Raw genomic sequence first — 140676 nt, 5'->3', positions numbered from 1 at the left:
TGGTTGTGTGTTTGGCCTGGCTTGTATTCATTCATTCATCTTCCTGTAGAACTGAGACCTATGGCAGGTTTTTGGCCTCAGTTCTGAGGGATGGTGCTGTGATGGTGGGCACACCAGCAACTTGAAAGATGCCCAGAGGAGGCTCTTTGAATCAGTAGGATTGAACCTAGGCAGCCTTTTTGGAAGAAGTAAGGATGTCTGTTCTTTCATCTCCAACCTCCAGCCAAGGATGGTCGATCCATCCCAGTTTTTCCCTTTCACGATCTTATCTGAACCACTCCAATCTTTACCTTTCTATGCCTGGTACCACATGGCACTTGGAGTACTCAGTACTTAATACACAGTGATTCAGTTGTTGGGGAAACTTGAAAGAGGCAGGCAGGTACATGAGGCTATATGAGCTAGCCTTACCTGCCTGGAGCACAGAGCTGCCTAGCCACGAGAGAGGGACATTATCACATTCCTTTTCTGGAGACAGGTTCTTGCCTAGAAGCCCAGAGTAGTTGCCACACATGTCCTCTGGTGTTGGATCTGAATGCTGGGACTGGAAGCCCGCACCCACCACACCCATCCTAGCTTTTATTCAGCGCTTGCTGTGTGCACACTGTATAAACCTTTCACCTTCATAATCTCATCTGATCCACACAGTCTCATGGGGAGACAGGGAGACGCCAAGAGGGGTGTCTCACCGTTGCAGCAGGTGTTTCGGGGGTAAAGGACAGGCTGCAAGTCACCCTGGTGCCTACATCTAGACTTTGAATTTCAACTTGGCAAACCCAACACACACACACACACATACACACACACACACACACATACACACACACACACACACACACACACACACACACACACACACAGAATGAAATTGTAGAAAGGGCTGGTGAGATTGACTCCAGGTAAGTACCTGTCACCAACCTGACAACCTGAGTTCAGTGCCTGGGACTGACATGCCAAGAGCAGAGAGTCAGTCCCTCAGAATTGTCCTCTGACCTCTGTACAACATGGCAACCAGGACCAGGTGTGGTGTGCACTCACACAGAGACACACGCAGAGACACAGACTCACATACAATAATATACTTTTAAGTGGAAAGTTGCCAGCACAGGTGGGACAGGAGTGTTCATTACCCTAGCTGCTAGTGAGGCTGAAAATGTAGGATTGTTAAGACTTTAAAGCCAACTGGGACAACCAAGGTCAAAATAAAAACTTTCATCCCAGCACTCAGGAGGCAGGGACAAGTGGATATCTGTGAGGGCTTCACAGTGAGCTCCCTGTTTTAAAACAAAACAAAACAACAAAACAAAAACAAGAACCCACAAAAATAAAATCAAACCAATAAAGTTGGTTCTCTAGTTTTGGACTTAGTTCAGTGGTAGAGCTCCTGCCTAGAATCCCCAGTGAGGGACTGGGGTCATGGTCAAGAGTAGAGCCCTTGGGGGTTGGGGACTTAGCTCAGTGGTAGAGCGCTTGCCTAGCAAGCGCAAGGCCCTGGGTTCAGTCCCCAGCTCCGGAAAAAAAAGAAAAAAAAAAAAAAAGAGTGGAGCCCCTGTCTAGAATCTCCCAGTGAGGAGGTTGGGGTGTAGTCAGGGTGGAGCTCCTGCCTAGAATCCCTAGAATCCCGTGGTCCTTCCTCGCTCCTGTGTTTCCATCCAGTTATTGGAGTTGGTTGAAACGACCCTTTGGGAGGTCAGAGAGGATTGGGTTTCTATAGTTCCTCTCGCTGCCTTTCCAGATACCCTAAGATCCAGAAAATTCTCTGGGCATCCCAGTCCACTATGATGGGTCCCCTATGAAAGATCCCAGTGTCATGGCCTCAGCCTCTCACTCCAAATGACTGTCATGCCCTGTTAGCTTCTGTAAAGGGCCAGCACTCCACAGACTGGGCGGGAGACTTTACAACCTCAGTCACTGGGACATTTCCACTTGTAGTGTGGCTGTTTCACAAAATAAGAATGAAGTTCCTCCCAGTGTGAATTCATTTGACTTCCTCTTTCCTTTTCTGTTTGGGGCTTACTATATAGCCTAGCCTAACCTCAAGCTCTAGATCCCCCTTCCCCTGCTCCGCCCCACCTCTACCTCGCCAGGGCTATTTCAGGGCTATTTCACATCGGACCTTATTTTTAATTTTTTATACATTTATTTTCTTCTTCTCCTTCTCCTTCTCCTTCTCCTCCTTCTCCTTCTCCTTCTCCTCCTTCTCCCTTCTCCTTCTTCTCCTTCTCCTTCTCCTTCTCCTCCTTCTCCTTCTTCTTCTTCTTCTCCTTCCTTCCTCCCCCCCCCACTCTCTCTCTCTTTCTGTTGTGTGTGCACATGTGCTTGCTTTGGAGTTCAGAGAGCAGATCTAGCTGGTGAGAGTTTCTGGCTCTGTGAGCAGGGAGGACTTTTCCAGTGGTCATTTCCATCGTGCCAAGGCAGAGTGCCCCTGGGAAAATGTAAATGAGCCCTGATAAGGCTAAAAGCCAATAAAACTTTATTGGCAGAATCTGGGAGTGGTGGTGGCTCAAGCCTGTCAACCTCAGGAAGGAGAGGCAAAGATTGCCAAGAGTTTGAGGCCAGCATGGTTTATGGGGTAAGTTCTAGGCTAACTTAGTTTACAGTGTGAGAGTCTGTCAAAAGAACAGATTGGAAGTTGAAGGCAAAGAAAAAAAGATAAGGGATCATGGTGCACACCTATCATCCCAGCACTCCAGAAACTGAGGCAGGAGGAGTGTCCCCACGGTGGCCCTCAGCTATGCGATGAGTTGGAGGCCAGCCTAGGCTACAGGAGACCCTGTCAAAAAAGGAAAAAGAGTTTACTTTTAGTAAATGCGGGCTCTCCCCTCTCCTGTTGCTTCACGCAGACAGTTTGCCAGCTCCAGAGTAGTTGGACTGAGGGAACTGTGGCCCAGTTTTGGTTAGTCAGTGCGCCACAGCAATTATTTTTACCTAAGAAATCACCTCAACAGACAGGATTTATAAACCAAGTCATCTGGAGGCACACTGCCTGGGACACAGATGGACAAAAGCTGCAACAGTGTTAATGACATGCATGCAACTGTATATTCCAGAGCTACACTGTGCACGCAGGTGGGTCTCGCCGCCACTGGGCCAGCAAAGGTCACTAAGGAACTGAAGGCCATCCTTTGCTAGGGAGAGTTTGTGGTCAACCTGGGCTACAGGGGACCAGTGAGAGACCCCCACCTTAAAAAACACCCAAGTGATGTGTTTATAAAAAGATAGAGGGGGGGATATGTTCTATGGAGGTCTGTGGTGAGGTATGGGGGGAGGGGGTGCCTCTGTGGACCATCCCTTCCTTCAGAGGGATCAGCCACATGACGTAGAATATAGAATAGATTTTATTCAGGGCATGGGAAGGGGAGCCAAGAGAAGTAGTAGAGGCAGAGGAAGGCAGAGAGAAAGAGAGAGAATAGAAAAGTAGAGGAGTAGTGCCAGCCATGAGCATGTGGAGGGACAGAGGGGAAGGAAATGGGGAGAGAGTGGGAGCAGGAAGGGAAGAGCAGAGAGAACAAGAGAGAAAGGTGAGCAGCCCCTTTTATAGTGTCAGGCACACATGGCTGTTGCCAGGTAACCACGGGAGCAGAGCCTAAGACAAAACACAACACCAAGAACCCACTAAACAAATTTATTTAAGTCACTGAGGAACGGCACCAGAGGTTGTCCGTTTGTCTTAGGGTATCTACTGGTGTGAAGGGACACCATGACCACCGGAACTCTCTTTTCCTTTTTCTTCTTAATTCTTCTTTCATACAACTTGTTCCACCTGCAGTTTCCACTCTCTCCACTCCTCTCAGCTCTACCCTACTTCCTTTCTCCCCCAGGGCCACTCCTCCTCCATTTCCCTTCAGAGAAGACACCAATAGAATACAACATAACAAGTTACAGCAAGATTAGGCATATACCCTCACGTCAAAGCTGTGTGAGGCAGCCAGTAGGAGAAGGGTCCCAGGAGCAGCTGAAACAGTCAGAGACACCCCCACTCCCACTAATAGGAGTCCCACAAAATTACCAAGCTACACAGCCATAATACCTACACAGAGGACCTAGCACAGACTCATGCTGGCTCCATAATCGCAGCTTCAGTATCTGTGAGGCCCGCCCTAATAAGCACTGCTTAGTTGGTTCAGTGGGCTGTATTCTCCTGGCATCCTCAACTCCTCTGGCTCCTACGATTCTTCCTCTTCCTCTTCTGCAGGGCTCCTCTGGTTCTGCCTAGTGTTTGGCTGGCATGGCAACTCTTAATAAGAGAAACATTTAAGTGGGGCTGGCTTGTGGTTCAAAGGTTCAGTCCATTATGTTCATGGCAGGAAGCATGGCCACATGCATGCAGACATGGGGCTAGAAAGGAGCTGAGAGTTCTAGATCTGGATTCACAGGCAACAAGAAGAGAGACACTGGGTTTGGCTTGAGCATTTGAGACCTCAAAACCCACCTTCAAAAGGGCCACATCTCCTAACAGTGCCACTGCGTATGGGCCTATGGGAGCCATTTTCATTCAAACCACCACACTACTGATACACACACACAACTGCACAGACACACTGACACACAATAAAACAAACAGCTGTTTTTTTTTAGTACATGACCAGAGGGTACCCATCAAAAGTTTCATATAATACAGTGATTTCACAAGCCATGGCTCCTTAGCACAGATAACTCCTAGCTTGATATCCTTCTGCCTCAGCCTCCCAAATGTTAAAAATTGCAGGTGGAACCCCTGCACTGGTCTTCTTGTCTATTCTTCACTATAATTAATCAATTATATATGTATAGTACTTGTTATATTTAATTATATATATTTATATATAATTATATATATTTAGACAACACATATAGACAGTATATATTTAGACAAGCACTGGCTGTTCTGAAACATACGAAGCTTCAAACTCACCACCAATATCTACCTGCTTCTACATCCAGAGTGCTGGGGTTAAAGGAAAGCATGCATCACCACGCCCACTAAACAAATTTATTTTGATTCATTTTGACCAGGAGTGGTAACCACGCCTTTAATCCCAATCCTCTGGAGTCAGAAGCTGATGGCTGTCTGTGAATTTGAGGCTAACCTGGTTAACACAGTGAGTTTCAGGACAGCTAGGGCTATGTAAAGAGACTGTCTCAAAGTAACCAACAATTTTTTTAAATATTTTAAATTATGTATAAGCAGGAGTGTGTGTGTGTGTGTGTGTGTGTGTGTGTGTGTGTGTGTGTGTGTGTGTGTTAGGCAAGGTTTACCTTTTAATTAATTAATTAATTTGGGTTTATTGGAGACAGGATCTCATTATGTAGCCCTGGCTGTCCTGGAGCTCACTCTGTAGACCAAACTGGCCTTGAACCCAGAGATTTGCCTGCCTCTGCCTCCCGGGGGTGCTTGGATTAAAGGTGTGCACCACAACCATTGGCCCCACCTGGCTTTTTAGAGTGAGTTATTAGAATTTTAATCCAGTCCTCATTCTCACGAGACAAGTGCTTTACTGACTGAACCATCTCAGCAACCTCTCTGTGTCTGTCACTTGGTGTCCTCTGCCCTGCCAGGCTTCTGGGATGGATGAAGATGTCCAAGTCAATGGGACAATAGTCTCTTAGTTTCTTCTTCATGCACCAAGGGAGGAAGAAGCAGCTGGCATGTTCTGGGCTTTGAGACACAGATGGGGGACCAAAGCAGACAGAAAACTGTTTTTGGGTCTGGTGTTTGGAAAGGGGACACTGATATTGCTGATGTCATGGGTGCAAGAAGCCAGGCAAGGACCTTCAATGGGAGAGTTGAGCTTCCTCATCCTCTGTCCTTGAGCGAATGAGGGACTTCATGAACTTTTGTTTAGAGGTAGGTCTTAAAACACTGGCCTCAAACTGACTGTGAAGCCAGGAATGACCTTGACCCTCTGATCCTGGTTTCTACACTTTCCAGTGCTGTGATTGGCCAGTGTGCTAACATGACCAGGTTAAAGCCACTGAATCTGGCTGGGTATGATGGTGCCTCCCCCTTTTAAAAAGATTTATTTTATATATGATTACACTGTAGCGGTCTTCAGAAACACCAGGAGAGCATCAGATTCCATTATAAATGGTTATGAGCCACCATGTGGTTGAACTCAGGACCTCAGGAAGAGCAGTCAGTGCTTTTAACTACTGAGCCATCTCTCCAGTCCTGGTGGTGCACACCCTTAATCCCAGCACCCAGGAGGCGGATGCAGGTGGATCTTTGTGAGTTCAATGGCAGCCTGGTCTACATAGCAAGTTCTAGAACAGCTAGGGCTGCACAGTAAGAACCCATCTCAACAAAACAAAACAAAAAGACAGGACAGGACAAATCTCTATAGCTCATAGCCTGTCCTAGGCAGCGAGGGGGCATGGCAGGAAAGGGGCTTGAAGCTAAGCCTCTGACTTGACTTTGATCCTTGGGACCGACATGGTGGTGAGAACTGATTCCTGCAGGTTAGTCCTTGCCACTGATGATTAACAAATGAAAGGAAAATGCAGAGCTGTCCCCACAGCAAACACAGCAAACCATGAGGGTTATCAACACTGGCATATATCAATACTTTTTTTTTTTTTTTTTGTTCTTTTTTTTTTTTTTCTGAGCTGGGGACCGAACCCAGGGCCTTGTGCTTCCTAGGTAAGCGCTCTACCACTGAGCTAAATCCCCAGCCCAATACTTTTTAATACAATGTATTTATTTTTTATTTTTTTCGCAGCTGGGGACCGAACCCAGGGCCTTGCGCTTGCTAGGCAAGCACTTTACCACTGAGCCAAATCCCCAACCCTTTAATACAATGTATTTAACTGTGAGCCTCATACCATTCCTTAGAAGCAGCTACTCTTTCCCACCTTCTGTGTGTTTCCCAGTTTTGCTACATAGCCTTGGCTGACCTGGGACTGATAATCCTCTACCCTCAGGTTCTGAGTCCTGAGATGCCAGACTCATACCATATTCTAACAAGATACAAATTCTAACAAATCAGAGAGATTTGGTTCCTTGCCCAGGGTCACACAGCAGAAACATACAGGGGCCTGACTCCAAGCTCTTCTTGCTTAACCACTAAGCCAGGAGGCTGCCAGTGCTTAACGATAATTCCTACAGGTAAGTCTGGTCCTGCAGCAGGCACTGCCTCCAGGCACTCCTCAACTGTGGGCAGGCTGTAAATGATCATGTATCAGGTGGTAGGTGACAGGCAGTGAAGACCAAAATGGAGGCAGTGAGTACAAAAGGAGTAGAGGGGGCCCTGGAGACAGTCCCTGACTCAGTAGGCCCAATTAGGTTGTCCTCACGGCCCATACCTGTCTCCTCCAGATGTCTAATGAGAGGGAAGTGGCGTTCGTTATGGCGAATGTTTATTGGCTTACAGTACTGGCTAGGGGTGCAGGGAATGTACTCTTGCCCACGCCCCCAGGAGGGAGGTACTCTTGACCACGCCCCCAGACCCTCGCAGGTGATTCTGGGCGAGGCTCCACCCCTGGCTATTCACTTGGGGATTCTAGGCAGGGCCTCTACTTTTCAGACACATCCTAGGGTCTTTTTAACAACTTCTATTTTTTGAAGTCTTCCTAAATTTTATTGTCACTGAAATAGAACACAGATTGAACATAAACCCCTCCAAAACAATTATTTAAAAAACAAAAATACACATAAGACCTGATATAAATCCTGGCTTGGTGGACCACTCCCCCCCCCCCCCCCCCCCCCCCCCCCGGAGCTGGGGACCAAACCCAGGGCCTTGCGCTTCCTAGGCAAGCGCTCTACCACTGAGCTAAATCCCCAACCCCTGATATAAATCCTAACCTTCTCCCCAGCCTCTGTAGGGGTGAGTTATTGTCCTTAATGTCGCTAAATTGCCTCAATTCCAGGTTTGAATGTAGCCAATATAGGACAGCTCACTGAGTGTCAAATATATTTCACAGCCATGCATATAAGATTCTCCAAGGTTAAGTGAAAGGGGCATGGACTGAGGGAGACTCTAGGCTACGGATACTGCATGGGGAGACAAGATGCCTTTTTGGGGACTGAACCCTGGGGAAAAGGCAAACAGGAACAATAAAACCAAATATTAAGTATATTTTAAGTGGATTGCATGACCTATAGTAACAGGTAAATCACTAATACTGAAATATTCTTATGTAATGTTTTTGGCAAAAATATCATTTTTAATGTAGTATATTCTTTTCAGATGTGGGGTGAGGATAGTAAAAAGAATAATGAAGCGAAGATGACCCTGCCCTAAGGCTAATATCTCTAATCGTACATTATCAAAGAGAGTAGAGACCAACATTGTTAGGTTCTACTGGAATATATAACTGGTAAAAGTTAAAAGAGCACACACGTGACACAACGGAGGAAGCAGCTGCTCCTACGTGGGAAGAAGGGTGTGGGGCTTTGAAGGAGAAGGCCAGAATACCCAGCAGCTTTCATGTGCTTCTCCAAGGGACAGCACGAGTGATGAGTCCTGGGTCAGAGATTTGTCAGAAGCAGGGCCCACTCACCGCTCTGCACTGGGTAAGACGAGGCAGGACTGCTGGGTGATAAGGGCTATCTTACTCATCATGCTGTGTGGCTGTAAAGGAGGACAGTGGTCCAGTTAGCTCCGGGGAAGTAGTTTAGAAGTCCTGGCAGGGAAAATACTAAAGCCAGGTATAAATGTTTCTTCCTCTGTGGCAACAAGTTTAGAGGCTACCGGCTAGGTTTGAGGGTACTCATCCTCTCTGTCCTAGCTGGAAGGGATCTGGAGATCAGCGAGGGTAGGGACAGATTTAAAGAAGGAACCAAGAACTTGGACTAACATGGTCAGGGGTAGCAGGGTATTGGTATGAAATCCAAACAACTTTTGTTGTTGTTGTTTTTTAAAAAAGATTTACTTATTTATTATATATGAGTGCACTGTAGCTGTCCTCAGACACACCAGAAGAGGGCCTCAGCTCTCATTATAGATGGTTGTGAGCCACCATGTGGTTGCTGGGATTTGAACTCAGGACCTCTGGAAGAGCAGTCCGTGCTCTTAACCACTAAGCTACATCACCAGCCCTGTTTTTGTTTGTTTGTTTGTTTATCCTCTCTCTCTCTCTCTCTCTCTCTCTCTCTCTCTCTCTCTCTCTCTCTCTCTCTCTCTCTCTCTCTCTCTCTCTCTCTCTCTCTGACAAAGTCTATGTACCTGTGTTGCTTTGTCAGTTTGGCACAAGCTAGGGTTATCTGCAAAGACAGAACTTCAACTGAGAAATTTCTCCCTCAGATTAGTTAGTCTGTAGGCAAGCTGTGGGGCATTGTCTTGATTGATGTTTTATATAGGAAGACCCAGCCCACTGTGAATGGTGCCACTCTGGGCTGGTGGTCCTGAGTTCTATAAGAGAGCAGGCTGAGCAAGCCATGGGATGAGAGCCAGTAAGCAGCACCCTCCATGGCCTCTGCATCAGCTCCTGCCTCCAGGTTCCTGTCTAGAGGTCCTGCCCTGAGTTCCCTCACGATGGACTGTGAGGATGAAATACAGCCTCTCCAAGCTGCTTTTCTCATGGTATTTATCACAGCAGAGAAAGCAGATTAGCCTGAGCCTGGCCTATAATCCTGGCTGCCTCACAAGCATCTGTTTGCTTCTGCCTCTCAGATGCTGGCACTAAAGTCATGCTCTATCACACCTGGCCTTGGTTTTTTAATTATTATTGAAAACAAAATTTAAATGTAAATATATCTTGATCACATTCTTCCTCTCCTCCCAATTTTTCTGGATCCTTTCCCTCTCTTACCCACCTGACTTTATAAATATTGTGGGCTCTGGGGATCCAACTCAGGTCATCAGGCTTGGCAACAAGAGCCTTTTCTCAGGCAACACACACCCTGATAGAGGTATATCACATATCACAGGTCAGCAACAGACACTGGGGAGTATATATCTGTGAATGTGTATGTCCATGGACATGTAATTCACATGCCACATACGTGCAGATCAGAGGACAATCCCAGGTTAGTCCTTGCCATCCATCTCCTCAGAGGCCTCTCTGTTGTTTGCAGCTGAGCTAAGCCCTATTGCTGGACTGTCTTAGGCTGCCAGCTTCTGATGAGGACACAGAGACTTACATTCATTTATGAGTGCTTAGGCCTGTTAGCTTAGGCTTGTTCCCCACAAGCTTATACTTGATTTTACATTTTATTCAAATTTATCCTGTTGATTCTGGTTTACATTTTGCCACGTGGTCTGTTACCTCTCCTTCAGTCCTGACACCAGTTTCTTCCCCTTCCTCTGGCTGGTGAATCCTCCACACCCGATTCTTTCCCAGAGTTCCCATCTGTGCCCAAATGCCTGTCCTTTCCTCTCCTGCCCTGCTACAGGCCATCAGCTTTTTATTGAACCAATTAGAAGGCAACACTGAAGAATGTTTACAAAATAGGATGCAGGTGTTGAGCAATTAGAATAACAATACCAACATTTAGACAGCTATTTGTAGGTACAAAAACCAACAATTGAGTAATACAAAGTCAACCTTTACACAGTGCACAAGAAGATCATTGCAACATCTCTCTGTTTTGTCCAATGAAAGACTCTCTAACATCAATAAACTATATACAATAAGAACAATTATGAGAACTACCAGGTAAGAATTACATTCACGGGGTTGGGGATTTAGCTCAGTGGTAGAGCGCTTGCCTAGCAAGTGGAAGACCCTGGGTTCGGTACCCAGCTCCGAAAAAAAGAAAAAAGAAAAAGAAAAAAAAAAAAAGAATTACATTCACAAGGTTCAGTCCTATGTGGTTGGCAGCCTTGGAAAAAGAACTCTACTATATATCTATCCTATCTTGGTGAGCCCAAAGTTCTGTACCTGAATCACTTTCTATCATAACTTGCATTTATTACACCATAACTGTCTTTTAGACCCTTAAATCAGTTTCTTAAACCCTAGACAAGTCCAGCTTAATATGAGACTATAACTATCTAGTCTTTGACCCCATCAAAGACGAATCGGAGGCAAGGGTAAATATTTCCTGAGTAAACAGGAAGTGCAGAGCCAGCAGCTTTCAAAACTACAGAGATGACAGACAGCTGGCTGCCTGGACGGTCACCCAAGACTCTTCTGCAATGTTGGAGCATCCATCTTCAGCCTACTGGCTCGATACCCGACACACTTATCTGTGACTATGACGGACTGGCCTACTTTGTCTTGGCAAAGTTGACCTCCCACTGTCCTGCCTGTCCACGGTTTAGATGGCATGTTGTCAGTAGGGAAGGGCAGTTTGTTTTGCACAGTGTCTAGCTTTGCCACAGTACACCTGCTTCAGTGTCATGAAAAGCCTTATATTATTAAACCATCTAAATTCTGTAGCTCTCTGAACTGTCTGAAGACCATCTATTTATCTAAAATACACCTAAATAGGCAAACATTGCTTGTTTCCAGCTATCTACAATCTGTTTAATTTTGAAAACATCTATGGGGAGCCAAATAAAGCTTATTTTTGTAATAAACTAAAGTAGAACCTAACATGACCACAAGTTTGACTGACTGACTACTTGCATTTCTTAATTATCCTTAACACTTTGTAATTGTAGCTTTCAAGGACTAGAACTTTTTTTTTTTTTTTTTTTTTTTTTTTCTGAGCTGAGGACCGAACCCAGGGCCTTGAGCTTGCTAGGCAAGCGCTCTACCACTGAGCTAAATCCCCAACCCCAGAACTTTACATTTTAAAAAGAGCTGCATAGGGGTTGGGGATTTAGCTCAGTGGTAGAGCCCTTGCCTAGGAAGTGCAAGGCCCTGGGTTCGGTCCCCAGCTCCGGAAAAAAAAAGAAGAAGAAGAACAACAACAACAAAAAAAAAAAAAAAAAAAAGAGCTGTATAGGTACAATGTCTTAAACATGACTTGAAACATATACAATATGATGTAAAAAAAACCCCTTAAATTTGCATCAATATACACAAATCCATTCCAATGAAAAACATTTGAGATTTATAGTTTCTTTTTAATGTAAAGTGTGGATTCAATAATCTACCCTTTTATCCTATCTTTTTTTTTTTTTAAAGATTTATTTATTATAGATGAGTACACTGTAGCTGTTTTCAGACGTGACAGAAGAGGGCATCAGATCTCATTACAGATGGCTGTGAGCCACCATGTGGTTGCTGGGGATTGAACTCAGGACCTCTGGAAGAGCAGTCAGTGCTCTTAACCGCTGAGCCATCTCTCCAGCCCTTATCCTATCATTCTTATATCCCCCTTTTTCTTTCCCCCTCTCTTCCTTTAACACTATATAGGACAGAAGGGATAGAGGAAAGAAAAAGAAAGAGATCCCTGAATCCAACCTCCTTTATTTGGTTTCCTTCCTGACCAAGACCATTAACAACTTGTGACCAACCCCCTTAAGTGACACCATCCATCACCCACTGAATGACCAGAACCACCCATCCCACCTGGTAGGCATGAGATGTCTTCTTAAAATGGCTGCCTGCTATCTGGAGGGAACAGCGATTTTTGGGGTCCTATGAAAACTGGAATATTGGCCAAGCCTGGGAGAGCTAGCTGTCTGTATTCTTTGCCAACCAGTCTCTGTGATGGAAAAGTGCAGAAGCAGTCTGTGAGGCTGGATTTACTGGGATACTTGACTTATCCTCACCAGTGTCTGGTCCTTTATTCTGAAAACACACAAACTTCTAAAGGTAATATACATGTCCTTCTTGACACACGCATAGAATGTGTGGTGTGCACAAATCGTTAAAAGTGATTCTCCGGGCTGGGGATTTAGCTCAGTGGTAGAGCGCTTACTTAGGAAGCGCAAGGCCCTGGGTTTGGTCCCCAGCTCCGAAAAAAAGAACCAAAAAAAAAAAAAAAAAAGTGATTCTCCACTCTTTGAGCAAGAAAGGAGTCCAACTTTATAAGTCCATTTGGACTGCATAACAAAATTGTAATACAATTGTTCATCTAGGTCATCTTCATCTCCAAGGACAGCACGTAACAGTAAGTCCCGAGGACTCTGTAGCCCACAGGATTTACTGGCTATGCAGACATGTCTTAGCCAGTCTTAGCCAGTCTCTGAGCTGTTCCCATGCAGAGCCATGTCACCTGTTTTGTTGTTCATCATTCCTTCATGTCTACAAACAAGATGATCAGGAGGTCTCTTGGGTCAGATCTAATCTTCATTGATTTTGAAGGAATCCACACCTTTTCATTTCCTATTGAAACAAAGATATCACATCAGTGCAACACATTTCCTGACCTCCATTCTGACGTCACAGTACACTTTTAATATACGGGCTGTTTTAATCTAGCAGTTCTTTCTAAAATCCAATGTTTTTCAGCAGCTGTGCTACCTGTCTCATTGACATTTAAAAAATTCAAAGTCAATAAAACATGATTTAATCTCTCTCTGGGAGACCTTACATCCTCCTTCTGTTTAATGGGCATTTCCTTTAATGTCCTGTTAGATCTCTCTACAATTACTTGTCCTTAGGGTGTAAGGTCTATCAGTAACATGTTTTATGTTATATTTTAAAAATGTTTGCATTTTACTGCACACGTATGCCAGAGCATTATCAGTTTTAACCTTTAAAGGTGTTCCCGATATACCCACCACTTCTAGTAAAATGTGTTATTATGGAATCAGCCCTCAGAACACAAGGCAGAATCCTGAATAGGTATCAACCATATGATGTATATACATAGTTGTACTCTAAACTCTGCAAAACGAGACATCCATTTCCCAAATTCCATTTCTATGGTTACCTTTGGGGTTACTTCCAGCAGGTAACGGAGCTTGATTATCCAAAGAACAAGTAGGACAATTTTTTTTTTATAATTTCCTAGGCTTGTTGCCAAGTTATAGGGAAAAATGTCTTTAAACTTCTACTATTTACATGATGACTTTTATGTAATGTGAAGCTTCTTTTTTTTTTTTTTTTTCTTTTTTTCGGAGCTGGAAACTGAACCCAGGGCCTTGCGCTTGCTAGGCAAGCGCTCTACCACTGAGCTAAATCCCCAACCCCTGTCATGTGAAACTTCTAATACATTTCCTGTTAATAATTTGATCTATGTCCTCATATCCTAATGCCTGGCAATGGTCCGACAAACCCGTATGAGATGGAATACAAGTTATCTGTATTGGATGCTCTCTATTTTGAATTACTTGTTGTACTTGTATAAATAACAAAGTTAATTCTGAACCATCTGGAATAAGTCATTCTCTCTCCATATTGAGAATCAGTAAATATATTAAGAGGTTCTGGACAATCTAACAGAACCAGAATAGCATATAGTTCTGACTTCTTAACTGACACCTGTAGACTCTGCATTCTTTTAATTATATTTTCTTTTTCTTTTTTTTTTTTTTTTTTGGAGCTGGGGACCGAACCCAGGGCCTTGCGCTTGTTAATTATATTTTCTTACTTATAACCTGGCATTCTTGACTTACTGGCAATGTGTAAAAGGTAGGAATTTTAGACATTGGTCTTCCTCTCATTATATGAGGAAGAATTTAATTAGTTCTTTTGCTAAACTGAAGCCAATTGCTTTTGGGATAACATTTATTTCTCCCAAAAAAGATCACTGCAAGCTCTTTGCAGGTCCTCGTTGCTTACACATAATGAGGTAATTCCAGCAAGAGTATAAACACTACAGTCTGGGCTGCATCTATTCAGAAACCTTTACTACATACGTTTTTAATTTTTTTACTCTGTTTATGTGTTAAAAAGTATCCATTCTAAGATGTTACCTTCTCTCTGCATTAGAGTCCCCATGGGAGAATGAGTAGAAGGCAAGATAACTAAAATGCCATGCAGCTTTGGAACCAAACAGTCCACATATGCATCCTGTACAATCTTTTTTTTTTTTTTTGGTTCTTTTTTTCGGAGCTGGGGACCGAACCCAGGGCCTTGCGCTTCCTAGGCAAGCGCTCTACCACTGAGCTAAATCCCCAGCCCCCTTTTTTTTTTTTTTTTTTTTACCAGAGTCAGTTCTTTTTCAGCTTCAGCTGGTACTTTTCTTGGACTATTTAAACCTTGTAAAGTTTGAAATGAATTTCTTAGCTTTTTATAGTCAATGCAATTATGGGCTGGAGCCAATTATTATCTCCCATTTTTTTGAAAATTATTAAGAGTTCATAATTGGTCTCTTTTGATCCTTACCTTTTATGGTTGGCTTTTCTGCAGAACTATCTTATATCCTAGATAATTAACAGAATCTCCTCTTTGTATTTTTTTCTGGAGTAATCTGTAATCTTTAACAAGGCAAAATTCTCTTTATTTCATCAAACATTTTCTCTAAGATATCTGCATCTGAATCAGCCAGCAAAATATCATCTATATAATGATAAGTTATAGATTGAGGAAACTGTTTACAAGTTATTTCTAATGGTTGTTGCACATAATATTGACACAAGGTGGGACTGTTTAACATTCCTTGTGGTAAGACTTAGTTGACATGATATGGTTAAACGTGGGCACAGTGAAAGCAAATCTTTATCTTGTTTCAAGGACTACTGAAAAAAAGCAATCTTTTAAATCACTCACTATAAAAGGCCACGCCTTAGGTAATAGAAGTTAAAGGAATTCCAGGTTGTGAAGAGCCCTTAGGCTGAAAGACTTTATTGATTACTCTCAGATCTATAAGCATCCTACATTTTCCAGATTTCTTTTTAATGTCAAGTACAGGATAATTCCAAGGCTGGTGGACTCTTCTAAAGGTTCAGCCTTCAGTTGCTCTTGAATCAGCTGTTCTGATGCCTGTAACTATTCTTTATTTAAGGCCATTACTCTAAGGGGTTGGGGATTTAGCTCAGTGGTAGAGTGCTTGCCTAGCAAGCACAAGGCCCTGGGTTCGGTCCCCAGCTCTGGAAAAAAAAGAAAAAAAAAAAAGGCCATTACTCTACCTAAGTAGGTTTGTCAGTTAACTGTTTTGGTAATAGGATTACTCTATCAGCAGTGACTTCCCCGTCTAAATTTGGAGAGCCAGCCTCTGCTGTGTCCTTCCTGTCGACAGCCTGGACAATCCGTAACTGTCTTTGGTAACAGTTTTAGATTTCTTTATTAGGAACATCTCTTTTATAGCCTGTATCTAAAGCTGGAGAAATGCGGATCTGTGCTCCCCACTGTTGCAATAGATCTCCAAAAATTCATGGATATATCTGCCACACATGGCCTTAGTTTTCCTACCCAACCTTCTGATCCTATGCATGTAATCTATTTTATACTTTGTTTTATCTGAAACAATGTCCCAATTCCTAGGAGCTGTGTAGATAGTAGCCAAGCCGGATTCCAGGAATCTTGTGAAATTATTGTTACATCTGTTCCTGAATCCATTAAGCCTTTAATCTCAATTCCATCTTTGGTCTCATCATCTGTAACAGTTTTCCAAAATCTCTGTTATTTTGGTATCTTTAGAACCTCTTGTTCTATCCAGAAGAGCTACTCCATCTCTGCTAAATGGTTTAAGTTCTGAGAAGCTCTGTCTGTTCCACAAAGCTTTAATTTCTCTAGCTGCTTTCAGAAGTTTTCCTTTGGTTGACAGGAATCAAATGGCTTGTGTAGTTTCTCATCAGATCTTGAGCGTGTGCCCATTAGGCCGTTTCCTAACACGGAGGAATTGATTCAAATACCTTTGGATGACCTGCATTCATAAGCCTGTGCCTGTTCCTTTCACATCTACAGATCACAGGAGCCTTTTTCCATGAATTATGATTGAAGAAGAATTTATGCATAGGAACTGTTTGTCTACAGCCCTTTAGGGAATGACCTGGTCTTTCACAGCCACAGCAGGGCATTTTTGAGTTTTTATGCCTTTCGTAGTTGTCCAGCCACAGCTGAATTGTGAGCATGGTTTTGACCCATTCACAAATCAGTGTGGACCTGGCCTAATAGCACGTTTGCACTTAGCATCAGCATTCTTAAAAGCTAAACATTCAGTTGAAAATTCTCTGGCATTTGGGTCTGTTACTGTTCTATTCTATTTATATAGAATATATAAAATTATATACTAGTTAATCTTGGAAAAAAGTCAGTGAGTCACGTGAACCCTGGGTTATCTTTGTAAATGACTCAGCTTGTCCCTGTTGACCAAACTTGTCCCAAGCATTTAACCATTGTATGACATTGTTCTAAGATGGTATCGTGTGACTTGTACTCTTGATTCAGAATATAAACCTTCACCTAGTAAGTGATCCCTGACATCACCAGTGCCTCTAGTCCTATTTCATTGCTCCATAACTGAAGCCTCATCTTCCCACCATGTTACCCACTGTAGTTGAGGGCCATGTTCTAAGATGGCTGCCAGCAAATCTCTTCTATCTTTTGGACCCATGTGGTTTTGGGTGGTCCAGTTATTAACTACCTGTATTACATATGGTGAATGTAAGCCATGAGTCATTACTGTTTCTTTAAATCTCTTTAAGTCTAATGCTTCTATGGGCCACCACTTAAATTCTTGATAACCTTGTAGATGTCTCTCATCTGCCTCTAATCCCATTATCATGGCTGGAAAATCATTTTAAGTTTTTTTAATGGATTTGAATTGCCAGTGGCACTGTAGTTTTGGGGACTGCCATCACCAGGCCAGGATGGAGACATCCCAGTAGCAGCTCCTTGTAAAAACTGGTTGTTCCCATTTCCCCTAACCTGAGCCCTGGACGACTGCTGGATAGATTTCATTTGTGCCTGACTGCCTTTCAGTTGGCCTTGGCTTGCATATTCAATTATATCTGACTTTCCTACTTCTTTCTCCTCCTGCTCTGGTGAATTCTGTGAAACTGGATGTTCCTTGATGCTATGATTCTTAGACAATTGGAAACTGAGGCACAGGGGCAGAGCACAGCACAGCCCTGATGGCCCAGGTGCATGCTGTGTGCTCTCATCTTGGAAACAACGTAATGACTGCACAACGGTAGTTCCACATTCATGTTTGACTTGCAAAGAAACTTTAAAGAAATTATTAGAAAATGAATTCGAGCCAACATTGGGACCTCTAGAAATGAAAATGTTATTGAAGTTAGGAAATAAATTTTACATAATATTTCAGACTGGTTACTGGATAAGGAAGTATAGAATATATAAAATAATATACTAGTAAACTAAGTCAAAATACTGGGACTCTTACGAGAGTCATTGTGTGCAAGGAACAGAAAGCTAGTGGAATTACTGAGCTAAGGGTTAACTTGACTCTTCCTGGCCGCTGCCTGGCAGCTTTGCCCACGTCATTTATCATTAGAGCTTCACAGGAAAATGCAAGTAGCTGACCTCGGAGCTCCGAGCTCTGAAGTATAATAAGTCAAAAGTGAAAGTTTAAATAATGATAAGTTTGCAATTATTATTTTCGCCACAAGCCTGGGAAACTTGAAGCTTAGGGAAACAAGTGCAATTCTTAATTCTTTGTGGGATGTGGTTATTCTTTTGAATTTGATTTGGCAATGATTATACAATGTCTTTTTTTCTACCTGCTCTTTGGAGTATCAATAAAAGGCTGGGGCAAGGAAAAGGAGAGAATGTGAGGTACGCATGAGGTGTGTGTGAAGAGAGAGCGTGGAGTGAGTGAAAGGAGAGTGTGTGGAGAGTGTGTGTGTGAAGTGAAAGGAGAGTGCATGCTGTGTGTGTGAGATTTGTGTGAAGAGTGTGTGTGTGAGTGAAAGGGGAACGCACAGAGGTGTGTAGGAGTGTAAGAATTCGAGAAAAGAAAAGCACACAGGAAAAGCAGAGCACATAGGAGTGTGCAACCTCAAGCTGTGAGCAAGCGACGGAGAGAGGGAGAGGGAGGGGGGAGAGAGGGGGAGAGGGGGGAGAGAGGGAGGGAGGGAGGGAAAGAGAGAAAGGGAGGGGAGAGAGGGGGAGGGGGAGAGAGGGAGGAGGGGGGAGAGAGGGAGGGAGAGAGAGGGAGAGGGAGAGGGGGGAGGGGGTAGAGAGAGGGGAGAGGGAGGGAGGAAGGGAGAGAGGGAGGGACGGAGAGAGAGAGAGGGAGGGAGAGAGAGGGAGGGAGAGGGAGGGAGGGAGAGGGAGGGGGAGGGAGGGAGGGAGAGGGAGAGAGGGGGAGAGAGAGAGAGAATGTGAAAAGTACTCTGTTTATTTATTACGCGCCTTCCAGATATCCCTGCTTCCAGTTGAGAACTCCCATCCTGTGTCAAGGCTGGACCAGAACAGATTTTAGATTGGGCTTACCTGAAAATTATGATTCAAAGGATTGTCTAATTTTTTTATATTGTTTGTAATTAGCATGGATTTTTCAGATCTTTCGTTATATAACTATGTTTTAAAATCTGATCTTTCTTAAAGAGGATATCTAAAATTGTAATCACACTGAAACTATATTTATTTCTATGCTGATAACCGAAACAAAATCATATGGCATCCAAGTGCTCTCTGTCATTGTTTTCCGTTCTTAACACAGAAAACATTTTCTTTTTTAATCTCTCTCCTTCCTTTGGAGGCTTCATTTCATTGTTTTCAAACTAATTCTTTCTTTCTTTTTTTATACACAGCTTTTTTTCTCTTTTACTGTTTTCAAACTTAATACCTTACCAGTTCATCAGTTCGGGGCTTCTTAGTCACACTGCAGCTCTGGGAAAATGTTCTTTCTGCCTTTCTGCCCTCCTCTGGGTCTGCAGGCTCCTTCTGCTGCTCAGCTAGTACATGGTGGTGATGGCTGTCTCTGCCGCTCGGGTCCCTCATTACTCCGCCAGCCCATGTGCTAAGCTTCTCTGCCCACCAAGCCACTGCAGGGCTGCAGGCTTTCCCCATTGGCATCTGTTGGCAGCCACATCAACCTACCCCAGCTCCAAGAAGGTAGTGCCATCAGCTGTACCAGGCACCAGGATGCCGCAGACTTGAGCTGGACTGTGGTCTCCAGGAGTGTTTCCCACGGGTGAAGGAAGCCTGCAGTAGAGGGGACTAGCTGAGCCTCAGCGAGGCATGCGCACGCGCACTGATGGCCAGTTAGGCCCACCATAGTTCCAACAGCTGGGTGCTGCCTGCAAAGTGCACTGAAGCTCCAGTTCTAGCCCCACCCAGCAGCAGCTGGCCTTGTTTCTCAGCAGGGACTCTTAGGGAAGCCAAGTCTCTGTACTCCCTCTCCTCTCACTATTTCCTGTTCCCTGTACTCACTGGCTTGCTAGGTTGCTAAGAAACCTGCCTTTTCAGGCTTCTGTGCCCGACTGCCCGACTTGGCCTAAAGTCTAATTTGCCTAAGTTTGGATTTCTAGCACCACCTTGGGCGCCAAATATCGCTGGACCGTCTTGACCCACCGGCTTCCAATAATGACATAAATTTATATTTATTTATGAATGCTTAGGCCTGTTAGCTTAGTCTTTGTTCTTCACTAGCTCATATAATTTAATTAAACCATTTATGCTAATCTACATACTGCCTCATGGCCATCATCTCTCCCTCAGTCCTACAACCTGCTCCTTCCTCCGTGTCTGTTGAATCTTCCACACCTGATTCTTAACCAGAATTCTTATGTCTCTGCCTGAAAGCCCAGCCTTTCCTTTCCTGCTCTGCTATAGACCATCAGCTCTTTATTGAACCAATCAGAAGGCGATGGAGAAGAATGTTTACAAGATATAATGCAGGTACTGCACACTTAGAATAATAATACCAAAGTCCGAACAATACTCAGCTGTCTGCAGGTACAGAAATCAACATTTGAATCATATAAATATAACTTTTACACAGGGCACAAGAACACAGAGCACACTAGGCTGGCACGTCCCACCTCTTCCTCTCCTCTCCACAAGAGACCAGATTCCAGCTGCACACTGCTGCATCTAGATTTACACGAGTTCTGGGGTATTGAACTCAGGTACTCATGCATGGCATTTTACTCGCTAAGCTGTCTCTGGAGCCCCTAGTGCAGCTCTTCAGTTTGTTTCTCCTGTCTCGGAATCATGGTCTTTCCACAGGCTTGGAGGATGTTTTTAATCTGATAGAAACTGTAGCCACTGAGGCTTCAGATCAAGATGTAGAACTCTCAGCTCCAGCAAGTCCTGGGCATTTGGGTGAGCAATGCTAAGGAGGTGACTGTGTCTAGTTCACAGGTCAGATATGGAAATCTGGGGAAATCAGTGTCACTCCAGAGCCTCATGGTGGTGAACAAAGTGGCAGGGATTAAAGCCCATGCCACGTCAGTCCCCAAGCATGAGGATCAGAAGAAGCCCTGAGTAATCATGTGTGGTTGATGTGACCACAATGCCTCACATCCAAGGAAGTGGCAAAGCCTCTGGTGTGAGGGTCAGGGAGTTGGCAAAATTGGTCTAGTATGGATGATGACAGTGTATGCAAAAATTAGCAAGCATGGTGTCTTAGTTAGGGCTTCCATTGCTGTGAATAGACACCATGACCAAGGCAACTCTTTTGAACTATAACATTTAATTGGGGCTGGCTTACAGGTTCAGAGGTTCAGTCCATTATCATCAAGGCAGGAAGCACGGCAGTGTCCAGACAGGCATGGTACAGGAGGAGCTCACAGTTCTACATCTTGATCTGAAGGCAGCCAGAAAAATAATGTCTTCCAGGCAGTTGGAAGAGGGTCTCAAAACCCACCCTAAAGTGACACACTTCCTCCAACAAGATCATACCTAATAGTGCCACTCCCTAGAGGTCAAGCATATTCAAATCACAACACATAGCTTCCTCCTCTGAGGACTCCACAGCCTGAGACTTCTTGCTTACAGAGACCTCCATGGAGATCAGCTAAACTACCTTTCTCCTCCATTTCAATGACTAAGATAAATCCTCTGAATATATTGGTGGCACTCATTGGTACATCTCCAGCAGAGAGCATGGACCACCTGATCCCAGCTTTTCTGTGTCTGTGTGTCTGTCTTTTCTTCATTCCCTCATGGCCTCAGGGAAGTTTCCAGGACTAAGCTGTGAAAGATTGGTTCTCATACTCATAAATCGTGACTCAATAAAACAGCCAGGAGATAAGTATGCTCTTCAAGCATTTGGGCCTGAGTTCAAATCCCCAGCAGTTGCATAAAAAGCATTGCTGAGCATGCATAAAACGTTAGTATTGGGAGAGTGGAGATGGTGGATTCTGACGGTTTACAGGCCAGTAGCCTAGCAGGAATGGAGAGGGCCAGGGAGAGACTCTGGATCACCAGGAGGAGATGGAGAGTAATGGGGGAAGGCATGGAGCACACACCCCTGAGGTGTCTGGAAGTGGCTCATTTAAATTTTTCTAGATGTATTTAATTTACGTGTTAAGTGGTTTTGTGCTCATTGTGCATGCAGTTCCTGCAAAGGCCAGAAGAGGGCGTCTGATCCCCTGGGTCTGGAGTTGAAGAAGGTTGTGAGTGGCCATGTGGATGTTGGCCAAACCTCTGCTGGCAGTGCTCTTAACTGATGAGCCATCTCTCGAGTCCTAGGAGGATCTAGAATTGAAGGTTCTTTGTGACTAAAAACAACGGGATTGGGGATTTAGCTCAGTGGTAGAGCGTTTGCCTAGCAAGCGCAAGGCCCTGGGTTCGGTCCCCAGCTCTGAAAAAAAAAAAAGAAAAGAAAAAAAAAAAACAACACCATCAAATTGCTTGGTTCACCAAGGGACGGTAGCATCCTTGTCATCCTGGCACTTGTGAGATGGACACAGAAGGATCATGAGTTTAAGGTCATTCTGGGTTGTCTCAACACTAAGGAAAATATAGCAAAAACTCGGCTTGATTCCTTCCCTATTTATTCATTTACATGTTTACACCCACTCACACGCACCACAGCATGAACTACAAAGGACTGCTTTCATGAGTCAGTTTTCTTCTACCATGAGGTTCCAGGAATTGAACTTGGGTTGACAGCCGTTGTCCCTTCAACTGCTGAGCCCTCTTGCAGCCCGTTTCCACTTTGTGCTGTTACTCCTACTCGTGTGGTGCACATCTGTGACATCTGCACTCAGGAAGCTGAGTGGGAAGGCTTGCCTTGCTCAAGACCAACCTGAGCTGCAGCGTCAGACCATGCCTAACAAAGAGAGGAAGTAGAGAGAGGAAAGGGGAAGGAAAGGAAGTGGGAACCTTTACAAACATAACCTACGGTTATGCGTGTATCTCGTTGGCTAAAGCCTAGTCAGATGGTTGTGTGCGGCTACAAGGAAGCCTGACAAGTATTTTTGCCACAACAGAAGAAAGCGTGACTCAGGTGCTGTTCATCTCTAGGGGTTACCTAGACTGAGAAGTCACATCACGGCTTAGCTGAGGGTGAAGAAGGAGGGATGGGGAGTCACAAACTTATGTAGTTACCTGTCATGTGGCCCTGACAAAATACTTTGCCAAAGCAATTTAAGAAAGAGTTTATTTGGCTCACAGAGGCACTGTGGTGGGGAACGTGTGGTGGGAGGAGCACAGAGGATAACCTGTGGGGGCTCAGTTTTCCTTTCTCCATGTGGGTTCTGAGGATCTAACCCAGGTCTTCAGACTTAGCAGCATCTTCAACCTGTGAGCTCTCTTGCGGGTCTTCGGGTCCCTTTTACACAATGGTGCAATTTTAGTTTAGAACCCGTGGATCCCCCCCATAGCCGTTACATATTCTTTAGATAATCTGCCGAAGTCAGATGAATGTTGTGTGCATAGCATTGCCACATTTCCCTTGTCTCTCTGTTGGAGACGGGGTCTTACACCATAGCACAGGACGGCTTGGGTCTCCTGGCAGTCCTGCTCCAGCCCCCAGAACACTACAGGAGATTGGAAATACGTGACTGGGGATTCTGCGTATTGCCATACTGAATGCTTCCTGGTGTGTGTGTGTGTGTGTGTGTGTGTGTGTGTGTGTGTGTGTGTGTGTTTAATTTGGTTTTGGTTTCTCTTTGTTTTTCTTTTCTTTCTTTTTTTTTTTTCCGGAGCTGGGGACCGAACCCAGGGCCTTGCGCTTGCTAGGCAAGCGCTCTACCACTGAGCTAAATCCCCAACCCCCTTGGTTTTGGTTTCTCAAGACAGGGCTTTTCTGTGTAGACCAGGCTGGCCTGGAACTCATGGAGATGCGCTTCTGCCTCTGGACTTGAGGTGTGCACCACCACATCCAGCGTATTTTGGTTCTTGAAAATGAGTCTCTGTAGCCTAGACTGGCCTCAAACTCAGGGATCCATCTGTCTTTGCCTCCTGAGTGCTGGGATTAAAGGCACACCTCACTATGCCTGTCCTGAATATTGTTTTTAAGGATTTATTTATTTGTTTTAAGTATATGAATACACTGTCATATCTTCACACACACCAGAAGAGGGCATCAGATCCCATTACAGATGGTTGTGAGCCACCATGTGGTTGCTGGGAATTGAACTCAGGACCTCTGGAAGAGCAGTCGGGGCTCTTAACCGCTGAGCCATCTCTCCAGCCCTGTCCTGAATATTTTTAGTCCACAATTACAGAGCCCACAAATTTGAGTTTTCCTCTAAGAAGAAAATGAAGGAGAACATGTGGAAAAGATTTAGTAGGTCATCCGTACTTCTGTCACTGAGCAAATGAAAGAACCAGTAGAGTACTGGGGGGAATGTTGGGTCTATGGAAGATGTGGGGATGGCCCCTAGATGGCCAGGGTCAGTGGGAGAGAAGGACAGGCCTGGAAATGGAGCCCCTGACAAGAATCCCCCAGTGAGGGGCTGGGGTGTGGTCGGGAATGGATCCCCCAAATGGGTGTCTGGGGTTCTGGTTAGGGGTGGAGCATTTTCCTAGCAGCCTATCCAAGATCCAGGACTTCTTTAGTGGTAATAACTATTTTTGTGTATGTGTGTGCCTCACTATGTAGCCCTGGCTGCCTGGGATTCTCAGTGTAGACTAGGCTGCAATTCATGGAGATGAACCTACTTTTGCCCACTGAGAGCTAGGGTTAAAGGCCAGTAATACTAATGAGTAACATTTTAAAAATAAAGGGAGAGCTAGGTGTGGTGGTACACACATTTAATTTCAGCACTTAGGAGGCTGAAGCAAGTGGATCTCTGGGACTTTGAGGCCAGCCTGGTCTACACAGCGAGTTCCACGACAGCCAGACTCTTATAGTGAGACCCTATCTCAAAACAAACACTGAAATCAGGAAAGATGAGCTGGGGAACCAACAGTTAAATAATGGACAGATCTTGGTTCATCCCTGGACAGCAATGTGATGGACCACAGAGGAATGAGCCCTAGGTGGACAGGAGCTCCTACCAGTTCTTGTATTACCAGCCCCGTTCTTGCTTCTCCTGCAGTTCAGCAATGTGTTCTTCCTCATCTTTGGACCCCTCATGATGTTCCTTATGCACCCGTATGCCCAGAAGCGTTCCTGGGGTATCTATGGAGTGTCAGTCCTCTTCATGGTCATAGGTAGGTGAAGTGTGTGAAGCTGAGGAAGTGTTCTGGAAATGGTCCTTCCTCCTGACAGCCTCTACCTGCCTCTGCCTTCCCACAGGTCTGTTCTCCATGTATTTCCACATGACACTCAGCTTCGTGGGGCAGCTGCTGGATGAGATCTCCATCCTGTGGTTGCTGGCCAGTGGATACAGCGTGTGGTTGCCCCGTTGCTACTTCCCCAAGTTCATCAAGGGGAGCAGGTAGAGCAGGAACACTGCATGGCCAGGGTGGGCTCACACCTTCTGTGGACTCTGTGAGCAGCCACACTATGTGGTCAGGGTGGACTCACGTGCTCTGTGAACCCTGTGTCATCTCCCTTTCCCCTGATCATCAACTTGGGACCATTTGTGAGAGCTTTGAGTTCCTTCCCAACCCTATGCTACCCAAGAATCTTCCAAAGATCCTTCATAACTTACTTGGGTTTCCACATACCAGTCACCTGTGGGGAGGGGGATTAAAGGAACACATACCAAGGGTCCTCTGTACCCAAAGAACCCTCATAATCTTTACCCAGATACCTGTTCTCCATCTTCTGAATTCCCCATGCTTTTACAAACCCCTCCCCTTGCCTGACCCTACCAGGCCTCTTGAGTTCCCTGACCCCTTTTCATCCCTGTACCCCTCCTCAGGCTCTTTAATCCCACCCGGATACACCTGAGTTCTCTTAAATCCTGTCTTTCCTGAGCAGACAGACCCGAGGAAACCCAGAGGCTCCTCCTCAGCCCAGATGTACTCTCCAGGGTTCTTGGTTTGTCGAATTTATTTTGACTGCCCAAGGTGATCTCTCTGAGTCCTTCAGCACCTCTGGGCCACTCTCCCACCCTGTTTCACCCCCAGGTTCTACTTCAGCTGCCTGGTAATTATGACCACCATTATCAGCACCTTCTTGACGTTCGTGAAGCCCACAGTCAATGCCTATGCCCTCAACAGTATCGCCATACACATCCTCTACATTGTACGCAAAGAGTACAAGAAGTGAGTGCTAGGTGATGGAGGTGTGGTCAGGGTGGAGCCCCGCCTAGAATCCACCAGTGAGGGGTTGGGGCGTGGTCAGAATGGAGCCCTGCCTAGAATCCACCAGTGAGGGGCTGGGGCGTGGTCAGGGTGGAGCCCCACCTAGAATCCTCAACTGGGCTGGATGTTCAAGTGTAAAGCCCCTGCTTAATATGTTCTAGGCTGTGGGTTCTATTCCCAGCATCACAGAAAGCAATTGTTTTTTTTTTTTTTTTTTTTTTTGGTTCTTTTTTTCGGAGCTGGGGACCGAACCCAGGGCCTTGAGCTTCCTAGGTAAGCGCTCTACCACTGAGCTAAATCCCCAGCCCCCAGAAAGCAATTGTTAATGTTTTCTAGGAAGTGAGTGGTGGTTGCAGTTCCCTAAGAGTTTCCTTCCGTTTCCCTTTTCAGCAGTTTTGTGTGCTTTCTAACTCCAGTCTCTTGGAGGGGACACCCATTCCCCATATTGACCTGTGAACAGGAAGGGCAAGGCTTCTGAGAAGTCTGTCAACCTGCAAACATTGTCTTAAAACATATACTGTAATGGTGCTGGTGGTACATGCCTTTAATCCCAGTTCTTGGGAGACAGAGGCAGGCAGATCTCTATGCATTCGAGGCCAGCCTGGTCTACAGAGCGAGTTCCAGGACTGCTAGGGCTACACAGAGAAACCCTGTCTTGAAAAACCAAACACACATTTTTTTTTTTTTTTTGGTTCTGTTTTTTCGGAGCTGGGGACTGAACCCAGGGCCTTGCGCTTCCTAGGCAAGCGCTCTACCACTGAGCTAAATCCCCAACCCCCCAAGCACACATTTATTTTATGTTAATTTATTTTTATTTATGTGCATCACAGCATCTGTGTACCACAATGTGGGTCCTGCCCATCCAACTGGGGTTGTCAGGTTAGCTGCAAGCACCTTTATCTACTGAGCCATCTTGCAGCTCAGAGCATGTCATTTTCATTTATTTTTTAGTATCTTCAGGTCAAGCTGACTAAAATCCACAGGCTAAGCGTATAGTAGGTTGAGCCATGTATCATAGGTTGAGCCAACTGAAACCCACAGGTCAAGCTATACAAACTAGAAAGCACAGCTCACAAACCGTAAACTATCAGTCAATCCAACCAGAAGCCAAAGGTCAAGCCAATGAAACCATAAGAAACTGTAAACCGGAAACCATTAACAAAACCAACCAGAAACTATAAAGACAACTGGAAATCACAGGTCCAGCAAACCAGAAACCATGAGTCAGAGTGGCTGGGAAGTAGAGGCCAAGCCAATCAGAAGCATTGGTCACATCAAACGGAGACTGTAGAGCAGCACAAGTGGAGATCACCAGTGAAGCCAACTGGAAGCCATTGTGCAAAGTGACATAGACATCATTAGTCAGTTGGAAGCCACTAGTGAAAGAGAATCCAGTGACTGGCCTCATCATGAGGTGAGCAGACAGGGCCGGTGTCTGTTGACACAGGACAGCTTTCTCATTCACCTCTGGAACATTCTCCGGGGGACCTGGATTTGATTCTGCTGACCAGGAACCTACATCATGGTCTTGAGTCATTTCAAAAAATGCACTGACCTATTGCACTCCCGAGTGCACGAGCCCATGTGCACTTGAGCGTGCTCGCACACACACACCAATATACACACCCCCACATAGTCTATCCCTTACTCCCCCTTTTTGAGTATTAACTATTAGCACAGACTAAGCACCAGTTTTAGCTTTCTGCTACTGTATCATAGCTGAGACACCATGAAGAGTTAAGACTTGTCCCATACGACCTCACAGGACATAGACCGATACAGTCCTAGGTGTTTGTGAGGCTGAACAAGAGGATTAATTAGTTCAGTCTGGGAGTTTAAAGTAAGCTTGAAACATACAGGCAGATACAGTGTGTGTGTGTGTGTGTGTGTGTGTGTGTGTGTGAGAGAGAGAGAGAGAGAGAGAGAGAGAGAGACAGAGAGACAGAGAGAGACAGAGACAGAGAGAGACAGAGACAGAGAGACAGAGAGAGACAGAGAGGTAGAGACAGACAGATGGACAGACACAGACAGACAGACAGAAACAGAGAGGATGAAAAAGACAGAGACAGCAAGAATTATTCTAGTTTTTTCTTCCTATTTTTTTTCAATTTTCAAACAGGACTTCACTGTGTAGCTCAGGTTGGCCTACAACATCCCAGTGCCCCCTCGTCCCTCAGCCTCCCAGGTTCTGAGACGATGACTGTGTCCCTGCACACCTGGCTTGGGCTAATTGCTGCTGTCTGTGTGTTGTTTCGGCTCCTGGTTTTAGAGGTTTGCAGACTGCTTGCCTGACTCTATTGACTTGGGTTGGAGTTCCCATAATCCTCTTCAAGAACACATTTTAAGTGAACAGAAAAATCTCTTGTAGGCCCCAACTCTGAAAGGGTCCATTACCTCCCTACAGAGTGGAGGTAAAGACAGATCTTTTAACACAAGAGCCACTGGGAGACACCCAGAGACAACTTTCAGCAAACAGCAGCTCCCTTGAAAACACCACTCATTCCTCTCCCAACCTATAAGACACATCTCCTGGATAGAAGAGTTTCCCATCAGCCACTTAGTTCACTGCCTTCTGTGTTAGTGCAGATGCATCCATCAAACATCTACATCTATTATCCACCCATCCACCTGTCCATCTGTCTGTCCGTCTGTTCATCTGCCCACCCCCACCCATGCATCCCTCTCATACCCCTATGTCCCCCAACCCAGGCCCTCCCTTTGTCCCCAGGACTAGCAACAGGGATCTTCGGCATCTGATTGCTGTTTCTGTGATCTTGTGGGCCGCCGCCCTGACCAGCTGGGTCAGCGACCGTGTGCTCTGCAGTTTCTGGCAGCGGATTCAGTTCTTCTACCTGCATAGCATTTGGTAAAGCACCTCTCTTGGATCCCAAGACCCCAAGTCAGAGTTCAGATGTCAGCGTTGAGGAGTGTCTGGGGTGCAAGAACAGAAGGGGGACAAGATCCAGACACTGGGATGTAGAGGTGATGGGGAGAGGTTACAACTGGCTGCCTGGACCTAAAGATACCACTTAGCATCCATGAGAATCTCAGAAGACTGGGTAGGGCTGGGTGACCTCCTGATTTTTTACCCCGCCCTCTCTTAACCACAGGCATGTCCTCATAAGCATCACTTTCCCTTATGGTATTGTGACCATGGCCCTGGTGGACGCCAAGTATGAGATGCCAGATAAAACCCTCAAAGTCCACTACTGGCCCCGGGACAGCTGGCTCATTGGGCTGCCCTATGTGGAGATCCAGGAGAATGACAAGAACTGCTGAGCTCTGCGAAAGTCTCTGCTCACCGTCCGACCAGCCACCCAGTCTCCTATGTTCTGAGGACACAGAGCAGGGCACACTTGGGAGCCCCACACCCACGCTTCTCGCCCTGTTCGGTTGGCCCAGGATAGACTTACTTGTGGCTCAGGGTACTTGTGGTGACTGAGGGGCAGGGGCTGCCTGGTGCGTGGAATGTCTGGCCTACTTCTGCTTATGAGACCACGGCTCCTCCACGGCCGCTGATGTGGTGGGTGTACGGGTGTGGCTGATACGGCACCTGCTTGAAGCGTAATGCTTGTTTTCGGGAAGCTTGCACATCTGGGACTGTTTATGAGTGTCATAGCTTCAACTGGGTCCTGTCTGTATTCTGGGAAAGTGGTTAGTATCCAGATAGCGTTCTAGGCCCCACCATATAGAGATAGGCATGTGTATGGACACCTCTTTGAACCACCACATGCACTCAGGGCATGGTGTTGAGCGTGAGAGCCACGAGTGAGGAAAATAGAGGGCTAACCTGAGCGACAACATGGGACAGGGTGTGTCAGAGGGGAGCATGGTGGCCATTCTAATCACTTCGAGGGAAGGCTAGTGGGAAAAGGGTTTGCATGATGGCTAAGGACACAGAGTTAGATGTGCCAAAGCTTGACTTTCTGCTCCACAGTATGCAACTTGCAAAGTCCTGAGAGGTGTGATGTTTCAAATGCTGTTTGTAAATAAAATTTCATTCCCTCCTGGGATTTCTGTTGATTAAAACTAAACCATGTGTGTTGGGTATTTGGGATTGCCTTGAAAATATTCATCCACCCACCTATCAACCATTCACCTATTCACCATTTTAACAATCCATATATCAACCCACCCATCCACTCATCCTCCAGCCCGAACATCCATCCATCCAGCCATCCATTCATCCACCCACCCATTCATCCATCCATCTGTCCATCCACCTTCTTTCCCTCTCTTTCCATCTACCTCCCTCCCTACATCCATTTATCTACCTCTCCCTTAATCCACCTACACAAATTAAAGTTGCAAGTATGGGTTGCTCTGACTCTGATGGCTCTGATGGCTCTGATGGCTCTGATGGCTCTGATGGCTTGCAGCCCAGTATGGTGACCTGAGATTCGATCCCTAAAATTTGCATGAAAAGGGAATAGAAGGAGAGAACCAACTCCTACAAGTTGCCTTCTGACCTTCACACAGATGGAGTAGCCTCCATCACACAGATGGAGTAGCCTCCATCACACAGATGGAGTAGCCTCCATCACACAGATGGAGTAGCCTCCATCACACAGATGGAGTAGCCTCCATCACACAGATGGAGTAGCCTCCATCACACAGATGGAGTAGCCTCCATCACACAGATGGAGTAGCCTCCATCACACAGATGGAGTAGCCTCCATCACACAGATGGAGTAGCCTCCATCACACAGATGGAGTAGCCTCCATCACACAGATGGAGTAGCCTCCATCACACAGATGGAGTAGCCTCCATCACACAGATGGAGTAGCCTCCATCACACAGATGGAGTAGCCTCCATCACACAGATGGAGTAGCCTCCATCACACAGATGGAGTAGCCTCCATCACACAGATGGAGTAGCCTCCATCACACAGATGGAGTAGCCTCCATCACACAGATGGAGTAGCACACACAGTGTGCAGGTGCGCAGACAAAAGTTTTAAGATGTAAAAAACAAATACAAATAAGGGGCTGGAGAGGTGGCTCAGCGGTTAAGAGCACTGACTGCTTCTCCAGAGGTCCTGAGTTCAAATCCCAGCAACAACATGGTGGCTCACAACCATCTGTAATGAGATCTGATGCCCTCTTCTGGTGTGTCTGAAGACCGTGTACTCATATATAATAAATAAATAAATCTTTAAAAATATACAAATAAGGAACTATTAAGAGCAATGGCTGCTCTCAGAGCCGACCCAGGTTTGAGTCCCAGAACCCATGTGGCCATTCATAGCCATCTGTAACTCCAGTCCCAGGGGATCCAACCTCCTCTCCTGGCCTCTGGTGGTACCACAAAGACATAGTTCTCAGACACACCTTCAGGCAAATGTTCACATAAATAAAACAAATGAGCTATCCTGCTTTTTTTCAGTTCACTCTTCCCTATACGACGCCACCCTCTTTGTCAGACAGCAGACATACAGAGCTCTCAACCCACACTCTGGCAGAGGTGAGGGATGCTAACTGCACAGGCACTCAGAGACACTGATACATGGTCAAAGAAGACAGTGTTGGAAGGGCTGACTACAGGGTCCCGCTAGAGGCTTCCCGTGCAGGTGGCAAGATGGGTGTGCCCTTCTTGGAAACAGCGAGCCCTCTAGTTCCTTGGCTGCAGGGGACAACAAGAGAAGAGAGACAGGCTAGCCATCGCTGCCTGGAGTGGGATCTGAAGCAACAGGGAAGGAGGACGTGAGGCAGTGGGTGCCTCTATCCCAAGTTTAAAGACAGGGCATTGTGTTTAGCCCGGGCTGTCCCAGACCTCTCAACCTTCTGGCCTCAGCCTCCTGGGTACTGAGGTGATAGCTTGCTTAACCATGCCTGACCACTCACATGTGGGTGGCGTTCTGCATCTGGGGGTGATTGCGACATGAGTCACAAATTCGAGTCTGGGCATATCACCTACCCCTGCCACGCAGCACTTGAAACGCACAAGAATACGTTCCTGTCACAGATAAGGCTCAGAGGAGGCTCAGAGTGATTTACCGAGAACACAGAGCCTGGGCTCTATCTTTCCTGAGAGCTCTTTGGACTCCCTTGAGGGCAGTGGAGCCTGGGCCTCCTTCTAGGTCCTTCTATTTTCAAACCTAAATACTCTTCAGATGCGTCCCCTGGGTGGATTCCAGTCTTGAGAGATGGAGGTGGTCCTGTAAACCTATGATATTTTTGTTTTTGAGACAACATCTCTCTGTATAGCCCTGGCTGCCCTGGAACTCTCTCTGTAAATTAGGCTGGCCTCAAACTCACAGAGATCCACCTGCCTTAGCTTCCCGAGTGCTAGGATTAAAGGAGTGTGCCACCACTGCCAGGCTTAACCTGTAATATTATCAGCAGACTTGGGCTTGAGGGAAAGATGTCCTTGTTTGATCCCCCTAAAGTTAAGAATCTCACTCAAAGAGCTTCTGAGGCAGGGAGATAAGAGGAATGTCCGTATCGATGGTTCCATGTGTCTTTTCCCTACGTAGAATGTTCCTCTGCTATGAAATCAAAGATTATCCTAGCACTCAGGAGAGTGAGTTAGGATAGTCAGGAGTTCAAGGTCACCCTCAAGTTCATAGCCAGCCTGGGCTACATGAGCCTGTCTCAAAAAAAAAAAAAAAAAAAAAAGAAAGAAAAATAGAAAAATAGAAATCTCACCATGAAGCCATACATGCTTGCACAGGTGTGACCTGGGAGGCTGAGGCAATAGCCTAGACTGGCCCAGAACTCACTGTGTAGACCAGGCTGGCCTCGGAATTACAGGAATTGTCTTAACCTCTAGGATGCTAGACGAATAGTCATGATTCACTGTACATGCATTTAATTTTTTTTTTTTTTTTTTTTTTTTTTTTGCAAAGCCAAGTATGGCTCCCATGCAAAGGAATGTCCCCAGGCTTCGCATCAGGGTTAATCTGGGCCAGGTCTCTCATAGTGGGCCACTGGGCTCTACTCTGGCCTGCTCACATTTTCTCAGCATCCAAGGGCCCTGTGAACATTTGTGATAGTCAGAAAACTGAGAGACACAAGAACACACTGGATGCCAGAAAGAAGGGGCTCAAAAACTCTCCTGAAGGACCATCTACAAAAATTAAAGGTAATAAATGGGGAGTCATACTTCCGGGTGCAACCCAAGCAACCAGTAGAGGGCAGTAGCGGCAGGCACGAGGCGGGGGTCAGCAGACCCTGCAGGTTAGTGTCCCAGGGTGGACTCCGAACAGAGCAGAGCCTTCGCATACGACTTCACTATTGGGAAATCGTGGGTCATGTGACCAGAAGATGTCAGAGAGATCTGACAGGATCAGTTACAGCTGCGCCAAACCCTCAAACTGCCGTTTGCTCTTCTGTCTCTTCATCCCTCCCTATCTCTCCCTCCGCTCCCCTTTTCTTTCTTTCCTTCTTTCTATTTGAAACAGGGTTTCAGACTGACCCTAAACTCTCCATGTAGCTGAGGACGACCTCGGACTCCTGATCTAGATGGCTCGAATCTTAGTTTTAATATAGGAGGTCTGTTTTCCTGGGCCTGGAATGGTGAGGGGCTCCTTTTATCCAAGCATGCAGGTTACTCACACACATACAACACACCACAGAACAACAGGCCAGGCAGTGGTGACGAACCCCTTTGCACTCAGCACTCAGGAGGCAGAGGCAAGTAGAGCTCTGTGGGCTTCAGTAAGCCTGGCTACACAGAGAAACCCTATCTCATGAAAAAGAGTGATTTATTTCTTTATCTCTTTTTGGGTTGTTTTTGATTTTTCAAGAACAGATTTCATTGTGTAGCCCTGGCTGTCTTGAAGCTTGCTCTGCAGAACAGGCTCCTTCTGCCTCCTGAGTGCTAGGGTTAAAGGTGTGGGCCAACATGCCTCCTTTATTTATCAGGGTGTGCATGTGTGTGTGTGTGTGTGTGTGTGTGTGTGTGTGTGTGTGTGTGTGTGTATACCCCACATGCATGTGAGTGTCTGTGGAAGCCAGGGAATGTTTTAGATCCTGTGGAGGTTTTGACTAAGAATGGTCCCAACAGGTTCATTAGCTTGAATTCTTGGTCCCCAGTTGGTGGACTATTTGGGAAGGATTAGGAGGTATGGTCTTGTTGAAAGAGATGTGTTGTGATGAGAATTTTGTTTTCTTTAAAAACATAGAAATATGAGTGCATTAATTTTAACAGTAAAAAACTGTTAAAATGTTACTCTTATTTTAGCACACCTGAATTAAGTGTGGGATGATGAAACAAATACAACAGAATAGATACAGCAGCTCAAGGAGTCAGGCTTTGAAGCCATGCTGTAGAGAGGAGAAGACTGGGAGGAAGTCTGATTTAACAGAAGCGTTGGACACTGATTACTGCATATGCAAATCCAGTATTCTCCAAAGGATTTGGCAAAGTTATTTTCCTTTCCAGTGTTTTAAAGTAGACAGATTTGCTTACAATACAGCTGATTTTAAAAGCACTGAAAATTTAGTACAAACTGTGGAATTTAACTCAGCAGAGAGATAAAGGTGCAACAGCAAGGCTGGAATCCTCATCCTGCGAAAAGAAAGAGGAGGGACTGCAAAGTGGGGTTTGTGGGAAACCTTAGCTTCTACTCACTACTTAATTCACAAAGTAAGAGGCCTTTACAGATAGCCCACACCCTTTAATTTTCTACTATGCAATAGGATTATAAGGCCGCAAAATTCCTTTGGGGAAAACCCTTTGATGATTTTTAATATTGCCTAGTCATTCTTTTGAAGTGTAAAGTGTCAACTGGATTACAATTACAGAGCATTTTTAAATATACCATTGCTGCTATATTAAAATTATTTATACTATTTATATCTAATATTGGAAGAAATTTACTATTAATGTGACAATAGGCATCAGTCTGGCATGCTGGCTAATCAATCCCATAGGTATAACTATAGGTCATGATGAGTCTCTTCTGTCTCACTAAACCAGGTACACCGCATTTACAGAACAAATAAACACACGGTGCAGACACCCAGGGTCATGCTAGATCTTCAATTAGCTGTCACAGCTCAGACATCATCCTCACTGTGTGAACAGAAGTCAGATCCAAATTTTCATCAAAGGGTGACAGTGGAAGTCGTCGGACGGCTTCCAATATAGATTCCCAAGCCAATGGCCAGCAGATGAGACAGTAACAGAGACGGAAGGAAAACCTTCAGAAAGTTTCCTGAGAAAATGCCCTCTTTCCTCATAACGCTTGTGTTTCTCATGCTGAGAGCAGCTGCGCACTTTGGGCGTTTAAAAAGGGGGTTATTTTCTTTCTTTCTTTTTTTTTTTTTTTTTTTTTGGTTCTTTTTTTCGGAGCTGGGGACCGAACCCAGGGCCTTGTGCTTCCTAGGTAAGCGCTCTACCACTGAGCTAAATCCCCAACCCCTAAAAGGGGGTTATTTTCTGTCTGACTTGACCAATCCCATATCCAACCTGAGTTTTTCTTCAAGATACTTTCAACTTCTCTTCTTCTCCCAATATAATCTTCCTCAGACAGAGTGCTGGATTTTTTTTGTTTGTTTGTTTTTTGTCTTTTGTTTTCCAAAACTGTGGGTGTCTGTTTCAGTTCTGTTGGTATCTTATGGTGTCTGAGAGCAAGGTGGGCTGTCACAGGGAGAACTCTTGGAACTACTTTGTCCAGATTCATGCTGCACATCCAACAGGATTTTTTTTTCCCTGTCACCATTATAAATAGATATAGAGTCTGGAATGCTGTTCCCACCCATTGCTGAAGCACAGTTCTACCCAGGAGCCCTGCAGGCTCTCCTCTCTCCTCTGCAGCATGGTGGCTTGGCAAAGGAGCCCAAGTCCAGCTGCGACAGGCCTGGGAGGTGGTCACTGAGGCTACTTTAGATTGTCCACAGGAGCTGACATGGTTTGCCTCGTGCTCTAGCAAGGGCGTGATTTTGCCAGCCTCAGATTTTTTTGGGGGGGGGACTGTGTGACGTTTAGAATTCTGGGGGCTTTTCAGAGAATATATATGTAAATGCTAGAGCCCTGATGGGAGACTGGTTGGCCAGTCGGTGGTTGGCTGTAGTTTGTTAAGTAGTAAAAGAAACAAAACAACAAGAAGAAATTAGATATCCTGACAATAAAGATCAACTTGCCCCAAGGAACTTGACTCCTCTTATCAACAGGAAGTCATCTGTATATATGTCACCTCTTTCCCCCCCCCTCTATCCTCTTTTTTCTCCTAACTAGTGTTAGGGGGTTGAAAGGGTGGAAGAAGAGGGGAGGTGAAGGATGTGGACCGTACCACAAGAGGAAGTGCCATGGTATGGTAGAACATGTTCAGACCTCAGACATCTCAAAACTTGGAACCTGCAAGAGTAGAACCAGCTTCCTGCCTGTTTCTGTGCCTGCCTCAAAGCATGTAACCGCATGGTCCCCAGTTAGGTAGTCACAGGCAATCAGCCATGCAACCCAGCGCCTGGACTGTCTCCCCATACTAAGAAGGCATCTCAGTACCTGGGTTTTCAGACAATGACATTTTCCCTCCCCGATGTTCCCATACTCTTCCCCCAAACTACATAACCCTTGGTTCACTCTGGTTCAAATGTATGTGTTCAAACCCACCCAATAAAGAAATTCAAACAAGATAAGATTGTTTCTGAGAGCTGCTTCATTAAAGATCTTTGGAGAAGGCCACAACTGATGCCTCTCCCACTTCTCGGGGGAGGGGAAGGTCCCAACAGAAAGGGATCCTGAAGTGGAAACTTAAGATTTCTTTGGAAAGTCAGTTATGTTGGACGGTGTTTGGCTGGGGCAGACAAGTGAAGGAATGTTTCGCTGAAGCAGACAGAGGTGAAAGGAGACTTAGCCAAAGCAAAGGCATGAAAGGACACATGGTGCTAAGAAGGAATATACTTATAGCCCAGCAGACGGTAGATGATGCTGGGTGGTATTGGGACGCCTTGCTGTTCCTTAAAGGTTATCGTTTGTCATGACAAACGATAGGAAGGAATGCACTGAGAAACTTCTGGTGGTGTTCTGGTGGCTTCTTGCTGCTTCCCCTCAGACTCAGGCCCATTGGCAGAGTGATGTCAGCTGATATAGACTCACGTGGAGTTTTGCTAAGACAGACAGCCTCATGTGGTTGGTGTTTTGCTGAGGCAAGACCCAGGGAGGATATGTGATGTTTGGAGGGATATGAATAGGACCCAATGGACAGCAATGGCAAGCTTACATAGCTGACTGTACAATGCTTCCTTGGTCTCATCTCTTCATCTTTGCTGATCTTCACTTCTATGGAGAGAGGCACAGCAAAGAACTTCTCCTGGCGTCCCTGCTGGTTCTGGTCACTCCTGCTGACCTGTGATGATTTGGCAGAGGTCTGGCTGTCTCTGCTAGGCCATGCCACTGCTGCTGATTCGTGTTTGCTATCCTGACTCAGCTGAACTTGACTGCTGGTGTATAGCCTAACCATACAGATCGGATTTGTTCTAAAAAACTATTTCTAGGGGTTGGGGATTTAGCTCAGCGGTAGAGCGCTTGCCTAGCAAGCGCAAGGCCCTGGGTTCGGTCCCCAACTCCGAAAAAAAAAGAAAAGAAAAAGAAAAAGAAAAAAACCCCTATTTCTAAACAGGACAAGTCCACCTACTGCATATCCTAATAAGTTTTCTTTTTCATTATCTCTGGCTAGAAAGGAAGTTAAAGAATTTAAGAACCCTTTTAAAAGTAGGATTTAAATACTTAAGCCTACAGGTGATGTCCAACACGACCTTGGCATAATGGGTAACTCTGCTTCTAGTGTGGTAGAGGAAACAGCAGACTATGGGGGTTGGGGGGTTAGCAATGCTGCTTAAGGAGGTGGGCAAAATGGCAGCTACTGCCATTTTGGGTAGTCCTGCCTTGCTCCCAGAAGGGTTTTTGTTTGTTGGTTTGGTTTGATTTCATAGTTTTCATGTATACTGTTTTGAAAAAGTTTAAGGGGAAACCTGACAATTCTCTTCTCTTAGAGGAGATTGCAGAGTTGGCTATGCACTTAGAGTGTGTGCAGACAGAGGTAGAAGTGCTTGGAACACAAAAGGGCCAGAGGGATGAGAACACCATGCTTAGGCCCTGCTCCACACATTCTCACTGCCAGGTACCCAGAGCACCTTCTTGAAAATAGGGTCAGGGAAGAGCAGGACAGAAACAAGCGGAAGGTGTTCAGTTGAGAGCACCACCAGAGGATTCGCTTCGGCCTACGCAGGCCTTTCCAGTCTTCGTGTCGCCTATGCTTGCCAAGGACAGTGTTCCTGACATAGTGAAGTGACCCAATGTTTGATAGAAATGCTAGCTCTAAAGCATTTTAAAGAGGCCATAGTACTGAATGGCTTGCACTTACCTTTTGTTAAAGAAATTCTAAATAACTCAGCTACATAGCATAGGATCATCCCACAAGATTGGAAGGGATTGGTGTCAGCTGTTCTAGAAGCTGGACAGCCATTACAATGGTTGTCATGGTAGAGGCAGGAAGTTACAAAAACAGAACAGTGAAACATATCAAGGTAGATAAGTGTTACTAAAGACGGGCTGCTTGGTGAAGGGGCTATGCTGACTTACAAGAACATATCCAATCTGATGGTGTAATTGAACAATATCGTGTTGCAGTTTTAAGAGCTTGGGATATGATTGAGGAGCCTCTTTTACTAAGATAATACAGGGTTCTGGAAAAGCCTTCACAGAATTTTTACAGAGATGGGGGTCAGCTATAAATAGAGCCATTATCAGACCCTGAAACCAGACAGCCATTAATAGAAATCTTGGTCTTTGAGAATGCAAACACTGAATGTAAGAGAGTGGTCAGATCATTAAAAGCACAAGGAATACCAGCAGACAGTGGATAAGGGGGACAACTGGTATTGGTTCTCAGGAGCATAGCTAGAAATATCAGGATCAAAGTGCTCGATGTTTTTATCGTGGTCAATTTGGTCATTTCCTAAGCAGTTGTAAGGCTAAAAGATTCAGTACTCAAAATAAAAGGTACATTGACTCTAGAGAATATGGTAACCATAGAAGAGAACAAGGAAATTCTGGTTGCTATGAGCCCCAAAGGCTTCCAGGGTATTGTAGCCACCGTGGAAAGGAAAACACTGGTCTAAGGACTGCTGGTCTAAGAGAGACATACAAAGTAACCTCTTGCCATCAGGAAATGAACTGAGGGACCTGTCAGCTCGAGGCTCCACAGCAAACAATCCCAGCCCTTTTCCTTTGGTCAGTCAGGAGTACCAAATAGGCAAGGAAATCAAAATTAGGTGGTTCTGATCTTATGAGAAGGAAGCACAGCTTTGGAGCTGGCCATAGACACCCCTCTTACGTTATCCCCAAAGGAGAATGTTATAAGTTACCCACTGGTGGTTTGGATCCTTTACTCTCAGGGACAGTGGAAATAATTTTGGGAAGAAGTGGATTAATTTCTCAAGGATTTATTCTATATCCAGATGTAGTAGATGGGGATAGCAAGGAGGAAATAAAATTCATGTGAAATTTAAAAAAATGTGAAAAGAGAGAAGCAAATAGAATCAGGGGGCCAGAATTGCTCAATTGTTGATGATTCCCTGCATCAAGGGCAGTGCTGCTCCTGTTGAACAAACAGGGGATTTTTAAAAAAGATTTGTTTGTTTTATGTAAATTCGTACCCTACCTGCATGTTCACCTGCATGCCAGAAGAGGGCATCCGATATAGATTTCACTATAGAAGGTTTTGAGCTGCCATGTGGTTGCTGGGGGTTGAACTCAGGACCTCTGGGAGAGCAGACAGTTCTCTCAACCACTGAGCCATCTCTCCAGCCCCAAACAGGGGATTTGGGGAGTACTGGGAAATGTGTATTCTGGCAGTGTTCAATGATCAGAGACCTGAATTAATGGTACAAATGAATGGTGTTGAAATAGAAGGTTTGGTGAAGGTTTGAAGGAGCTGATGTTAGTATACACTTTCCCAAAAGGCTTGGAATCCGGATTCGCCACTTCAGAAGGTTTACACATATAGGAATTGGTAAATTATCACAAATAAGACAAAGTGTCAGATGGACCTGTGTGGGTCCAGAAGGACAAACAGGGAAGTTGAGACATACCCATAAACTTACAGGGAACAGGGAAGGGATCTTTTTTTTTTTTTTTTTTTTTTTTTTTTTTTTTTTTTTTTTTTTACAACAACGAGGTACTCAAATTAATATTCCTGCAATTCCAGGGAAAGCGAATGAGGAAATTGGGGTGATGTGGTAGATGCTCCTGGGGAAGTCATTAATACAGGTGATAGAAAACAGTCACAAGCTGTGCCCCTGGTCAAAATCCAGTCACAGGGACTGACTTTCCACGTTTATAAAAGGGGCCACTGCTGACACATCAACAGCCTTGCCCCTAAAGTGATTATCAAACCAACCTGGTTGGCAAGAGCAGTGGCCCATAACAAAAGAAAATTTGCTGGAACCTGAACAAGTATTACAAGAGCAGCTGGAGTCTCAACATATAGAAAAGTCTACCAGCCCATGGGATTCCCCTGTGCTTGCTGTAAAAATAAATCAGGTAAATGGAGGGTGGTAATGATTTAAGGGCAGTTAATAAGGTGAATCAACCAATGGGCTCTTTACGGCCTGGACTCCTTTGCTGTCTTTGGAACTGAGATCATGGCCTGTAAGCATAACTGGTTTGAAAGATTGCCTTTTCACAATACCCTTGCATGAGCAGGACAGGGAAAGGCCTGCTCTCTCCTACATACTTTGAATGATAGTCATCCACTAAAGAGATATCAGTGAAAGGTACTTCCATAAGGAATATTAAAAATAGTCCAACTTGGGGCTGGGGATTTGGCTCAGTGGTAGAGCGCTTGCCTAGGAAGCGCAAGGCCCTGGGTTCAGTCCCCAGCTCCGAAAAAAAAAAAAAAGAAAAAAAAAATAGTCCAACTTTATGTCGGTATTTTGTGCAACAGCTATTAGAAACAATACATAAGTAATTCGCTCAATCTATCATGTATCATTATATAGATGACATTTTGTTGGCTGATTCTGACAAAGATGTTGAGAGAATATGTTTAAGGTAACACAAAGAATTCTGCCATGCTGGTGGTTGCAGATTGCTTCAGAAAATAAATACGAAGAGGAGACTCATTTAGTTATTTGGGGTATTGTCTTGGTTAGGGTCTTACTGCTGTGAACAGACACCATGACCAAAGCAACACTTATAAAGGACAACATTTAATTGGGGCTGGCTTAGAAGTTCAGAGGTTCAGTCCATTATCATCAAGGTGGGAGCATGGCAGCATCCAGGCAGGCATGGTGCAGGAGGAGCTGGAGTTCTACATCTTCATCTGAAGGCTGATAGCAGAAGATTGGCTTCCAAGCAGCTAGGATGAGGGTCTTAAAGCCCACACCCACAGTGACACACCTACTCCAACAGGGCCACACCAACTTCAACAGGGTAACACCTCTAATAGCTCCCTAGACAGAGCATATACAAACCATCACAGTTACAAAATTAGTCAACAAAAATTTTGACCACAAAAGGCACACATCCATGGGGACCAATTGCAAACTCTTAACAATTTTCAAAAATCAATGGGAGAAATTAACTGGCTGAGGTCTACGATTAGACTAAGTGGGTATGAGTTAAGTAATTTGTTTCAAACATTACAAGGATATTCAAATTTAAACAGGCCAAGGTGTCTAACAGCTGAAGCTGAAAAAGAGTTAACTCTTGTAGAACAGATTGCAAGAGGCATATGTGAATAAAATTGATCCTAAACTTGACTGTATTCTGGTCATTTTATCTTCAACTCATTCTCCTACTGGGCTCCTTATGAAATGGGAAGATAGTATTATAGAATGAATTTTCTTAACTAATAAACAAAGTAAAAAATTGAATATACATACATATATATATGATTTCTGAATTAATTATGAAAGTAAAATACGATACATCAGTTATCAAGAACAGATCCAGCTGAAATTGTGGTCTGTCTTCCAAATGCTGAGATTATGTCTTTATAGGTGTGAAAATAAGGATTGGCAAAACACTTGGAGTAATCTTGGGTGAAATTAATAACAAATATCTAAAAAGCAAATGAACACAGTTTATAAAAAGAACTAATTTGATTCTTCCATGCATAATAAAGAGAACACCAATTTCAGAGGCACCAAAATTTTATGCTGCTGCAAAGAAGATGGGGATGGAAGGTTACAAATCAGGTAAAATAAGCAAGGTGGTCAAAAGCCCATATACATTGGTTGAAAAATCAGAATTGTATGCAGTACTTAAGGTATTGTTCGATTAATTTGAATCTCTTAACATAATTACTGATTTTTATACGTAGAAAGAGTTGTCTTGTTAATCGAGACTGATGAATTTGTACCTGATAACTCAGAATTAACTTTGTTATTTACACAATTATACCAGGACATCAGAAGCACAAATTATCCATTACATATTACTGATACTAGGTCCATGTTTAGGTTTGCCAGCTTGATTAGCTCAAGGAAACGAGAAAATCAACCAATTACTAATAGGAAATGTGTTAGAAGCCTCAAAACTTCATGAGAAACATCATGTTATAATGGGAAAGGTTTAAAGAAAAAATTTCCATCACTTGGCAACGAGACAAAGAAACAATGAAAAAAATGTCCTGTGTGTTCTCTATACAACCAAACTCTATCACCTGCTGGTAGTGACCCTCAGTACCAAAACGAATGACATCTAACAGATGGTAGCTTTCCATTTTGCAGATTTTGGAAAACAAAAGTATATACGTCATATCATTATCACAAACTCAGGGTTTCAATGGGATTTAAGTTCTGAAGAGGCTGATTGTGTAATTATACATTTACTGAAAACAATGGCAATTATGGGACACCTGCACAAATTAAAAGTGACAATGCTCCTGAACACGTATCTAATGAGATGAGGCAACTCTTTGCATGTTATAACAGAAAACATGTCACTGGTGTGCCACACAGTCCCACAGAACGAGCCAATCATGCCTTAAAAGAGGTGTGTATTAAGCAAAAGGGGAGAGTAAAACCCCCCAGGCACAGACTAAACAATGTGTTGTTAGGCTATACACCAGCAGCCAAGTTCAGCTGAGTCAGGATAGCAAACACGAATCAGCAGCAGTGGCATGGCCTAGCAGAGACAGCCAGACCTCTGCCGAATCATCACAGGTCAGCAGGAGTGACCAGAACCAGCAGGGACGCCAGGAGAAGTTCTTTGCTGTGCCTCTCTCCATAGAAGTGAAGATCAGCAAAGATGAAGAGATGAGACCAAGGAAGCATTGTACAGTCAGCTATGTAAGCTTGCCATCGCTGTCCATTGGGTCCTATTCATATCCCTCCAAACATCACATATCCTCCCTGGGTCTTGCCTCAGCAAAACACCAACCACATGAGGCTGTCTGTCTTAGCAAAACTCCACGTGAGTCTATATCAGCTGACATCACTCTGCCAATGGGCCTGAGTCTGAGGGGAAGCAGCAAGAAGCCACCAGAACACCACCAGAAGTTTCTCAGTGCATTCCTTCCTATCGTTTGTCATGACAAACGATAACCTTTAAGGAACAGCAAGGCGTCCCAATACCACCCAGCATCATCTACCGTCTGCTGGGCTATAAGTATATTCCTTCTTAGCACCATGTGTCCTTTCATGCCTTTGCTTTGGCTAAGTCTCCTTTCACCTCTGTCTGCTTCAGCGAAACATTCCTTCACTTGTCTGCCCCAGCCAAACACCGTCCAACATAACTGACTTTCCAAAGAAACCTTAAGTTTCCACTTCAGGATCCTGTCCCTTCCAGACTCTGGTTCATCCTTCAGACTAATGTGCAGTGGAGTCTGGACACCCCGAGAGAGAGAAAACAGAAGACAGGGAACCACAACATTCATTCTGGACCCCATTTCCCCTTCTTTGCCTGGTGTGCAGCAGCCTCTTTTTCCAGAGGAACAACCCAGACTTTGGACCCAACCCATTCTGGACTTCACTCTCTCCTCTCTGAGGTATGGTGCACCAGTGGCATCCAGACACACTGAGAGGAGAGGCAGAACCTGGAATCACAGAGGACTCGGTTGCATTTTGTTGCTGGGGACTGAACTTTGATGGTTCAGAGGATTCCTGAAATGTGCATTTTGCTCTCTGTCTCCCGCCTGTGGGTCTTGGATCCAGACGTGATCTCCAGGCTCTTCCTTGATGCCTTTGCTGTGCTATGATGAACTCCAGCCCTCTGAAACTGTAAGTCGGATTAAGTATGTCCTTCTATAAGTTCCCTTGGTCATGGTGTTTCATTGTAGCAGTAGAGAAGTAGCCAACACTTTCCCTGGAAGCTGGAGTGACATGTGGCTGTGAGCTGCATGACACCCAGCTGGGAACCAAACCAGCGTCCTCTGTAAGAATAGGGCATGTTGTTCATGACTGACCCACCTTCCCAGGTCCTTCTTTCCTATTTTGATTGGTATTGGTAGACTACATTATATACCGGAACCCCGGTGCCCCTGTCCATTCCCATAATACATCTGATTTTCACCATATGCACACTCAATTACTCATAGGCATAAAACGGGTAATGGGGGCTTCCCCCTTACAAAGCTTCTAGAGGACACAGTTTTGCCCTCACTTTATCCCAAACCAGTTCAGGGCAGATTGGCTCTACTAGTCTTCTTCCCCGGACACATTTGGGATGCACTTGAATAGAATGTATCTCACTTTGATTGCCAGCATATGTGGGAAGGCCTCTGCCCTTCTCTTGTTTGGGCATTAAATGTGCAGCCTGATGCAGAGGTAGATCATGGACCCCGAGATCTCTATTGCTTGCCCAGGCATGGTTTTGCAAAGTATATTCGGGAAGGAATTTGGCCAGCACGTGAACTATTGCGAGAAGAGGGTGGGCATAATGCAAGCCCCGTTGAGTGCTCGGGTGCTAAACTGTCCCCTGTGTGTGCCAGTCATTCAGGCGAGGGGCTTTGTCACCCAGCAGTTACTGTCATGTACCGAGTTACCAAGGGGCTAGAGAGGTAACTCACCCATTAGGAGTGTTGGCTGCTCTTACAGAGGACCCATGTTGGGTTTCCTGGGGACTTCATTTCCTGGGGACCCAACACTCTTTACTGACTTCCATGTGCACCAGGACGAACTGATTTGCAGGCACTAACTCACACACATAAAATAAAACGTAAGTAATTGTTCAGTGGTGTGGTGGCTCTCATCTCAGTGCTGCTGAAGCTGAGGCAGGAGGATAGTTATGAATTCCAAGTCAGGTTAGGGGACAGAGTGAGACACTGAGTTAAAAGCCCAAAATAACTCAGGTGTGGAGGCATACATCTTTAATCCCAGCACTTGAGAGCTGAGGATTTCTGTGAGTTTAAGGCCAGCCTGGTCTACAGAGTAAGTTCCAGATCAGCCATGGCTGTGTAGTGAGACCCTGTCTCCAACAAAATAAAACAGAAAAGTTGACAAACTTCAAATAACTAGATAGATAAATAAATAAAGAAGTCTCTCATTACAGATTTAAAAATGGTGATTTTCCCCCATTACTTTCTCTGTTTTTATTGCTTGGGTTGGGTTTTCTCTGTCTGAAGAGCTCGTTCACTGAAACCAATTTTGCACCATGAAGTGGTATAAATAAGGTCTTAAGACAGGCATCACCTTCAGAAGTTTTCTTCTGCTTATTGAGATCTGGTCTCACTCTGTAGCCCAGGCTGGATCTGAGACTGCCCTGCCTCAGCCTCAGAACACTGATTGAAATGTGTTCCTGGCTCCGCTCCCGTTCCACACCAACTCCATCCCTCTCAGCGTCAAGCCCTTACCACCTCACTTCCCATCTTTGAATCTGACTGCTCTGGGGACCTCTTGGGAATGGGATCCTGCAGTTGTATCCTGCGTCTGGCTCATGCCACTGAGCAGACGTCAGATGTCCTTTATTTGTCGGCAGACATCCTAGTCTGTTCTTTTACAGTACACTTTTAAACAATCAATTTAAATAAATTGATTTTTAAATTTAATCTTGAAATTTTCCTTTTTTTTTTTTTTTTTTTTTTTTTTTAGTGTGTGGGAGTGCCTGTTATACCACACAAGGAATTCATTCTCTCCACTTTCATGTGGGTTCTGGAGGAAAAGACCCAAGTCCTTGTATCATCTTTACAAGACATTATGCAGAAACCATCCTCCCCACTCCCTTCAGAACCAGACTATTGGTACTTCTCCTCAGCTACATCCATTTACCTGATCCAGTCTCTCTGAAAGTGGCTAGTTATGCCACTGGCAGCATAGCAGTCTAACTCCATGAACAAGGGAGGGCAGGTAGCCTCGTTGCTGTCTTAAGCTCACAGTCTTACTGCCTCCACCTCCAAGTGTTGGGGGTTGGTCTGGTGCTGCTTGTATTTGGATGCTAAATTCTGTATCTGAAGATCTAGTTCCTCCAGGAGGATCCTCACATACAACACCAGTGATGCTGTGTATACCTAGCTCCCCAAGTAAAAAAAACCTTTTGGTCCATGAAAGGTTAAAGCCTGTGAGGGCAATAGATAGAAATAGGCGGGTTTTCAATGACCTGGCTGGAGGTCGCAGGTAGAGACTGGAGAAGAAAGGACAGGAAAACTGGAGGAGCCTGCCATGAGAGGTGACGGACAATGAGTATGTGGCCAGGGAAAACAACAAGTAACAAGAAACACATGGCAGGGATGTAAGTTAGAATAGCTTCAAACTAGCTTGAAACTAGAATAGTTGCACAATCTAGACTTATGGTTTGTAAATAAAATACTTGGATTGTGTGTCTTTTATACAGGCCAGAAAGAATTTATATTTCCTTTTATATCCAAGCTCTAGGATGATAGACATGTGTCACTGAACTTGGCTTATAGAGTATCGAGGATAGAACCTAGGGCTTCATCGTTCTAGGAGACTGCTCTACCAATTAGCTCCAGACTCGGCCTTCAGGTTAAAAGTGAAAACAGTGGGCTGGAGAGATGGCTTAGTGGTTAAGAGCACTGACTGCTTTCCAGAGGTCCTGAGTTCAAATCCCAGCAACCACATGGCTCCCAACCATCTGTAATGGGATCTGATGCTCTCTTCTGGTATGTCCAAAGACAGTGACAGTGTACTCACATACATGGAATAAATAAATCTTTAAAAAAAAAAGTGAAAACAGCTCTGTGGGTGTAGTTCAATGGTGGGAGTCCTGGGTTCAATTCCCAGTATGGCAGGATACACAGTCTATAGTTAAGTACTGACCACTGCTCCTTTCCCTGTGTTGAATGAATGAGACTGCTGATTATTTGGAATGGCCCCGTTTCAGATGTGCACTGTTAACAACCACAGCAAGAAGAACCACCCAGACAAGTTTTTTTTAAAAAAGCTTACATTTTAAATGGTGCGTGTCTGTGTGCGAGCGCAGGCACCTGTGTGCAGTGCTTGAGAAGGCCATAAGAGGGCACTGAAGTTACATGCTGGATTTTACAGTTGCACAAACAGCCTTGGCAGGGAGAGGTGGACTGAACCCACTAGCTTTACACGATCCAGACTGGTAAGCTAATCGCCGGTCTGTCGCACAGCAGCACCGACCATCGCCGGCGCTCCCTCCCTCCGCAGGGTTCGAACCTCAACTCTTTAGGACCTTTATAGGGACCTTCCCTCTAGAGCCGCTCCGGGGCCCAGGATGCAGGCGCCACGCCACGACTCGGCCCACCCCCCTCCACGTGCGGCTCACACCTCGCGCCGCACCGGGGCACTCGCCTCGCCCCTCCTTCACTCCCTCCGCCCGCCCCCTGCGGCGCCTGCTTCCTATTGGCTGATGGCTTCGTCGTTCCGACTGTAGCCCGGCGGGCCCCTACCAGCCCGGAAGTCCCGCCCTGCGCGCGGTGCTCTGGCCTTCTGACAGGCTTATAGGCTTGTCTATCGGCGAGGCCGGGCCCGAGTCGGTGGCTGGGGGCCCGCGGTCGCTGAGCGGTCCGGGCTGGCGGCGGTTTCCGGTTCAGCGCGGCTGGCGGGCGGGAGGCCCGGAGCGGCGGCGGCGGCCCCTGACAGACAATGAGAGCGGCGGGGCGTTGCTGAGCGGCGGGGGCAAGAGCGACGCGGCCCGGGGGCGGGGCGGGCGCCAGTCATGGACAATCAGGTAAGAAGCCTCCGCCCGGGACTGGCCTCCCGCTGCCCTGCGCGGCGCTGGGGCCGGCCCTACGCGCACACGGCCCCGCGGGCGCCCGGTGTGCGCGCGCCCATTCGGATGGGCCCTTCTCCAGCCACCGCGACCCCGGGGCGTCCTTCTCCCCCCCATCGCCATCTCAGGATGCCCCTCCCCCACTGCGACCCCACGCACCCCTCCCCCATCGCGACCCCAACCCCCTGGGGGTCTATCTCAGCACCCCAATGCCACCCACTCTACCCTGGGAATTCTTTGCCAGCGTAGTGTATCCACACCGCTGGGGCATCTTGGGGGACACAGCCTGGGCCAGAGCCCCATGAGAATCCCAGAGTACCCCTTGGGCATTATTCAGGAACCCAGGGCTTCAACACCTTAGGAATTCCATCTCGTTCCAGAGGTCCCTGGAGGCACCCAGTTTACACACAGACTCCTGAGGTGCTTATCAGGAACCCAGGGCTTTAGCACCCTGGGCATCACAGCCTAGAACCTTTTGGGATTTCCCTTAGAGCCTTGGTGCTAACTAACATAGCACCCTGGGGATCCCCAGTCTGGTCCACAACTCTTCAGGAAGACTTCTGGAACCCTATAGCCACTTACAACAACACCATGGGGAATCTATCCTGAATCCTGGGGCGGGGGGGGGGGGTTATCTTTTAGAATCCCAGAATGGGACCCATTGGAATTACAAAGCCACCCCAGCTGGGAACTTCAACGTGTTCACATCCCCTGTGGATCCAAATCTAACCAGACTCCCTTCAGAACTCCTGTACATCCCACAGCTCCTGGCATCCTTGTCTGGCCCAGAATCCTTGGAAACATGTTTCAGAGCTTCAGTGGGACTTTCAGCCCCTGTGGTCCCTAGCATGGCTCTGAATCTGTGGAGACTATACAGATTCCCCACAGACAGCTCCAGGAACTCTAGGTTGGTCCCCCACATATCCTCTTAGATGCCACACCAACCCAAATATGGCCTGAACCTGCCTCTTTCTTTGGAAAATTCTTTCTTCCTGGGCCCATGTCCCCAAGTCTCCTCAAACTCCAAGAACCCCCAACTAGGTGCTAGTATAGTTTCAGGTCTGTTTTGAATGCTCTGCCTAGGCCACACCCTCTCTCCATCTAAGACATCCACTTCAGGTCACTTTCCCCAGCCTCCTGCATAGCCTGCCATCTCTCCTCTACCTCCTCCCCTCATGAGCATCTGGTTCCCTCACTCTGTCCTGGGACTCTGGGCCTTTTGCTTCTGGGAACTTTTTTTTTTTCTTTTTCTTTTTTTTCAGAGCTGGGGACCGAACCCAGGGCCTTGTGCTTGCTAGCCAAGCGCTCTACCACTGAGCTAAAACCCCAACCCCTGCTTCTGGGAACTTAATTCTGATGTGGGACCTTTGAGCCTGGGCTGGAGTCTTCAGTCCCTTTGATTCAACCTGCTGCCCACTCTTCATCTGTGCCCAGGGCCCAAGGGTGGCACTACCTTTCAGATATGGACCAAGGGCATTCTCAACCTGGTACCCTAAAAGCCTTTCCAAGTTTTAAGACCCTTTGTCCTTCGTTTTGTCCTTTGGCATTGGCCAGCTTTGCCCCTGAGACAATGATTTCCGACTCTCCATCTGTAATCCTTATCCCGTCCTCTCTCACCCTGGTAGGCCTACTCTGATCTCAGCTGCTCTTCTGCAGCCATGGTCCCTAGAACAAACATCCCTTCCCCTCTGCTCCTGTTCCCTCTCCCCCTCACATTCTTCCTCACTTAGCTGCAGGTGGATTCCCCGGGCTCCCTGTTGGCAGCCCCCTGCCCTGTTGGTTCTTATAAGCCTGAGGGTCTTCTGGCCCTTGTACCCATGACACCCAGCTCTGTACCATGTGAGTTCCTCCCTATTTTCTTCAGATTACCCTCACCCATGGTCACATCCTCCCCCTTCCCTTTCAAAGCCCAAGCTTCTAGGAGCACCAGTCCTGGGAACGTGTGGGCTGTGGGGGTACAACAGCTGATGGCTTCCTCTGCTGTTGATAAGGGCAAGTTGGGGTATCCCTAGCTGCTGGAGCCATGGAGGTGGCTTTGTCTGGCTTGGCCATGTGGCTGTGTAGTTTCAGGTACATGTGCAGGGACCTTCCTGTCTGTCCCACTATCTGTGACCTAGGATCATTGGGGCAGGTAGCTGGTGGCATTGCTTTAAGTGTCCCTGGTGTGCCTAGGTTTTCTGTAGTGAACAGGATGGTTTGCAAGCCTGCTTGCTACTTGGGCTCTTCATTGATTGAACCACACAAAAAGTCCCTTTCCCTTCAGCACCCTCTGTACTCCAAAGCTCTGGAGTCCCTGTCCTCAGTAGAGTCCCCAGGGATTGGAGGTCATTCCCTCTGGTATGCTGGGTGGCTGTCACTTTGTGGCTGTGATGCTGAGAAAAGGCAGCAATCTCAGGAACAGTGAGGAACAGGATTTGTTCAGGTGTGAGACCCTGAAGAGCTGCCGGTGCTCAGCTTTGACTGGCTGCTTTTAGGTGTCAGCCAAGTAGTATGAAAAGTTGAGTCCTTAGATCACAGGAGCAAGCACCTGTTAAATGCTGGGCAGCCATCATGACTGAGTACGCAGGCATACCAGAGGGTAACAGATAGGACCCTGGCACTAGAAGTGTACCAATGGTGCTGGGCTGGGGTGTTGGTGTGCGTGTGCCATCTGCCTTTCCTTCCCTGCCAACTCAGAAGAAGCCCAGCAGCTGCCCTCTTTGCAAGTCTGAGACCCCTGTGAGGAGTGGAGAACTTAGAGATGTTTGTCCTCAAGGGACTGTGGGTGTGCAGGGTAGAGTCCAAGCCTCTCTCCACCATGGGGTTGCCATGAACCCATATGTGCCTTACTAGGAAGCAGTATGCTCAAGTTTGGGTACTACCCTGTGTGCCTTCTCTGTCCCTGTCCTGGTCTCATGTTTCCCTCTGACTCTGAGGCTGGTGCAGAGGCCAGCACAGAAGCAGTAGTTTTTGCTCTGGGCTTCCTGTTTAACCTATGAGCAGGAAGGCCAGAGAAGTGTCTCAGGTGTCCCCTTCTCGCCTCAGTTTAGTGCTGTCTGTTGTATTGGACTTCCATGTTGAGCAAGGGCACACCCAGGATTGCTGCTCACTTTGGGGAGGGATGGAATGGAATTGGCTTTTTAGGGTATAATGCTAGAAAGATGAGAAGGGTCTGAGAGCCCAGTGGAGCTCCCCAGTAAACCGTTAGGGAGGATGTTGTAACTCCCAAAGAACCTGGGAACCCCCTTCCCAGAGTCCCTCCTTGCCTAGCCTCAAAAGGGGTGCAGTGTGGTCACAGGTGGCCCTGTTTGGGACTGTTCCACTCTGGGAATGGATATTTTTGGCTCAGGTGTGGGGCCAGTGTGGATTCCTTCCCTGATGTCCTGAGTGTCACCTCCCTACAGGAGTCCTGGCAGGGAGACTATGGGCAAAGCACTGGAGTTGGAGCCGCGTCCCTGGTCCTCTGTAGCTAGGTTTTGTCACTGCTTTGCTGGCCTGCCTGACAGGTAGGGACCTGCAGCCTGGATTGGGGCTGCTCTCAGTCCAAGTACTCCTCCTAAGGAACTAGGAGACACATAGTGGCTCTCCTTGTGCTGTAGACACCTTCAAGTCTTCTTTCAGTACCTGTCATATCCATGAGGATGGCACACCTGTCCCTTCCTAGGCCTTTCTCATCCTTTGTTTTGACTGTTGTGCCCTGTCAGAAGGAAGAAGATAGCTGGGCCCAGAAAGGAGGTAACAGTGCTTGGAGGCTGGGCCCAGGGCTACCAACTTAGATACATTTTTTATTTTTTGTTCTCCAGACTTGTCTTGCCTTTTGGGCAGGTGCTTTCAGTTGTAGTGGAGTGTCTTAGGGTACCATGTTTCTCTTATACTCTAGGCTGCCTGCTTCCCAGGAGTGCTGACTAGTTCTCAAGAGCTCAATTGACTTGGTCTTATGTCACCAGTGCTCTGTTGGGTCCGTGTCTGGGTCCTGGCACCTTCACCTTCAGTGTGTGTGAAACTTGCTGTGGGGGTGGACCTGATGTTTTTTCTTACTGAAGGTGAGAGTCAGATGCATGCCAAGGTATCACCAGCAGGAGCCAGATCACAGGTGTAATTATACCATGGGGTGTTGTGCAGATTCCCAGAGGAAAGGGCATTTGTTACAGAGAATTCCCACAAGAAAATTAGATGAAAGCCTATGGGAAAACTAACAGCTAATGACTGCCTCCCGGGCCCAAGCTTTGCCTGGGCATTTGAGGGTTGGCCAGAAGGAGTGGATGATAGATGGGTGGGAGGGATGAGTTGATCGATGTGTGGATTGGTGGGTGGATAGGCTGGATGGATGGGTAAATGGATATGTGAGGGCAGCATGGTGAGTGGATGGACGGATGAGTTGGTAGATGTGTGGATAGATGGATTGATGGTCATGTTAGTGTATGGTGGATGAATAGACAGATGGGTAGATGGATGGGTGACAGGGAGGATGGATGAATTGATGGATATAAATGTATGGTGGGTGGCTAAGGGTGTGTGGGTGGATTTGAAGTTACTCAGAGCTATGGGATGAGGTGTTCTGCCCTTTGTCTCTCCACAGTAAGAGAGAATGGGCTCTCTCAGGAAAGGCCTGTGAGATGCCCCTTGGGCTGTTTGTCTGGCTTGCTGGATTGGGATTCTGGGTCTGTGTGCCCTCTGCCAATTGGCCTGGCAGCATGAAGCCTCCTTTTGAGCCTAACTGGCCCCAGGTGGCACTCTAAGGCTTTGGGCTGCTGTGCCCCTTGGCTTCTGATCTCCAGCAGCAGGATGGGTGACACTTCTGGGGCAGGCCCTGGCTACTCACCTCTGCCTGGGAGCTTTCCTTGGGGTCCAGGTGGCAAGGTCACTTGTAGCTCCCAATTTTGAGGTTGTGCAGAGGCATCCTTGCAACAAGTGGTCATGGTGCTAGAAGAGCCTTGTGGTGCTGGCAGCATGAAGTGAGCTGTGCTGCTTATGATAGTGTCTCCACCCAAGTTCCCCTTGCTATCAGCACTGCTCATGGAGAACCCGCTGGGGGTATTGCTCAAGTGTGGCACTTGTTCTGATGGGCACAAGGGATCCAGGTAGAGATCAAGGAGGGGCCTGCAGATGATAGCACCAGGGTAGCTAGGGCTTAGTTGCACCTTGAGCTTTAGGCCCCTTTCTCATGTTAATGACACAGACCCTGTGCGGTTCCACCACTACCACACTACCATTTCTAGAAGATTCTGCCGTGCCCACGCGCCCCCCCCACCCCCCAGGGTGTGAGTCTCTCCTTGAGGTTCAGCAAGGAAGGACGAAGGTGATTAGGTCTGGGGGACCTGGACATGACTGGTCCAGCCCTTAGCTGGAGTGTTGTGGCCCTAGTTGGCACCAGCCCTTTGGCCATTAATATCGCTAGCTAGTGCTTTGGCACAGGCTGCCAGCGCCTCGAAACCTGTTTACTTTGGCTTGTGCCTCGAAGTTCTGGCGCCTATGTCGTAGCCCCAATGGAGCTGTAGTCATTCGTTCTTTCACAATAGCCACTGTGCTGCCTGTGTTGTGACCTGTATGAGAACCTCAAGTCAGGCAGGCAGCCCAGGGCTCAGCTGGTGAGTTGTAGGATGTAGAGATCAGTCCTGTAGCTGATAGGAACTCCAAAGAAGTGGCTCGGGAATAGGGTCGTCAGTATTTAGGAATCTTGGAAGCCTCGGCCAACAGTGGCCCTCTGGCCATGTTCTCCAGGGTGCTAGCAGTATTGCTCTAGAGTCATATTGAAGATTCTCTACCCATACCCCATCAGGTATCCCAGGGTCTGGCCATGTAGCCCAGGCTGGTCTTTAGCACATCCTCTTTGCCTCTGCACTGCAGATCACTGGCAGGCACCATACCCAGCAGGGTGTTAAGTGTAGATTGATAGTTTCCCCCATGATGCTCACAGTGCTGGGGTTCTGGGCCTCTGTTCTGCCCTTCTGACTGTCCATGCAAAGTTACAGTCCTGCCCCTTGACCCAGAGACTATATCATTTCTACACTCAGGTCCAGCTAGTTTCTCCTGTCACGCCTCCCTTCCCTTTCTCCAGCTTCTCCCTCACCTGCCACCATTTGTGGCCAAGCATGTTTTTGAGATGTCCTTGCCATTACCCACTTACAGTCCACTATTACCTCCCACCCCCGTGTCCCATCTAGTTGCCTGTCTTGCCAGCCCTCTGATGCTTAAACTGTGCTTGTACTGGCAGAGATCTGCCTACACAGACACTAAAGGGGTTATATGGTCAAGTGTGGGAGAGGGTTGGAGATGTAGTACAACTTCTGGGGTCTAGGCACCTGGACATTGGTTCCACTGGGGAGGGATAGCAGAGGCCAGCGTGCAGGAGTTTCTGGAAGAAGGGCCGATTGTCTTTTTTTATCTGGGTAGGGCGCTTAGCAAGCCACTGTGGTCTCTGCTGCTGTCAGAACCCTGTTTTATATTGTTGGGCCTCTCCATCAAGTGTATTCTGGTTGGGTCAGACAGGACACCCCAGCATTCATGAAGCAGAGGGGTGGAGAGTTCAAGGGCAGCCTGGGTTGCATGGTAGGACCTTGTCTTTAAAAGGGTTGGAGATGGGGTATACTACGGCTGAGTATGGTGGCACACACTTTAAGTCTGCTTTACAGAGCAACTGGCCAGGGTTACTTAAAAATAAATGTCTATGGCCCTGATGGTGTAGTTTAGTGCTTGCCTGGCATACATGAAGGCCCTCAGTTCAATCCATAGTATCACAGAGAGAGACAGAGACACACAGAGACAGAGTGTGTGTGTGTGTGTGTGTGTGTGTGTGTGTGTGTGTGTGTGTGTGTGTGTGTGTGTGTTCTTTTTTGGACTGAAGGAGATGGCTCCAAGCGCTGCCTTGCAAACTTGAAGACCTAAGTTGGGTCCCTAGAAGTCATGTGAAAAAGCTGGGTGTGGTGCTTGCTTGTGATCCAAACCTTGGGGAGCTGCAGACAAGCCTAACAAGTTCCAGGCTTGTGGGAGACTCTGTCTCAAAGAAAATAGGCCTGGGCAGTGGCTAGGTTGTTATGAGCACTGCTGCTGCTGCAGAGGGCTAGAGTTGGGTTCCCAGCATCAAGCAGGTGACTCACAAACACCAGTTCTAGGGAATCCATTCCCTCTTCTGACATCCCCTCCCCTAGCTCCACACACAGCAGATACACAGACAAATATGTAAATAGAGTGAAAATAAGCCTTAAAATAGAACAGTGAGTAGTATTCCTGAGGGTGACCTTTAGAGCTGTCCTCCATCTCTACATATATACACACATGCATGCATACACACATACCACATTAAAAACATATAAAAAGGCCAGGGAGATGGCTTGGTGACTAAAGTGCTCACTGTGCAATATGAAGGTGCACTTGAGTTCCCCAGCACCCATACAGACCAGCACTGGGGAGGCAGAGGTCCTGTGGTCCTCTCTGCTTTCTGTTGCTGGGGTAAACACATGATCAAAGACAGGTTGACTTGGCTTACACATCCCAATCGCAGCCTATCACATAGCCAGGTCTTGCTCCTCATGGTTTCCTTGGTGCTGTGTTTGCCTCCCAAGAAAGACCACCTGCCAAAATGTGGCGTAGTCCATGGTGGGCTGAGCCCTGGCACATCAGTCATTCATTAAGAAACCACAGCACAGGACAGTGTGACAGAGCACTTTCTCAGTTACGTTCCATGTTCAGATGACTCTGGTTGTGTCAAGTTGACATACCAGCGCCTGGGCAAACTGGTGACCTGGACGAGCTAGACCAGCACCAATGAGAGGTCCTTTTTTAATATGTACAGTTGGAGAGTGGGAGGATCTTTGGGCTTGCGTACATGTATATGACATTCTAGAGAAGCTTTTACAGACTGCAGGGATTCTAGTTGGCTCCCTTTTCTGAGGTGGGCCCACCGTTGTGCTGGAAGTCCCTTGGAGCGTAGCAGCTTTGTGTTTAGTTTGGGGCTGGCCTGAGTCGCCTGAGCTTTCAGGGTATAGTGTTAAGACACTTGGAGGAAGGAGGGAGGATGAGAGTGCTCCATCAGGGAGCTGCTGTGGCTGCCTAGGGCTGTCTGGTTGTGCTCTTTGAGGTCTCAGGCTCTATGTTCATGTTAATAGTAGGGGCCGTGGGAGTTTCCATGAAGAACACAGACTGAGAGGTGGTCAGGGAAGATGCCCTGTGAGGGGACCATCTAGTCTTCAGTGAGATGTCCAGGGTGTCCAGGGGACAGCATGGAGTTGAAGGGGCCAAAGATATTGCTGCTGATGTAAGGAGCCAGGACCTGAGCCCTCTTTGCACGTGTTGGGGACTGTGGTACGTGTGTATCTGCTTCCTGGAAGCATGCAGAGATACCTACAGCCAGCCTGACTGTCCCAGACTGGGGCATTGGACAGCAGTGAGTGTCTCTGCCTCCATGCTGACCAGGTCCCTACCTCTCTCTTTCCCCTCAGTGCACCGTCCAGGTGAAGTTAGAGCTGGGGCATCGTGCCCAGCTGCGGAAGAAACCCACCACTGAGGGCTTCACCCATGACTGGATGGTTTTTGTGCGTGGCCCTGAACAGTGTGACATCCAGCACTTTGTGGAGAAGGTCATCTTCCGACTGCATGACAGCTTCCCCAAGCCCAAGCGTGGTGAGTGTCCTTTTCCTGCCCTTCCCCATCAGTGGACCCTGTGAGCTTGGAGGTAGCAGGACCCCTTGTGATATGACTAGTGACTGTGTCCCGCCTACTCATGGGAACTGGCTGGGGACAAGTGGGTGCTGGAGCAGCCAGGAAGCATCCTGGGTCAGAAGCAATTAGGGTGATGGCTTAAGAACTGTCTGAGAAGTCTGACTGGGTGTACAAACAACTCTTAAGGGCTGGTCCCCGGCCAGCACAAAACAAACTCAGCAGTATTTTTAGAGTTGCTTTTTTGTCTTGCTTTGTCTTGTCTTTCTTTATTCTTTCTCACAGTGCTTCGTCTGGGCTTTCTCTCCCCTTGGGGATCGTTTGCTTATATGTTAGGGTGTGTGTGTGTGTGTGTGTGTGTGTGTGTGTGTGTGTGTGTGTGTGTGCGCGCGCGTGTGCTTATTATGCTTTCTCTTTAGCTTTTCCCACCCTGTTTGGTTTGTCTGTTCTGGTCTGGTTTTGTTTGTCTTGGATTACTATTATAGATGCTTGTTTGTAACCTGATGAGAGAAAAAGAAAGGATGTGGGCTTCAGTGGTAGGAAAGGGCCTGAGAATAGTTGGGAGAGAAAAAGAAGCCAGAATTTACTGTATGCAAAATCTATCTTCAGTAGAAAAGAATGCATACTATTTAGGGTAGAAAGATTATGGGGGCTCTTATCACTACTGTACTTGCATATGTATCTCTCTTCTGGGTACCATGTTATCAAGGCTACAACATGTGGTTCTCATCGCTGTCCCTCACTTCCCCATCTGCCTGAGGAGCAGCTTCCCTGGGGACAGTGTCTGGTAAGGCTTCTGATCAGAGGTGACTTCCTGTGGCAGGGGCTCCTGGCAGGCTGTGTAGATCATCTCTGCTAAAGTGTGTGCTTGTGTGGAGGCTGGTCAGGCTACCTCAGCTGTCACTTCTCATTCTGGGTCAGAGCTGGGCATGCCCTGGAGTCCACAGCAATTTTCTTTGTGTTCTGTGCTAGTGATAAAACACAGGGTTTTACACGTTAGTTGAATACTTAAAGCTGGGTCACACACCCAGTTCCGAGGATGATGTATTCTGGGCAGGTGCTCTAATCCTGAGCTCTGCTCCCAGTCCCTCCCTGGGAGATTCCACTTAGGGGCTTTACCTCATCACTCCCCCTACCCCACACTGGGGAATTCTAGCCAGGGCCTTCACCTTCTCATACCTCAAGGCCCTCACTGCAAGATCAACTACAATAAATGCTATTTTTCTTAAGGATTGGGCAGAATGGTTTTCTGTAGTGAAGCTCTTCAACTGGAGTTCCTTTTTTTTTTTTTTTAGGAGCTGGGAACTGAACCCAGGGCCTTGTGCTTGCTAGGCAAGCACTCTACCACTGAGCTAAATCCCCAACCCCTTGAACTGGAGTTTCAACTGAAGAGCTGTTGCTGTTCAACTTCTGCACTGCTAGATAGGAATATTGACACTGGGCCTGCAATGGATGACAGGCTATATGCTAGGGTCCTCCTAAGAATATCAACCAGCCATGACAGGTCAAGTCATATTAGGACTGGGTACCTCCTCTCCTATTGAGGCTAGATGAAGCAACCCAGTAGGAGGAAAGGGTCCCAAAGGCAGGCAACAGAGTTAGACAGCCCCTGCTCCCCCTGTTAGGAGTCCCACAGGAAGACCAAGATACTCAACGTATGTGCAGAGGGCCTGGGTCAGTCCCGTGCAGGCTTCCCTGGTGGTGCCTCAGTCTCTTGAGTCCCTATGGACTCAGGTTAGTTGATTCTATAGGTGTCCTTGACCCTTCTGGCCCCTGCAATCCTTCCTTCTCATCTGCAAGATTCCTCAAGCTCCACCTAATGTTTGACTGTGGGTCTCTGCATTTGTTTCTGTCAGTTACTGAGTGAAGCTTTTCTGATGACAGTTGGGCTAGATGCCAATATATGAGTATAGCAAAATATCATTAGGAGTCAGTTCATTGACTTTTTTTTCCCATTTATGTTTGATTCTATCCTAGTTCTCTGGGCTACCCAGCCTCTGGTTCCTAGCCATTCAGGCAGTGTCAGTGATGGGCTCCTTTTCGTGACGTGGGTCTTCAGTTCGACTGGTCATTAGTTGGCCACTCCTACAATTTCTGTGTCACCTTTTCACATTTAGTGTTTTGTTCAAAAAGTTCTCTCCTGTGTCAATGCATTCAAGGCTATTTCCCACTTCTCTTCTATCAGGTTCAGTGTGTTGGTGTGTCTGGTTTATGTTGAGGTCTTTGATCCAGTTGGACGTGACTTCGTAAAGAGCAGTAGATAAGGATCTATTTGTTTGATTTTTCTTTTCTTTTCCCCCCAGAGCAGAGTGTTGAACCCAGGGCCTTATGCTTGCCTAGGCAAGAGCTCTACCATTGAGCTAAATCTCCAGCCGATAAGAATCTCTTTGTATTCTATATGAGATGCCCAGTTAGATCAGCACCTTGAACATGCTTTCTTTCTTCCGTTGTATAATTTTGCCTTCTTCGTCAAAAATCAAGTGTCCATATGTGTGTGGATTTACTTCTGGGTCTTCAATTCAATTCCATTGATAACCTGTCTGTTTTTATGCCCCTACCATATGTTTTTATTACTATTGCTTTGTAGTACAGCTTGAGGTCAGGGGTGCTGGTAACTCCAGAAGTTCTTTTATTGTACAGGATTATTTTAGATACCATGTTTGTTTATTTGCATGTTGTTATTTTTCTATATGAAGTTGAGTATTCTTTTAAGTTCTGTGAAGAATTGTGTTGAGATTTTAATGGGAATTGTGTTGAATCTGTAGATTGCTTTTGGTATGATGGCCATTTTACTATGTTAATTCTATGATCCATGAACATGGGAGATCTTTCCATCTTCTCATATTTTCTCTGATTTTATTTTTCAGCGATTACAAAGTTGTCATACAGGACTTTCACTTACTTGGTTTTAGTTATACCAAGGTATTTTATTTCTCAGCCCATTTATCATTTATATACAGGAAGGCTACTGATTTTCTTTGAGTTAATTTGTATGCAGCCGCTTTGCTGAAGGTGTTTATGAGCTGTAGGAGTTTCCCTGGTAGTATTTTTGGAGTCGTTTATGTATAGTCTCATATCGTCTGTGAATAGCGAGGACTTCCCACTGCCCTCCAGAAAAACTTGTGTGTGGCATGTGAATAATCCCTGTGTAAGGGCTCTGTGTTAGTTAGCGTTTTTACTGTAGTGAAGAAACCATGACCAAGGCAACTCTTACAAGGACAACATTTAATTGGGGCTGGCTTCCAGGTTCAGAGGTTCAGTCAGTTATCATCAAGATGGAGCACGGCAGCGTCCAGGCAGGCCTGGTGCAGGAGGAGCTGAAGGCTAACAGGAGAAGTCTGGCTCTCATGTAGTTAGGAGGAGGGTCTCAAAGCCTACTACTCCCGCAGTGAGCAGTGACGCACTTCTGACAAGGCCACACCTCCTAATAGTGCTGCTCCCTGGGCCAAGCATATTCAAACCACCATAATCTCCTTATCTGATTGTTCTGGCTAGGACTTGAAGTACTATATTGGATAGACACGGAGAGAGTGGCAGCCTTGTCTGTCCCTGGTCTCAGTGGGATCATTGCTTTAAGTCTCTCTTCATGGACTAAGCACTTCTAAGGCGGCAGTGGTTTATTTTTCTTCTGTTTTATTTTTTCTCTTCTCTCGTGCTTTTCATCCAAATCCCTCCTTTTTAAGTATTCATCTCCTGTATTTCTACTTGCCTTCCTTCTTCCTTCTCTTAAACCACATAGCCATTGATCTGTCTACCCATTTACTCACCTATCACCCATATATCCATGTATTCATTACCAGCCCGCCTATCTCCTACCATCCAGTTGTTCATCCCCCTCCCACCTGTCTGTCCTCCCACCCACCCACCCACCTACCCACCCATCCTTCTACTCCCTCCATCCTCTGTCAGTACTTTGGTTCCCTATCTTAGACATGGCAGCTATGGCTGCTGTACAGGGCAGGTGCACATGGAGGCTTCAGGTGTCAGACAGGTGCCTGTCTCCTGACAACCTTCCCAGGTGAGCAGCCAGTCCAGAGGTGCAGGACATCAGTCTGCCTGTGCTTTAAAGTGAGGCGGCTGTCTGAGTGGTGCATTCGTACAGTCTCTGCAGGACCATGCGTCGATGGCCAGCCTGGACTACATAGTAAGATCCTGGCTGCCGGGGCTGGGGATTTAGCTCAGTGGTAGAGCGCTTACCTAGGAAGCGCAAGGCCCTGGGTTCGGTCCCCAGCTCCGAAAAAAAGAACCAAAAAAAAAAAGATCCTGGGTGCTATATAGTGATCTTTAGGCCAGCCTGAAAACTATGGTCCTGCCTTAGTACTGAGTGCTGGGCTCACATCAACTTGCTTTATCTGTGACTGCAGAGACCTGAAGTCCTCCCCAAGTGTTTGCTAAGTGCAAGTGGCTTCTTCTTCCTTCCCTGTCAGCTTTGGCCCAGCATTTGACTCCTACTGAGGTGGCTGAGAAGCTATGACAGGACTCATCTCTCCTGGAGCCTCCACGGCCCTCCTTTTGGGGCTGCCCTCCATCCAGCCAAGGTTCTGGGCTAATGTGCCCCCCCCTCTTTGGAGTTAGAGGGTGATTGTGGATCTGACACAGGGTGGGGTCACCTGGTCTTTCTCTGGGCCCCACCTCTGAGTTACTTTAAGAGAGACTTAAGTCATTACAAGGTCAGATTACAGGGTCTTTTCTTCATTTGTGATTAATTTAGCTTCCTGAGTGCTGGGATCACGGGTGTCCCTCCCTCCCCTCCCCCACAGTGACACTTTCTGTGGCATGAACATCTTTCCCTTGGTAGATTTGTCTGTTCTCCCTTCCATCCCATTGAGTGTGTGGTATACTGCACCTGCCCCAGACCTGACTCATAAGATGGTCGGTCCTCTGTGCCTTCCCCTCTCCTCTCCTTCCCCTGCTCCCTGAATGCTTGCCACAGTTGGTTGTCTCTTCAGCTGCTTCCACTGAATTCACTTTTCCTTAACACTGTATTTATTCTCTAAGTATTTTTTTTTTTCTTTTCTTTTTTTTGGAGCTGGGGACCGAACCCAGGGCCTTGCACTTGCTAGGCAAGCGCTCTACCACTGAGCTAAATCCCCAACCCCTCTAAGTATTTTTTTTTTAATCACTTTTACATTTTGTATTCTATGTATATGTGTGTTTCTGTGTGGGCGTGTGCCAGGGAGTGCAGGTGCCCGAGGAGGCCTGAAGAGGACATTGGATCCCCTGGAACTAGAATTGAAAGTACTTGTGAGGGGTGCTGGGACCTGAACTGGGGTCTTCTGCAAGAGCTGAGTCATCTTTCCAGCTCCTGAAACAATTTGACTACATTAACGCACTTATTTTGTATATGTGTTGAAAGAGGGTACACCATGGCATCTGTGTGGGAACTGGAAGACAAACTTTTCTTCCCTGTACCATGTGGGTTCCAGAGATCAAATGTAAGCCTTCAGTGTTAGGGGCAGGCTTCTTTACCTTCTGAACCATCTCGCCAGGTCATATTTCAGTTCCCTTTGTGGCCCTGTGGGACTCTGGGCCAGAGGGAGTCCCCAAAGGACCTTGTCTGCCCCTACTTTCTAGTTTTCTTCCTGCCTTTGGGGAGACTTAAGACACACAGGGCTTCCTCCTGACATGGATAGGCTGACCTTTTGCCCATCCCTGATGAGGTGATGCCCTCCCTGAGCAGCTAGTGACCTGGAACAGAGACCCTGTCCTGTTGTCCTTACATGGAGCTCCAGTGTCTGGGTGACACTCGTGTCTGGGCTTGTTGAGAGGTGATGGCGTTGAAGTATGTGGGCAGGTGTGAGGGCGGAGTGGCCACACACTCTAGACTCCTGGCAGGGCAGTCTCCACCTCCCATCAATTTAAGGGGGGCCACCCTCACAGGAAGAAGCCAGAAGGGGAAGTGAGTGCATACACACAAAATAAAGGAATTAGCAAGAAATGCACAAGAAAGACATTGCTTTGTGGATGCTGTGACTCACGTGCAGATCCTGATGTAGGTCCCTAGGAATGTCTGATGTGGGTGTCCAAAGCATTGTTAGGGCTGGGAGGGCATGATAGCCCTGAAGGAAGCAGTAGAAGGGAGTCTTGGGCCCACCTTTCTTGTGACTGGAAAGCCACAGACTAGTCTGGCCTTTGCAGTTGCCTGCCTGAGTCCCATGCAAAGATGTCTCACTGGTCTTGCCTTCAAGGGAGTCCCCAAAGGACCTTTTCTGCCCCTACTTTCCTACAGGCTACCTGCTTACTAAGCTTGGCTCCATAGGCATACACATTGTGCAAGGATGAGATTGTTGTTGTCATCCACCCCATCTTCCTCAGTCCCTCTGTCTTCCTCTCTCTCCCTCCATCTCCATTGCCTTTTGCTACCATGCCTGGGTGGCTGTTTCTCAGCAGCCTCACGCAGGTAGGGTATTGTAAGGAGGTTGTGGGTAGACAGTGAGTGGGTCAGGGTCGTTCCAGGGCCAGGTTGGCAGGCAATTGTGTCTGAGTGAGTAACTTGGGGAGGACCTCCTGTGCCTCCTGCCTGGCATCCCTGCTGTTAAGGTGCTTGTCACTGCACAAAGTGCTACATGTTGTAGCTTTGGCCTGTGGTAGCCTGCCCCTGTCCTGCTCTCTGCTGACCACTCAGAGGCCCTGCCCTGTCTTCTCCCTGACCCCACTCTGCCCTGTCATTTCTCAGAAACCCTGGTCTGTGCTCCATTGTTCCTGCGGCCTGGTCTCCTGAGCAGCCTGAGGGCCTGGAGGGCCGTGGTAGGCAGGACAGGAGGCTGATGGAGTATTTTCACTCTCTTTGCAGTGTGCAAGGAGCCTCCCTACAAAGTGGAGGAGTCAGGCTACGCAGGCTTCATCATGCTCATCGAAGTGTACTTCAAAAACAAGGTAAGAGGCTGAGGGAGTGGAAAGCACCTGTGACCCTGGCAGGAGCCAGACTGTGAGGGAGGGAGTAGAGGTGGGACTAGGGGCACATGCTTGTCAGTCAAGCTTAGACCCTAACAGAATGAAAAGTAGAAACAAAAAGTGGAGGCTGACCCAGCTGCATACAGGTCATGAGCCCTCAATAGGGCAGAGGAACGAAGAAAGACACAGAGATTTCCAATCTGGTGATCTAGGCTGGACTCAGAGAAACTACAGCTGCCCACACACAGCTGGACCAGAAGGTGGGGTTTGTGCCCACAGCTAGGCAGGGAGGCAGGGTAGTTCATCTCCATAGGAGCCCTCTCTGTAGGGGAGCAGTCTGTAGACTGTCAGCACCCAGCATGAGAAAGCTATGGTGGCTATTGTACACCCTGTCAACCCTGTAGTTGCTGTGTGTGGTGTGTTCCCCCTCAAGGCTTTGCTGTCCCTCTGAACCTGAGGCTATGGTCTCCTTGACATGGGTGCCTGTGTCAACAGTGCACATTCAGTCAGAAACTGAGGACTTCAGTGTCTGGAAAATGACTAAGTGGGACATGTCCCCTGGAGCAAGTTCTGCTGGTGAGGCTACACAGACCTCCAGACAATAAATGTCCTAGGCTGGCAAGTGGGGAAGCTGGGTTGGCTGTGTCCTAAGAACCACCTTCCCAAGGGAAGAGTTGTCAGGGTCCCTGAGTGAATGAAGCATGTCAGAGCAGTGCCCACAGAGGGACAGCTGGGATGGCATGCAGTGTAAGCATGTTTTCAACAGCCTGCTTCTTTACTGCGCATGCCGAGGCCATCTCACAGCAGCCAGCACTGGCACAGGGAGAGGGGCTTCTCCTCCAAAGATTTAACTTCTGTGTACTGGGAACCTGTGCCCTTCCAGTTGTTTTTCTCTGTAGTTCTTACAACTTTATAATTTTACTCTGTCCATGCATTTATATATGTTTGTCACACACACACACACACACACACACACACACACACACACACACACACATCAAAGGCAAAAGACCACATGTGGGGAATTGGGTTCTTTCCTTTTATCAGGGGACTTTGGGTTTTGAACTCAGGTTATTAGGCTTAGCTGCAAGCACTTTGACCGAGTGAGCCCTCTTGCTCACCTCTCAGTTGTTTTGAGGTTTATGATGCTTCTATACGATGGCACGGTGAGGTTCTTTTTTTTTTTTCTGAGTTGTGTGTGTTGGTATGTTTTCACAAGTGTGCATGGGAGCCAAAGAGCATCTTTAGAAACTGGGTGATTCCCTACTCTACCTCGTGAGAATATGGCCTCTCACTGGCTTGACTGCAGTGATCTATAGGCATCTGCCTGTCTATACCTCAGCTCTGGGGTTACAGATCACACTCAGGAGTGATCTGATGCTTGTAAGCAAAAACATCACCAGTGAAGCTGTTTGCCCAGCCCGGATGCACACAGTCTAGGAGCATTATGCTTCTCTCTGTATTGGAAAAGGCCTCTGTTGCAAGGGGTACCTTATTCCCGAAAGACCCCAAGTTTATCTCAGCCTTTTTTATATCAGCTCTGAAAAGATTTGAGAGTGACAGGAGAGACACCATTTTGTTGCAAGGACCTCTAGGGACAGGCTCAGGTGTGCTGCCCTGTGGGAGCAAGTGCTGTTTCAGTGAATTGCAAGTGCATCCTGAGTTTCAGCCATGCCACAGTAGAGGCAGAGCCAAGGTCATGAGTACTTCCCTGCAGCCTTCAGTGATCAAGTGAGTGGCAGGAAGCACATAGCAGTCTGTCCTACTGTGGTCCAGGAAGGGACAAGGGTCCTACTGCCAACCTGTTCATGGTGAGGCCATGAAGTATAGGGACAGTGGGGCTACTGGTACAACTGACCCACCTCTGGGCCAACAGACTCAGTGTCCTGGAAGCTTAAGGACTGTTTATGGTCCCCTGTGCTCAGAAGCCTTGTGTCCCTGACACCTGTGGGCTTCTCCCTTGCTGGCCAAGCAAGTGAGCTGGCTGGGCTCTGGTTCCTCAGACATCCTAACCCCAGCCACCCACAGCTCTCTGCAATTTGTCCCAGAGCCTGTTGTGCTAATGGGTGAGGAGACTGTGTGGTAAACATCATGCCAGTGGAAGGCACAGTGCTTAGAGAGTAGGCAGGGTCTTGCTTACTACCCAGGCGTTTACCCAGCTCTGTAGTGATTAAGTCCCTCTCTGCTCCCCCAGTCCCTATGGGTTGACTTACCACAGGTCTAGCCAGAGTTAGCTGCCCTGTCTCAGCCAAGGATGGCTGCCATCGGACAGATACAGGGATCTGGCTTTCTGATTGCAAGCCTGCAGTCAGCTGTGGTGTCCCTGCGTCTTTACATGCTGTTGGTATCCTCAAGGGTGAACAGCATGGAGCTCCTGGACTGCAGAGCCTGCAGAGTGGCCTGGGTAGAGGCTGTTTCCCCCTGTTCCTGTCTCACACTCTGTCTGAGGCACATCCTGGATGGGGCTGTCATCCATGTCCTGGCATCTTGGGCAGACCTTGCTGTGCCAGGCACCATTTAAAAGGAGATTCACACTCCTGGTGTTTCTTAGTTGCTTTGGCCATGGTGGGATGAACCAGGGCCACTAGCTATGCCATAACACATTCCTGGGCTTCACAAGCAGAGCAGTGCCTTCGCCTAGCTGCTCACTTGTGTCAGCAGGCCGGGGAGGGTGGGTTGCACTATGTGCTTTGCTCCTGCTTTTCATCCTTGCATAAGAAGGGGTCTTTGGTTTCCAGCGGCCCTTGGGCGTGATGAAGCATGGCTGCTCATTTGCCACCATGTTCTCGCACAGGTCACGCAGTCTGCTTCACCCAGCAGTCGTACCTGAGTGTTCATCCCGCCCTGAAGGCAGGTGCCCAGGCAACTTTGCCCAAGGTCTTGAGACTTTGTCCTCCGTCCTGTCCTAGGGGAGAGGGACTGCATCTGGGCCTCAGGAAGGTGCAACCCTGGTGGTTGAGGTTTTGTGCCCCTGCATACTCTTTGGGGATCCCAAGGGCTTCATGTGAGCTACAGGTCAGATGTTGTCATGGACCCCTTGTTGCTCTGGGCTGCTGACCATGCACATGTCCCCACTATGTCCCCACTATGTCCCCACTATGTCCCCACACGTCCTTCTGAGGCAGTTCTTGGCTCATCACAGGGTCTCTCATGTGAGATTCTTTGCTGAGGGTATGAGTGTTTTCTGAGTCATACTGGACATCTGTATGATGACTTCCTGTCCTGTGCATATACTCTCAGGACAAAGACTAGCCAGGGAATTGTGTCTCTAAGGGAGCTGGGAGTCAGTCCCCTGGAGGGAGGAACCCAAGCTTGATCACACCAATGGGGTCTGTGCTAAGCAAGGTCTTGTCTCCTCATCACCCAGGCTACATGCAGATACAGGGAAGGGGTCACAGGGCAGTGTAGTGACAGCAGTGTGGCCTGCCTACTTTGCTTCATGGGTCTCCCAGGGAGGTTTGCTGAGGATCGGACACTTGAAAGGAGCGCCAGTTAAGCGCCACAGTGGAAAAACCACAAAGCAGGACCTAGTGCAAGAGTGAGAGCTTTCACCTAACTGTAGGCATATATCATTCCCCACCATCTCTAGTCTCAGAGCCAGGCCACTCACACAGCTGTGCTCAGACCTATGGTGTTCCTCTGTTGTTTTAGTTAGGGTTCTGTTGCTGCATTGAAACACAGTGACCAAAAAGCAAGTTGGGGAGGAAACAGTCATTCAGCTTACATTTCCACATGGTGGTCCATCCTTGAAGGAAGTCAAGACAGAAAACTCAAATAGGGCAGGAACCTGGAGGCAGGAGCTTATGCAGAGACCATGGAGGAGTGTTGCTTACTGGCTTCCTTAGCCTGCTTCTTATAGAACCCAGAACCACCAGCCCAGAGAGAGTACCGCCCACAATGGGCAGGACCCTGTCGCATAGGCTTGTGCAAAGCCTGATCTTATGAAGGCATTTCCTCTTCTTAGACGACTCTAGCTTGTTGACATAAATCTAGGCAGCACACCCATCATTCCTGACCTCTGAATAGAGCCAGGCCACTCACAGGGCTGTGGCCAGACTTGCTCTGCACTGTACAATGTGAGTGCTTGGATCTGGGTGACATCCAGATGACACACTGGAGGCACGCAGGTCTTCCTGCCACCACACCCCTGGTGTGTGCACCTGTGTTGAACTGCATATGCTGTGTATAGATAGATGTGCATTACTCTCAGACAAGGGACAGCACCAGATTGGGGAGAGAGACTAAAAGACACAGGACATCTAGTGTCTGGAGCCAGCAGGAGTCAGGCCAGGCAAGGTTACAGGGGTGCCCCTGTCTCAGCAACAGTAGAAAGAGTATTGGCTCTAAATGACGTACCATGCTTATATCTCAGGAGCTGCTGCCGTCAGAGTGGCTCTTAGGTTCAGTCTGTGAAGTGGTCAGAGTCTGTGACCTTGGTAGGTTATCGGGGGCGGTGGGCAAGGGCTTTCCAAACACATCTGTTCCCAAGTGTCTTAGAGTCTCCCTCCTTCCCATCCCCCTAGACCTAGCTAGAGGAGGTCCATTGTCTCTGCAGGCTATAGCTGGAGAAGAAGCTAGCTGTGATGTGGCCTGGCTGCTTAAAAAGCATAGTGGATCTGTAACCAGGCAGTGAGGGACTTGCCTAGACCCCAGGCCTGCTCTCCTATAAGCTGAGCTTCCCTTGAGTCTATGAAGGCTTGTGTATAAAGGATTTGTATTTAAAAAGAAGGAACTTCCTTCTTTCTACAAGCATGACATTTATTTGTGTATTTGTGTGAACACATGAATGTGTAGGTACATGGGGGTATTTGTGCATTTGCATATGTCAACATGGATGAGTGTGTCTTCACACCTACCTGGGTCACTTTTGCACACATGCTGTAGGTTGCAGTTTCGTCATTCAGGGCCAACTCTGTCTTAGAGACTGAATGGTCACTCCCAGGGGAGATCAGGAGCCAATTCCTTCTGGTTTTTCAAACTGATGTTTTTTGTCCTTGGTCATTGGGTGCCCTTGTATGCACTTCTTTGAAAACCCCCGATTTAATGTTCTCTGTTGATTGTGGACATCAAAGTAGTCCAGCCCTGCCCAGCCGGAACCAGGTTTGAGCCTAATAGTGTTTGCCAGGATTTACACAGCACCTTGGCTGTTTGCTTTTGCCATCCTTGCTGAGCACCAGCAAGCCACACTGGAGGCCTGTTCTGCCTTTCTTCTACACTTCACACACTCTGAGAGGCTCCTTTAAATAGCCTGTTGTCAGAAAGTAGATGAATCACATGCCAGTATTTGGCAGGAGAGGCTCAAGTAGCAGACGGCAGGCTGTCCTGCAGAAGTTACAGAGGTGAGGCCCACAGGTGGGATCAGCCCTGCAACTTCACTGTTCCTCCCCACTTTCACTCTGCTGTTGGAAATGCAGTGGCCATGGCAGCCAACACCACATCTGTGCATGGCGTTGTCTATTCTGGTAGATGCTAGTAGAAGAATTAGGAGGGTTCTAGGAGTAGGGGCCTGGGAGGAGTTGGGGGGGGTGGGCACTGAGAGGAGTAAGAGGCCTGGGGGGAGTGGAGGTCTTGGAAGAGGGTGTGCTAGGAGGAGTTGGGAGGACTGAGAGGAGTAAGGGGCCTGGAAGGGGTCAGGTTAACTTTACTTTCTGAACAGTTCCTCATGTTCTGTGGTGGCTATACCATTTTGTTTTCACGGTGATGAGACTTCCTGTGTCTGTGTGACCTCAACCACGCCTACTCTATGTTTAAACCTTGACCCGCTCAATGGATAAATGGATTTTCTTGTTGAGGTTTTTGCCTTTTCTTATGGTCATGGTGGCCCAGCATCTTCTGATAGCTCACTGGTCTTCAGATAATACACTCTGCTCGGAGTTGATATTGCTGTGCTCTATGGTAGAAGCTTTTTGTGTACTTTGGGTATTGTACTCTGGCCATGTGTGACCAGCAGGTGCCTTACTTCTATCTGCAGTTATTTTCTTACTTATGTCCTTTTATGTACAAAGATCTCACATTTTTAGGAAATTTGGTATTCTGGTTTTCCTTTTATTTGCACATGACTGTAGTATCAGTTGCCACCTGAGGTCATAGAGGCCAACCCTAAGGTTTATACTAGTTCTGTAGTTGTGGGCTAATTTCGTGCTGGAGACAGAGCCTGGGCTTTACATGACCCTCCAGGGCCAGTGTGGTTTTACTTTTGTGTGACTTTTGAGACATACTAGGTAGCCATAATTGGTCTGAAACTCACTATGTAGACCAGGTTCCAGTCTGGCCTTCCATCCACTGAGATCTGTCTACCCCTGGAATTGCTGGGATCAGTTGCTTGTACCATTGTGCCCAGCTTCATTTTTATATATGTATGTTTTATAATATTTATTTTGTATGTATATGTATTTAGAGACCAGAGTACAACATATGGGAATCCGTTCTCAGCTTCACCATGTGGGTACTGGGGCCTGGCAATAACATGTTTCTTTACCTGTTTAATTATATTGCTGGACCATTTTATTTATTTTTTTTCTTTTTTCTTTTTTTTTTTTTTGGAGCTGGGGACCGAACCCAGGGCCTTGCGCTTCCTAGGCAAGCGCTCTACCACTGAGCTAAATCCCCAACCCCCATTTTATTTATTTTAATACAGCCCAGAGTCTCAGCATAGGAAATGATGCCTCCCACAGTGGACAGATCTTCTCACTGCAGTTAACCTAATCAAGTTAATCAGTTAACCTCACAGAGTCCTGTCTCCCAGGTAACTCTAGATCTCATCATGGTGGCACTTAGTTGAGCTATCACAGTCTCACATCTGCAGCTCAGTGGAATCATTAGTGATACAGGTTTAGTTTTATGTGTGTGCATGCCTGAGTGGGTGTGTGGGTGCAGGTGTGTGTAGATGGTTTCCGTGTCCCTCACATCGTCTTCAGTCACTTGGTTCCCTTTCTGATTCAACACGTATGGCTTCTTGTCTCATTGCTCTGGCGAGTACTTTAGCATTAATGAAGTATGCGTCCTTGCCTCCTGTTTTAAGGGAAGTTTCCATTGGTTATGGGCCTTTTGTAAATGGCTGTTAATGGGTTAAGGAAGCCTACTTCTAAAAGTAAAAACAAAACCAAGAACTTTACTGCCAAAGCATACCTTAGGGTTCAGACACATGATCCTGCACAGTGTGTACAGCATCTCTTAAGTGTAGCCTGCAGAACACTGCCAATCAAGATTGCAAGGATGTGAGCAGCTTCTGTGTCAGGGGTGTGGGCTTGGGACCAGAGGTTCCATGGGCCTGTGGCTCCTTACTGTTAGGAGATGGCAGGACTCTCTCCTGGGAGAGGCAGGCACTACACAGAGCTTTTGTATGTCACACGTACTCCTCGCATCCTGTGGGGTTCTCCTTTATGATTAAGAAGCATTTCATGTTGTCAAAGCTATTTTTTTTTCTGCCACTGTCAAGAAAAACCATGTGGTTATTCCCTTCCTGTCACCAGTGCTCCACTCCAGGTGGCTTTGTGTGCTCTGCCTCGCCCCCCCTGGTCCAGCCCTGGTGTGTGGTGTGCGCCATCTTCACAGCTGTTGGATGCACTCTCCGAGTGTTTCCCCAGGGTTTGCTTCTGTGTTCATACGTATTGGCAGCACTGGCTTACCCTGGTATCCCTGGTTTCTATGTGAATTGGTGCCACCCACACAGACTGTTTTAAAGAGGGGCTGTCCCTCTTCTCACGCTGCTGAGTCAGTAGGACAGGCGATTGTTCCTGCATGTTCAGGAGGTCATGCCAGGGGAAGCTTTGTGTCCAAGAGTCATGTCTGCTGTGGCAGGTCTGGAATCTGCTATCTCTCCTCTTGCTTCAGTCTGCACAGTGCTATGGTGCAGGTATCACCATTGGCCTGCTGTTTCCAGAGAGTTCCTGACAGCTGCTTCAGTCTCTTGCTTGTGGTGGGTTTGTTCAGAATCTTTACTTTTTTGTAGAAGAAGTTAACTTTGTTGAAAAGATACATTTTACGTGTTTGAATGTTTGCCTGCATATCTGTGTACCACATGTGTGCCTGGTACCCAAGGTGACCAGAAGAGGGCGTCAGCTCCCCTGGGACTGGAGGTTGATGGTTATGAACTGCCATATGGGTGCTGGAAAGCGAGCCTAGCTCCTGAGGAGTAGCTGCTGCTCCCAGCTGCCGAGCTACACCTCTCTGTGGACTCTGCTGTGAGTAGAAAGACACTTGCTTTCTCTTCATGATTTGTCTGTTGGCACCCGCTATTCCTTGTCCCTTTAGCATTATTCTCTTAGCATTTATTTGTGTGTTGTGTCTGTCCTGTCATGCATGAGTACATGTGTGTATTAACATGTTTCCATGTGCATGTCTGTGGAGGCCAGAGGTCAGTGTCAAGTGTCTTTCTCTATCTTGGCCCATATTTTAAGAAATTATTTTATTATATCTTTTAAAGGATATCTTTTTAGGATTTGGTTTCTTTAAAATTTTTCTTTATTTTTATATGTATGGGTGCTTTGCCTACATGTATATCCAAGTGCATGCCTGGTGCTTACAGAAGCCAGAAGAGGGATCAGATTCCCTGGAACTGGAGCTAACAAATGTTGTGAGCCACCGTGTAAGTGCTGGGAATTGACCCAAGTACTCTAGAAGAGCAGTCAGTGCTTAGAGCTACTGAGCAACCTCTCCTGCCTTCCTGTACCTTAATTTTTTTTTAATTGGAAGGACTTTTCTGACCAAAGTCAGAAAACCTGCTAAACAAATTCTAAAAGAGCTTTAACATTTCCTGTACCTTAATTTTTGACACAAGGTCTCTCACCAAACCTGGAGCTCACTGGTGGTTGGACGGGTTGAGGGGACAAGCCTCCTGAGCCCTCCTGTATACACTTCTCCAAGGTTGGGGTGACAGGTGTGTGCAATCACATCTAGCTCATACGGGGACTAGAGGTCTGCGCTTGAGTCTTTGTGCTTGTAGCATGGACACTTTATCCTCTTCCATGCTTGCGTTTCCTAGTCACCTGATTTGGTTTGTTTGTATGGTTTTGTTTTGTTTAAGAAGCTGTGTATTTTACTTCACGTGCAAGTGTGTGTGCCATGTATATGTGAGTACACCATATGTACAGAACTTGTAGAGATCAGAAGTTTGGTGCTGGGTCACCTGTGATGCTGCCACCTGGCTGGTTTCCTATCTGCCACAGGCTGATTACAGTAGCTGCTGTCATCAGACAGGCCAGTTTGTACGGAATTATTCCGTGTTATCTTTTGCTCTCTATGTACTTTTAATTCTGAGTCAAGGTCTCAAAGCCCAGGTTAGCCTTCTTGGCATCCTTCTGCCTCAGCCTCCTGCGCATTGGGATGACCAGTACTGCCTCCTGGCACAGTTCCCTGGTGTCTCTTTGAGTCTCTGCTTGCTGAGGAATGTGTTACACAGTATCAGCCTGCTGTGAGGTCCCCCTGCCTCACCCCTGCAGAAAGCTGCTGTTCTTTCTTCCAAAGGTCCCACTACATCTCCCTGTGCTGTTGGTGAGCCCTGCCCTGTCACTGTGCATGCTCTTCTTTGGGACTGAACAGGGGAAAGCCTCTCTCATGGCCACATTGATCTTTGTGGTGGGTTTCTGAGACAGTTAATCCCTTGCCGGCAGCCATATGGTAGCCTGGTGAGTCTCCTTGGTTTAGGGCTGTGCACCTGGCAGGCTGACCGGTCTGGCTGTGAGGATGGGTAGCATCAGTCCCATCTGTCTTCAGGTCTCCGTAGTCCAGCAAGGACACTGTCCACAGACCTGCAGTGGCCACCACAGTCCTACCCATGGAGTCACATACCCATCACAAGTTGCCCAAGTTGCCCACATGTTAGGTCCATAAGTCTGATCCCTGAGTCACCCAAACATAGCCAGTCAGAATCATCCTGGCAACCGCTCCTCTGTTTCAGTCTCAGCTGTGGCTCTGCTGTGTGTGCGTCTAGACCTGACGTGGTAGCAGATGCTGGTGTAAACCGGGGCAGGTAGAGTCTGGGCTGTTCGTGCCCCCAGTCCTTAGACAGGGCTCTGTCTCCACTCTATTGTGGGGTCCTAGTGTGCACATCCCCACCTGACCACCTGAGCTATGCACACTACAGCACCGGCCGGTGGCTGTTTGTCCTTACTGCCTGCCGTCAGAGTATCCCTCAGTGACCATCAGTGCTTCTGTCTCCTGGCTGTCGGCTTTATTTCAGATCAGGGCTTTGTGCACCCTGGCCGTCCTCAAGTTCTGTGTGGCCAAGAATGACTGAGTCGTTGTCACCCGTGCAACCTGTGCTTGGGTTAGGTAATTCACTCTTCTCTGTTTTGAAAGATTTTTTTTTTTAATTTCTTGTGTTTAAGTGTTTGCCTGTGTGCATATCATGTGTCTGTCTGGTGCTGCAGAAGCCAGAAGAAGGTGTTTGATTCCCTGGACATGGAGTTATCAGGCAGTTGTGAGTCACCATTTGGGTGCTGGAAACTAAATCCAAGTCTTTTGCAAAAGCTAGTGCTCTTAACCTAAGCCATCTCCAGCCCAAATGGTGGGTCCTTCCACTGTCCAAGATGTTCTTGCCTTCACACAGGGCTCTCTCTCCCTGTGCAGTGTTTGCTGCTGGCTGGGGCTTTCCTACCTGCTGTCACTTCACAGGTACCACATGCCGAAGGGACTTCCTATCCTGTATTCCTCCAGGGTGTATGACACTTGTCACTGCAGCAAGAGTGGGCACTAATGCATACTGCTGGGGGTCCTGAGAGGGCAAGCTTTTGACTAGGTCTCCAGGAAAGCCTTGTGTGTGTGGGCAGTGAGGTGTAGCCATGTGTGGCCTGGCACTCTGACCAGAGTGTCCCTGATGCTGCTGAAGCCTGGGCTGTTTCACAAAGCCTGGTGGCTCAGGTGACCCTGGGGGAGGACAGGAGAAGGGCCCATAGATGCAGAGGGTGCCAATAAAGAGATGAGAAGAGCATGGCAGCAGGGCATATTCAGAGAGTGGCTTGCAGTGTAGAAAAGTTGAAATTCTGCAGAGAAGTGGAGGACTGCCCGCCAGCTGCCGGCTGGCCTGTGGCACCTTCTCTCTTTGCTCTTGAAGTGTTGGATATGAGCCTTGCCAGTTCTCCGGCTCACTATGTGACCTGTAAACAGTCCACTGCGCGTCTGTGGGAGATAAGACTTTCAGACACCTCATCAGAGCGTCTGCAGATCTGTGCTGCAGGAGCCCTGGTGTCTCTACCTGCCACTTTCTGGTGCCTCAGGAATGACCACATGGGTCTCACTTGTCACTGCTTTTGTGTTTAAGGCACTGAGGGTAGAGTCCAGGGCCTCTGCTTATATGCCAGGTGCATGCCCATCATTGAGCCCCACCAGTACAGGTGTGAGTGTGCTTGTGTGCTTTTCTCATATGCTGGTCTGTCTTCTCTGTATGGTTTTCATTTCTTAGTGTATGTGTTTTACTAGTCTTTTTGAACTGGTTTTAAATCAGCAATCAGGGGAGGCCTTGGCTCTTTGGCTGGCTCTCAGAGCCTCTTTCAGTCTTCTCCTTCCTTCCTCTCCCTCCCCCTCCCACATTATTTGCTGTCAGCATTTGAGTGATAACTGCCTATTGTGGAAGGGCATGGTGCTGAGGGCAGCGTCTCTTGTGAACTCACACGTGGATCTGGGGCCTCAGCCATGTGTTCAAGCCATACCCAGATCTATCTGACTGCTGATGACATAGAGTCTGTCTGAGGGCTGCTGTACTCTCACACTCAGGGTGAGGAATGGGTCCAGATGCCCAGGGGTGTCTTGTCCTGAAGCCATTCCTCCTGAGCTGTGTGGACTCCTGGCTCCCTTGGCACCAGGACTGGTCTGGCCAGTTGGGTGGCATTGCAGCTGACTGAGCCTGGAGAGATGCTGGCTCGCTGCCCTCTTGTGGGTATGGGTGGCTGTTTTGTACAGGGGCATGAGATGAATATGAAGCTGCTTGAAGTTGGGACAATTTGCGAGACTGACTGAAGTTACTGAGGACCTTAGCCTTGGGGGAACTGGACAGCATATGCTGGCCCTCAGGTCCTAGTGTGTAGGCGTATCTCCAGCTCTGAGAATCTGTGTCCCCAAGGAGTCCTGAGTCAGCACGGGTGACTAAAGGCATGGTGCATTGTCTCAGGTTGCCCTCCCTCCCTGTCACTCCATAGAGAACAGGGCTCAGCTAGTAAGGAGCTTGCCACACTAGCATGAGACTTCCCACTGCCCTCCAGAAAAACTTGTGTGTGGCATGTGAATAATCCCTGTGTAAGGGCTCTGTCTTAGTTAGCGTTTTTACTGTAGTGAAGAAACCATGACCAAGGCAACTCTTACAAGGACAACATTTAATTGGGGCTGGCTTCCAGGTTCAGAGGTTCAGTCAGTTATCATCAAGATGGAGCACGGCAGCGTCCAGGCAGGCCTGGTGCAGGAGGAGCTGAAGGCTAACAGGAGAAGTCTGGCTCTCATGTAGTTAGGAGGAGGGTCTCAAAGCCTACTACTCCCGCAGTGAGCAGTGACGCACTTCTGACAAGGCCACACCTCCTAATAGTGCTGCTCCCTGGGCCAAGCATATTCAAACCACCACAGGATCCTTGAGACTTGGTGATTAACTAGCCTATAATTGGTTAAGTTCTGGATTCAATGAGGCACTGCCTCACAAAATAGGCTGCCGAGTGACTGAGGAAGACACTGAATTATGCATGTGTGAACATACATACATACCCAAGAACCTTTTCCCTAGGGTCCTTGCTTGCCCTGTTGAGCCAGCTCTGCACAGCCCTTTTTCTAGTCACTACCGTAGAGCTGCAGGCTGGAACCAGTGGGGTACAGGTCTTCCTACACTGACTGGTTAGTCCTTTTTCCCTTCTAGTCACAGTCTCAGCCCTACTCACTGTCCTCTTCATCCTTTTTCGGCTGTAGTTCCCCCTCTTTTCTTTTGGCAGATGATTTGCTAAGCCCTGAAGGTGTCCGTTTGGTGTTGACCTGTCCCACCCCTCTGGGCTGCTAGTTCATCTTTGGAGCATTTTCTCTCTCAGGCGTGACTTTGGATCCTAAGGCTTGATGGCCCCAAGGGCACGAGTCTGAGCTTACATCTCTGCTGTAGATCAATTGGCCAGGTCCAGATCCTGTATCACACAGTAGAAACGCCTCCCTCTTCTGTCCTCCCTCCTTGACCTGCTCTTATTTCCCTGTCTGTGTCCTTTTTGTAGGGAATGCAGGGTGAGTGCCAGGTCATCTCCACTCCAGCCAAGACAGGGTTCCCCTCTGCACAGAGTGATATCTGGGATCCAGTTAAGGGCAGCATGGAGAGGGAGCCAGTGTGAGATGCTGGCTTCTTGTAGAGGTGACCTTGGGGATAAGGGGGGGGGGCAGCTTTTTCTGCTGATTGTTTCCATGCCTTCTGCACCTCTGCTGCCTCTTTTGTGGGAGGAACAAGAAGGGACATAGCCCCCATTCATCTAGGCCAACCTTCCATCTGTTTCCGAGACTATGCAGAAACCCATGTCTGTTAAGCTCAGGGTCTCTGCCCTCAGTGTTAGTCTCATTCCCTACTGCCCTTTACTCACAACTCTTGGAGGACCTGTCCAGTGGCAGGTATGCCAACAGATAAACGGGAGACCCAGGGACCACTCTGCTGCTGTCATGGGATGGCACATTGCTGGCTGAGCCCCTGCTCAGAGTCACGTTAAGTCCTCAGAGCTCATACGGCCACCATTGAGTAAATTGACCCATACACCCTTTGTCTGGTTTTCCCCACATTTACTGACATAGTCCTTGGCAGACTCAGGGCATGCCTGCTGGAAACAGGGTCGCATTGGACCTAGGGCTACCTACAGAGGCTTCCTGTCCTGCATCCTGCCTTTTGCGGAGGAGGGGGGGAGGGGTGGTTGTGGTGGTGGTGGTGGTGGTGGTGGTGGTGGTGGTGGTGGTGGTGGTGGTGGTGGTGGTGGTGGTAAAGGAAAAAGGAAGTGGTGGTGGTAGAGGAGGAGATGTTCGTGGTGGAGGTGGTGGTTAATGATGGTGGTTTGCTTGGGTTTTTTGGTGGGATTACTTTTTTGTTGTTGTTTCCTCAGGAGTTGAATCTATTATAATCACACTGACTAGCTAATGTGAAGCTAATGTTTCAATGGGTTTAAAAGTCAAGCTTAAAAGTCTGGACTAGGCCCATCTCCACTAAGATAGGGATGGGGGTGGAGCAAAGGAGCTCTTATCCCTCAAGAAGTACTGATCCTGGGGTTGGGGATTTAGCTCAGTGGTAGAGCGCTTGCCTAGCAAGCGCAAGGCCCTGGGTTCGGTCCCCAGCTCCAGAAAAAAAGAAAAAGAAAAAGAAAAAAAAAAAAAAAAGAAGTACTGATCCTTTATCAAGGGTGTTGACGTAGCTGTACTCTCTTTCTAAGACATCCAAACAAGAAATCAGGAGAGCGGCTCCCAAGCCAGGCCATCACATGAGCATGAATGCCCAATGCTTAGGACTCTGCTGCTGACTAGACACTTCCAACCAGGAGACTAGAGCTTCTGGGGTTCAGCTTGGAGGTAGTGGCACCCTGCTTGCTCAGCCTGTGGCAGCTGTTATCCTGACATGTTCCTAGCAGCCCTGAATGACTAGCAGCTACAGCTCCCATATGGGCCTTGGGTATTTTGGGTGTCAGGTCCTCCAGCTTACAGCTACTAGTGTCACAGCCTGTCTTGGTCTTGGTAACCATTAGTGTCATAGCTCTTGAACCTTCAGATCTCAGCTGCTTCTGGGACTCTTAGGGATGAGGACTATCTTTATTTTCTTGTCCCTGCTTTCTTAAGCCTGCTCCCCTCTCCTTCTATCATGTGGTCCTCAGGTCTGCATGGCAAAAGCCCATCCCTCTGAGCCAGCTGCTTACCTGGGTTCCTTTCTGATTGCCGGGTGAGGTGGAGTCCCTTGTACTTTTCTCATCGTGTGGCAGTCTACTTGTAGCACCATTGGCTGAGGAGGTTGTTTTGCCTCCATGGAACTGTGCTGACACCCATATCATAAGTCAGTTGTCTGTCCCGTGTCTGTAGGTTTAAAAGCCCTGGGGATGGGGACAGGCATGACAGTGCTGTTCCCATCCAGCACTCAGGACACAGGCTGGGACATTGTGGAAATACAGCATCACCTGACAGTGGGGTGTCAAATCACCCAAGAGTGGTTCCTTTTGATTTCCAAACCCCTGCACCCAAAGCCTCTGGGCTTTGGTTTCTGTGGTGGCTCCCTGTGCCTCCTGTGATAAAACCATGTGATTTGACCCCACTCCTACTGTTCTGCTCTCGGTTGAGACCCAAGGAATATATATCTGGGGGACTCTTAAGGAAAGAGTAACAGGGAGTGAGTGCCTTGCTGGGTGAGGCTTAGGGAAGAACCACCTCTCTAGTGCTCTTCAATTTGATGGGGATCTCAGAGGCAAGAGTCCTTACCCTGTTGGCATCACAGGGCTCAACTGTTCATGGTTGTCAAGTCCTTTGAATGACAGATGAGATGAGTATCTGGGACCTGGGGGAAGGAAAGGGAGGCTGGGAGTGGGGCATGGAAGAGACTCCGTCTACACAGTGTGCAGTGTTTCCGCTCATTGCTGATGCACTTACGGTGCTCTGTGTTCTAGGAGGAGCCGAGGAAGGTCTGCTTCACCTACGACCTGTTCCTCAACCTGGAGGGCAACCCTCCTGTCAACCACCTGCGCTGTGAGAAGCTCACCTTCAACAACCCCACCACTGAGTTTCGCTGCAAGCTACTCATGGCCGGCGGGGTGAGTGTGCCTGCCTGCCACCTCTGCTCTGTGTTGGCTGGTAGCATGGCCAGGCATGAATAGACCTTAACCAATGGGGTGGGCAGCAGCCTGAATGGCTCAAGGTGCGGAGGGGCATTGACAAGGGCAGACAACTACAGCTGGACTGGCTGCTACAGCTGGACTGGCTGCTACAGCTGGACTGGCTGCTACAGTTGGACTGGCTGCTACAGCTGGACTGGCTGCTACAGCTGGACTGGCTGCTACAACTGGACTGGCTGCTGAAGGGCAAGGTGGCAAAGCCACCTGCAACCTAAGGTCATAGAGCATACATGCCCAAGTGCTAGCCTAGGCTTATGATGGTCTGGCAAGGGCGTGTGGGTATGGGTGTGGGGAGCTGAGGGTGTGGTTTGTGTGAGTATGGGGGCACTGTGGGGGTAGTTTTATGGGTGTTCCACAGTTCATGTGTGCATGCAGATGCACAAGTATGGTAGTGGTCTGGTATGCGAGTGTGATTATGCATGGAGTGTGTTGTGTTCTGTTGTGAGGTATTCTGTACAGTGCTACTTGTGGTCTGTAGATATGTATGTGGCATGTGTGGTTGTGGTGTGAAAGGTGAGTGTCTTACGTTCTATTTAGAGTATATGTTTAATGTAGAGTGTGTGTTGTGGTAACTATTTGGGAGAGTGTGGTGTTCTGAGGTGTGTACTATGTGTGTGGTACTTGGAGACATGAGGTAGAGATGTGTGGCTGTGTGGTATTGTTTGAGATGTGTGTGAAGGGATCTGTCTAAGTGTAGGACGAGTGTGTGGTGATATCTGAGATGCTGTACATATGTCTGTGAGGTAGGACCTGTGTGTGGTTGGTCGGTTGTGTGTGTAAGAGGTATGGGGGTGGTCTGTGGTGTGTGTATGTGATGTGTGGGTCTGTGTGGTGCTCTGTAGCGGCATCTGAGTGTGTGGCCTGCCCTCTTCTTTAGGTCCATGTCAGCCAGGGTGTGTTTCTAGGGTCAGGCATCCCCTTTCTCTTGGCTCTGTATAGCCAGGTCTCTCAGGAATGGCCTTTCTCAGAAAGGAAATGGTTATTCTGAGGCGAGAGTTTGAGAATCCTGCATGCAAAACTCTGTGACTGCTTGGGTGGTGGCAGGGGCAGTGGCAGCCTCCGGTGCACCCACACACATGATGCTGTTCTGCCCTCTGAGTCCTGGATGGCTAAGGGTGTGTGGGTGTGTGCAGTAGCTGCACCAGGTGCCTCATAGCCAGTGTGTGTGGGCGGCCCCAGGGCCCCAGGTCAGCTTCTTGGGAGCGTCAGTGTCTCAGGCCTCTTCAGGCCTCTCAGGTGCCAGGGGAAGTATTACCCAAGCTCTGGAGACAGTCTCAGGGCATCATCTGGGCACAGCCTAGAAGGGATAGGGAGGGAAGACTGTGTCCAGCTGGTCTTGAAGAGAGACTGCAGTGAACTCCCCGAGTGGCCCAAGGGAGCCAGCCAGCCAGACACTCTCCAGTCTCAAGTGGCCTTGGATGTGGGATGATGGCTCCCAGGTGACTCCCGGGATCAGGTAACTGTGTTGTTGACCTTCTGGGTTGTGAATCTCTGTATGGGTAATGCTTGTTGTTCAGAAACTGTGGTTACTGGGGAACCAGAGATGGCATCATGCTAGGACCTTGTGGCCCTGTGTACAGTGGCTATAGGTTCTGACTCTAGACATGCCCAGACTGGGATCCCACTGTTCTACCAAGGCAGTCAGCCGGTGCCCAGCTCTGTGTTTGATCTGCTGGTAGCCTGAGGCTATCACACCAGGGAGCCTGGTCCATGTGGCAGCTGGTCCGGTGCCTGGCCTTGGGCATCTTGGCAGGGAACTCAAGCTGCTTACCTGGAGGCCAGGCAGGCTGGCAAGTGAAAAGAAGTCAGGTTGTTCAGGGACCATAGAAGTCCAGCTGCCCTAGAATTGGTGTCTGTCCCGCACTGGGCTCCTACCCTGTCCTGAAAGGCCCCTTCCTCATGGGACCATTGTCCTGGGGCTGGAACTTCACAGCTGCTTTTAGGGTCTGGTTCACAAAGCCTAGCTGGGGACACACAGCCTCCATAGTGGCCTCACTTCTGTTGTGGTTGGGCAGGCTCCTATGAGCAAGTCACAGCAGGGCAGGTCACATTTCAGTGCATTGTCATTTAACCGTGGGATTAGCATACCCAGATGAAAGGCATGGCTGGCTAGGTGCATAGCCCAGATGTTCCTCTTCTGCCAGCCCAAACCCTTTCTTTGAAGCCCCATTCTCCCTTTTTCTGCTGCACTCAGTGCAGTGTTGCATCCTCAGTGACTGAACTCCATCTTTGTATGAACTTGCTGTTTAGAGGCCATTCCCAAACTGCTTCGGGCACCTAGGAAGCAACTGATGCAGGGCAACACTTCCTATGCCTCAGGCTGGTCCTCTTCCTAGCCTGTGACCCTGAGCTGGCCAGGGTTCCCAGCAGCCCCAGCACTGACTGTCCCCTACGGTTCTTCTCTTACCTTTCTTGCCCTTGGCCCTGTTCTTGGCTTCTGCCTTGTTGCTTGGGCTCTGTGTGGTTAGCTCCAGCCGCTTGTACCTGAAGTTCGGAAGACTTGTCCCAGCCTTATCTGTGCTGATCCCTCAAAAGCCACTCTGCTGCCACCACCACAACTGGCAGAACTCTCCTGCCAGGCCTCCCTCCAGCCTCCTCCTCAGTGCTCAGTACAGTCATGGCCCCAGCTGCATCTCTTGCTTTGCTACAGGCTTTGAATCTTCTTGACCAGGGCTGCAGTCTGCTGGCCAGGGTCCACTCCTAGAAGCCTTGGGGCCATTTTGGTCCCCAGCTCTATCACAAGGACAAACCTGTGACTCTTCTGGGCAGCTGACCTCTAGCTTCCTTCTCCCTCCACAGGAGGCCAGCTCCACGGCCGCCAGACCATTGCCTGGCGCCTGTGGATAACCTCTGTCTCTTCTTTGTCACTAGGTGATGGTAATGCCCGAAGGAGCGGACACGGTGTCCAGGCCCAGCCCTGACTACCCCATGTTACCCACAATTCCACTCTCTGCCTTCTCTGACCCCAAGAAGAACAAACCATCCCACGGTTCCAAGGTTAGTGAGGTGGAAGGCCAGCGTTGTGGAGCGTGGACCTGGCCATTGGCAATTGCAAGCCATCGCCACCACCATTTGCAGATCCCAGCCCTGCACACCTGCCGCCTACATCCAGAGCCTCTGCTCCTGCTCCTTGTTGCTTCGCTAGCTAGCGTGGCCAAGAGTGGTGCTTGGAATCTGGCTGCTCATTTTGTGCCCAGTTCTTCTTCCGTCACAGGTCTCATGGTCCCTCTTTCCTGCCCAACAGTGATTTGTCCCCAGCTACTGTGCAGGGCATCTCTATCATTGGTCCCTTGGTGACTTCCTTGGCTCTAGGTTCTGGACCACACCTGCCCTTGTAACTTCCAGGTCTGGTGGTCAGTAGTGCTGGCATGGAGCCGACTTGAAGGAGGTGGGGATAGCATGCATGAGACTGAGCTGACCTCCAGGACACACATTTTGTCCCCTTGCTCAGCACTCTGGACAGTTCACACTGGGCCTCCTGGAGGGACCACCCAGCCACAGGCTGGCCAGTGCTGTCATCACCACTGCAAGGTCTGAACCTAGAACCCTGATTCTGTCTCTCGAGACACAGGGTACTTAGACTAACTTCTTGGGACCCTCTGAGGGTGACTGATGACTTTGTGCATCTGTCCTTCATTTTCACACTCTTCTTGCTTCACTTGCCTATAGGGCACTATCAGCTGGGCATCCCCATGAAACTTGACCACCCTTGGGCCATCTCATCCATGGGCACAGCAGGAAGAGAGAGAAGCAAGCACCAGGGCAGGCTCCTTCTACCTCTTTCCACAAGGCTAACAGGCCTGTGACATTCTCAAGCTGGTCAGCATCTTGGAGTTCTAACCAAGCCCTGATGGCACCCTTCATTGACCGTTGGAGGTTGAAGGAGAAGCAGTCTTTGCTAGCAACCTGGGGCTTCTCACCCAGCCATGTTGTTTGGAGTCCCCAGAAGCAATGAAGGATAACGTTGGTGTATCTCACAGGTGCCTCTCTAGTGGCCTTCGCTAGCACCACTGTGGAGCACTGCATGGGCTCTCACAGATTTCTAGGCAGCACAGAGTTTCTTCTCTGCAGATGACTCTCCCAGAAGCCCCAGCCTTAAAGTGTGGTCCAGACCTGAGTGTCAGCCCCTGTGCTACTCTGGCTGAGCAATCTCTGGTGGCTACACAGGGCCACAGTAAGCAGGAGGTGAACCTCTCAGGAACTGTTCTCAGGTACCTAAGGCAGGAACCAGGCCCAACCAGGCCTGTTCCCTTGGAGGCATGGGCTGTGTCACCCCAATAGGTACCAGGCCATAAGGCTTGGCAGGCTCTCTGGAGTGCACTTCTTCACTGTTTAGGGGGGGAGGGCAGCATTGAGCCTGTGACAGCCCCATCCTCACTGACTGTGCCTTCACAGATACAAAGGATTTCCCAAAATTTGAGACTGAGTCTCACTATAGAGTGCTAGTTGACTTGGAACTCTATAGTTGCCCAGGCATGACCCCAGGAGAGTGGTTCCTATCAACCACTCACAGCTGTGGGCACATTCCCATCAGCCACTCCTGCCCTACACTCCTGCCCTACACTCCTGCAAGTTTTTCTTCTGCAAGAGAGAGTGAGGACCACACGATTCCCATTTCTTGCCTCCTTTGTGGCTTACTGGGGGACAGTGCCCCTTTCCCCCCTGCCCCCAGTCTCTGTGAGGCCACTGCCAGCCCTGATGCCAGCTGCAGTGTTCCTTGTCTAGTTCATAGGAACATGGCCAGTGGCATAGGCTGCAGTCAGGAATCCTCAGGCAACTTCATGCCCCTGGGCACTTGGGTGGTCCAGTTGCAGAGCCCCTTTCGCAGGCACTGGCCCACCAGCCTGGTGTTCTTGGTGGTACTTTCGACCATGTCTGTCCTGGTTATGGTCTGCATGGAGGAGCTGTTGCCTAGCTAGCTCTGAGCTCTTTGCCTGGCCACTGGCTGTGCCTTCTGAAGAGAAGGCTAGAACTGGTGGAGGCGTGAGTTGAACACTCCAGGATGTGATGCAAGTACTGAGGACATGGACTAGGGCCTCAAGGATCGAGGATGGCCAGCTCCTTCTAGCAGTGCAGCCTCAGGTCTCCCAGATTCAGGCAGCTGTGGGCCCTGGTGGCTCTGCAAGTTTCTGGGCATGGCTCTGCTGTGTCTATTGGTCACACCCTTTCATGTTGCAGATTCTCTCTACACGTTTTAGACAGGCAGATCAGCCTTTGCCCAGGTCGGGGTGGCAGAGCCAGGCGGCCCCAGCATGCCCCTGACACATCTTCCTCACCTTCCCTGCCCTTGGCCTTGCAGGACGCCAACAAGGAGAGTGGCAAGGCTTCCAAACCACACAAGGTGGCCAGGGAGCACCGTGAGCGGCCGCGTAAGGACTCAGAGAGCAGGAGTTGCTCCAAGGAGCCAGAGCGCGAGCCCAAGAGTGCCAAGGATGCTGCACGCAAGCTGCCCAAGGAGGAGAAGGCCCCAGTGCCCAAGGCTGCCTTCAAGGAGCCCAAGATGGCCCTAAAGGAAACCAAGCTGGAGAGCCTGTCCCCTAAGGGTGTGTCCCAGCCTCCTACCCTGCCCAAGGCCTCCAGCAAGAGGCCAGCTGCCACAGACTCACCGAAGCCCAGCGCCAAAAAGCCTAAGAAGAGTGGGTCAAAGGGGGCACGGCGTGCGCCAGGCACCTCACCCCGTGCCTCCTCCTTCCCTGACAAGAAGGTGGCCAGGGACAAGAGCAGCAAAGGTGACAAGGGGAAGATGGAGAGTGAGCCAAGGGAGGCCAAGCGGACTCTGCAGGCTGAGGACTCAAACTCTGAGGATGAGGCCTCCTTCCGGTCAGAGGTGAGCAGATGGTGCTGGGTGTCCCTTTGCCAGGCTTATGGCTTCCCTGGGTCAGCTCTCCCCTGCCCATACAGTGGTAGCTGAGCTCCCCGGATGGTATGGGACTTGTAGCACTGCGGTTCACAGCTCTAGTCCTCATGCTACCCAGTGGATGAACAACTTTGGGGGCTAGGTAGACACTGCTGACTCTTCAAGATTAACCAGATGACCCCTCTGTGTCCTACCTTTCTGGTAGCCCTACTACCCATCACGAAGGCATGTTATAGCCAGAGAGCCATACAGAGCTCCTTTTCCTGTCTCCTTCACCTGCCACACAGCAAGGTAGAGGGTGCAGTTGGCCAACTCCTAGAGAGTTGCCTTCTCGTATCAGAGCCCTGGTTAGGCAGCTTTAAAGATGCTCTTAGGGCTATCATGAACTGGTTAGGGGCTTTGTACCTGCCATTCCTGCCACTGTGCTTGTTGGGTGCTAGAACTGTGAGTAGCTTCTAGGGCTCATCACTATGTGGAAGGCAGGCACTGGCTGTGTAGGGCTTAACAGCCAGGCTTGAGGCTTGACCTCTGCTGCTCCTCCTCCAGGCCCCGGGACAGTGTGAGGCTCTTAGGCTGCTGTGGAGCCAGCCCTTCCCGAGAGCTGTGCACTGATGTTTTGTCCCAGGTGGACACTGGGCACTGCCTCTCCAGGGCCACTGCCTCCAGACTGGGGCTGAGGGTAGTAGACAGTACCTGAGCACCCCAGTCAGCACTGCCACAGCTGTCAGGGCCTCACACAGGCATCAGTTCCTGGGGAAGCTGACACCTCCAAACAGCTGACAATACCCCAGACCTTCCGGTCCCTAGACCATTCAGTTCTAGCCACTACAGGCCCTGTGAGAAGGGCGGCAGCTGTCATGCTATGGGCACACTTGGCACCTCCTGGCCCTCTCTAGTGAGAAGGATTTTCAGATTCTGTTAATCTCTGTAAGGATGGTGATGGGAGGTCTGCAGACTGCCACTAACCCACTGAGGCCTCAGACAGCACCTGTCCCCAACACTTCCTGGTTTGTGCCTGAGCCTAGTAGGTAGGATGTCCAAGCAGGGACCTGTAGAGCCAATCCTATACAGGTGGGGAAATTGAGGCTTGAATCTAGAGCCTGCCTTGGCCCGGAGCAATGCCAGAGAGCAGCCATTTTTCATCACTTTGTGCCCTTGGGTGTGTGCAAGGGAGGGTGCCTTGGCTCCAGACTGGGTCTATGAGTTCTACCCTGAGAACTTCAGTGGACAGACTCATGGATACCTGTGGCATGTTCCTAGGCACTGCCACTGGCCACTAGGAAGGTAGATAAGAAGAGGCCTTACAAGCACAGCTGGACTCCAGTGGACTAGGCTGTGGTGAGCCCTGCATAGGATAGTTTTTTTTCTTCAGTCTGGAATGTTCCCTCCCAGGCTTTGCCCAAGCTGAGGTTTTTTTGCAGGCTGGGCACTGCCCTGTCCCCTGTTCTGGGCAGGGCTGAGGGTCCTGAGCTCTACCACAAAAGATATGTCTTATTCCCACTTTACCCTTTGACCAGGGAAGGGCTGTAGCCACTCTATCCCAGGTGAGGGATAGGCTTAGCAGGGCCCATGCTCTGCTTCCCACCATGGCCAGCCTCTTGCTGGTATCTGTGATAACTGAGTATGTATCATGATCGTATCCCCAACACCATATATAACACACACACACACACACACACACACACACACACACACACACACACACACACACTTCACATACCACACACAATACCCACACTGCACTTCACACACCACACTACTTATCATAAACACGTCACATACCACACACAACACACATGCAGTGCACACAGATAGAGCTCACATACTACATACAACACACAGTGCACAATACAGACCTCACATACTACACACTTCACATACTGCACATCACACCACCCACACACACTGCATGTGCGCATAGTGACAGTCTCCTAGCATTCTCTAGAGAGTTCACACAGTAGCAGCCTCCTGCCTTGTTTGATGTCCTGGCTGTCACTGCCCCCTGGTGGCAAAATCCATCCCTATGCAGCTACAGGAAGACCAGGGAAGGTGTGGCCTGCTCCAGAGTATTTGATTCACAAGCTTCAGGCTCTGTGTGAGCTAGGGCAGAAGGCTGCTCTGTGTGCCTTGGGGCTGTTTGGCCCCTTCATGACCCCTCCTGTGACCTGCAAGATGACATCTCTTCTTTCCCTCTCGTGCTGCCCTGGTTATGGGCTGAAGTCGGCCCAGTCAAGCCCAGCTCACGCCAGCTCCAGCTCTGACTCCAGCTCTGACTCCGACTTTGAGCCGTCTCAGAACCACAGCCAAGGTGGGTCCGACGGGGAGGTGGAGCTGGTGGAAGGGGTAGAGGGAGGAGGCAGGCCAGCAGGCATGGCCTGGGGAAGAGTACATATGAGTCAGAGAGGCATGGCGCTCCTGAGTGACAGGCAAGGTCTTTCTGCTGCTTCAGAAAGACCGAGCCTGGATTTGCACCAGACCCTCCTTTGGTCTGATGTCCCTTTCCCCTGAGCTGACCTCAGTGCCCAGGAGGCAATGGAGGCCCATGCTGTCAGCCAGGACACATACTACAGCTCCTGGTGGTGTAGGATTTGTAAACAAGAAGTAGTTGTGCTCGCCTAGAAGCAGGTCAGTCCCTGGGGTCTGAAGGCCATAGAGACCTACTTCCTTCTGACAGACCGTCACTCAGCATCAGATGACAGCGCGTGTGCTAGGCTTGGCTACTCTAGTGGTTCTTCCCAGGGAGGGCTGGAAGCTAGGCCTGGCTACTGTTATCTGCCTCAGAGGAGCCTTGGCCTGCCTCCGGCGGTGGCAGCCCTGTTGGGGGCAGGAGCTTGGCTGGGGGATGGGGTCCTTGAAGCCTATACTCTCCAAGGCTCTTATCCGCTGGATAGGCAGGGAACCAGCTGAATTGACATCATGTGACCAAGGTAATTGAGGGCTTTGTGCCCTCTGTTGCCTTGGCAACAGGAATATAAACCAAGATGCCATCTGTAGAAGATTGGAACTAGGTCCCTCTGGAGAAAAGGGGGAGAGTGAACCAGAGTACTATGTAGGGTTAGTGAGGCACTGGCCATCCTCACAAAGGGGTGTAGGCTGCATGGGGACTCTGGTCCTAGGCAGAGCGTGGGACCTTCACCCTGCTGGGCTGCTTGGGTTCTGAACCTTTGGCTGCTGTGATGGAGAGATCTTGTAGACCACTAGCAGACCAGGAGCCTGAAGCCTGTGAGGAGGGCCAGGAAGGTAGGGTTGGGGAACTTGCTGCAGATCAGAGGGACCCTGCAGGTGGTGATAAGTCTGGGGTGGCCCTGCGGGAGGCAGCCAGAGCTCAGCTTTCCTCTCCATTTGCCCTCAGGACCCCTGCGCTCCATGGTGGAGGACCTACAGTCTGAGGGGTCAGATGAGGATGACTCATCATCAGGAGAGGAGAGCACCGTCAAGACCAACCCAGGCCGGGAGTCCAGGTGCGTGGGCAGTACAGTCATTCTGGGACCAAGGTGTTGTATAGGCAGCCCAAGTGTAAGGCTTCACCGGTAGGGTCGGGTTGGGGAACTCGGAGCTGGCCAGGTTTCCCTTTAAATCATGGTCTTTCACCACCATGGCTGAAGTGTAGCTGCCTGTGGGAGAGCTGGACGTGACAGGTGTGCTGGAGAATGGGAAGCATGGGTTCCCCTATGTCTTTACCCAGGTCCCCAGAATGGGAGATTTACCTGGAGTCTTTCTTTCTAGGCCTCCAACAAGCTGAACACTAGGCTGTGACAGGCAGAGCCAGAGACGGCTAGTACCCGGGCTCCATTAGTCCTACTGTAGAGTAGTGTGCCCCAGGGTTCACTGCAGAGAGGTACCAGAAGGCTTGACACATGCTGGTGACAGTCCCTCCCTGATGGACAGGGCTACAGCCTTTGCTCAGATAACACAGTGAACCAGGGCCTGCCCATCCACACAGCACTGTACATCAAGGGCTGTAAGATTCAAGGCTATGGCTTCTGCTCACAGGGAAGGCTGGGTCCTAGGAGCAAACGGGGTAGTAGATTTCCAAGAGTGGCAAGCACAGTCCTGTCTGAAGGAGTCAAAGTTATGTGGGTTCCACGGTGGGGACATCATGTTTATGAAGGGTCCTTGGTGGGAGCTTGCCAGCCATCAGGCCTGCATTTGTCCCTATTGTCACGAAAGTTTAAACACGGGTAGGGCACTCAAACACAGTGTGTTGGCCAGGCTCCATGTCATGTTTTGCTCCCTAAGGATGTCTAAGGTCCAGCACCCTCAGCTGCCACCTGTTGAGCACAGAGAGGGGCAGAAATGGGGGGAACCTAAGGCTGTGCTTGCCTAACCTAAGTCCTGGCCTGCAGCCACGGAGCAGGAGCCCTGGATATAACAGACCGACCGTGAGAGCTGAGGGATGAAGTGCCATCCTGGTGGATGGCTCAGTTGGTAAAGTCACTTGCTCCCAGTCCTGACGACCTGGATTTGACCCCACCCCAAAGCGCACATGGTGCAAGAAGGACTAATGCTAGAGACAACGATGGCCACCAGTCCTACCTGGACTGCAGCTTCTTGCCCACTCCCGTCACTGAGGTGACAGAGTGAGGAGGAGGAGGTTAATACTCAGTGAGACCTACTGGTGTCATGTGATTCCGTAGCACTACCCACTATGGGCTTAGGACATCTGTCACGTTGGCACTCAGGCTGTGCATCATTGTGTGTAACCCTTGCACAGCCTGCTTTGCAGGACTACAGCAGGGTTTGAGACTCATCCCCATGGTCTCTGGTTACTGGAATATGAAGGGTCAGCCACATGAAGCTCATGAAGCAACTAGGGGCAAGTCCGATGGTCCTGGCACTCAGGGCTGGGCAGGAAGACGTGAATAGGGGGTGTCTCACACCTGCTAGTGTGGTGTAGCATGTCACCTCTGACACCACCCTGCCTGCACTGCAGGCTAAGCTTCAGTGACAGCGAGAGTGACAACAGTGCTGACTCCTGCCTGCCTGGCCGTGAGCCCCTGCCTCCCCAGAAGCCACCCCCTCCGAGCAGCAAGGTGAGTGGAGTCCAGCTCTCAGCGGCTCCCGTGGCTGTCCTGGGAGGGCTGAGAAAGGCACGCTGCAGCTCACAGGTCCGGGGTCCCCACAGGTGACTGGTCGGAGGAGCCCCGAGCCCTGCAGCAAGCCTGAAAAGATTCTGAAGAAGGCTACCTACGACAAGGTGGGGTGTCTGGGCCTGAGGGTGTGGGCAGGTGCTGCCTTGAGCTGTGCTCCATTTGGGTACCCCCAGCCCACTGACGTGCTTCTACCCAGGCTTACACGGACGAGCTGGTGGAGCTACACCGGAGGCTGATGGCTCTGCGTGAGCGCAATGTGCTGCAGCAGGTACTGAGCCCTCCCCTCCTAGGCCTGGGCATTGGTACCCAGCACCATTCCCTGAATCCATCAAACCCACCTTACAGATCGTCAACCTGATCGAGGAGACTGGTCACTTCAATGTCACCAACACCACCTTCGACTTTGACCTTTTTTCCTTGGATGAAAGCACTGTTCGCAAGCTGCAGAGCTGCCTGGAGGCCGTGGCCACATGACCCTGGCTGCCACTGTGGAGCCACGGTGGGCATGGTGGGCATGGTGGGCATGGGAGGGGCTAGGCATGAGGGCTGGCCCACCATGGCTTCCACTCCCCTGGTACCACCCCCAGATAACCATGGTGCCCCAGTGCCCCTCAGTGGTTGGTGTTGAAGGGGTGCTGCAGGCCACACTTCCACAGGGTGGGGTGACATAGGACACATGTGGCCTGCAGCCCCTCACTTAGTCTCTGCCAGTTGTCCACTGTAGGTGGAACTGAATGGCAGGTCACTGCCTGGGCCTCTCTTGAGTGGCCAGGATGACCATAGTCTTCCACACAGTTCACAGGCCTCCTTCAGCTGGCCTGCCTCCTAGACTTGAGGGTCTGTTAGCATGGCCAGGACCAACTGGACACACCTGCCTCTGCCATGCAGCCTTGTGTATTGTGTGTGCTCCAGGTGAGTCCAGCACTGGGGAGGCTCCTGCTACCCCTCTGCTGGAGGCACAGAGGAGCTCCCCTCTAGATCCCAGGATGCCACTGCCTCTTGAGGCCCCAGGCCAGTGAACACTACGATAGGCACCAATCTTGGGACCCCAAGGGCCACCACTGCAGCCATGTGCCAGCCAAGCACCCACAGTTCCAAGGCTAGCTGGACTGGTACTCCTGGGCCAGCATTCCCCATGGGCCACCTCCTCTGCTCTCTCACTGATCAAGTCTTTGAACTTTGAAAACACGAGCTTTTGCCAAATATGATAGGATGGTGTGTGTGAGGCGGGCCCAGCCCCAGACTGCTTCTGTTCCTGGCCACATGGCTCTGCCTCTACAGTGCACCTGGAGAGGCTTTGGACCTGTGCCCTGCAAACTGCCAAGGGTCAAGCCAGCCCCCTTCCCATGTCTGAGCCTGGAGTACCACCCCTTCCCCAACTCCAGTTGTTGTCAGTGTTTGTGCCCCAACCAAGTTGTTTGAAAGCGGCCTGAGCCGAAACTAGCTCGCAGTTGCCTCGTTGGTGTTGCTTCCTCCCCAGTGTGGGTTCATCCCTGGAGGCCTGGCCTCCCAGCTCCCTCTCCTTGTCTCTGTCCCACTCCCAGAATATCTGTCAGGAAGATCCTGAACACTCCCGGGGAACCCCAGCCTCTAAGGCTTCCTTTACCCCCAGGGAAGGAGAAGGCCTCTGCCTGCAGCCCCTGTTCCCACTCCCTCCAACTGGGGGAGACAGGGCTCAGGCCCCACACCTCTTCCCACACAGGCCGACAATACTCTCCATCAGGTGTTCTGCAGCCTCTAAGCCTTTGCATTGTGGCAGCTGTTGGCCTCCACATGGAGTGCGCCAGGGTCCCAAACAGCCTCAGCCCAGGGCACTATTCTTCCTTTCACGGTTGCCAGCGGCCCAGCTCTTCTGCTGCCCTGGGCCTTGGTGTCTAGTCCTTCCAGATGCTTCCAGGACCCTCCTGAGAGCACCACCCGTCTCTTCAGTTACCTCCTCTGGCCGGAAGGTCATACCACTGTCCCCCAGAGCCACTCTGGGGCCCATACTGACTGTCTGGAAGCCTAAAGAAGCAGCCTGCAGCCAGAGCCCCGAGGGCTTTAGGGACTTGTCCATAGGAAGGGGTGGCACCATGTCTGCCCACGGTCAGTCCCTGTGCTGCAGCCTCCTGAACCAGTTCATGACACTGAGTGCAAAAGGTATTGGATACCTATCCCTCCCCAGGGCTTCACAAGACATGTCTTCATGAATAGACATGTCACTGGCCCAGATGAGCCCTGGCCAGAGGGACCAGGAGAGCTGTGTTTGTAATGAGCTGCAGGGCCATTTGTCCCGCATTTTAAACTTTTTTTTTGTTAAATTGTGAAATGATGGAGGAATTTTATAGAAAATAAAGTGAGATGGGAGCAGTGGGTGGCCTGCCTTCAATTCAGTGAGGAATGGGAAACAGCTGTATGGGAGTCTGTTTAGAAGGGTGCGCCACATCTATGCTGTTCCCTTGCAATCAGGTGGTAAGGGCTGGTTACAGCACAGTGGGGTTCTGGGGGGATGGGTGGGCCGGCAGGAGGGTGGAGTTGGGAAGGAGAGCACCTCCTGCAGGGACTCTAGAGCCCATGAGCCTCTGACATCACTCACACTGGGCCCATTTTCCAGACATGAGCTCCATCCACCCAGAGGACCATGGGTGCATGGCACACACTTGAGTAGCACAGTTCTAGAAGTCCACATCCTTGGCTACTATGTCCACAGGGCAGCCCCCTCTTGAGTTCTTTTAGCAGGTGGAAACTGGGGGTTCACCCAGGCACAACTCAACAGCACTTAGGGAGGAGTAGGTTGTCTCACAGCTTGTCAGTAGCCAGTGTCCCACTCCTGTCTGCTAAAGATGGGTCTGCAGGTCTCTGGTTGGATTGAACATCAGTTGTAGAGTGGCCTCTGCACAGGTGACACCATGTGGTTAGTGCTCAGCCCTTAAACAGACTCTTCTGGAGTCCCTGGAGCTTGACACTGCCATCCCAGACCCTTCACTGACCTGATTTGTCATCACCCTTGGGTGGCAGAGCCAGGAAGAGATCCGTGGGTGACTCAGAGATGAAGGCTGGGACATGGATGTTAAAGAGCTGCCCTGCAAGCTCAGGACCTGGACTTCCAGAAGCCACATGGAGCCAGGTTCATTTGTCCAGGGCCTTTTAAGATGTCATTCATATCCCTCCCCCCCCACTCTGTGTGTGTGTGTGTCATTCATATCCCTCCCCCCCCTCTGTGTGTGTGTGTGTGTGTGTGTGTGTGTGTGTGTGTGTGTGTGTGTGTAGGAGGAGGAGGCTGGATCCCGTGAGCCATCCAGGATGGGCTCTGAGGACCACTGGGACCTGGGAGAGCAGCGCGTGCTCCTCCCCACGGAGCCCTCTCTTCACCCCCAGCTCCAAGGCAAGGGTTTCTGGGGCTGACTGGGCCAGTGCAGTGTAACCATTTTCAGGTTCAGTGAAAGGCCCTGTTGGGAGGGAGGAAAGAAAGGATTTATCTGAGGAGGGTTTGACCACTTCTCCACAGACATACGTGTACATGAAGTTTTTATTAGAAACATGTATGCACACAAAGTTTGAATTCTCTAAATTTGTATTACTTAGTAAAACTTATTGGCAGTTTAGGTCACTGAAGAGGACTGTGTAACTGTAACAAGTAGCTTGAGATTGGGTAATTTATAAAGGAACGAAAAAGGCCGTGTATCTTACAGTTCAGAGAGCTACTTCCAGTCAGACCACTGCACCAGCTTGGCTTCTAGTGAAGCCTTTATGTTCTACAAGTGGCCAAAGCGCAGGTGTGTGCATGAAGAGAAAGAACTGAGCTCCCATAACATGTTCCCATAAGGAGAGCAGGAAGCAACTCCTGAGAAATCTGCTCTCCCCCAAAACCTCCCAGCAGCCCCACTGAAAACCAACACAATGATGTCACTGATGAGTCATGCTCAAACCGCAGCCCGGTCCATACTCATTTCCTGCCTACCCACAGGTCATTCTTTGTTACAGACAATATATAGCCCAGGCTAGCCTTAGTCTGATCTCCCTCTCCCTTCTGAGTGCTGGGCTGAGAGGTGTGTACCCACACTTTGGTCTGTGTGATGCTGGGGGTGGAGCCCAAGGCACACTAGACGAACGTTCTGCCTACTGACTGCAGCCCAGCACCTTAGCACTGTTTACTAAGTTGACTCCCATGAAGGAGATGGGATCACTGAGGGATTATCAATGGCATTCTCACGAGAACCTTATTAGTTCCCTAGAGACCGCCTTCTCCTCCAGTCTCAGCATACTCTTCCTGGTGTATTCTAGCCAGTGTCAGTGACCTTATTTATGATAATCAGGCAACTTGGCCAAAATGGCCATGTTACTTGAGCTACCATAACCTCTCCTTGAAATATTACCAGCCTCAAGTGTTTTCTTACAGCAGCAGCATGAACCACTACAGTCTTCTCACACACAGAGGTCTCCCTGCTTGATGATGGTTCCAGTAGTAGGGTTTCTGGTCGGCCAAACAGGGTTGTCTTTATCTGCCTCTTTCATGGTCCCATCATCTCCGACTCCTGATACAAGAACTGTCCATATTCAGCTTTTTTTCTTGAGGAGAGAAGTGGCTTCCAAGCTACTTACAAGTCAGACTAGGAGCCAGAAATATCTGTGCACTTGCTTTGTTGGTCACAACTTCCTGAGTAACTGAATGGGTGTTTACCCACAACAGACCAGAGATGTCAGCCTAGTCAAGGAGATTGCCAGGGGCTGGGGAACTTGGAGCTCACCCCATTGAGTGCTGACTCCAGTGCTGTATCCGTGGGGATCCGTGCATGACTCCTGGCCTACAGCCTCCTCCTCCTCCTCCTCCTCCTCCACCCCAGCAATTATGTCTGCATATATGATGTGTGGGCAGGGCCTCGGGAAACTTACTACTTCCAGAACCTTCCAAGTGTCATTTCCTACATTTTAATGAACCTTACAGGAAGGCTACAGGACACACCAGGGAATGCACTCCATTTTCCCTGTTGTAAATTCTGTGTACCATTTGCCCCAGCTGACAGGATGTCACCTGACCAAGTAAGTTACTGTGGTCCCTTCCGGCCCCATCAGAACTTACACAGCTCTGTGTCCCCGGGGCTACCCCAGTACATGCTCTCTGGAATGCATCAAGAGTTCAGGATTGTTGCTGAGTTTGTGATGTTGAGAGCTGGGGCAGGGGTGAGGAGGTGGGGGTGGCATCCCCAGCTGGTTCTGATTAAGACAGCATGAGATCTCCTGAGTCTACCCACTAAACCCCATGCACAGGGGCTGCTGTCAGGTCCCTTCGTGTACCTCAAGGCTCTCAGCTGTGAGCATTTGCACTGTCTAAAGAACACTATAGGTCCCAGCAATTCCTCAACTTTGCATTTAGCACAGTGTGTAAATGGGCCAGAGAGACTCAGTGACTAAGAGTGCTTGCTGCTCTTGTAGAGGGTCCAAGTTTTCAGTTCCCAGCATCCACATGAGAACACCCCCCCCACACACACACACACACACACACACAGTGGGAGGCTGGGTTGTGGCTGAGAACGTTCTTAGTCTAAGGACCTAATACTCCAGACCAACTATAACAAAAGCTTTCAATATAAGAACAGAGTCTAGGGTGGGGGCCCTTTCAGTTTGGGAGTCTTGATTGAGGTGTCAACATGAATTCTGAATCAGGAGTCTGGCATCTATGTCTGCAGGTCCCTGCAGAGTGTTGTGCTATGTCCTGGCCTTCTACCCACTTCCCATGTGTGACAACAGCCACATGTGCCCAAATGTCATCTAGTGTCACTTGACAAAATCACCACTGGGTGAGAGCCACCACTTTAGTGAACACATTTAATTTCTTTACAATTCAAATACCAACTCTAGAGGGCAGAATGTGCCTTTCTGCCCAGGGTCCTCACAGGGATCCCTCCCTCCATTGTAGAAATTGTCCCCCGGTAAGCAGGATGAAGGAGACGAAGTGCCAGCACTTGAATGAAGATTGGGGTGCATGGGGTTCCTAGGAGGTTGAAGTCTCATAAAGTTTCTGGATTTCCTCCTTGTATATCTTGATCACAGTGGACCTGTTCATCTTGCTCATGGGTCCTGTAATGGAAACAAGGTTGTGGTGGGCGTCCCTGCAACCCTCCACAAGAGTCCCCACTCAGTAGCCTGAGCCAAGTTGTCAAGAGGGTCGAGTGCCTGTTAAGGGTGCATGGGAACTGGAGTAGGAGAGAGAACTGGGAAGTAGAAGCCCGGAAAGGCAACCAAGAGTTCTCTCCCGAAGTCACTGGGGGACAGTGGTTAAATGTAAGCATAAAGCTGCTACTCCATTGACCGACCAAGTCCAGAATCTGCAGCATTCAGATGCTGCTCCCAAAAGTCAGTAATTGCGCCTGAAGCTGGCCCATCTTCCAATTGAGAGGAAAGATACAGGATTAGGCTCAGCACTCCATATTTTATACAAGCAAGGCTTGGATGTGGGAGGTGTTTTAAAATGTTTATTATGTGTCCTTGCATGTGTGCATGTGTGTATATGTGCTTGCAGTGCCCTTGGAAATGACTCCAGAGTTAGCAGGTGATTGTGAACTGTGCAAGTGTGTGGGGATGCTAGGAACTGACCTTAGATCTTCTGCAAGAGCAGCAAGTGCTTTTAATCTCCCAGCCATCTGTCTGGCTCCAGACCCTCTCCCCATCCTCTTGTGTGTGCACCAAGCCAGAAGAGAAGAGTCAGGTCTCTCTCTACAGTCCATATTTGAGCACAGGGTCTCTCACTCAACCTTTCAAGCTGGTTGGCAGCAAGCCACAGGGACCCTTCTGTCTCTGCCCTCAGCACTAGTATGAGAGGCCTGCAGCTCCACATCCAGCCTTTTAGGTGAGTTCCTGTGGTCCTTATGCACAGCCCTCATAGCCATTGAACATCTCCTGAGCTCCCTGTGTGTGTGTGTGTGTGTGTGTGTGTGTGTGTGTGTGTGTGTGTGTGTGTGTTGCTTTTTTTTCCCCCTGAAGCAGGATTTCACTGTGTAGACCAGGCTATCCTGGAATTCACTATGTAGACCCAGCTCACAAAGATCCACTTGCCTTTCACATGCTGGGATTAAGTTACGTGCATTACTCTTTCCAACCCAATTTGTTTTTTGAAACGATATCTTCCATTTTCCTGGTGCTGGTCAAGTAGACTAGGCTGACAATTCAGGTATCACAAGGAATTCTCAACTTTCCCGCATTGGGATCACAAATGCACTGGAAACCAGGTGGCTCACTGCCTTTAATGCCAGCACTGGGAAGCAGGGGGAAGTGGATCTCTGAGTTCAAGGCTACCCTGGCCTACACAAGTTCTAGGACAGCTAGAGCTACTCAAACTCTCTCTTGAACAACAGAAACAAACAACAACAAAAACAAATGTATTGCACCTGGAGAGAGGGCTCAGCAGTTAGAGCACTGACTGCTTTCACAGAGGGCCTAGGTTCAAGTCCCAGCATGTGGCAGCTCAGAGGACTACGGCCCTCTTCTGGCCTCTGTTGGCACTGGACAGACATGGCATAAGTAGAAAAGTAAACCTTTAAAAGCAGCCACCTGTATGCCTCTGGCTGTTCTTTGTGGGGAGGGGGTTGATTGCTTGCTCTGTTTTTCACATGGGTTCTGGGAATCAAACAGGTCAGCTTGTGCAGTTAGTTTTTACAAACTTTACAAAGCCATCTCCCCATCCCCAGGTTTGTATATGAGACAGGGTCTTCTCTCTGTACCCTGGACAGCCTTTGAATGCATGATCCTCTTGCCTCAGACTTCTGGGTGCTCAGTTGACAGGTATGTACCTGTTTTAAATGTGTTTTGTTGCAAAAATCAGCTAAAACCACATGAGCCCAGACCCTCCCCATGCTCAATGGAAGCCTGGGGCCAGGAGGCTGAAGGTTCACAGTCCATCCATACTCATCACTCACCAAGCTCCCCGCCGTCCACAGAGAAATCGTTGTCTAGAATGACCCACTTAATGATCTTGGCGCCCACTGAGGGCGCCTCCGAATTCACATCCTGGATGCCCTGGTCAATGAACTGTGTGACCAAAGGGTCACGGTTATATAGGACATCTGACAACCAGGTGGACTGGCTTCGAAGTTTCCGACAGCAAGCTATAGCCTCACTGGTCAGGTTACCCTGAGCCTCTCCAGTTTCTGGATTTATTTGACACTGTGGAGAGAAACAGAGTTAATGTTTTGTGAGCACCCCCCTGCAGGGGCCATACCTATGGCATAGGAGCTCCAGGCTACAGGTACCAGTGGATCAGAAAGCCTTACTGGTCCCACAAGTAAGGGGCAGAGCTGGCCTGCAGCTCAGTAATCATGCAAGCCCTGCGAAGCACACATCTTGGAGTCCATTTCTCCCCGTCTATCATGTGGATCCTGTGGGTCATCTCAGGCTGTCAGGCTTGGCAGCAAGCGCCCTCCTTACCCACGGAGCTGTCTCTCAAGCCGCATCTCTTGGCTCCCTAAAGCCCATCTTCTCAGCCAGAGGAGATCTCAACTTGGTACCTAATGCCAGTGGCCCTGTGTCCACACTGTGAGGGACACCATCTACAGGGGAAATTCTAGATCCTTCTATACTGGCTGGCACTCTGCACCCCTCCACAGAACCAACAAGCAGAACTGAGGTGCAACCCCACATAACAGTTGCTTCAGGGCACACCTGTGTCAATGGACAGGATCTAGAGTCGTCGTAAAAACACCTCCAGGGTGCCTGGGTTTCCAGAGAGGCTTAACTAGGACGAAAAGGCCCACCAGCAGGCTGGTGAGTCGGTGCAGTGGGTGAAGGCTCAAAAACCTGAGGAAATGAATTTCATCCCCGGAACCATATACAAGTAAGAGGAAAGAGCCCACTCCACAAAATTGTCCTCTGACTTCCACACTGGTGCTGTGTATATGAAACCAGATACTACTACAACTACTACTACTGATGATGATGATGATGATGATGATGATGAATGTAAGCCAGGCATGGTGGTGCATACCTTTAATCCCAGCACTTTGAGGCAGAGGCAGAGGCAGGTGGATCTATCTCTGAGTTCAAGGCCAGCCAGTTCTACAGAGTGAGTTCCAGGACAGCCAGGGCTTTGTAGAGAGATGCTGTCTCAACAAAAACAACTTACTTAAATTGCATTAAAACTTGTGTATACACGATGCATGGAGGTCAGAGGTCAACCTCAGGTGTTTCTCTGGCATTATCTACCTTTTAAATTCAAGGCAGGGTCTCTCACTGGCAGTCTTCTCCCCAGCACTAGGGATTATAAAGTGTGCTCCATCATGCCCAGTTTATACATGGAACCCAGACTTTGGTCCTTGTGGTTGTAATAGCAAGTACTTTATCTGTGGGATGTCTTTCCTGGTCCTTAAATTGCTTCCAATTAGGTATTTTAATAGTGACCTCCCAAAAAAAAAAAAGCCCACTAAAACGGTGACTAAGTGACCAGCCCACCCTCCTTCTGAACTGTTAAGAGTCTTGCTCCGTGGGTACCTTTAATGTGAGGAGAGCGCACAGGTACGGGGCATCCTGGCCCACCAGCATGGCATAACGCACAAGGGGGATTCGGGTCCTCACCCGCTCCTCGATGGGGATCGGGTTGACCATTTCCCCTGAGTTCAGTCTGATCAAATCTGTAGCAACAAAGAGAGGCATTTGTCTCTGAAAAGCCACATCAAGCAGCTTATAGGGACCAGGGTGGGGCACAGCCCCAAACATCCCCTTCTCTAGGGAGTAGAGCCAGCCATATGGGTGCATTCCTCACCGTTAGTGTTCCCCGTGACATAGAGGTATTTGTCGAAATCCAAGAAGCCCAGGTCGTTCGTGTGTAGCCAGCCATGGTTGTCCACCTTCCTTTCTGTGCTATGCTTGTCTCTGAGGTACCCCATGAATACGTGGCGGCCCCAGATGCACAAATTCCCGACTCCATCCTGGTTTTCCTTTTCCACCTTTGTGTGGGTTTTGGGAAGTGCCTTCCCAGAGCTGTGGGCACAGAAGGTCTTAAGGGGCTGACATGTTCCCCCACCAAAGCGCGATACTGATACTCCTTGGGCTTCCGCCTCTCTCCCTACCCCTTCACTGTCTCTCAGTCAGAACGAGGCAGCACAGAAAAAGCATAAAATAATTCAGGTTAAGGCCCCAAAGTGCAGTCCAGAGAGACATTCACACTTTCTACTCCCAGTGAAGTTTGGGTCAGTATGGTTGGCCAGAGGCATCCAGAACAACCAATGAGAATGCATTTGCAGTTTTAGCATTGAGCCCAAAGCTGGGTGTGATGACACATGTCTGTCAATTGCAGCAAGGAAGCTGAAACAAGGGGATTGCTGTAGTTCTGAGACTCATTATAGCTACACAGTGAGATCCTGTCTCATAAAACAAAATGCAACAAAGATGGGCAGGGATTCATGCCTCTTGTGCCAGTGTTCAGGAGGCAGAGGCAGGCAGATCTCTGAAAGTTTGAGGTCAGCCTGGTCTACAGAGGGAGTTCCAGCAGAGCCACCCACCACCACCCTTCACAGAAGCAGTGGCCCACAAGAGCTCCATCTGCCGGTCTCTTGCCAGGCTCACTCTCGGAGAGAGGCTGCCCACCATGTGTGGGTGCCCAAAACCTGCTTGGTACTCGTAGGGGCCTGGGTCCCACCTCTATTACCACTCCAGCCCCTCACCACAGAGAAAAACATTCCAAATGAGGGAAGCCACGCCCACGAGGCTCAGCAACCGCCTTGCTGAGGTGTCCAGAATCCAGGGGATCCCTGGATTAAGCTGCTGCCCCGAGGGAAGACAGAGGCCCGTCCAGACCCACCTCAGTATCCGGTAAGCCTGGAGGCTAGACAGAGTGTGCAGTCCCGTGCACTCTGACAAGCCGTACAACTCCAAGATAGGAATGTTCATGCTGAGGAAGAAATCCAGCGTGCTCCTCGGCAGCCCCATGCCCACGTTTAGAAACTGCTCGCAGTGGTTGAGACCCAGGAACTTCTTGGCCGGCTTGAAGGTCAATCTCTTAGCCAGGCCGAAGCACAGCGGCTGGTGGATCCCCCTTTAGAAGCAGAGCCGTGGAAGCTATGTGTGACCACTGCCCCCTGGTCCCATCTGTCCCACACCCCGGGACCAGCGCCCAGCGCCCCAGTCCAGCGTCTGCCGCACCCCATCATCTGCCTCTTGTTGGTACTGAGGCCCATGCGCATGGCCCAGCGGTCAATCTTCCTGCGGAAGGCGGTGGAGTCCAGGTGTTTGGTCTTCAGACTGTCCAGCATACGGTCCCACACCCACGGGATGCCGCAGAACGTGGTGGGCTGGACCTCGCGGAGCAACTCCATCAGGAAGCCCTGAATGGGACGGGATGGGGCGCTGGGGGACCCCCATGCACACCAGGGACACGAGGTGGGAAGCTTCAGCCCAGAACCGAGAACAGTTCAGGTGACAGGCAGAGTACATGCCAGCAAGATACCTTCCCCCAAGTGGGGGAGAGACCAGAAAGGCCAGACAGAGGCCTGCAGGTGGAGGGAGATGTAGCACCCTGCTCTTACCCTTCTCAATTGGACCCTGTACCTCTCTCCCCACAGCAGGGAACAAGGTGATCATTCCCACCTTATCCCCTACCCCCAACCCCGGCTCTGCTGTCCACATCGGGCCACTGTCTCTCTTACTCCCAGCGCTCACCGTGCCAGAGACTCGTGGTAGCCCACTCCACTTCCCTGACTCTAGTGAGGGGAAATAGACTGTCCCAGCCACGGAGATTGCCACCCAAACATCCAAGATCTGGATTCCAGCAAAGCAGAGTGGCAGGTAGCTCACAAGGATCTCCTGGCCATGAGGTGGACACTTGTACCCAAGGCTTTGAACAGTGGCTGCTGTGGTCCATGTGATCTGAAAGGCACCTTGCTAAGTCAGGTCCAACTTGTTCATTCTGAGAGTGGCCAGGCTAAGCCAGACCCTCAGAGAGGGTCACGACTCACATTGTCATGACTCAGCATTATGGCCTTTGGGTTTCCTGTGGTACCTTGGTTGTATACCAAAGCACAGCACTGATTGGGCTTCTGTGCATCGATGATCTGGTCCAGTTTTTCATCTGAGATGCCGTCTGCAAGGTCCAGGAACCCTTTCCACTGTAGAAAGGCTGGACAGTGGGCATTGAGGAGTAGAAACTATCCCACACACCCTTCCTGCCCACCCACCTTAGGTCCAACCGTATACTGGAATATTGCTTAGCCATGAAAAGGAAAGCCATTTGATGCACGCCCCAAAATGGAGAAACTCTGAGAATTTGATGCCAGACACCCACTAAAGAATCCCACCTTGGGCTTTCTGGACTCTCACCCTGCACCCAGCTTGGCCTCAGTCCCCAGGTCTGTGTCTCTCTGTCCTGCCCTAACTACCCTGTGTAAACATACCGAGTATAAATTTGGCTGCACTTCCTGGATATCTTCTCTGTACTGTATGATGGCCTTGAGATGTTTCAAGTAGCCCTGGATCTGCAAGACACCATGGGGTCAGCACAGGCAAAGATAAGAGACTCCCAATGTTCCTGAACCCCTCGACTAGTGATTGCTCCACACACAAAAGGAGGGACTTCCAATGGTTTTCCTGACTGGGGAGAGGGGGTCTCCTGTAGCCCAGGCTGGACTCAAACTCACTATGTAGTTGAAGATGCCCTTAAACTCCTGGCAGGTCTCACTGCCATATTCTGTTTTGTGGTGCCGGGTATAGAACCCAGGACTCCATCCATGCTGGGTGAGCGCTCTGCCCACTGAGCCAGCTCCAGTGTGTGTGTGTGTGTGTGTGTGTGTGTGTACGCACATGCATGTGCTCACAGGTACTCACAAAGGCTTGGCATTGGTGTCTTCCTCTATCGCTGTCCACCCACACCATTTTTTAAATTTGGTACTAATACTGTGTGTGTAATGCAGACATGGGTATCCCAGCCCCCCACGGACTGAGAGCAGCCCAGAGCCACAGACGCTAGAGCATCTCACCTGGTTAACCTTCTGCAGCTGTCTGTCATTATCGACCACAAAGATATCCATTTCTGAGGTCTCAGCGATGATTTGGCAGGCCTTGGGAGAGTTGCTGCTCAAGATGCCCACAGAGATGCCACTGGAAAAATAATTCAGGAGCTGGACGCTGCTGAGTGAGGGCTTTGGGGAACTATGGGGTTCTTGGGGGGTCTTCCCACCCTGTTGGAACGTGCGACTAAGGGGAAATTCCTTCAAGGGTCCCCCAAATGTTCTACATGAGTGTAGGGAGTGGTCCGTGCTAGAGTATGGACAGAAACAGGAAGTATTTTTAAATGTCAGGCTCCACAGGGCATAAATGAGTTTGATGAGGGGAGAGAATGTCTGGAAGAGAGAAATGAGCATGAGAAGGACTGGGTCATAGACAAACTCCTTCAAAAACTGAACTGTAAAAAAGAAAAGAAAACTGAACTGTAGCCACACGAGCTCCCTGAACTCAGAGACCCCACCTGGCTTCCAAAGAGGCAAGACCCCAAGACACTGAGAGGCCAGGCCAGGCCGCTCCCTTACCCTGCCATGATAGCTCCAATACTGGCAATCACCCACTCCGAGGAATTGATTCCCATGATGCCCACACCATGGAAACGCTCCAGGCCCACCTGAGGGAGGAGAAACCTTTGTAGGCCCAGGAGACTCAGAAGTCCTCACCCTGGCCTCATAGAAATCTTCAGCTGAGCAGTTCAGTCCGTCTGGACTGTTTGTCCAGACACAGGTGGCACAGAGTGGGAATGCTGAGGGTGCACAGCCATCACACACTTCTGTTATCTATCCAGCTGTGTGCCTGTCATCCAACATATACCGTTAATCACCAGCTGCCTGCCCACCCACCTCACATTCATTTATGCCCTAACCTCCACCCATCCACCTATCCACCCTCCCATCCTTCTACCCACTCACCCACCTACCCACCCACTCATCCACCCACCCATCCATCCATCCACCCATCCACCCACCCATCCACTCACCCACCCATCCACCCATCCATCCACCCATCCACCCACCCATCCATCCACCCACCCACCCATCCATCCACCCACCCACCCATCCATCCATCCACCCATCCACCCACCCATCCATCCACCCATCCACCCACCCATCCACCCATCCACCCACCCACCCATCCATCCACCCACCCATCCACCCATCCATCCACCCATCCACCCACCCATCCATCCATCCACCCATCCATCCATCCACCCATCCATCCACCCATCCATCCATCCATCCATCCACCCATCCATCCACCCACCCACCCATCCATCCATCCACCCATCCATCCATCCATCCACCCATCCATCCATCCATCCATCCACCCATCCATCCATCCACCCACCCATCCATCCATCCACCCACCCATCCACCCACCCATCCACCCACCCATCCACCCACCCATCCACCCACCCATCTACCCATCCATCCACCCATGACCCATCTTCAATGTCCACCAGACTTGCATTCTTTGCATTGAATGTGTTCTTCAGTCCAGGGCCCTTGCATGGTCTATGCCCTTAGTTTGGTGTGTTCCTCCCTAGTTTTCCTGATAGCTCCTTCCTCCACTTGGCTGAGATTTTGCTGTCTGTGAACCCCTCCCTTCTTGGCCACAGTACTTTAAAAGCTCCTGGCTCTTCCTTCTGTTTTCCATGCTCTGAGTCACTGATCCTGACCTGATTTATTAGGCTGACTGGCAAGTCACTTTAGATTACTTTTACCCCCTTTCCTAATCTGAAGGGAGTGGCTTTTAAAAATGTATTTATTCAACAGACACCAGAGGGTAGAACAGTGGCTTCTCACGGACTGTCAACCAACTGACAAGCATGACACCATGACACCAGAATGACAGGCTGAGGAGATTGGGGCTGGGAGCTGGTGCCTTGGTAAAGCACTTGCCACGCAGCAGTTAGGGCCTGAGATCCAATCCTCAGTCCAGTGTGTGAGCACCTGGACTCCCAGAGCTGAGGAGGCAGCAGGGGAGGCAGCAGTGGAAGCAGCAGGAGATCGCCTTGAACATATCCAGTTGGATGCCCAGCCAATTAGAGAACTGCAGGTCAGCAGGACAACTGCAACATGTATTCGTCCCCATCCCCACAGGGGCACACCACTCATGGACGTCTACCAAGTCCTCAGCCAACTTCCATATGTGTCTATTTCATGTTGAATGTGATAATAAATGGGGCTGGAGAGATGGCTCAGCAGCTAAGAACAGGCATTCTCTTACAGAAGATCAAACTTTGGTTCCCAGCACTGGATCTGGCAGCTCAAACATCTATAATCCCAGGTCCAGGGGCTCCAACGATCTCTTCTGGCTCCATGCACACCCCACACACATAATTAATTTTTTATTCCTTGAGACCGGGCCTTCTCAATCTGTGGCCCAGGCTGACCTCAAACTCACAGAGCGCCCCACCTGCCTCTGCCTCCTGAGTGCTGGAATTAAAGACATGTACCTCCCATCTGGCCACATTTTTAAAAATTAGTAAAAGACAAAGACCTTATAAAGTTAATATATAAACACATTAGAAACGATTGTGAATGTTCTGTGCACACACACTTATGATCCATACACCCTACATTATAGATGTAACACATTTGGCACTGTTTCATATTTTCATGTGTATGTAGATACTGAGTATACAAATACTTTTGATTGTTTTAATTTTACTTCGTGTATATACATGTTTTGCCTACATGTGTGTGCCTATACACCATGTGCCTGACTGAGCATGTGCCCGAAAAGGGGCCTTGGATCCCCTGGAGCTGGAGTTACAGATAACCGTGACCCACTCATAGGTGCTGGGAATTGAACCCTGCTGTAAGAGCAGCCGGTGCTCGGTGCTCGAACCACTGTGACAATCGTCATCCCCTATTTGTCTATGTTGCATATAAGAAAGCATACATTATACAAGCAAAACATATGTGTGGAAGCTTATAAGTGGATATACACACTCTAGATTTTAATATGTATATGAATGAATATATACAACAGTGGGTATACCTGATACAGCTCTGTATGGTTATGCACACACAAGATTAAAAGACACAAAAACGTGTAACATGGAAACAAGACTATCCTCCATGTCTAATTACACACACACTAATCCGTGTTTGATATGCAAAATGAATCTTGTACATGGGGAACCTGAGACACAGAGAGGCAAATAAATTCACGTGATTAACGATGGCAACTCCTGGCGTGAGTGAGCAGCCTGAAGTAGAGCGCACAGCGAACTCGGTCTGTCTGTAACACGCAGCAATGCCAGAAGGGTGAGCATGCGCAGGAGAGGGCTGCGCCACACTCACTTGCACGTGAGACGCACCTTGAGGAAGGCCTTGGCAGCGCGCCGGCAGGCCTCGTAGTACTCGATGTAGGTAAGCACCTGCCAGCTCTTCTTGTACTTGGAGCCGATCGCCAGGTAGTGTGAGTACTTTGTGGCCGCGCTCATGATCAAGTCCGGCACTGTGACCGGAGGCTCGTTCTCTAATGGGTTCTTGCCCATGCGCAGCTGCACCTGGCCTTCCCGCTTAGATGTCCAGTAGTTGAGACCTGTGGCAGGGTTGGAGGTCACTCCGTTTGTTGGGATGAGAGATGAGGTCCTTGGGAGGACAGTGAGTCACTCTCCCCAGAACAGGACAGAGGGTCAGAGGTCCCTTCCCCCATGGAGATTGGAGGAACAGGGAATCATCATCACTGTCCCCAGTCACATGATCACCCCAGCAAGGGTCACAGGGCCATAGGTATCGCCTTACCTTGACCTACTACCCCTCTGGGACCAATGCTGCTCTATTACCTGATCCCAGGAAGTGGGCCTGGACCGGTGGGAGGACTCCCTAGAACCCCATCTGCTATTCCCATCCCCTCCCTGATCGCACCTGAGCTCATCGCCTCCAAGTTTCCTGCTTGTGCCTTCTTTGATATCGTGCTGTGAATTTTGTTCCTCAAGATGGTTTTTGTTTTCAGGAGAGGCGCGATGCTCCTATGGTAACCTTGTTCCCTAGGGTCAGTCATCCCCACAACGCGGACCCAATACACCAATGTTCACACACACAATTACAGGGGGCAGAGGACTAGCTGTACACAGTAGGGTATTTGGCTCCTCGAAAGGAATGTGGATGGTGGTGGAGTCGGCCAGGGAAAGACAGGAAGCTCACAGACCAGGGGACAAGGGGATGCCAGGAGTGGGGGCTGGCAAAAGAGACAAAACAAGCTGAGTGTTAGTGGGGACATTTCCTGTGTGGTGTGTGTGTGTGCAGATAGATGTGTGGAAACTACACATAGAGAGTCAGCACATATCTTCTTCCCCAGCCACATTCCTTCTTTTGAGGTGTGTCTGGAAATGGCTGTCCACACCCCTCCCTGCTTGAACCCATAGCTTGTAGGGTCTCCTACTACAGGTGCGTGCTGCCACACCCAGCTTTTTTGTGTGGGAGGGGTCTGAACTCGGGTCATCCAGTGTGTGTGTGTGTGTGTGTGTGTGTGTGTGTGTGTGTGTGTGTGTGAACTCAAGGGTAGCCTGGGCTACATGAGACTCTGGAGAGGGGATTAGGAAGGAGGGGAGGAGGAGGAAGAGGAAGAAGAAGAGGAGGAAGAAGAAGAGGAGGAAGAAGAAGAAGAAGAGGAGGGGGGGAAGAGGAGGAGGAGGGGGAAGAGGAGGAGGAGGAGGAGAAGAAGAATAGGGCTTCCAGTACCTTCTGTGCCTTGTGGACAGCTGCCAGGCGTTTCCTGCCACTTTATCAATTGGTATGGCAGTGGTGACTCCTGTCCAGCTATCTCACCACCTCCCACTGTAGCCACAGGGGGACAAGCAGTCCCCAGACTGGATGTTCTCCAGAACATTCCCTTCTACAACTTCAGTGAAGCTGTTGTGACATCATTGTGTTCCGTGAGCCAGGGCCAGGATGGCAATGTGACCCAAGACCTCTTCTGGGCATACGCCAGGAGCCAGTGAAATAAGGGACTTAGGGCCATCCACAGCCCTATCCACACAGTATCCCTGCTTGGCTCATGCTCACCGACAGATATGGGAGCGAGGGTGTGGCCACTCCAGGTTGAGACAGGATATTCTGATAGGATACTGATTCCAACGTGGAGGACCCGTGATGACACTGTCCAACAAGGAAATATGCCAGACGAGGGCATGCACCCCAGGGTCTCACTTGCAGGCCCCAGAGCAAGTCACGGAGACAGGAAGTGGATGGTGGAGACCTGGGAGGGTCTGGGAGTGAGCACTGAATTGGGGCAGAGCTTCAGATTAGGGAGACAGAAGGCTCTATAACTGGACAGTGATGATGGTTTCACAATGTGAATGCATGTTTTGTTTGAGGCAGGATCTCATGTACATAGCCTAGGCTACATTCGAACTCCCTGTGTAGCCAAGGATGACCTTGAATTTTTGATCCTCCTGCCTCCACCATCCCCAGTGTTGGTTTGACAGGCGTGTGCCACCATGTCATTCATGTGATGCTTGGGATGGGACCCTGGACCTTGTGCGTGTTATTTGGGCACTATCCACTGGGCCACAGCCCCAGACCCTGATAGCTTTTGGTGTGATTTTTGGTTTGAGATTCTCCATAGGTTCTCGAATGGCGCTGTCTGGTTTCACTTCTATTTCTACCCAGTGTGATGCACAGTGCTCCACACTGGAGCTGTAAAAGCTGCACAAGCACACACAGATATCTGAAGGAATGAACGAATGACTGGCTCGGTGACTGGACGAGTAAGTACCCTGGTGAGTGGCTGAAAGATGTGTGCATGAATGAATGAATGAACAAGAGAATAAATGAATTGGCGGATGGTGAGTGAATGGAGTGCACTTTCTCCGGGAACACTTTCCTCCTGAGGCTGGGTGCAGGGGAGGACAGCCAGTGATGTCATAAGGGGAGGACAGCCAGTGATGTCATAAGGGGCTCCTGAGCAGAAGGTTCCAGAAGCCTGAACTATGGAGTTGTGTTGGGTGGGAACCTATCTACCTTCCTCTCTCCATCCACTACCACCATCGCCCTGGCTAGACTGAGGGGTGACCAGAGCAAGAAGGGACAGCACATGCACACGCACGCACACACATGCTTCTGGGACAACCCATCACTGACCAACTCTGTGCAAGGAGAGATACTTTGCTGAACAGATGTCTCCGTCTGTGACACCTGGCCACCTTGTGAAAGGTAACAGTTGGTAAGGTTCCCAAAAGGACCTCTGCGTGGGGCACACGGCCTTGTCGGAACAGAGCCTACATTTAGGGAAGGCCAGTTTAGTTTTTCCTTATTGAGGCAACGTTGCCTTGAACTCCCGATCCTCCTGTACTTGCAGCACTAAATGTGTGGGCTTGGGCTCAGGTTCCCAGAACCTTAAACTGAGCACAGTAAAAGCTGGATGCGGTAGGGCTCGCCTGCGACACCAGCACCTGCACTACTAAGTGTCAAATAGCAGAGAGGCCCCATGGTGCTGTAGTAGTGTGCATTGTCCACAGTGTCTGCCACATACCAGACTGTCCGAAGTCCACCTTGTGCATTTGTGGTCAACGTTGGCTGCCACCCCTCAGGCACTGTTCACCTTGGATTTTGAGGTACCATCTCCCACAGAACCAGGAGCTCACTGGGTGGGCCAGATGTCTCCGCCTGGCCAGAGCTGGCCTACAGATGCACACCACCACACCTGGGGGTTGACATGTACTGGTGACTCGAACTCAGGTCCTTGTGCTTCCAAGCCCTTGAGTTTGAACTATGTTTGTTTTGTTTTGTTTTGTGACAGGGTTTCACCGTGTAGCCCTGGCTTGCTTGGAACTGTTTGTAGTTCTGGCTGGCCTTAAACTCACAGTGATCCACCTGCGTTTCCCCTTCAAGTGCTGGATGAGAGGCGTGTACCACCACAACCAGCTTGTTTATAGTGGTTGTAGAAAATTAAAATGTTTTAATTATTGTTATTTTTTGAGAGTAGGTCTACATTGCTCAGCCACCATCAACTCTAGGATCACTGCCCTCCAGAAAGCTGCGGTGACAGCACACACCCTGTGCCTAGCTACAGATTTTTAAAAATCGTTTTATTGTCATTGTATGTATTTGTGCCTCTGTTGTAGTCATAGGGCAACTTGGGGTGGTTAGTTCTCCCCTCCCATGTGGATCCTATCGATTGAACGCAGGTTGGCAGGCTTGACAGAGAGGGCCTTCACCTATGAGCTGGCTGGCTGGACCAATAATAATCATGAAAACAAGGAGAGAGAAGAGAGACGGAAGGAGCAGGGGAAAGGAGGGAGGGCAGCTAAGTCTGTTAGACCTTACCACTGAACACCCTCTAACTTAGAAATGAACCATTCTCTGGCACATAACAGATCGTTCCAGAGCAAATCAGGCATGATTAAGCAATCCAAGGTCTAGGCAGACATTACCAGTGGATTGGAAATTAGCCCCTCTGCTGTTCTTGCCAACTTTCTCTGATTCCTTCATTGGTTCATTGTCTGTGGCCCTGCAGCACTGTGACAAATACTTCTTGTGAACCTGCAAAGGTGGGACCACCAATGACTCAAGAGAAGAAGGCAGAAGACCCTGATAGAGGCATGGACACCACCTCAGGTTAGTGACAGCCAGAGAGTACAACACAGAGAGGAATGTTTTCTCCTAAGGGGCCACCCAGCCATCTCGGCTTGAGCATGCCTGACCTCCTGGGCTGTCACATTCTTCCTTGTTGGGTATAAAGTGGTCAGCAGTTTGGGGTACAGTCACTTAGGTCACAGGTGATAACTGGAGGTCAAGAGGTACAGCACGGGTCATTTGCTGTCTGGGAAGCGCATTTGCATATTTCCTAGGTTCTGGTACTGTGATAAACGTCCTGACAAAAGTGACTTATGGGGAAGGCTGTACCAGCAACCCATCCCGTGTTAATATCCACTGTGGTGGGGAGTCAAAGCAGCAGCTTGAGGCAGCTGGTCGTGTGATATCCATGAGCAGAGAGAGCATACACACACTCTAGCCCTCGTGCACACATACCAGCACTCTAGCCCTCGTGCACACGCACCACACACTCTAGCCCTCGTGCACACGCACCACACACTCTAGCCCTCGTGCACACACACCACACACTCTAGCCCTCATGCACACACACCAGCACTCAGCTGCTCTGCCCTCTACATGCTCCTCACTGAGACTCAGGTGATTCTAAAAAATATCACTTGACAAAGCTAACCGCACAAGTTCTTTATTCGAAAAATTTTAAGGGGCAGGAGAGATGGCTCAGTGGGGTACACATACACTCATATGTGCACATACACACAGATGTATGTGCACATATATGCACGCTCGTTCACACAGACACTCATACTCTTGGTTATGTGGCACTTTTCCTGGGAAAACCTGAACAGATACCTACCCCTACCCACCCTTATTGTGTGAGAAGACTTCCTGCTGAGATGCAGCCCACCCTCCTGAGGTAGGAAAGCACATCGGACCAAAGCATGGACACCACCAAAGTCCGGCCTGGCGCCTTGAGTTTTACTGGGGTCACTGACAGGCATATGGGTGAGGGGTCACGTACAGGAGCAGAAATGACTCAGAGACAGCTGCATCACCAAGGCATGAGTGACTGCTCAGAAAGCTGGGACCCTGATGCTCACCGCACAGCCGGCAGGCAGGTGACAAGCTGGAGATGGCCCTTTGCATCTATGAGAGTGTGTTTCAGCAGTCCTGGCAGTATAGATACTTGGGGAGTGTCTTAGTCAGAGTTTCTATTGCTGTGATAAAGTCCATGGCCAAAAGTAACTTGGGGAGGAAACAGTTTATTCAATCTTACAGCTTACAGTCCATCATCCAGGAAAATCAGAGCAGGAACTCATTTAGAGGCCATGGAGGGTGTTGCTTACTGACTTGCTCCCCAAGGCTTGCTCAGATGGCTTTATACCATGCAGGACCCTCCCCGCCTGCTAAGAGATGGCTGGACCCTTCCATGCCAATTATCCGTCTATAAAGTGCACCACAGACTTGCCTACACATCTTTCTGATGGAGGTGTCTTCTCAGTCTAGGTTTGTATTTGACAAAAACCAACCAGCTCCCAGAGAGAGGGGCGGGGGAATCTCGTCACTGTTCAGGGACTCCCTGAGGGATCTGAACTGTTTACTTTCTAAGCATAGGGGTATTCTCTGCGTGACGGAGTGCTTTTATCTCAGAAGGAAGTTCTACCCAACATACATGTACACACACTCACACATCATTTGTAGGCTTTTCCCCGCAAGACTCTCAGGTTCACGCCTGTGCTGCCGCCAACGTCTCCCTTCTGGCCTCCTTCCATCCATGTTGTTACTTCCTGCAGCATGGTAAGACCAGATGTAATTTAAGGAACAGGCTTTGTTTGGCTTGTGGTTCAGAGGGATAAGAGTTTACAAAGGTGAGAGACATGACAGCAAGCAGCAGCCACGATGGCAGGCACTGGAAGCTGAGAGCTCATGTCTGGGACTGCAGGCAGGAAGCAGAGATCAAAGTAGAAGTGGTATGGGGCCTTTTAATCCTAAGCCTGCCCCCATATTTCGGGCAGCAAGGCTAGGTAGCCACCCTGCAACAGCCCCAGAACTAAGGAGCCTATGAGGCAATTCTCATTCAGACCACCCAGAAGCCAGGACAGGAACCCAAGCAGGACAGGAACCTGGAGGCAGGAGCTGGTGCAGAGGCCATGAGGGTGCTGCTGACTGGCTTGCTCTCATGGCTTGCTCAGCCTGCTTCTTAGAGAACCCAGGACCACCAGCTCAGGAATGGCTCCACCCACAGTGGGCTGGGCCCTCCCACATCCATCACTAACTAAGAAAATGCCCCACATGCTTGCCTTCAGTTAGATTTTATGGAGGAATTTTCTCAACTGAGGCTGGCTCCTCTCTAAGGACTCTAGCTTCTGTCAAGTTGTCATAAATCTAGCCAGCACACAGGATAGCCCCACCATACAGCCTGGCCTCAGCATCTCTCTGAAGCCACAGGAGAAGAGCCCATGATTCCTTCACTGAGGCATCTTTTGTCCATCTAAAGCCAGCTTGGGATGGGCTTGCCCGATAACCACAGTAGCAGCAGCCATAGCAGCCGCTTTCCCATCCCTGACTTCCCAGGAGCATGGAAGTCTCCCTCGGGAACTGGAAGCTTAGCTGGGTGGGACTTTGCCCTGAGGGTCTCCCCCTGCATTCCAGCATAGATCTCTCCATGGTGCTGATCACTAACCGCGTCAGTGGAAGCTCCGCCAGCCCGGACCTCACTGCAAACTGCAACATAGTTTCCGGGCACTCTTTCTCTCTCCAAACTGTACATTTTGAAATTTTTTCTGCCCTGTACTCCTGCATAAGAGAAGTCATCGCAACTACAAAGCAGAGCCAACATCATGCTTAAAACCTCCTGCAACAATGAAATAGTCCATTTTACTTTTGTTTTTTTAAAAACATCGACTATTGTTTTATTTTGTGTGGACGCTTAGCCTGCATGTGTGTCTGCATACACCACATGTTTCAATTTAGTCCGAGGTCTCTGCTAGAGACAGGCTCATTTCCTAGCACCCAAGATTGTGAGATAATCTGTTGTTCTTATAAAACCTCCCAGTCTCAGACGTCCTGTTACAGTAAAAGAAAACACACACAGGCTCAGCTAGGAGAATATGAGTCTTCTAGCTTGGAGACTCAAATGAGAAGTGTTCCTCATGGTCTGGGGCATTTGAGTACCTGGTCTGCAGCTGGTGCTGGTGCTGGGAAATGGACAGGACGTGTTGCAGGACCTCTGCCACAGGGGTGGGCTTTGAGATGGGAGCTCAACTGCTGGAGTACATGGGATGCAACGTTGCTTTAAGAGCCCACTCATGTGAGAACTACCTGCTTCTTTAGTAAACAAAACAAAACAAAAACCACTCCAGAGTCCTCTCCACAACACCACAATCAATGAAGTTCTCAAGGTGGTTTAAAGCAAGCACTCAAGTGGTTTGGATGCCACTCGGTGGTAGTGAACTCTTGCTCTGCCTTCGTCTGGTCTCAGTGGGCACTACAGGTGCACAGAGCACAGCTACATTCAGGCAAAACACTCAGAAATATATTTATGTATATATATATATATATAAATAAATCATAAATAAATATAAAAATGTTTTGAGAATACCGGTGAGGGCTGAAGCTGTGGCTCCACTATAGAACATTGGCCCAGTGTATACAGAGCCTTCTCGGCTCCATGACATCACCTCTCCTTACCGTGACCCTTACAGCTGCCCCCAGGCTGTGGAGCACTCACTGTGATGGAGAGGTGCTGCTGAGGCTGTCCAAACATGGGCCAGGCCATGAGACCCCAATGACCATCCCTGAGCTGTTTCAGGAATCTGTTGAACGATTCGGCGCTTATCCAGCCCTAGCCTCGAAGAACGGCAAAAAGTGGGACACGCTCACGTTCAGCCAGTACTATGACGTGTGTCGAAAGGCAGCCAGATCTCTGATCAAGGTGAGCAGCTCCCCTCCCATGCAGCCATTCAGAAGCAGTATTCCTTACAGCTTGGTGTATGAGCCTCTGCAGTCCCAGCATGCAGGGAGCTGAGGCAGGACAGTTCTAAGTTCCAAGCCAGCCTGGGGTACAAGGTAAGACACTGTCTCAGAAAAAAAAAAAAAAGGGAAAGAAGCTGGACTGGGCTCCATTGGCCAGAGAGGTCTCCTACATGCACAAAACCCTGGCTCCATTCCTAGTACCACATAAAACTAGATGTGACGGTACATACCTGTCATCCTTTTTCAGGAGGTGAAGGTAGGAGGACCAGGAGTTCAAGGCCAGACTTGGCAACACAGAGAGCTAGAGTCCAGCCTGGGCTACATAAGACACTGTTTTAGTTACTTTTCTATTGTTGTGAGAGGACATCATGACCAAGGCAACTTATAAGAGAAATTTTATATATAATTTTTATATAAATAAATTATATATAACAAATTTTCATATAACGGAAAATTTTAATTGGGACTGGCTTACAGTTTAACAGACTCAGTCCATTATCATGATGGTGGGGAGCATGGCAGGATGCATGGTGCTAGATGTGAGCTGAGAACCTACATCTGAGAGCAACTCAGAGACAGAAAGCAAGAGTGGCCCTTGGGTGGAAATTTGAATCCTCAGAACCCACCCCAGTGACACACCTTTTCCAACAAAGCCATACCTCCTGGCCCCTCCCAAATAGTGCCACTCACTGGGGACCAAGCAGTCAAGCATACGAGCCTATGGGGCTGCTCTCATTCTCAACACCACGTTCCACTCATCTCCTGGCCCCTGCAGGTTTGTGGTTGTATCATAATGCAAAAATGCATTCGGTCCAACTTTAGAAGTCCACATGGCTATGAAATATAATGCAGCAATTGGGGGGAGTGTGCCTGGCAGGTCCATGCCAAGGTGTCTGTCCCGAGAAATTACACCATGATTTAAGGGAGGCTAGATGCAGAGAAAGTGAGGACAGAGAAGTGCAGAAAGAGAGGCTGGCTGGGAACAGAGAGAGAGAGAGAAAAAAAAAATAAGAAGGGAGAGCGAGAAGGAGGAGGAGGAAGTGGGTGGAGTGGAGAGCAGGTAGCAATGGCTGCTGCTGCTGACATAAGTTGTTGCTAGGTCATGGTTGGGAGGAGCACAGCAGAATTGCCTGTAAGGCAATACACAATCTATCACAGTCTGGACACTCATTCAAAGTTCAAAGTCTCTAAGACTCAAGGCAGTCTCTTACCTGTAAAATCAAAACTCAGATCATATGTGAACAGCATACAATGACACAGAACATACATTATCATTCCGGAGGAAAGGGTGAGCAGTAAGGAACTGCTGAACACCAAAGACCAAAGCCCGGGTGGCTCTTTGGGCCCCACTCTAGCTCTGCTGTGTAACACACTCTCTCCCTTGGGCTAGCTCCATGCCCAGTGTGGAGCTCTCCTCAGCAGATAGCCCACTGCTCTGGCATCTCCAGCATTTCTTTTTTTTTTTTTTTTAAAGATTTATTTATTTATTTAATATCAGTACGCTGTAGCTGTCAGACACACCAGAAGAGGGCATCGGATCTCATTACAGATGGTTGTGAGCCACCATGTGGTTGCTGGGATTTGAACTCAGGACCTCTGGAAGAGCAGTCAGGGCTCTTAACCACTGAGCCATCTCTCCAGCCCCATCTCCAGCATTTCAAAACTCTCCAATATAATCCAGGATACACATAGCAATCTCTCCAAGCCTCCATGCAAGGCCTCCCCTGCCACAGGCCTGGCCTCGGTATCTTCCATGACTCTAAAACCAGAACCACATGGTTGATGCTAGCAAGTCCTGCTGCCTACTTGGGATGGAGACCTACATTTGCCTGACCTTTGACCTGTTACTGCTTTGACTTGTTACTGTGTTCCTTGTTTGCATAAATCTTCCTTTAAGTCCTTAGGCATTTCCGGTCACCAGCTGCAGGATTCAGCAGTAGGCTTTCCTTTAAGCTTCACATGCCCTTGAGCACAGAACTTGTGTCCCGAATTACACTTCCTGGTGCTCCTTTTCTCTTGTGCTTCTCTCTGCTGTGCATGCTTCTTAGATAATTTACATAAGGCTGAACACTAACAACCATGTGACAGTCACTATCAGGATGTTTTGATCTCCTCTGCTAATGCCATTAATCCAAAACTCTTCTATTTAGCCTCAGGCAGGTTCTTAGATAAGGACAAAAAGCAGCCATATTCTTTGCCAAAATATTGTAAGAAAGGTCTATGGCCCTGTTGCTTATATCAGTTCCCTCTGAAACCACTTGAGCTGAATCTCCATAACCTGCAGTCTCCCAGAACCACTGTCTTTCAAGATCCTACTATGAAGGCCCATGACATCCAATTTACAGTGTTCAACCATTTTCTGTATTCAAAAATCTCAACAGGTAGCATGGTCAGGCCACATCAGTACCCCACTCCTGGTACCAACTTCTAAGTTACTGTAATTGCTGTGAAGATACACGATGACCAGAGCAAGGGAAGCATTTAATTGGGGCTTATGTACAGTTTCAGAAGTGTAGTCCATCATGGCAGAAGGCAGACAGGCATGGCACTATAGAAGTAGCTGAGAGCTTTACATCCTGATCCATAGGCATTGGGCAGAAAAAGAAAGAGGGAGGCTAGGTCTGCTATGAGCTTTTGAACCCTTAAAGCCCACCCCAGTGACACACAAGGCCACAGTTCTAATCCTTCCCAAACAGTTTCACTAACTTGGGACCAATCATTCAGAAATATAGGTTCACGTGGGCCATTTTCATTCAAACCGTCACAGTAAGTAAATATAATTTTTCAAAGGTTGGGGCTGGAGTGACGGATCATCAACTTAGAACTCTTCCTACTCTTCCAAAGTATATGAGTTTCCTTCATAACCATGAGGTTTGGTGACCCACAGCCACCTACAACTCCAGCTCCCAAGGACTCAACACCTTCTTTTTGGCTTCTGGGGGAAGCTGTATGCACATGGCCACATGCAGACATGCACACATCTATATAATTAAGACTATGGAGGTGAAGAAGGGAGGATCCTGGGCTCTCTGGCTGGCAGCCTAGCCTGCATGGTTAGCTCCAAGGAAGAAGTATGAGAAGATACAAAGGGAGTGAACTGGGGTAATGCTCCCTGGATAGGACCCGACCGGGTGCCCAGAACCCGTGTCAAAAGCCTGAGTGTTCCTACAGTCCTGGGTCAGTGGTGAAAAAAGGCTCATCTTGAAAGCCTACTGGCCTGGCTGAGGTGGCAAGTGCTGGTCCAGTGGGAGACCTGTCTCAACACAGAGACATGGCAAGCAACAGAGGTCCTGCCAGGCCCCCTATATACCCACAGACCCAGATAGATGGCATGTGAGTAGTGACCCTCTCTGTGTACACACCAATGTACAGGCACATATGACATTCACACACATTTCCTACAAATCAGATAGCCAATCAGCAGACCACCATGTGTCAGAGAGATCAAGGTTAAGGTCTTAAAGGGAAACCCATTCATTGGTCTCCATCCTAGCACCACTGCATTAGCCAAGCGTGGTGTCCACACAACAGGGCATTAGCAGCCTTGAGAACAGGGAACTCTCATACACGGTACTAAGTGAAGGGACCTGGGGATGGAATTCTCATTGCTGGGAACCACACACAGAGGATGCACACTGCAGGGTCTCATTCCCAAGAGGTTCCTAGAGCTATCAGGCCCACAACATCAGGAGTGGGATGGTAACCTGGGAGGGATGGAGTTAATATTGAATGGGTTCAGAGATGCATGTGCAGAGGATGGGAGGCTCTGGAGGAGGAGAGTGGAAATGGCTGTGCAGTGTGCAGTCAAGAGGACACTTTTTTTTCCGGAGCTGGGGACCGAACCCAGGGCCTTGCGCTTGCTAGGCAAGCGCTCTACCACTGAGCTAAATCCCCAGCCCTGAGGATGCACTTCTTTTCCACTGAGGAAATAACAATGGCTAAGCAGTGAGTTTCACACCCAGTGTCCTTCACAAATGGAAGAAAAGCAGGCAGGAAATAAAGGCAGGAAGGATGTGAGCACAGCTCACTGCACCCCGACTTTAGGCTGGATAGTGGCTCCCCACTTGGTGCAGCCGCTTCTGTTTTTCTCACCTCCTAATGATCAGATCGTGAGTAGAAGTGGACATACCCAAGAGCTGATGCATCTTTCTTGTGTGTTCTCTCCAGCTGGGTCTGCAGCGTTTCCATGGCGTTGGCATCCTGGGCTTTAACTCGGTTGAGTGGGTCGTTGCTGCTCTGGGCGCCATCTTGGCTGGGTATGTTCCACACTTTGGTTCAATGTGTTGACAGACCACTACCACCAGCTGCACAGCACAAAGCCACAGCTGAGAGTTAATACCCTTTCCATCCCTTGGCCTTATCTTTTAAAAATAATTTCTTAAAATTTGTAGATTTGTGCACATGTGGGTGCTGTGTGTGTGTGTGTGTGTGTGTGTGTGTGTGTGTGTGTGTGTACAGGCATATGTGTATTCATGTGAGTGCAGATGTCCACAGAGGCCAGAAAGGGGTAGGGGGCTCAGATCCCTTGGAGTTGGGGTTATAGGCCATTGTTAGGCATATGGGTGCTGGGAAAGAGTGGCCAGTGCTCTATCCACTGAGCCTTCCCCAGTCTGGGCCTCGTTCTAACTGCTGGAGACCTCCAATGGGGGATGAGGGTTTGAGTCTCTATTGCAAGTGTTAAACCTTGTTAAACCCCCAGCCAGCAAGGGAGCTGGATGGTGGGTTAAAGCCCTTAGGATGCCCCTGCAGGGGTTGGGGATTTAGCTCAGTGGTAGAGCGCTTGCCTAGCAAGCAAAAGGCCCTGGGTTTGGTCCCCAGCTCCAAAAAAAAAAAAAAAAAAGGATGCCCCTGCAAAGACCTACATAAAACACTAGCTGTTGTGGGGTTCGCTTAAATCCATCACAAACCCAACATAACTCAAATACCAGGTCAATGCAGATGACAAGAATTTATTGTAATCAAGCTGCTACTGATTAGGACTGCAGAGCAGACTAAGCATCCTCTGGAGGGATGTTGTGCAGCAAATTTAAAGGTGAAACCATTAGGCAAGGGGGAGCAGGGTAGGCTGTAGCATTGTCCAATCGTATTTTGACAAAGGGTTGAGCATGGGAGTTTCCATCAGTCAGAATAGGAGTAGGTTCCTGGTCCTGGGAACATGAACTCAGTTTGAGCCTGCCAGCCAGATGAGAAGTTGTTCTTGAGATGCCTGGACTCAGATAACTGCTTCCTTACAACAGAAGCTGTTCAGTTACTGGGACGTCTCCAATTCCCCTAGGGCTTGGGTTTTGCATTTAGTTTTTCCCTATGATTAAATGGAGTCTGAAAAAGTGGTAGTTCTTAGAATAAGTTTCTTCTGCTTGTTCTTACACTAGCACTGGCTGGGGAGATGGTGGCTCAGCGGACAAAGGCACTTAATCAAAAACCTGCTGACCTCAGTTCCAAGCCCCAGGCATGCGGGGTGGCAGGAGGAACCCGCTTGCTCCTCCTGTGATCTCCATGTGTTCACTGTGGGTTGAGCCACCACATCCACACAAATACATGGAATCTTGAAGAAGAATTCTGTTTAGAGCAATAGTTGCTCTTGCAGAGGACCCAGGTTCAATTCCCAGCGCCCCCATGGCAGCCCACAACCACCTGTAACTCCAGCTTTAGGCATCCAGGGACTTTAAATACACATAGACATACATACAAAGTACCCACATACCTAAAAATTAAAAAGACATATCTTAAACAAAAGAATCAATCCTTTCGAAAGTATGTAGTCCATGTGCAAGTGAGTCTTGTGTCCCCAGGGGCCTCTGTGTTGGTATTTATGCCACCAACTCGGCCGAGGCCTGCCAGTACGTCATCAAGCAGGCCAACGTGAATGTCTTGATAGTGGAGAATGACCAACAGCTGCAGAAAATCCTGTCGGTGAGTGCCTGGCTGCTTGCTATCTGAGGGGTTTCCACAAAAGCCCTCCAGAAAAACCTGCTTTTGAGGAGGAAGCAGGGTAAGTTGGGCACATTTCACTCCTAGCCCTGTCAGCTGGGCTCAGCTCCCACCCTCTGTATAAGACCTACATTCACTGGAGGCCAACGCAATGCGACACCAGTAACCTCAACACTGAGGAGGTAGGGGAGAGTAAGTGTCCAGGGTCTCCTGGCCAGACAGCTCTGCCTCACTGGGAGCAGCAGGCCAGTGGAGACCCAATATTCTAGCACAGTAACAGCAGGGAGTGGCTGAGGAACTACAGATGAGGCTGACCTTTGACCTCTGTAAGCATTCACACAAATGTGCACACACATATGTCTGTGGTCTCTGCACTTGGTAGACTGAACAGGAGGATTTGCTATAAGTTTGAGGCAAGCCTGGGCTACAGAGAAAGTTCCAGAGTAGCCTTAGCTACATCATGACCTCTCAAAAAAGACTCTGTCTGCTGTCAAACTGCACACACTTCCTCTTGGCCGGCCTCAGCCATGTTGCCGCTCTGTTGAGTACTGAATTTACAGGACACACCCGCTTGCTTTACAGTGAAATTTCCCTTTCCGTTCACTTGTTTGTTTTTGTGTGTGCAGTGAAACCTGGGTTCTCTTTCTGTACTTGTAGCATTTCTTTCCTTTCTCTCTTTCTTTCTTTTCTTTTTTCTTTTTTTTTTTTTTGTTTTGCGGATATTACAGAAACACCTTCTATGTCTCACATGTGCACAGACGCCTGGCAGTCCCTCAGTCTGGCAGAATGATCTGAAAAGAGGGTCTTAGAAGGAGAACTCGGCTGGCCAGACATGGTACAGCTCAAGCTTGGTCACCGGGGACTGGGAGGATGGCAGGGACAGGACCCATGGCAGTCAGTCAGCAAGAGATCGCTTCAAAGAACAAGCTGAGATGATGGAGGAGGACACCAGACATCATTTCAATGCTGTCCTCTTCCTCTACACACATAAAGACAGATACACACAGACAAAAACATTAAAAAAAACAAAATACAAGAGCCACTAGGACAGTGAGTCCATCCTGTCAGACTTGAATCAAACCTAGAGGCATCTCCAGGGACAAGTCTGTCTGTCTGCCCATGTCTAGTTGGGGGTCATGTGTCCGCAGTGAATCTCTTCGATGACTGCAGCTCCCCTGACTCCCCTTTTCTTTTGAAACTGGGTCTTATGGAGCCCAGGCTGGTCTCCAGCTCACTGTGTAACTGAATAAAGTCCTGATCCTCCTGCCTCGACCTCCTGAGTACAGAACGTGTACCATCATACCTAGTTGATGTGGTGCTGGACATGGACCCCAGGGCTTTGTGAAGGCCCAGCTTGTGTTCTACCCACTGAGTACAGCTCTAACCCTTATTTTTATAAATTATTTTCTTTTTTAAAAAATTATTTATGTATGCATTGTGTGTATATGTGCAGGTGCACGCATGCCATGGTGTGTGTGGACGGTAGAGGAAAGCTCTGTGGGTTCTGCTCTTCTCACTCACCATGTGGCTCTCCCAGGGAGAACTCAGGTCATCAGACTTGTAGGCAGGTGCCTTTTTTATTTTTTATTTTCTTTTTTTCGGAACTGGGGACCGAACCCAGGGCCTTGTGCTTGCTAGGCAAGCACTCTACCACTGAGCCAAATCCCCAACCCCATCCCCTTTTTGAGAAGGCACTACATGGGTCCTGGGATCTGAATTCAGTGCCTTAGGCAGTGGGGGTGCTGTAGACCCTGAGTCCCAGGACCCTGAGTCCACAGGAAACTCTTTCAGATTCCACCAGACAAGATGGAGACCGTGAAAGCCATTGTGCAGTACAGGCTGCCCTTGATGGAAAACAGCACAAACCTGTACTCCGTGAGTGTAGGAGGGGTGGGGCATTGTGGGAGGGGTGGGGCCGGAGGGAGGGGCCGGTGGGAGGGGAGGGCCTGTGGGAGGAGGGCCTGTGGAAGGGGCGGAATTTGTGGGGGGCAGGGCATGTGGGCGGGAAGGGTTCTGTGGGAGTGGCAGGACAAGAAGAGGAGCTTGAGTCAGCCTGAGGTAGTAGGTTGGGCCACACAGTGAAATATATGTAGTGAGTAGGCAGGGACTCCACAAAAACTGTGCAAAGGGGCCACTCTAGGGAAGGAAATGGGCCATCTGAGTAAATGGGCAGGGCTACAGGAACAATGCTGCAAGTGATTAGTGGCATGTGCTTCTTGGTACTTGGTACTTGGTACTTTGACCCCTCAGCTCAAAACCAGCAGATGAAGGCAGGAAGTCATTATTTTGTGTGCATCAGAAAATGAAAGTAGCTGAAAAAAAATCCCAAATTGAAAACTAAGTGGATTAATATATGTTATTTAAAACCTTATTTATAACTGCCAAGGGGAAAATTACATATATGTATTTGCATGTTTGATATTTTTGAGACAGGCCCATATTCTATATCATTTATAACTTAGTATATACATATTTTCTCTTTTTGCTAATCTTATTGCAATAACTTATGTTAGGAGTGCATATATATATATGCATATATATATATATATATATATATATATATATATATATAATGTATGTCGGGGCCTGCAGGGGGAGGGGAGGTCAGATGGTTGTCTCTCTTCCAACATGTGTGTCCTGGGGAGGAAACGCAGGTCATCAAGCTTGAGCTGTCTCATCAGTGCTACAACATAATAGTTTTAATATCTGTATATAGTGTGGCATGACTGCATCAAGACAGTTAACACTTATCTTTCAAAAGATAACAATTACCATACCTCTAATCCCACCCAGCACGTGGCAGACAGAGTCAGGATGATCACTGTGAGGTCAAGACCAACCTGATATACATTGAGAGCTCCAGACAAGTCGGGCATGATGGCAAACGCCTTTAGCCCCAGCACTCAGGAGGCAGCCTGGCAGATCTGGTCTACATAGTGAGATCCAGGACAGCCAGTGATACATAGAGAGACTCTGTCTCAAACAAACAAGCAAACAAACAAATATAAAAATAAAAATATCAAACTTTTCAGTGGTAACACAAGATCTAATTTCCCCACAATTTCTGAATTATAACTCATTAATTTAAATTTTAATATTTTACTTATGTCCAAGTCATTAATAGGTTTGTCTCTCTCTCTTTTTTTTTTTTTTTTTTTTTTTTTGGAGCTGGGGACCGAACCCAGGGCCTTGCGCTTCCTAGGCAAGCACTCTACCACTGAGCTAAATCCCCAACCCCAGGTTTGTCTCTCTTAATGATGCAGACTTAGAACAGATCAGAGCAGATTAAAGGCAGATAAATGTAGGTTTAGTTGACACAACTCTTGGGTGGGTTCAGCAGCCCCGTAGAGGAGCTGAGGCAGTCATGCAAATGGGCTAAGGCAGGGAGGTTTTATAGTTCCCAAGGGAAGGCGATGAGGTATCAGCCAGGAGCTGGTATAGGGAATTATCTCTAATATAAATGTAGCAGTGAGCTAATTGGTAGCTGTATTTCTTTACCTCATGGTATTCCCCAGTAACTATACACAAAACCGTTAAGATTTATTTAGAACTGCACCTCAATAGCTGAGCAGTTAGATGATCTGTTTTTACTTTCTGTGCTAATCTGGCTACCTCCCATCCCCATCCCATGATACTTGCATATTATTATTGCTCTGACTCTGGGCTTCAGGTGTGTTTCCATGATCTCTCTCCATATCTCTTCCTCATAGCTCAAATCCTCTGTCCTCCTCGCTGATCTGAATCTCCCTCCCTCCTTCCTCTGGCTGGCAGATCTCCCGCTCTCTTCTTCTACTCTGCCCAGCCATTGGGTGATAAGCATTTATTGACAAGGCTGAGATTAAATGGTAAGAATTGTTCACACAAACTTGAGACAGATCTTGACATAAGCATTATAATGCCACACCCACATTGAAACAAGATAAGAGGGAGAAGAAATCAGCATTTGAATTAACTCGAGGATAAACTTTGCGTGGTATACAGAAGCATTATGCTGACAAGCTAGGCTGTGCCTGCCTGTGCTTAGAAGCTGGGCTCCTAGGCTGGCATAGATTGGACTGGCCGATTCCGAACAGCTGGTTACATCGGCTGCCAGAAATGAAGAACTGACCTCTCGGCACATGCCTTTGTTTAGAGTTTTCCGATGAAGATGGGTTGAGGAAAAGAGAGCAGACAGGGTTTCCCAGCTTGTGCAGGGGCAAGCAGCGGGCTCCAACCAAACCGTCATAATCTATTATAATTTTATTTTCGGCTCTGTTTAGCTACATGTTTAGCTGCCATCCTAACTACTAGGAAGGTTGAGACAGGAGGACTGTGAGCTGAAGGCCAGCATGAGCAACTACTAAGACCCCCTACTAAAATAAATAGACCTGGGATGTGACTCAGAAGTACAACTGCTGCCTAGACTCCCCCAGTGAGGGGTTGAGGGTGTGGCTATCTGGTGTCTTCTTGCCTAGTGTGTGGGTCTTGGTTCAACCTTAAGTGATGTGTTTCAAGAGAAAGAAAAAGTAAAAACCTCCTTAGATGTATCTTGACCACATTCTTCAGTCCTGGGATTGTTGAGTTTGGAGCAAAAAAGACTCTTGGAAGGGGGTAGTCCTAGAGCAGTGGCTCTGGCCTCCAGCCACTAGGTGGCAGCAGCATCCTCCCCATAGTAACGGCAAGTCTGTGCGTAGGTTGTGCCACGATCCCTGTGGATGAGAGTGCCTTTGAGTTGGGACACTGACAGGATGATTCGGTTACATACCACGGCACCTACCTACTCTGCAGTGGATTGGAGACCCCATGAAATTTGAATGGAGATAGATATGCATTTATCTATCTAGTCTCGAATTCATAACCCAGGTTAGCCTAAAACTTGATAGTGTCCTGCCTCAGCCTCCTGTGTGCTGAGATTTAGTCTCGCCAGCCTTAGTTAGGATTCAGTTTAGGAATGGAAACCTCTTGTTAGGCCCAGTGCCTCAGTCTGCTCAGCTGCCCTGGTTGAACCTAAATGATGCCATTGCTTCCATGCAGTAAAAGCCCAACCCCAAATGGCTTGAGCAAAGAAAGTTGTCAGTTCCTTTAACTACAGCCCAGAACGTAGGCTTCCAGCAGGCTGCGACCAGCAGCCCATATCCCCTGGGCTTTTTGTAGCTAATCTCTTGGCTCTTCAGGCCCCTCTCATCCCCACTCATGATCCTGTGGCCACATCCCTAGTGACAAGTCTAGGCAATAGGAACTCTTCATTCACTGCTAACTTCATCATCTTCACTGTGATTGGAGTCATATGCTCAAAATCCCAGCTAATCACGGGCACCTAGACTGATGAAGTACTCGGCTTCATCCAATCAGGGATGACGTCTGGTGTGGGGGTGGAGCTAGACCCATCTGGTTGGGTCCCTAACTCAGAAGTTAGGGAATCCATGATGTGAACTCAGGACAGGATGGGAGCTCTTCCCAGAGGTCACTGCTTCCTTCAAGAGGGCTTGGCAGGTAAAGGTGCTTGCTGCCAACCAAGCCTGATGACCTGTAGCTTGATCCTGGGAACTCACACAGTGGAAGGAGAGAACTGACTTCTACACATGCATCCCAAAATAAGTAATTACATTGAAGTCTAAGAACCCTTTGTTTAAGCTGTTTGAAGGACAGGCTTCTGTTATTTACAGCTGGTGTTGTCCTTAAGAATTGTAAATACATCAGGTGGCTGGGTCAGAGAGAGCAGCTGCTTGCCCAAGAGCACAGCACAGTCAGTCACTGCTTGGGACATTTAGATGAGGCCTGTCTGAGCTCACAGGCCCACCAGCACACAGGAAGTGGCCCAAAACTGGCCAGGGTGCAACTGGGCATTTCTGAGAGTTCTCCCAGGCCTTGACCCTTGTGACAACCTCCTCTGTCAACCTGCCTTGGGGTGAGCCTACTGGAGTTGGGCCAGCCAGGTCCCCATCCCCCACCCAACTTCCCGTCTGCAGTGGCAGGACTTCATGGAGCTGGGTAATGCCATCCCCAACATACAGCTGGACCGGGTCATCCTCAGCCAGAAGGCCAACCAGTGTGCTGTCATCATCTATACCTCTGGGACCACAGGGAGCCCCAAAGGCGTGATGCTGAGTCATGACAACGTAAGCCCCGCCCTCTGGAGCAGCTCTTATCTGGGTTTATTCTGAGCTCAAAACAGGCAATAAGGAGGCATGTATGAAGTTTATGTGGGTCTTTCCTCCATGGAGAACCACACAGTTGGTGCTGGGGGCTTGGGTGTAGACCTGGGTACAGAGCAAAGTGGGGGAAAGGCAAAAAACTGGCAGCACCGTGCCTTAGTTTCCCTGTCTGTGAAATGGGAATGGGTTTCATGGTTTCTATCTGGTGGGTGTTTGTGTGAGTCTCTCTCTCCCTCTCCCCCTCTCTCTCCCTCCCTCTCCTCCGTGTGTGTGTGTGTGTGTGTGTGTGTGTGTGTGTGTGTGTGTGTGTAGGCCAGAAACAACCTAGGCTGGGGTCCCCCAGGGGTGTCTATCTTGGATTCTTGAGATAGGGTCTCTGAATGGCCCTCAGTGATCGGGGCAGGCAGACTATCTGCCCTCTTGGGCCACCTCTCCAGTGCCGGAATTATTGATGTACGCACTACCACAGGAACGCTGAGAACTGGCTCTCAGGTCCTGTGCAGAGCAAGCACTTTACCCACCAGGACATTTCACTGACCTGGTTAGTTCATTTTGTTTTGATTCACTCCTGTTTGTTTGTTTGGAACCAGGTTGTCAGGTAGCCCACACTAGCCTCAAACTCTCAGTGTAGCTGAGGATGACCTTGAACTCCTCATCCCTCTGCCTCAGCCTCCTGAGTGCTGGGATCATAGCTTGCTTGTGAGAATACATGTGTGCAGATGTCTGAAGGCCAACATTTGTCACTAGTTTCTTTCTTGATTGCTCCCCATCTTATATATGGATTCAGCCCTCCCATTTGGATCACAGGCTCAGCTTGCTCTGGGGTGGTCCTTTGTCTCCCCCTACCAAGTGTCTGGGACTGCTAGTGGCTGCACATGTACTGTGCTGGATAATTTTATGTCAACTTGGCACAAGCTAGAGTCAGATGAGAGAGCCTCCATTCAGAAAATGCCTTCTTCATAAGATCAGCTGCAGGCAAGCCTGATGAACATGCTCTTAATTAGTGATGATGGAGGAGGGCCCAACCCACTGTGGGTGGGGCCATCTCTGGACTGGTGGTCTTGGGTTCTACAAGAAAGTAGACTGAGCAAGCCATGGGGAGCAAGCCAGTAAGCAGCACCCTCATGGCCTCTGCATCAGCTCCTGCTCCAGGTTCCTGCCCTGTGTGAGTTCCAGTCCTGGCTTCCTTTAGTGATGAACAGTGATGTGGAAGTGTAAGCCAAACAGACGCTTTCTACCCAGCTTGCGTTGGTCTCGGTGTCCCATCACAACAATTGAGAACTTAAGGTATTTACACAGCATATCAGGCTCTGGAGATCTGAGCTCCAGTCTTCACACTTGTGTGGTAAGAGCTCCAGCCGCTGAGCCGTCTCTCAGACCCTGCAGGTTGACATTCTAGATTAACCATCATCACAAAGAGCCTTGGTGAGCCTACACGTTTGGAATTGTGTTGGTATTCATGTGAAGGGTATCTTCCTCAGTCACTCTCTACCTTCTGCTTGGGGACAGGATCTCTCCATGAACCTAATGCTCACCTCTGTGGTCAGACAAGTCAGCCACCAAGTCCCAGGGAGCCTCCTGTATCCACTAGATAACGTTAGTGTGTTGCAGATGCCGAAAGACTGGGCAAGAGTGTTGGGTGATGGCCTTATTGCAAACACAAGGACCTGAGTTCAATTCCAACAACCATATAAAACCCCAGGCATGGTGATACAGGGTTTCTAATCCCAGCTCTGAGGAAGCAGAGACCTGAAGACACTTGGGACTCACTGGCCAATGCCAAGTCAAATCAGTGAGCCCCAGTTCCAGTGAGAGACCCTGTATTAAAATTAAGTCAGAAGGGGTTGAAGAGATGGTGCATTGATTAGGGGTGCTTGCTTCTCGGTCACAGGGACTGGAGTTTACATCCCATCACCCATGTAACAAACTGAGCAATACACATATACCTGTGTACCCCAGCTTTGGGTAGAGCAGAGACAAGGTTCCTGATGCTTGCTGGTTCTCTTTGTAGCCAGGGTGCAAAGCTGGGTTTGAGAAAAAGCCCTGCCCTAAACAGGGCGAGCTAGCCTTGGTGCAAACACACTCACAGTGAAGGATGTCTCTTAGGAAAGTGTGTGTGTGTGTGTGTGTGTGTGTGTGTGTGTGTGTGTGTGTGTGTGTGTGTAAAAGAGAGAGAGAGAGAGACAGACAGACAGACAGACAGCACGTTTGCGGGTGCTCTCAGAGGCTAGAAAAGGTGATCACCTCGAACTGGAGTTAATGGTGTTGCTGAGCTGTGCTGTAGGTGCTGGAACCAGATGGGGCAAGTGCTTTTAGCCTCAGGAAGTACAATTTCAAAACAATGACATAGGTAGCAGTCGAGGAAGACAACTAACTGATCTCTATCTCAGGCCTCCTCATAGGCACACACATGTGAACATATAAGTACATATATGTGCATGCATGTATATATACGTGTACACAGTGGTCCTCAGGCAAGGCACAGGAATACCCTTGTTTTCTAGATCACATGGACGGCAGGGGCCATGGCGCGAGAGATTGAGCTGATCCACGTCTCAGGAAAGCAGGACACGATAGTCAGCTACCTGCCCCTCAGCCACATTGCAGCCCAGCTCATGGACATCTGGATCCCTATCAAAGTCGGGGTGCTCACTTTCTTTGCTCAACCAGATGCTCTCAGGGTAAGGCTGGGTGAGGTCCTCACCAAGCATGCAGTGGCCTTGGGGGAGCAGACATTGCCTCTCCAAACTCTTAAGAATTTTTCTTCTCCATCTTCATTTTCTGTTCCATTCCACAACATTGAGGACAGCTGAATCCACTCTGCTTTCTTCCCCTGCCATGCAGTTGTGTAGACTACACTGAATAAGCCCAGCAAGGGGCTGGAGTGGCACTGAAAGTGTGTTTTCAGTGCTTCTGGTATTGATTATTCATTGGGGGTATGTGCCACAGTGTGTACATGATAGTCAGAGGACATATTCAGGGTCATGCTCCTCCCCATCCTATGATCCTGGGGACAAACTCAGGTCATCAGGCTGAGTGACAAGTGCTTTTACCCAATGAGCCACCTTGTGGATTCCCCCCTTAAAAATTTGTGAGTTGGGGTTGGGGATTTGGCTCAGTGGTAGAGCGCTCGCCTAGGAAGCGCAAGGCCCTGGGTTCGGTCCCCAGCTCCGAAAAAAAAAAAAGAAATTAAAAAAAAATTTGTGAGTACTTGTGCATGTATATGCGGGCACGTGTGTGTTTCTGTATGTTGGGAGACATTTTTGTATGGGGTATGTATATGGGGTATGTATAGGTTATGTGTATGTTTGGGGTTTGGTGGTGTGTGTGTATAGGGTGTGTGTGGTGTGGTTTGTGTATGTATGGAGTATGGAGGTGTGTATATGGGATATGTGTGTGCATGCATATATGGGGTGTGTGTATGCATACATGTATGGTGTGTGTGTATGTATGGAGTGTGCATGTGTATGGGGTCTAAGTGGTATGGAGGTGTGTGTATGGTGTGTGTGTGCACACATGTATAGGGTGTATGTGTGTGTATGTGTATATGGTGTATGTGTGTATGGAGTGTGTGTGTGGAGTGTGTATGTGTATGGGGTGTGTGTGCACTCACATGTATGAGGTGTGTGTGTGTGTGTGTGTGTGTGTGTGTGTATGCTCACACATGGTTATGTGAGTAGAGCCCCTGAGGAGCTCTGATTCTGTTTGCCGGGGTCTAGCTTGCATGCCAGGAAGGTGTTGGGCTTTTTGCCATAGAAGTGTTAACAGCTGGATTTCAGGAGACCTTACACAATGCTGTGGAGAAGTCAGATAAGACCTGAGCTTTGCTTGGCTTTCTGAAGGTCACAGAGATCTCCCAGGCCCTGCTCCCCAAGTGCTGGGACAACACCACAACTCTTCCCCACTTCCCAGTCTAAGGCTCTGGGCGACACGTAGCTCATACATTGAGATGATTTCTTTTGTATGCACCTCTAGTGTTTTGGAATACTATGTGACATTACCATTTCTTTTTATTTGTCATGTATTATTTTCCTATGTGTTAAATGAGCATCTGACTCCTTCACTGTCTCCATCCTCTCTCCCTTCTCCATCTTCTGAAAATAAAATTTGCTTTATAACCACAGCCAAGGGCTAGCCAGACAGCCCCAGCCCTGTCTGTTAAAACTTTTGTTTTTCCTAGAGTTATCAGTTGTTTTCCGGTTGGGAGACGTTTCTTCATGCCAGTTTTTCCTCCAGCATTCCACTGTGAACCAGTATATTACCATGTTGTTTTCTTCAGTTGGGCTAACTGAAAGGGAAACCCGAGGTGGGGTTTTATAGCTTATTGAGGTCAAGTCATAATTGGAATGAAGTGAGACAAGCCAGGTAGGTCCAAGGACCAACCCAAGAAAAGATGTCAGTTTAGTAATTCAGACAGACTCCTGGGGCATTCTGAGCACGAGTCAGGCCAAAACTATTCCACATCACAAGGGAGTTGATCTTTGTGTTTACCTGCAAGGTGGACACTGGGCCCAGGCCAGAGTCCAACTCCACTACTGCAGCTCTGCAGGTAAGAAGCTGTGGCTACGAGAGACCAGGAAGGGTTTGAGCAGTGCCCGGGGCACACTGCTCTGAGGCCCTGTGGTGGCGCCCAGCTTGGGCCGCATTTTCCAGGGTCTTTACTCTTATCTTCTTTTTCTTTCTTCTTTTTCTTCCTTCTGTCGCTGGAGATGACCCTTTGGTAAATTTTTCAGAATATACAGGGAAGGGAGTATCCATTTCCTTTATGTATGGACTCTGCAGACTTCCAAAAACCAGCTGAGAAGTATGGAGTTCACCTTACCTCCAGCTGCCATGACAAGAAAAGGAGCCATGTAGCACAACACATGTGTTTTCTTGGTTCTCTCGAGCTCTGGGTTAGAGAGTCAAACTGGACTCTGTATGGCTAAATGGAGGCATCACCAGGACAGAGCTGTTACCGAGACTGTTTCCTGCCCTTTCCATTTTCTAGAAGGAATGGCCACTTCCTTCTAAAACATCGTGTGTGTGTGTGTGTGTGTGTGTGTGAGTGCGTGTGCTTGCTGCACAAACCTTAGGACCTGAGTTCAAACCCTGAACACTCATGTAAAGAGCTGCATGTGGCTGTCAGACAGAGAAGGAGATCTCTAGGGGATTGCTTGGTAGTTAGTCAAGTCTCAGGTTCAGTAAGAGGCTCCCTCTCAAGGGAGAGGCAGAGTGGCCGCAGGAATAATGCAGTGGTTCTCTGCTGCATGTGTGGGCTTGTCGGTCCCCGGGTGTTTTGTTTGTAAATTGAGACAGAATGCATGGTGAGGGTTCAATGTGGAGTTCTGCACCTTGGAATGTGTTGCATTTTGACTGACCCAAGGGCCTCCAGAGGTCCCCATTTGGGGGCACTTTTATCAATGTGGGAGTCTCACTGGATTCCCTGCTTCACCACTGCCTCCCAATGCAAGTTATGTATCCATTTTAAAAAGTGCCATCCTCATTCATGTCTCCTGGGTGTGGAGCAGCATGTGACCATCCTCAAAGACGTTGACTTCATGATTAATGATAATGCTGGACTTCTCATCGGTTCATTGACCCCTTGGATTTAATTTCTTTTCGTTCTTTATGTTTTTTTCTTTTTCTTTATTCTTCTTTCATACAACACATCCCGAGTGCAGCCTCCCTCTGCATCTTGTTATGCCGAGTTTGGTTGATATCATTGAGAGGATTGCTCTTTTCCAAAGAGAAATGGAGAAGCACTTAGATTTCATTTCTGTTCAAATCCTTTGAATTTAAAGTTTTCTTTGTAGATCCAATCATGTTGATTTTTAAGGGTTCTTTACATATTGAGGCAATGAATTGTTACCAGATACCATAATTTGCAAATGTCTCCTTCCAGTTCTTTGACCATCTTTTTGGTTTTTGTGGTTTTGGGTTTTTGGTTTTTGGTTTCCCCTTTGTGGTCTTTTGAAGCATGAGGGAAACCTTTGGCTTTGATGAGGGTCAGGTTATTGATTTCCCACATGCTCCACTATGGCAGAGCCTTTCTCCTGTTTTCATTTAGCCACTTGTTACTCTCAATTTTTCCTTTAGAGTTGTTTTTCATACTTAGTGAGAAGTAGGACCATAGGCCAAGCATGACTTTACGTTTGTACATTACTGTCCTTCCCCAGCTGCAGTGAACTACCTAGACGATGTGCTAAAAGTCAGATGATCATAAATGTAAAATGTGTGTTGGTCCCGTTATGTGTATCAGCTTTTATGTTTCTGCACAGATACACACATATATACACATGCACATACATATATACAAGCACACTTGCACACACATGCACACACGCAAACATGCATATATGGGGTGGAGTGTGTGAATCTGAGTCTGACTGGCTGCTTTGAAGCCAGGGGGTTGTTCCCCAGGCCTGTAGCAAAGGCCACACTAAGAGAGAAGGGAGAAGAACACATGAGGTACATGTAATGGACATGTGAGGGACAGGTGATGGACACATGAGGGACATGTGAGGGACACATGAAGGGCATGTGATGGACATGTGAGGGACATGTGATGATATGTGAGAGACATGAGGGACACATGAAGGACACGTGATGGACATGTGATGGGTATGTGAGGGACACGTGATGGACACGTGAGAGACATGTGTGGCTTGTGAAAGCACTGCAGTACTCATCTGCTCCATCCCACACAGGGCACCTTGGTGTACACTCTTCAAGAGGTGAAGCCTACTTATTTCCTGGGGGTGCCACGCGTCTGGGAAAAGATGCAGGACACCATCAAGGAAAATGTGGCCAAGTCCTCCAACCTGAGAAAAAAGGCATTTGCATGGGCAAAGATGCTTGGCTTGAAGGTCAATACCAAGAAGATGCTGGGGTAGGCAGTGTTCTCTTCTGTAATGGGTGTGAGGGAACATGGAGGAGGCTCTGCTGTCTGAAGCTATGTCTCCTTATTGATGCCATCTCCAGGAAGCGAGACATCCCCATGAATTACCGCATGGCAAAGGCCCTTGTGTTCACGAAGGTCAGAACCTCCCTGGGCTTGGACAACTGCCACACCTTCTTCAGTGGGGCTTCACCCCTCTCTCAGGATGTCTCGGAGTTCTTTCTCAGCCTGGATATCCCCATTGGTGAGATCTATGGGATGACTGAGTGTTCCGGACCCCACACAGTCTCCTGCAAGAGTATCTACAGAGTTCTGAGGTACCAGGCTCCTGTAGCCCTCAGATCTCCAGTGTTGTGGGGCAGGGACACAAAGGGGGAGGTGACCAATGACTGGGATACATCCTGAGCCTGGGTATCACGAGGGCTCCATTCTCCAGCCTCCTAGCCCAGGCTTATCACACAACTTTCAGGGGAAGGGCACTTGTCAAACCATCTATCATGTTGTGTGACTTTTCCTGGAGACACTTGAACAAATGTCTGTTTACCCCAAATAAGGCAACAAAATACCAAAGAAATGCTGCCTCCCAAGTGCAGCCTCCCAAATTCAACTTAACATGTTTATTGGGGTGATTGTGGGTCAGGGGTCACAGGTCAGGGGCCACTGACAGGAGTAGGTATGACTCAAAACAGAACATCACCTACAAATCCACTATAACCTGGACCACACCTCACAAAATCCGTGTACAAAGTTCCTGCACATTAAGAAGATAGTTCTTAGAGTCTCCCCAGAATTATATAACTGCTTGTGGGAACTGGAGCTGGACTCTGGGGCCTTGTACATTTTAGGAACTTTTCAAGACTTGTGAGTGTCCATTACTTCCTGAGTTTTAACAAATCACTTTCCAGGAGGCTGTGTTCTGGAAAGAGGAACACAGGAAGAAGAAGAGATTGCTTTCTGAAACACAGTGTTCTTCCCAGTGTCACTTAAGTGTTGTATGAACTTGGGATTGCTTGACCTTAAGCATCTCTGTAGCTCCTTTCTGGATTATTCTGCATAGCTCAGCTCACCAGGTTGCCTGGCTGGGCCACAGCAATGCAAGCACACACATACACACATACACATATACACACATATATACACATACACCTACACACATACACCACACAGACACACACACACACACACACACACACACACACACACACTGCAGACGACTCTACTGGGAGCCCAGCCTCTCCCAGAATCCTTTGGTTTGTTTCCCGATCCGCTCCCACCACTGTGTTATACATTTGACTTTCTGCTTTTGCTTGAGGCTTGCTAGTGTCCAGAATGCAACTGAGGGAGCAAATTAACGATAATAAAAAATAAGAGGGGTAGGAGAAGGTGGAGAAAGGAGAGATGGACGAGGAGGAGAGGCTGTGTGTTGATGGTGTCTTTGCACTGTTCACACCCCCTTGTAGCTGCCTCAGCTGTATGTGGCCTTCTCCACCTACTGATGCTGTGAGAGCAGGCGTGTGGCTACCTACTGTGCACACAAGGTCTCTCTAAGCGGTGGGCATAAGCCACTGCCCCAGTTTCCCCTCTGTGCCTCCCTCTTCTCATGAGCTTGGAAGCAGCCTTCCATACATTCCCTCTCTGGGAAGATTCCAGATTGGTCTTTTGTTTGTTAGTATTTTTGTATTTTTGTTGTTTTGTTTTGCTTTTTCAAGACAGGGTCTGTGTAGCCCTGGCTGTCCTAGAACCAACTCTGTAGACCAGGATGGCCTTGAGCTCATGGAGTTCTGACTGCCTCTGCCTCCTGAGTGCTGGGATTAAAGGTGTGCTATGGTCTGTGGTGTTCTCACATGGGAGGTGGCTCATAGCCTCCTGTTAGGTCTTCAGGGGGCTTATTTTCTTCACATCCATGAAGACAGGAATCTGCAGGGCTTCCAGACATATAGAACGTTGAGAATCTGAATGCTGGGTCAGACTGAAATCCACTGGGTCTCAGAGGGGTGTGAATTTAGCTGGGACTGCTCAGTCTCTGACCCTCCCCTCCCTCTATCATGTCCCTAACAGTTGTGGCAAAGTCCTGAATGGCTGTAAGAATATGCTGTACAAGCAGAACAAAGATGGTGTGGGTGAGGTGTGCATGTGGGGCCGCCATGTCTTCATGGGCTACCTGGGTAAGGAGGATGCCACGTTGGAAGTATTGGATGAAGATGGTTGGCTGCACTCTGGGGACATTGGCCGCCTGGACAGCCACGATTTCCTTTATATCACCGGCCGCATCAAAGGTGCCAGGCTCATCTGGGACAAAGGGCACTGGGTGTGCTGGGGAGCTGGCAGGGGATGTCAGGATGTCAGGTACTAGGAGCACTGGAGAGAGTAGTGTTCCCCACTCACAAGGTCCCTTCCTGTCATCCTACAGCAGTAGCCTTGGGGACAGACAGGTTGCTCTAGATTTGTGCTGGGGTGAGACTGCAGTCTGTCTGTCAGCTTTGCCAAGCAGCAGAGAGGTGTTGAGGGCCAGGTGAGGCCAGGAAGTGTCAGAGAAGCTTCAGAGAGAACCTGAAGGTGGCCCTGTCACTTCAGCACTTGGGAGACTGGGGCAGGAGAACTGTGGACTGGGGGTGTCCTGGGCTGCACAATTGTGTGGTTTGACAAACTGGCAGACAGATGGTGTGCTGTGAGGGTGCAGATGTTGGGAGGAAGCAGGAGTGGGTGGGGTGGGGACTTGGGGTGCAAGAAGGGAAGCTATTGCAACCTCCAACCTGATCCCAGGTTAGTGGGGACCTGTACCAAGCTAGGCTCTCATTCCAGAAGTCCTGATAACTGCTGGTGGTGAGAACATATGGCCCATCCCAATTGAGACCCTGGTGAAAGAGAAAATCCCCATCATCAGCCATGCCATGCTGGTGGGTGACAAGGCCAAATTCCTGAGCATGCTGTTGACACTGAAGGTAATGTCCCCACCAGCTCCAGGGTCGGGCGGTGGGGAGAGGGCTGCTGGAACCGGCTCTGCTTTCTTCTTCTTCAGCACCCGGGTTGGGGGTCAGGGGTGATGGAGGGTGGGTGGTGGGGAGTGGGCATGGTGACAGATTGTCCTGGGGCAGTGTGAGACAGACCAGATGAGTGGAGAGCCCTTGGACAAGCTGAACCTGGAGGCCATCAGCTTCTGCCAGATGCTGGGTAGCCAAGCAGTCACTGTGTCGGACATTTTGAAGATTCGAGACCCAGTGGTCTACACGGCCATCCAGTATGGCATAGACATCGTGAATCAGCAAGCAGTCTCTGACTCACATAGAATTCGAAAGTGGATCATCTTGGAGAAAGACTTTTCCATCCAGGGTGGGGAGCTGGGTGAGTCACTTGGCTTGGGCCCAAGGCACCTGGGTCTGGGCCTGACCCTTCCCTGGGGTTTAGGTCTAAGGGACCAGCTAGGGCACAAAGACACTTTACCCTCACCAACTTTGCCTCTTCACCAGGGCAGACACCTTCGTGCTCTGGAAGTGCCATTCTTACCATGGGGCTGGGGCTCCTCTCACCATTAGAACACAGCCTGCTCTTGTCGAGGACCCAGAATCAGATCCCAGCAGCTAAGCTTGGCAGCTCACAGTCATCTGTAATCTCCACACCCTCTTCTGGCCTCTGCAAAATGTGTACATGCAGCACAAGCACTTGCACACTCATATACCTCACAGATACGTAAGATACATAGTTAAAAATTAAATACATCTTGAAAAAAAATTCCACTATAGCCAGAATCTCCACAATGACCCATCTGTGTGGCCATCCCGTAATCCCCACTCACTGACGGCAGGAGCAGTAGCACATCCAGTCACCTCTACAACCTGACTACTCTGTCCTCTCTCCATAGGACCAACATCAAAACTTAAGAGAGATCTCATAACCCAGAAATACAAAGCACAGATTGACAACATGTACTCATCATAATGGCTGTGGCAGGAGCTTCCTCCCATCTGCGCGGTGAGCCCCTATGGCCTGGCTCTGCCGGGCTGCGTGGTGACAGGTGACCCTCCTGCCCTCTCTAACCTTAAGATATGGTCTTTCTGGATAGAAGCAGCACTTTTCATGATTTCTACCTCTTTATCTTGTTATTGCGTGTGCGACTGCCTAGGTGTAAGTGTGGAGACCTGAGAACAATTGTGGTGTTGTCCCTAACCTGTCCAGTCCAGCAGCCTAGCTGGCCCTCAACTTCCGCTCCACTTCTGTCCCTGGAAGGAGCAACTGTGCCTGCTGGGTCTGGCCTCACATGGGCTTTGAGGATTTGAACTTGGGTCCTCACAGCCCTGTGGCAAGCACTTTGTGCCTCATGTTCTATGTCTCGGCTCTGGAAATCTTCTGCAGAGTTCTGCAGGTGACTGACTCACACATATACTGTCCACACACTTTTCCCTTCCTCGGGATGTGTCTACAGGGATCACTGTGTGTGTGTGTGTGTGTGTGTGTGTGTGTGTGTGTGTGTGTGTGTGTCGGGGGGGTATGTGTGTGCTTGTACACACATGAGCACGTACCTGCACTGCACCCATAGTCAACCTCAAGGCCAGCTGTCACCCTGCCATGTGAAACTGATGTCTCCAGCCAGACCCACCTGTGTGGCTGGAGGAACATGCCTCCCAGGAAGGGATACCACAGCTGGCCACTAGCCCAGCTCCAGCCCCACACTGTGTGAGGACCCAAGTTCAAATCCTCAAAGCCCATGTGAGGCCAGACCCAGCAGGCACAGTTTGCTCCTTCCATGGATGGAGACACCTCTGAGAACCATTAGGGACAGATTAGTACCCCATCTCCCTCCTTGGGTCCCAGGAGGTCATCTGTTCTCTGGTATCCTGTTGCATGTGAATGGTGCATATCTGAGTGTATATGTGTGTGCATGTTGCATGAGTGAGTGCATCTGTATAAGCACATGCACACACATGTGTCTTGAGACAGTCTCTCACTAGCCCAGGATTTGCCAAGTAGGCTAGGCTGGCCAGGGAACACCAGAGAGCCCCCTGTTGGGTGGGATGCAAGTGTACCCTTACCCACCCTGCTCCTGCCTCCTTCCCTTTCTCCTCTTACACAGGTGCTGGGGATTTGAACCCAGGCCTTTAGGCTTGTTCAGCCAGCACTTTTCTCCTCTCCCCAGCTCTTCTTCTAATGAGGACACCATGAGACTGAATGAGGGTTCACCCTGTAGCCCCCATTTTAGTGCCCACACCAGCCCCAATGTTCAAATAAGGTCAGTGTGAGGCACCAGGCTCGGGGCTGCAGGATTGGCCCACAGCACTTCTTACCCAGTGCCCAGCACTTCCAGGCAGCGTATGGCACAGCCCTCAGCTTACCTACCTCCTGCAAGGTCACCAGCTTTCTGTGCCGTTCAGAGGGAGCCCCAGGCTGTTGTGGGTGTAAACTGGTGCCCGCCCAGCCCCTGCCAGAGAGCAAGAGATGAGCCCTTTTACTTTCAGAGGTTCAGCCTCAAAGTTTAAAATTATAAGTGATGTCAATATAGGCAAAAGTGTAGGGGGACATGCAGGCCAAAGAGGACACCATATGCCCTGCTCCTTCTCTGAGACCTTATTATGGTAGCCTACAGCACTGGTCACAGGCAGAAGCAGCTACTCCCAGATTTGCACTGGGCTCTGGATATTCAGGACTGAGGTCCTCATGACTGTGTAGCAAGCACCTACCCCTGAGCCATCTCCCCAGCCCAACACTAGAAGATTTTAACTGCATGTGTGTTTCATGTGGCTGTTCTTGCACCGTGTTTCATGGTTGGTGGATGTGGGGGTGGGACCATTTACAAATGGCCTATTCCCTCCAGGGCATTTACTGTGTGGAACCTCAGGAACCCCAGGAAGCAGAACCCCCACAAACTAACCCAGTGTCTCCTCTCCAGTCTCCAACAGGTCAGCCTCATCTCAGTGGGGGGACATCCTCCCCCCAGGAAGCCCCTTCACGTGCAGAAGAAGCCAGACCCCCACTGCTCTATTGGTCCTACCTAAACTTCCAAAGCAGGAGGCCCACAATGGAGAGAACCCCAGACAGGACAAGCCTTCCAGGCGTGAGTGGACAGACCTTGCCACTGCAACAGGCCCTTCCTTTCCTAGGACTTTGTATTAGAAAAGAGGCATGACCACCCAAAGCCCAGAACACCTTCCTGGGAGCAGCATGGAAACCCCTCAAATAAGTTGTCATAGTCAGGAGCCTCACTGCCTTGAGTCTTCATTCTTGGCCAGGTCACCTGTGCTGGTGTAATGGGGACAATGAAGTGCTGGCCAGACGTGTGCACTCACCCTCCTGTCAGGTGCTCTGGCTCTTTTTGTGGTGATTCCTGTGTGTGGTTTATATGTGTGCACATGTGTACTTATGTGTGCATGTGTATCTGCATGCACATGAATGTACATGTATGTGGGGTTGTACATATATCTCTGCATATGTGTATGTATGTTTGTGCGTGTGTGTGGTGTGTCTATGTGTCTGGTATACCTGTGTGCTTGTGTACATGTGTATACATATGTATATCTGGTGTACTTATGTGTGTGCATATGTGTCTGTCTGGTGTACCTATGTGTATGGCTGCATGTACATTTGTGTGTCTGGTGTACCTGTTTGTGTGTATATGTGTGAGTTTGGTGTACCTGTGTGTGTGGCTATGTGTAC

General features: G+C 48.9%; 4 protein-coding genes, 1 non-coding gene and 1 pseudogene across 13 annotated transcripts in view; 3 read left to right on the top strand and 3 right to left on the bottom strand.

The window, feature by feature from the left end:
* Acer1 (alkaline ceramidase 1) overlaps nucleotides 1-29829 on the top strand; it is a 30079-nt gene extending 250 nt beyond the window's left edge. The window contains exons 2-6 of the mRNA NM_001106875.2: nucleotides 25110-25224; nucleotides 25310-25451; nucleotides 26089-26226; nucleotides 28994-29131; nucleotides 29376-29829. Of these exons, the coding sequence (NP_001100345.1) occupies nucleotides 25110-25224; nucleotides 25310-25451; nucleotides 26089-26226; nucleotides 28994-29131; nucleotides 29376-29544 (702 nt within the window). The 3' untranslated portion in view covers nucleotides 29545-29829. The remainder of the gene's footprint in view (nucleotides 1-25109; nucleotides 25225-25309; nucleotides 25452-26088; nucleotides 26227-28993; nucleotides 29132-29375) is intronic.
* Nucleotides 29830-31186: 1357 nt separating this feature from the next.
* On the bottom strand, nucleotides 31187-38649 carry Bnip3-ps5 (BCL2 interacting protein 3, pseudogene 5; annotated as a pseudogene).
* A 9449-nt stretch (nucleotides 38650-48098) lies between these two features.
* Nucleotides 48099-92986, top strand: Mllt1 (MLLT1, super elongation complex subunit). 3 transcript variants are annotated; one of them, NM_001106876.2, is made up of 12 exons: nucleotides 48101-48314; nucleotides 56774-56954; nucleotides 63784-63866; nucleotides 79463-79606; nucleotides 82559-82684; nucleotides 84987-85514; nucleotides 87765-87852; nucleotides 88897-89005; nucleotides 90478-90577; nucleotides 90670-90741; nucleotides 90834-90905; nucleotides 90983-92986. In NM_001106876.2, exons 1-12 carry the CDS (start codon nucleotides 48303-48305, stop codon nucleotides 91109-91111), a joined length of 1644 nt encoding a protein of 547 aa, NP_001100346.1. In that variant the 5' UTR covers nucleotides 48101-48302; the 3' UTR covers nucleotides 91112-92986. The 3 variants fall into 3 exon arrangements, with proteins under 3 accessions (XP_006244369.1, NP_001100346.1, XP_038939064.1); XM_006244307.5 differs by lacking the exon at nucleotides 82559-82684 and having other exon boundaries at nucleotides 48099-48314; XM_039083136.2 differs by lacking the exons at nucleotides 48101-48314; nucleotides 63784-63866 and having other exon boundaries at nucleotides 56820-56954.
* On the bottom strand, nucleotides 72576-72638 carry LOC120094875 (U7 small nuclear RNA). The gene has a single exon (XR_005489570.1). It is a non-coding gene; the product is annotated as a U7 small nuclear RNA (small nuclear RNA).
* A 3442-nt stretch (nucleotides 92987-96428) lies between the features above and the next one.
* Nucleotides 96429-108461, bottom strand: Acsbg3 (acyl-CoA synthetase bubblegum family member 3). Of its 4 annotated transcripts, none has more exons than XM_039083461.2 (14): nucleotides 108298-108460; nucleotides 107482-107794; nucleotides 106929-107155; nucleotides 104125-104213; nucleotides 103576-103696; nucleotides 102994-103074; nucleotides 102559-102708; nucleotides 102398-102469; nucleotides 101747-101928; nucleotides 101406-101639; nucleotides 100368-100585; nucleotides 100097-100236; nucleotides 98530-98776; nucleotides 96429-96694 (listed from the first exon to the last, which is right to left on the bottom strand). In XM_039083461.2, exons 2-14 carry the CDS (start codon nucleotides 107615-107617, stop codon nucleotides 96609-96611), a joined length of 1983 nt encoding a protein of 660 aa, XP_038939389.1. In that variant the 5' UTR covers nucleotides 107618-107794; nucleotides 108298-108460; the 3' UTR covers nucleotides 96429-96608. The 4 variants fall into 4 exon arrangements, 3 of the variants coding, with proteins under 3 accessions (XP_038939389.1, NP_001406418.1, XP_063123130.1); NM_001419489.1 differs by having other exon boundaries at nucleotides 102263-102469; nucleotides 108298-108446; XR_010054588.1 differs by lacking the exons at nucleotides 96429-96694; nucleotides 98530-98776; nucleotides 100097-100236; nucleotides 100368-100585 and having other exon boundaries at nucleotides 101501-101639; nucleotides 101747-101950; nucleotides 102263-102469; nucleotides 108298-108461.
* Nucleotides 108462-108554: 93 nt separating this feature from the next.
* On the top strand, nucleotides 108555-140219 carry Acsbg2 (acyl-CoA synthetase bubblegum family member 2). 4 transcript variants are annotated; one of them, XM_006244311.5, is made up of 15 exons: nucleotides 108561-109780; nucleotides 111074-111174; nucleotides 114816-115045; nucleotides 119254-119342; nucleotides 120879-120999; nucleotides 122809-122892; nucleotides 126966-127115; nucleotides 129656-129832; nucleotides 133841-134022; nucleotides 134115-134348; nucleotides 136090-136307; nucleotides 136834-136973; nucleotides 137127-137373; nucleotides 137891-138000; nucleotides 139913-140219. In XM_006244311.5, the coding sequence occupies exons 1-14, from the start codon at nucleotides 109734-109736 to the stop codon at nucleotides 137965-137967; spliced, it is 2097 nt and encodes a 698-aa protein (XP_006244373.1). In that variant the 5' UTR covers nucleotides 108561-109733; the 3' UTR covers nucleotides 137968-138000; nucleotides 139913-140219. The 4 variants fall into 4 exon arrangements, 3 of the variants coding, with proteins under 3 accessions (XP_063122895.1, XP_006244373.1, NP_001073565.1); NM_001080096.1 differs by having other exon boundaries at nucleotides 109548-109770; XR_001839650.3 differs by lacking the exon at nucleotides 137127-137373 and having other exon boundaries at nucleotides 108555-109780.
* Nucleotides 140220-140676: the final 457 nt, after the last annotated feature.

The sequence above is a fragment of the Rattus norvegicus genome, chromosome 9 (assembly GCF_036323735.1).
Source record: "Rattus norvegicus strain BN/NHsdMcwi chromosome 9, GRCr8, whole genome shotgun sequence".
Lineage (NCBI taxonomy): Eukaryota > Metazoa > Chordata > Mammalia > Rodentia > Muridae > Rattus > Rattus norvegicus.
This window is presented reverse-complemented; position numbering and strand designations above follow the sequence as displayed.

What these genes read in the sequence shown, in the direction of transcription:
- Mllt1 (NM_001106876.2), top strand. An exon ending in AACCATCCCACGGTTCCAAG is followed by an intron (nt 82,685 to 84,986) that starts GTTAGTGAGGTG and finishes TTGGCCTTGCAG; the next exon opens with GACGCCAACAAGGAGAGTGG. An exon ending in AGGCCTCCTTCCGGTCAGAG is followed by an intron (nt 85,515 to 87,764) that starts GTGAGCAGATGG and finishes TATGGGCTGAAG; the next exon opens with TCGGCCCAGTCAAGCCCAGC.
- Acsbg3 (NM_001419489.1), bottom strand. Translation starts at nt 107,617, where the DNA reads ATGACTGACCCTAGGGAACAAGGTTACCATAGGAGCATCGCGCCTCTC. An exon ending in TGCAGCCAAATTTATACTCG is followed by an intron (nt 102,709 to 102,993) that starts GTATGTTTACAC and finishes GCCTTTCTACAG; the next exon opens with TGGAAAGGGTTCCTGGACCT. An exon ending in AACAAGAGGCAGATGATGGG is followed by an intron (nt 101,640 to 101,746) that starts GTGCGGCAGACG and finishes CTGCTTCTAAAG; the next exon opens with GGGGATCCACCAGCCGCTGT.
- Acsbg2 (XM_006244311.5), top strand. Translation starts at nt 109,734, where the DNA reads ATGTCTCCGTCTGTGACACCTGGCCACCTTGTGAAAGGTAACAGTTG. An exon ending in CTCAACCAGATGCTCTCAGG is followed by an intron (nt 129,833 to 133,840) that starts GTAAGGCTGGGT and finishes CATCCCACACAG; the next exon opens with GGCACCTTGGTGTACACTCT. An exon ending in CATCCAGGGTGGGGAGCTGG is followed by an intron (nt 137,374 to 137,890) that starts GTGAGTCACTTG and finishes CTCTCTCCATAG; the next exon opens with GACCAACATCAAAACTTAAG.